This window comes from Salmo salar, chromosome 02 (assembly GCF_965601325.2).
Source record: "Salmo salar chromosome 02, fSalSal1, whole genome shotgun sequence".
Classification (NCBI taxonomy): Eukaryota; Metazoa; Chordata; class Actinopteri; order Salmoniformes; family Salmonidae; genus Salmo; species Salmo salar.
In genome coordinates this window covers 96,265,544-96,409,722 of record NC_138292.1, presented here as the reverse complement: position 1 = coordinate 96,409,722, position 144,179 = coordinate 96,265,544, and the positions used below count along the sequence as shown (strand labels likewise).

The window sequence follows — 144,179 nt, the reverse complement described above, 5'->3', positions numbered from 1 at the left end:
CCCCCAGTACTAAACACATAGTGGACTGACTCTGTTCCCCCCCCCCCCAGTACTAAACACATAGTGGACTGATTCTGTTCCCCCCCAGTACTAAACACATAGTGGACTGATTCTGTTCCCCCCCCCCCCAGTACTAAACAAATAGTGGACTGATTCTGTTCCCCCCCCCCCCCCAGTACTAAACACATAGTGGACTGATTCTGTTCCCCCCCAGTACTAAACACATAGTGGACTGATTCTGTCCCCCCCCAGTACTAAACACATAGTGGACTGATTCTGTTCCCCCCCAGTACTAAACACATAGTGGACTGATTCTGTTTCCCCCCCCCAGTACTAAACACGTAGTGGACTGATTCTGTTCCCCCCCAGTACTAAACACATAGTGGACTGATTCTGTTCCCCAACCAGTACTAAACACATAGTGGACTGATTCTGTTCCCTCCCAGTACTAAACACATAGTGGACTGATTCTGTCCCCCCCCCCTCCCAGTACTAAACACATAGTGGACTGATTCTGTCCCCCCCCAGTACTAAACACATAGTGGACTGATTCTGTTCCCCCCCCCTCCCAGTACTAAACACATAGTGGACTGATTCTGTTCCCCCCAGTACTAAACACATAGTGGACTGATTCTGTTCCCCCCCAGTACTAAACACATAGTGGACTGATTCTGTTCCCCCCCCAGTACTAAACACATAGTGGACTGATTCTGTTCCCCCCCAGTACTAAACACATAGTGGACTGATTCTTTTCCACCCCCCCATGTACTAAACACATAGTGGACTGATTCTGTTCCCCCCCCAGTACTAAACACGTAGTGGACTGATTCTGTTCCCCCCCCCCCCAGTACTAATCACATAGTGGACTGATTCTGTTCCTCCCAGTACGAAACACATAGTGGACTGATTCTGTTCCCCCCCAGTACTAAACACATAGTGGACTGATTCTGTCCCCCCCCCCAGTACTAAACACATAGTGGACTGATTCTGTTCCCCCCCAGTACTAAACACATAGTGGACTGATTCTGTCCCCCCCCCCCACAGTACTAAACACATAGTGGACTGATTCTTTTCCACCCCCCATGTACTAAACACATAGTGGACTGATTCTGTTCCCCCCCCCAGTACTAAACACATAGTGGACTGATTCTGTTCCCCCCCCCAGTACTAAACACATAGTGGACTGATTCTGTTCCCCCCAGTGCTAAACACATAGTGGACTGATTCTGTTCCCCCCCAGTACTAAACACATAGTGGACTGATTCTGTTCCCCCCCCAGTACTAAAACACATAGTGGACTGATTCTGTTCCCCCCCCCCCCAGTACTAAACACATAGTGGACTGATTCTGTTCCCCCCCAGTACTAAACACATAGTGGACTGATTCTGTTCCCCCCCCCCCAGTACTAAACACATAGTGGACTGACTCTGTTCCCCCCCCCCCCCCCCCAGGACTAAACACATAGTGGACTGATTCTGTTCCCCCCCAGTACTAAACACATAGTGGACTGATTCTGTTCCCCCCCCAGTACTAAACACATAGTGGACTGATTCTGTTCCCCCCCCAGTACTAAACACATAGTGGACTGATTCTGTCCCCCCCCCCCCCCCCAGTACTAAACACATAGTGGACTGATTCTGTTCCCCCCCAGTACTAAACACATAGTGGACTGATTCTGTCCCCCCGCCCCAGTACTAAACACATAGTGGACTGATTCTGTTCCCCCCAGTACTAAACACATAGTTGACTGATTCTGTTCCCCCCCCCAGTACTAAAACACATAGTGGACTGATTCTGTTCCCCCCCCCCCACAGTACTAAACACATAGTGGACTGATTCTGTTCCCCCCCAGTACTAAACACATAGTGGACTGATTCTGTTCCCCCCCCAGTACTAAACACATAGTGGACTGATTCTGTCCCCCCCCCCCCCCCAGTACTAAACACATAGTGGACTGATTCTGTTCCCCCCCCAGTACTAAACACATAGTGGACTGATTCTGTTCTCCCCCCCAGTACTAAACACATAGTGGACTGATTCTGTTCCCCCCCCCAGTACTAAACACATAGTGGACTGTACTTCTGTTCCCCCCCCCCCCCACAGTACTAAACACATAGTGGACTGATTCTGTTCCCCCCCAGTACTAAACACATAGTGGACTGATTCTGTTCCCCCCCCAGTACTAAACACATAGTGGACTGATTCTGTCCCCCCCCCAGTACTAAACACATAGTGGACTGATTCTGTCCCCCCCCCCCCCCAGTACTAAACACATAGTGGACTGATTCTGTTCCCCCCCCCCCCCCCCAGTACTAAACACATAGTGGACTGATTCTGTTCCCCCCCAGTACTAAACACATAGTGGACTTATTCTGTTCCCCCCCCCAGTACTAAAACACATAGTGGACTGATTCTGTCCCCCCCCCCAGTACTAAACACATAGTGGACTGACTCTGTTCCCCCCCCAGTACTAAACACATAGTGGACTGATTCTGTCCCCCCCCCCAGTACTAAACACATAGTGGACTGACTCTGTTCCCCCCCCAGTACTAAACACATAGTGGACTGATTCTGTGCCCCCCCCAGTACTAAACACATAGTGGACTGACTATGTTCCCCCCCCCCCCCAGTACTAAACACATAGTGGACTGATTCTGTCCCCCCCCAGTACTAAACAAATAGTGGACTGATTCTGTCCCCCCCAGTACTAAACACATAGTGGACTGATTCTGTCCCCCCCCCCCGCCCCCAGTACTAAACACATAGTGGACTGATTCTGTTCCCCCCCAGTACTAAACACATAGTGGACTGATTCTGTTCCCCCCCCAGTACTAAACACATAGTGGACTGATTCTGTTCCCCCCCAGTACTAAACACATAGTGGACTGATTCTGTCCTCCCCCCCCCCCCCCAGTACTAAACACATAGTGGACTGATTCTGTTCCCCCCCCCCCCCCCCCAGTACTAAACACATAGTGGACTGATTCTGTTCCCCCCCCAGTACTAAACACATAGTGGACTGATTCTGTTCCCCCCCCAGTACTAAACACATAGTGGACTGATTCTGTTCCCCCCCCCCCCCCCCCCAGTACTAAACACATAGTGGACTGATTCTGTTCCCCCCCAGTACTAAACACATAGTGGACTGATTCTGTCCCCCCCCCCAGTACTAAACACATAGTGGACTGATTCTGTTCCCCCCCAGTACTAAACACATAGTGGACTGATTCTGTTCCCCCCCCAGTACTAAACACATAGTGGACTGATTCTATCCCCCCCCAGTACTAAACACATAGTGGACTGATTCTGTTCCCCCCCCCAGTACTAAACACATAGTGGACTGATTCTGTCCCCCCCCCCCCACAGTACTAAACACATAGTGGACTGATTCTGTTCCCCCCCCCAGTACTAAACACATAGTGGACTGATTCTGTCCCCCCCCCCCCCCACAGTACTAAACACATAGTGGACTGATTCTGTTCCCCCCCAGTACTAAACACATAGTGGACTGATTCTGTTCCCCCCCCCCCAGTACTAAACACATAGTGGACTGATTCTGTTCCCCCCCAGTACTAAACACATAGTGGACTGATTCTGTTCCCCCCCCCCAGTACTAAACACATAGTGGACTGATTCTGTCCCCCCCCCCCCCAGTACTAAACACATAGTGGACTGATTCTGTTCCCCCCCAGTACTAAACACATAGTGGACTGATTCTGTTCCCCCCCAGTACTAAACACATAGTGGACTGATTCTGTTCCCCCCCCAGTACTAAACACATAGTGGACTGATTCTGTCCCCCCCCCCAGTACTAAACACATAGTGGACTGATTCTGTTCCCCCCCAGTACTAAACACATAGTGGACTGATTCTGTTCCCCCCCCAGTACTAAACACATAGTGGACTGATTCTGTTCCCCCCCAGTACTAAACACATAGTGGACTGATTCTATCCCCCCCAGTACTAAACACATAGTGGACTGATTCTGTTCCCCCCCCAGTACTAAACACATAGTGGACTGATTCTGTCCCCCCCCCCCCCAGTACTAAACACATAGTGGACTGATTCTGTTCCCCCCCCCAGTACTAAACACATAGTGGACTGATTCTGTCCCCCCCCCCCAGTACTAAACACATAGTGGACTGATTCTGTTCCCCCCCCAGTACTAAACACATAGTGGACTGATTCTGTTCCCCCCCCAGTACTAAACACATAGTGGACTGATTCTGTCCCCCCCCCCCACAGTACTAAACACATAGTGGACTGATTCTGTTCCCCCCCAGTACTAAACACATAGTGGACTGATTCTGTTCCCCCCCCAGTACTAAACACATAGTGGACTGATTCTGTTCCCCCCCAGTACTAAACACATAGTGGACTGATTCTGTTCCCCCCCCCAGTACTAAACACATAGTGGACTGATTCTGTTCCCCCCCAGTACTAAACACATAGTGGACTGATTCTGTTCCCCCCCCCAGTACTAAACACATAGTGGACTGATTCTGTTCCCCCCCCCCAGTACTAAACACATAGTGGACTGATTCTGTTCCCCCCCAGTACTAAACACATAGTGGACTGATTCTGTTCCCCCCCAGTACTAAACACGTAGTGGACTGATTCTGTCCCCCCCCCAGTACTAAACACATAGTGGACTGATTCTGTCCCCCCCCCAGTACTAAACACATAGTGGACTGATTCTGTACCCCCCCAGTACTAAACACATAGTGGACTGATTCTGTTCCCCCCCCAGTACTAAACACATAGTGGACTGATTCTGTTCCCCCCCAGTACTAAACACATAGTGGACTGATTCTGTTCCCCCCCCAGTACTAAACACATAGTGGACTGATTCTGTTCCCCCCCCAGTACTAAACACATAGTGGACTGATTCTGTTCCCCCCCCCCAGTACTAAACACATAGTGGACTGATTCTGTTCCCCCCCCCCCCCAGTACTAAACACATAGTGGACTGATTCTGTTCCCCCCCCAGTACTAAACACATAGTGGACTGATTCTGTTCCCCCCCCAGTACTAAACACATAGTGGACTGATTCTGTTCCCCCCCCAGTACTAAACACATAGTGGACTGATTCTGTTCCCCCCCCAGTACTAAACACATAGTGGACTGATTCTGTTCCCCCCCCAGTACTAAACACATAGTGGACTGATTCTGTTCCCCCCCCAGTACTAAACACATAGTGGACTGATTCTGTTCCCCCCCCAGTACTAAACACATAGTGGACTGATTCTGTTCCCCCCCCAGTACTAAACACATAGTGGACTGATTCTGTTCCCCCCCCCAGTACTAAACACATAGTGGACTGATTCTGTCCCCCCCCCCAGTACTAAACACATAGTGGACTGATTCTGTTCCCCCCCAGTACTAAACACATAGTGGACTGATTCTGTTCCCCCCCCCCCAGTACTAAACACATAGTGGACTGATTCTGTTCCCCCCCCCCAGTACTAAACACATAGTGGACTGATTCTGTTCCCCCCCCAGTACTAAACACATAGTGGACTGATTCTGTTCCCCCCCCAGTACTAAACACATAGTGGACTGATTCTGTTCCCCCCCCAGTACTAAACACATAGTGGACTGATTCTGTCCCCCCCCCCCCCCCCAGTACTAAACACATAGTGGACTGATTCTGTTCCCCCCCCAGTACTAAACACATAGTGGACTGATTCTGTTCCCCCCCCCAGTACTAAACACATAGTGGACTGATTCTGTTCCCCCCCCAGTACTAAACACATAGTGGACTGATTCTGTTCCCCCCCAGTACTAAACACATAGTGGACTGATTCTGTCCCCCCCCCCCCCCCAGTACTAAACACATAGTGGACTGATTCTGTTCCCCCCCCCAGTACTAAACACATAGTGGACTGATTCTGTTCCCCCCCCCAGTACTAAACACATAGTGGACTGATTCTGTTCCCCCCCCAGTACTAAACACATAGTGGACTGATTCTGTCCCCCCCCCCCAGTACTAAACACATAGTGGACTGATTCTGTTCCCCCCCAGTACTAAACACATAGTGGACTGATTCTGTTCCCCCCCCAGTACTAAACACATAGTGGACTGATTCTGTTCCCCCCCAGTACTAAACACATAGTGGACTGATTCTGTTCCCCCCCAGTACTAAACACATAGTGGACTGATTCTGTCCCCCCCCCCCCCCAGTACTAAACACATAGTGGACTGATTCTGTTCCCCCCCCCAGTACTAAACACATAGTGGACTGATTCTGTTCCCCCCCCAGTACTAAACACATAGTGGACTGATTCTGTTCCCCCCCCAGTACTAAACACATAGTGGACTGATTCTGTTCCCCCCCCCCCCCCCAGTACTAAACACATAGTGGACTGATTCTGTTCCCCCCCAGTACTAAACACATAGTGGACTGATTCTGTCCCCCCCCCCCCACAGTACTAAACACATAGTGGACTGATTCTGTTCCCCCCCCCCCAGTACTAAACACATAGTGGACTGATTCTGTTCCCCCCCCCCAGTACTAAACACATAGTGGACTGATTCTGTTCCCCCCCAGTACTAAACACATAGTGGACTGATTCTGTTCCCCCCCAGTACTAAACACATAGTGGACTGATTCTGTTCCCCCCCCCCAGTACTAAACACATAGTGGACTGATTCTGTTCCCCCCCCCAGTACTAAACACATAGTGGACTGATTCTGTTCCCCCCCCAGTACTAAACACATAGTGGACTGATTCTGTTCCCCCCCCCAGTACTAAACACATAGTGGACTGATTCTGTTCCCCCCCCAGTACTAAACACATAGTGGACTGATTCTGTTCCCCCCCCAGTACTAAACACATAGTGGACTGATTCTGTTCCCCCCCCCAGTACTAAACACATAGTGGACTGATTCTGTTCCCCCCCCAGTACTAAACACATAGTGGACTGATTCTGTTCCCCCCCCCCCCAGTACTAAACACATAGTGGACTGATTCTGTTCCCCCCCCAGTACTAAACACATAGTGGACTGATTCTGTTCCCCCCCCAGTACTAAACACATAGTGGACTGATTCTGTTCCCCCCCCAGTACTAAACACATAGTGGACTGATTCTGTTCCCCCCCCAGTACTAAACACATAGTGGACTGATTCTGTCCCCCCCCCCCCCCCCCAGTACTAAACACATAGTGGACTGATTCTGTTCCCCCCCCAGTACTAAACACATAGTGGACTGATTCTGTTCCCCCCCAGTACTAAACACATAGTGGACTGATTCTGTTCCCCCCCCAGTACTAAACACATAGTGGACTGATTCTGTTCCCCCCCCCCCCCCAGTACTAAACACATAGTGGACTGATTCTGTTCCCCCCCAGTACTAAACACATAGTGGACTGATTCTGTTCCCCCCCCCCCCAGTACTAAACACATAGTGGACTGATTCTGTTCCCCCCCCCCCAGTACTAAACACATAGTGGACTGATTCTGTTCCCCCCCCCCAGTACTAAACACATAGTGGACTGATTCTGTTCCCCCCCAGTACTAAACACATAGTGGACTGATTCTGTTCCCCCCCAGTACTAAACACATAGTGGACTGATTCTGTTCCCCCCCCAGTACTAAACACATAGTGGACTGATTCTGTTCCCCCCCCCAGTACTAAACACATAGTGGACTGATTCTGTTCCCCCCCAGTACTAAACACATAGTGGACTGATTCTGTTCCCCCCCCCCCAGTACTAAACACATAGTGGACTGATTCTGTTCCCCCCCCAGTACTAAACACATAGTGGACTGATTCTGTTCCCCCCCAGTACTAAACACATAGTGGACTGATTCTGTTCCCCCCCCCAGTACTAAACACATAGTGGACTGATTCTGTTCCCCCCCCAGTACTAAACACATAGTGGACTGATTCTGTCCCCCCCCCCCAGTACTAAACACATAGTGGACTGATTCTGTTCCCCCCCAGTACTAAACACATAGTGGACTGATTCTGTCCCCCCCCCCCCAGTACTAAACACATAGTGGACTGATTCTGTTCCCCCCCAGTACTAAACACATAGTGGACTGATTCTGTCCCCCCCCCCCAGTACTAAACACATAGTGGACTGATTCTGTTCCCCCCCCAGTACTAAACACATAGTGGACTGATTCTGTTCCCCCCCCAGTACTAAACACATAGTGGACTGATTCTGTTCCCCCCCAGTACTAAACACATAGTGGACTGATTCTGCCCCCCCCCAGTACTAAACACATAGTGGACTGATTCTGTTCCCCCCCCCCCCCAGTACTAAACACATAGTGGACTGATTCTGTTCCCCCCCCAGTACTAAACACATAGTGGACTGATTCTGTTCCCCCCCAGTACTAAACACATAGTGGACTGATTCTGTCCCCCCCCCCCCAGTACTAAACACATAGTGGACTGATTCTGTTCCCCCCCCAGTACTAAACACATAGTGGACTGATTCTGTTCCCCCCCCCCAGTACTAAACACATAGTGGACTGATTCTGTTCCCCCCCAGTACTAAACACATAGTGGACTGATTCTGTTCCCCCCCAGTACTAAACACATAGTGGACTGATTCTGTACCCCCCCCAGTACTAAACACATAGTGGACTGATTCTGTCCCCCCCCCCCCAGTACTAAACACATAGTGGACTGATTCTGTCCCCCCCCCAGTACTAAACACATAGTGGACTGATTCTGTTCCCCCCCCAGTACTAAACACATAGTGGACTGATTCTGTCCCCCCCCCAGTACTAAACACATAGTGGACTGATTCTGTTCCCCCCCCAGTACTAAACACATAGTGGACTGATTCTGTTCCCCCCCCAGTACTAAACACATAGTGGACTGATTCTGTTCCCCCCCCCAGTACTAAACACATAGTGGACTGATTCTGTCCCCCCCCCCAGTACTAAACACATAGTGGACTGATTCTGTTCCCCCCCCAGTACTAAACACATAGTGGACTGATTCTGTTCCCCCCCCCAGTACTAAACACATAGTGGACTGATTCTGTTCCCCCCCAGTACTAAACACATAGTGGACTGATTCTGTTCCCCCCCCAGTACTAAACACATAGTGGACTGATTCTGTTCCCCCCCCAGTACTAAACACATAGTGGACTGATTCTGTTCCCCCCCAGTACTAAACACATAGTGGACTGATTCTGTTCCCCCCCCCCAGTACTAAACACATAGTGGACTGATTCTGTTCCCCCCCCCCCCCAGTACTAAACACATAGTGGACTGATTCTGTTCCCCCCCCCAGTACTAAACACATAGTGGACTGATTCTGTCCCCCCCCCAGTACTAAACACATAGTGGACTGATTCTGTTCCCCCCCCCCCAGTACTAAACACATAGTGGACTGATTCTGTTCCCCCCCAGTACTAAACACATAGTGGACTGATTCTGTTCCCCCCCAGTACTAAACACATAGTGGACTGATTCTGTTCCCCCCCAGTACTAAACACATAGTGGACTGATTCTGTTCCCCCCCAGTACTAAACACATAGTGGACTGATTCTGTTCCCCCCCCCAGTACTAAACACATAGTGGACTGATTCTGTTCCCCCCCAGTACTAAACACATAGTGGACTGATTCTGTTCCCCCCCCAGTACTAAACACATAGTGGACTGATTCTGTTCCCCCCCCCCCCCAGTACTAAACACATAGTGGACTGATTCTGTTCCCCCCCAGTACTAAACACATAGTGGACTGATTCTGTTCCCCCCCCCCAGTACTAAACACATAGTGGACTGACTCTGTTCCCCCCCCCCCCCCCAGGACTAAACACATAGTGGACTGATTCTGTTCCCCCCCAGTACTAAACACATAGTGGACTGATTCTGTTCCCCCCCCAGTACTAAACACATAGTGGACTGATTCTGTTCCCCCCCCAGTACTAAACACATAGTGGACTGATTCTGTTCCCCCCCCCCCCAGTACTAAACACATAGTGGACTGATTCTGTTCCCCCCCAGTACTAAACACATAGTGGACTGATTCTGTCCCCCCCCCCAGTACTAAACACATAGTGGACTGATTCTGTTCCCCCCCCAGTACTAAACACATAGTGGACTGATTCTGTTCCCCCCCCCCAGTACTAAACACATAGTGGACTGATTCTGTTCCCCCCCCCCCCCCCACAGTACTAAACACATAGTGGACTGATTCTGTTCCCCCCCAGTACTAAACACATAGTGGACTGATTCTGTTCCCCCCCCAGTACTAAACACATAGTGGACTGATTCTGTTCCCCCCCCAGTACTAAACACATAGTGGACTGATTCTGTCCCCCCCCCCCAGTACTAAACACATAGTGGACTGATTCTGTTCCCCCCCCCAGTACTAAACACATAGTGGACTGATTCTGTTCCCCCCCAGTACTAAACACATAGTGGACTGATTCTGTTCCCCCCCCAGTACTAAACACATAGTGGACTGATTCTGTCCCCCCCCCAGTACTAAACACATAGTGGACTGACTCTGTTCCCCCCCCAGTACTAAACACATAGTGGACTGATTCTGTCCCCCCCCCAGTACTAAACACATAGTGGACTGACTCTGTTCCCCCCCCAGTACTAAACACATAGTGGACTGATTCTGTTCCCCCCCCAGTACTAAACACATAGTGGACTGATTCTGTTCCCCCCCCCCCCCCCAGTACTAAACACATAGTGGACTGATTCTGTTCCCCCCCAGTACTAAACACATAGTGGACTGATTCTGTTCCCCCCCCAGTACTAAACACATAGTGGACTGATTCTGTTCCCCCCCCCCCCACAGTACTAAACACATAGTGGACTGATTCTGTTCCCCCCCAGTACTAAACACATAGTGGACTGATTCTGTTCCCCCCCCCAGTACTAAACACATAGTGGACTGATTCTGTCCCCCCCCCAGTACTAAACACATAGTGGACTGATTCTGTCCCCCCCCCCCAGTACTAAACACATAGTGGACTGATTCTGTTCCCCCCCAGTACTAAACACATAGTGGACTGATTCTGTTCCCCCCCAGTACTAAACACATAGTGGACTGATTCTGTTCCCCCCCAGTACTAAAACACATAGTGGACTGATTCTGTCCCCCCCCCCAGTACTAAACACATAGTGGACTGACTCTGTTCCCCCCCCAGTACTAAACACATAGTGGACTGATTCTGTCCCCCCCCAGTACTAAACACATAGTGGACTGACTCTGTTCCCCCCCCAGTACTAAACACATAGTGGACTGATTCTGTGCCCCCCCCCAGTACTAAACACATAGTGGACTGACTATGTTCCCCCCCCCCCCCCCCCAGTACTAAACACATAGTGGACTGATTCTGTCCCCCCCAGTACTAAACACATAGTGGACTGATTCTGTCCCCCCCCCGCCCCCAGTACTAAACACATAGTGGACTGATTCTGTTCCCCCCCAGTACTAAACACACAGTGGACTGATTCTGTTCCCCCCCCCCAGTACTAAACACATAGTGGACTGATTCTGTTCCCCCCAGTACTAAACACATAGTGGACTGTTTCTGTCCTCCCCCCCCCCCCCCAGTACTAAACACATAGAGGACTGATTCTGTCCCCCCCCCCCCCCCCCTCAGTACTAAACACATAGTGGACTGATTCTGTTCCCCCCCCAGTACTAAACACATAGTGGACTGATTCTGTCCCCCCCCCCCCCCCCCCCCCCCCCAGTACTAAACACATAGTGGACTGATTCTGTTCCCCCCCCAGTACTAAACACATAGTGGACTGATTCTGTTCCCCCCCCCCCCTCCCAGTACTAAACACATAGTGGACTGATTCTGTTCCCCCCCAGTACTAAACACATAGTGGACTGATTCTGTCCCACCCCCCAGTACTAAACACATAGTGGACTGATTCTGTCCCCCCCCCCCCCCCCCACAGTACTAAACACATAGTGGACTGATTCTGTTCCCCCCCCCAGTACTAAACACATAGTGGACTGATTCTGTCCCCCCCCCCCACAGTACTAAACACATAGTGGACTGATTCTATTTCCCCCCCAGTACTAAACACATAGTGGACTGATTCTGTTCCCCCCCCCAGTACTAAACACATAGTGGACTGATTCTGTTCCCCCCCCCAGTACTAAACACATAGTGGACTGATTCTGTTCCCCCCCCCCAGTACTAAACACATAGTGGACTGATTCTGTTCCCCCCCCCCCCCAGTACTAAACACATAGTGGACTGATTCTGTCCCCCCCCCCAGTACTAAACACATAGTGGACTGATTCTGTTCCCCCCCCAGTACTAAACACATAGTGGACTGATTCTGTTCCCCCCCAGTACTAAACACGTAGTGGACTGATTCTGTCCCCCCCCCCAGTACTAAACACATAGTGGACTGATTCTGTCCCCCCCCAGTACTAAACACATAGTGGACTGATTCTGTTCCCCCCCCAGTACTAAACACATAGTGGACTGATTCTGTTCCCCCCCCAGTACTAAACACATAGTGGACTGATTCTGTTCCCCCCCCCAGTACTAAACACATAGTGGACTGATTCTGTTCCCCCCCCAGTACTAAACACATAGTGGACTGATTATTCCCCCCCCCCCCAGTACTAAACACATAGTGGACTGATTCTGTTCCCCCCCAGTACTAAACACATAGTGGACTTATTCTGTTCCCCCCCCCAGTACTAAAACACATAGTGGACTGATTCTGTTCCCCCCCCAGTACTAAACACATAGTGGACTGATTCTGTTTCCCCCCCCAGTACTAAACACATAGTGGACTGATTATTCCCCCCCCCCCCCCCCCCAGTACTAAACACATAGTGGACTGATTCTGTTCCCCCCCCCAGTACTAAACACATAGTGGACTTATTCTGTTCCACCCCAGTACTAAAACACATAGTGGACTGATTCTGTTCCCCCCCCAGTACTAAACACATAGTGGACTGATTCTGTTCCCCCCCAGTACTAAACACATAGTGGACTGATTCTGTCCCCCCCCCCCAGTACTAAACACATAGTGGACTGATTCTGTCCCCCCCCCCCCAGTACTAAACACATAGTGGACTGATTCTGTTCCCCCCAGTACTAAACACATAGTGGACTGATTCTGTTCCCCCCCCCCCCCCCCCCAGTACTAAACACATAGTGGACTGATTCTGTTCCCCCCCCCCAGTACTAAACACATAGTGGACTTATTCTGTTCCCCCCCCCAGTACTAAAACACATAGTGGACTGATTCTGTTCCCCCCCCAGTACTAAACACATAGTGGACTGATTCTGTTCCCCCCCCAGTACTAAACACATAGTGGACTGATTATTCCCCCCCCCCCCCCCCCCAGTACTAAACACATAGTGGACTGATTCTGTTCCCCCCCCCAGTACTAAACACATAGTGGACTTATTCTGTTCCCCCCCCAGTACTAAAACACATAGTGGACTGATTCTGTTCCCCCCCAGTACTAAACACATAGTGGACTGATTCTGTTCCCCCCCAGTACTAAACACATAGTGGACTGATTATTCCCCCCCCCCCCCCAGTACTAAACACATAGTGGACTGATTCTGTTCCCCCCCCCAGTACTAAACACATAGTGGACTTATTCTGTTCCCCCCCCAGTACTAAAACACATAGTGGACTGATTCTGTTCCCCCCCCAGTACTAAACACATAGTGGACTGATTCTGTTCCCCCCCCAGTACTAAACACATAGTGGACTGATTATTCCCCCCCCCCCCCCCCCCCCAGTACTAAACACATAGTGGACTGATTCTGTTCCCCCCCAGTACTAAACACATAGTGGACTGATTCTGCCCCCCCCCCCCCCCCCACAGTACTAAACACATAGTGGACTGATTCTGTTCCCCCCCCCCCCAGTACTAAACACATAGTGGACTGATTCTGTTCCCCCCCAGTACTAAACACATAGTGGACTGATTCTGTTCCCCCCCAGTACTAAACACATAGTGGACTGATTCTGTTCCCCCCCCCCAGTACTAAACACATAGTGGACTGATTCTGTTCCCACCCCCAGTACTAAACACATAGTGGACTGATTCTGTTCCCCCCCCAGTACTAAACACATAGTGGACTGATTCTGTCCCCCCCCCCCAGTACTAAACACATAGTGGACTGATTCTGGTCCCCCCCCAGTACTAAACACATAGTGGACTGATTCTGGTCCCCCCCCCAGTACTAAACACATAGTGGACTGATTCTGTTCCCCCCCCAGTACTAAACACATAGTGGACTGATTCTGTTCCCCCCCCCAGTACTAAACACATAGTGGACTGATTCTGTTCCCCCCCAGTACTAAACACATAGTGGACTGATTCTGTTCCCCCCCAGTACTAAACACATAGTGGACTGATTCTGTCCCCCCCCCCCCCCAGTACTAAACACATAGTGGACTGATTCTGTTCCCCCCCAGTACTAAACACATAGTGGACTGATTATGTTCCCCCCCCAGTACTAAACACGTAGTGGACTGATTCTGTTCCCCCCCAGTACTAAACACATAGTGGACTGATTCTGTTCCCCCCCAGTACTAAACACATAGTGGACTGATTCTGTTCCCCCCCAGTACTAAACACATAGTGGACTGATTCTGCCCCCCCCCCACAGTACTAAACACATAGTGGACTGATTCTGTTCCCCCCCCCCCCCAGTACTAAACACATAGTGGACTGATTCTGTTCCCCCCCAGTACTAAACACATAGTGGACTGATTCTGTTCCCCCCCAGTACTAAACACATAGTGGACTGATTCTGTTCCCCCCCCCCCAGTACTAAACACATAGTGGACTGATTCTGTTCCCACCCCCAGTACTAAACACATAGTGGACTGATTCTGTTCCCCCCCAGTACTAAACACATAGTGGACTGATTCTGTCCCCCCCCCCCAGTACTAAACACATAGTGGACTGATTCTGGTCCCCCCCCAGTACTAAACACATAGTGGACTGATTCTGGTCCCCCCCCCAGTACTAAACACATAGTGGACTGATTCTGTTCCCCCCCCAGTACTAAACACATAGTGGACTGATTCTGTTCCCCCCCCCAGTACTAAACACATAGTGGACTGATTCTGTTCCCCCCCAGTACTAAACACATAGTGGACTGATTCTGTTCCCCCCCAGTACTAAACACATAGTGGACTGATTCTGTCCCCCCCCCCCCCCCAGTACTAAACACATAGTGGACTGATTCTGTTCCCCCCCCAGTACTAAACACATAGTGGACTGATTATGTTCCCCCCCCAGTACTAAACACGTAGTGGACTGATTCTGTTCCCCCCCAGTACTAAACACATAGTGGACTGATTCTGTTCCCCCCCCAGTACTAAACACATAGTGGACTGATTCTGTTCCCCCCCAGTACTAAACACATAGTGGACTGATTCTGCCCCCCCCCCACAGTACTAAACACATAGTGGACTGATTCTGTTCCCCCCCCCCCCCAGTACTAAACACATAGTCGACTGATTCTGTTCCCCCCCAGTACTAAACACATAGTGGACTGATTCTGTTCCCCCCCAGTACTAAACACATAGTGGACTGATTCTGTCCCCCCCCCCAGTACTAAACACATAGTGGACTGATTCTGTTCCCCCCCAGTACTAAACACATAGTGGACTGATTCTGTTCCCCCCCAGTACTAAACACGTAGTGGACTGATTCTGTCCCCCCCCCCAGTAAAAAACACATAGTGGACTGATTCTGTCCCCCCCCCCCCAGTACTAAACACATAGTGGACTGATTCTGTCCCCCCCCCAGTACTAAACACATAGTGGACTGATTCTGTTCCCCCCCCAGTACTAAACACATAGTGGACTGATTCTGGTCCCCCCCCAGTACTAAACACATAGTGGACTGATTCTGTTCCCCCCCCCAGTACTAAACACATAGTGGACTGATTCTGTTCCCCCCCCAGTACTAAACACATAGTGGACTGATTCTGTTCCCCCCCCCCCCCCAGTACTAAACACATAGTGGACTGATTCTGTCCCCCCCCCCCCCCCCAGTACTAAACACATAGTGGACTGATTCTGTTCACCCCCCAGTACTAAACACATAGTGGACTGATTATGTTCCCCCCCCAGTACTAAACACATAGTGGACTGATTCTGTTCCCCCCCCAGTACTAAACACATAGTGGACTGATTCTGTTCCCCCCCAGTACTAAACACATAGTGGACTGATTCTGTTCCCCCCCCCCCAGTACTAAACACATAGTGGACTGATTATTCCCCCCCCCCCCAGTACTAAACACATAGTGGACTAATTCTGTTCCCCCCCAGTACTAAACACAAAGTGGACTGATTCTGCCCCCACCCCAACAGTACTAAACACATAGTGGACTGATTATGTTCCCCCCCCCCAGTACTAAACACATAGTGGACTGATTCTGTTCCCCCCCAGTACTAAACACATAGTGGACTGATTCTGTTCCCCCCACAGTACTAAACACATAGTGGACTGATTCTGTTCCCCCCCAGTACTAAACACATAGTGGACTGATTCTGTTCCCCCCCAGTACTAAACACGTAGTGGACTGATTCTGTTCCCCCCCCCAGTACTAAACACATAGTGGACTGATTCTGTCCCCCCCCCAGTACTAAACACATAGTGGACTGATTCTGTCCCCCCCAGTACTAAACACATAGTGGACTGATTCTGTTCCCCCCCCAGTACTAAACACATAGTGGACTGATTCTGTTCCCCCCCAGTACTAAACACATAGTGGACTGATTCTGTTCCCCCCCCAGTACTAAACACATAGTGGACTGATTCTGTTCCCCCCCAGTACTAAACACGTAGTGGACTGATTCTGTCCCCCCCCAGTACTAAACACATAGTGGACTGATTCTGTTCCCCCCCAGTACTAAACACATAGTGGACTGATTCTGTTCCCCCCCAGTACTAAACACGTAGTGGACTGATTCTGTCCCCCCCCCCCAGTACTAAACACATAGTGGACTGATTCTGTCCCCCCCCCCCCAGTACTAAACACATAGTGGACTGATTCTGTCCCCCCCCCCAGTACTAAACACATAGTGGACTGATTCTGTTCCCCCCCAGTACTAAACACATAGTGGACTGATTCTGTCCCCCCCCCCCCCAGTACTAAACACATAGTGGACTGATTCTGTCCCCCCCCCCCCCCCCCCCAGTACTAAACACATAGTGGACTGATTCTGTCCCCCCCCCCAGTACTAAACACATAGTGGACTGATTCTGTTCCCCCCCCAGTTCTAAACACATAGTGGACTGATTCTGTTCCCCCCCCAGTACTAAACACATAGTGGACTGATTATTCCCCCCCCCCCCAGTACTAAACACATAGTGGACTGATTCTGTTCCCCCCCAGTACTAAACACATAGTGGACTGATTCTGTCCCCCCCCCCCCCCAGTACTAAACACATAGTGGACTGATTCTGTCCCCCCCCCCCCCCCCCAGTACTAAACACATAGTGGACTGATTCTGTCCCCCCCCCCCCCAGTACTAAACACATAGTGGACTGATTCTGTCCCCCCCAGTACTAAACACATAGTGGACTGATTCTGTTCCCCCCCCCAGTACTAAACACATAGTGGACTGATTCTGTTCCCCCCCCAGTACTAAACACATAGTGGACTGATTCTGTTCCCCCCCCAGTACTAAACACATAGTGGACTGATTCTGTTCCCCCCCAGTACTAAACACATAGTGGACTGATTCTGTCCCCCCCCAGTACTAAACACATAGTGGACTGATTCTGTTCCCCCCCCCCAGTACTAAACACGTAGTGGACTGATTCTGTCCCCCCCCAGTACTAAACACATAGTGGACTGATTCTGTTCCCCCCCCAGTACTAAACACGTAGTGGACTGATTCTGTCCCCCCCCAGTACTAAACACATAGTGGACTGATTCTGTTCCCCCCCAGTACTAAACACATAGTGGACTGATTCTGTTCCCCCCCAGTACTAAACACGTAGTGGACTGATTCTGTCCCCCCCCCCCAGTACTAAACACATAGTGGACTGATTCTGTCCCCCCCCCCCAGTACTAAACACATAGTGGACTGATTCTGTCCCCCCCCCCAGTACTAAACACATAGTGGACTGATTCTGTTCCCCCCCAGTACTAAACACATAGTGGACTGATTCTGTCCCCCCCCCCAGTACTAAACACATAGTGGACTGATTCTGTTCCCCCCCCCCAGTACTAAACACATAGTGGACTGATTCTGTTCCCACCCCCAGTACTAAACACATAGTGGACTGATTCTGTTCCCCCCCAGTACTAAACACATAGTGGACTGATTCTGTCCCCCCCCCCCAGTACTAAACACATAGTGGACTGATTCTGTTCCCCCCCCAGTACTAAACACATAGTGGACTGATTCTGTCCCCCCCCCCAGTACTAAACACATAGTGGACTGATTCTGTCCCCCCCGCCCCCCCCCCCAGTACTAAACACATAGTGGACTGATTATGTTCCCCCCCAGTACTAAACACATAGTGGACTGATTCTGTCCCCCCCCCAGTACTAAACACATAGTGGACTGATTCTGTTCCCCCCCCAGTACTAAACAAATAGTGGACTGATTCTGTCCCCCCCCCCAGTACTAAACACATAGTGGACTGATTCTGTTCCCCCCCAGTACTAAACACATAGTGGACTGATTCTGTTCCCCCCCCCCCCCCCCCAGTACTAAACACATAGTGGACTGATTCTGTCCCCCCCCAGTACTAAACACATAGTGGACTGATTCTGTACCCCCCCCAGTACTAAACACATATTGGACTGATTCTGTTCCCCCCCGCAGTACAAAACACATAGTGGACTGATTCTGTTCCCCCCCAGTACTAAACACATAGTGGACTGATTCTGTTCCCACCCCCAGTACTAAACACATAGTGGACTGATTCTGTTCCCCCCCAGTACTAAACACATAGTGGACTGATTCTGTTCCTCCCCCCCCCAGTACTAAACACATAGTGGACTGATTCTGTTCCTCCCCCCCCCAGTACTAAACACATAGTGGACTGATTCTGTTCCTCCCCCCCCCCCCCCCCCCCCCCCAGTACTAAACACATAGTGGACTGATTCTGTTCCCCCCAGTACTAAACACATAGTGGACTGATTCTGTCCCCCCCCAGTACTAAACACATAGTGGACTGATTCTGTTCCCCCCCAGTACTAAACACATATTGGACTGATTCTGTTCCCCCCCGCAGTACTAAACACATAGTGGACTGATTCTGTTCCCCCCCAGTACTAAACACATAGTGGACTGATTCTGTTCCCACCCCCAGTACTAAACACATAGTGGACTGATTCTGTTCCCCCCCCCCCCCCCAGTACTAAGCACATAGTGGACTGATTCTGTTCCCCCCCAGTACTAAACACATAGTGGACTGATTCTGTCCCCCCCCCCCCCCCCCAGTACTAAACAAATAGTGGACTGATTCTGTTCCCCCCCCCCAGTACTAAACACATAGTGGACTGATTCTGTTCCCCCCCCCCCCCCCCCCCCCAGTACTAAACACATAGTGGACTGATTATTTCCCCCCCCCCAATACTAAACACATATTGGACTGATTCTGTTCCCCCCAGTACTAAACACATATTGGACTGATTCTGTCCCCCCCCCCCCCCCCAGTACTAAACACATATTGGACTGATTCTGTCCCCCCCCCCCCCCCCCCCCCCCCCCAGTACTGAACACATAGTGGACTGATTCTGTTCCCCCCCAGTACTAAACACATAGTTGACTGATTCTGTTCCACCCCCAGTACTAAACACATAGTGGACTGATTCTGTTCCCCCCCCAGTACTAAACACATAGTGGACTGATTCTGTTCCCCCCCCAGTACTAAACACATAGTGGACTGATTATTCCCCCCCCCCCCCCCAGTACTAAACACATAGTGGACTGATTCTGTTCCCCCCCAGTACTAAACACATCGTGGACTGATTCTGCCCCCCCCCCCCACAGTACTAAACACATAGTGGACTGATTCTGTTCCCCCCCCCAGTACTAAACACATAGTGGACTGATTCTGTTCCCCCCCAGTACTAAACACATAGTGGACTGATTCTGTTCCCCCCCCCACAGTACTAAACACATAGTGGACTGATTCTGTTCCCCCCCCCAGTACTAAACACATAGTGGACTGATTCTGTCCCTCCCCCCCAGTACTAAACACATAGTGGACTGATTCTGTCCCCCCCCCCCCCCCAGTACTAAACACATAGTGGACTGATTCTGTTCCCCCCCCAGTACTAAACACATAGTGGACTGATTCTGTCCCCCCCCCCCAGTACTAAACACATAGTGGACTGATTCTGTTCCCCCCCCCCCCCAGTACTAAACACATAGTGGACTGATTCTGTTCCCCCCCGGTACTAAACACATAGTGGACTGATTCTGTCCCCCCCCCCCCCACAGTACTAAACACATAGTGGACTGATTCCGTTCCCCCCCAGTACTAAACACATAGTGGACTGATTCTGTCCCCCCCAGTACTATTTATTTATAAAAAAATATAAATATATTTTCACTATTATTCTACAATGTAGAAAATATTAGAAATAAATTAAAACCATTGAATGAGTAGGTGTGTCCTAACTTTTGACTGGTACTGTATATGTGTTGTTGTTCTTATTTTGGCATTAATACGTGTCACATATCAGTTTGCAAACAATGTAAAAACAAATCTTTGAGTTGAATACAAACAGGGTCTCTTCTTTATATTCTTGTAGCAACCGTGATTGGCTCAGTATTCTGTCACTCATGGGGACACTTCGTCACCGCCAAGTCTAAGTGTAGAGCTAGAAATGTAATGCCCCTTGGGTGCTGCCATAGACTTACATTAGAAGTGCCCATCCAAGAAGGCTCAAGGTCATTGAGCCACAGATAAAATGACAACTAAATCACGTTATATCTACAGTGGCTTTGATTGGACTGATCACGTCAACATCTTACTTTCAAAGTCTTAGCTCGCAGTCATCATCATGAATCAAGTCGACAATCTACTGGCAAATACTTTTTAATCCTTGTCATATGAAGAGAGATTATAGATAAAATGTATCGGTGCTCATCGGCCATTGGACATAAACATTACACAACAAGTTGGAAATTGCAAATTCAACGATGAGTGGTAAGGCGTCACTACAGACCCAGGTTCAATTCCAGGCTGTGTCACAGCCGGCTGTGACCCGGAGACCCATGAGGTGGCGCACAATTGGTCCAGCGTCATCCGAGTTAGGGGGAGGGTTTGGCCCGGGGCCGGGACATCCTTGTCTCTAGCGACTCCGTGTGGCAGGCCAGTCGGTCGACTTCGGTCATCAGTTCGACAGTGTTTCCTTCGACACATTGGTGCGGCTGGCTTCCGGGTGAAGCGAGCAGTGTGTCTCTCGACCTTTGTTGAGTCCATAGGGGAATTGCAGCGATGAGACAAGATCGTAACTACCAATTGGATATCAGGGAAAAAGGGGGTAACACAATGTGCCAGAAAAGTTTGAATACATTGGCCACGCTGTCAATCCAGCATGACTTCTGCCGCATTCAAAACAACTAGAAACTCGGAACGGAGAAATCTCGGACTTAACGGACTTAACCAGGTAGGCTAGTTGAGAACAAGTTCTCATTTACAACTGCGACTTGGCCAAGATAAAGCAAAGCAGTTCGACACAAACAACAACACAGAGTTACACATGGAGTAAAACAAACATACAGTCAATAACACAATAAACAAGTCAATGATACAGTAGAAAAAAGAAAGTCTATATACAGTGTGTGCAAAAGGCATGAGGAGGTAAGGCAATAAATAGGCCATAGGAGCAAATAATTACAATTTAGCAGATTAACACTGGAGTGATAAATGAGCAGATGATGATGTGCAAGTAGAAATACTGGTGTGCAAAAGAGCAGAAAAGTAAATAAAATAAAAACAATATGGGGATGAGGTAGGTAGATTGGGTGGGCAATTTACAGATGGACTATGTACAGCTGCAGCGATCAGTTAGCAGCTCAGATAGCTGATGTTTAAAGTTGGTGAGGGAAATAAAAGTCTCCAACTTCACCGATTTTTGCAATTCGTTCCAGTCACTGGCAGCAGAGAACTGGAAGGAAAGGTGGCCAAAGGAGGTGTTGGCTTTGGGGGTGACCAGTGAGATATACCTGCTGGAATGTGTTGTTATCATGACCAGTGAACTGAGATAAGGTGGAGCTTTACCAAGTATAGACTTATAGATGACCTGGAGCCAGTCTTTAGTGACAAAATGGATGGCACTGTGATAGACTGCATCCAGTTTGCTGAGTAGGGTGTTGGAGGCTATTTTGTAAATGACATCACCGAAGTCATGGTTCGGTAGGATAGTCAGTTTTACGAGGGTATGTTTGGCAGCGTGAGTGAAGGAGGCTTTGTTGCGAAAGGAAGCCGATTCTATATTTAATTTTGGATTGGAGATGCTTAATATGAGTCAGGAAGGAGAGTTTACAGTCCAGCCAGACACCTAGGTATTTACAGTTGTCCACATATTTTAAGTCAGAACTGTCCAGAGTAGTGATGCTGGACGGGCGGGTACGGGCAGCGATCGGTTGAAGAGCATGCATTTAGTTTTACTAGCGTTTAAGAGCAGTTGGAGGCCACGGATGGAGTGTTGAATGGCATTGAAGCTTGTTTGGAGGTTAGTTAGCACAGTGTCCAAGGAAGGGCCAGAAGTATACAGAATGGTGTTGTCTGCGTAGAGGTGGATCAGGAAATCGCCCGCAGCAAGAGCGACGTCATTGATATATACAGAGAAAAGAGTCGGCCCGAGAATTGAACCCTGTGGTACCCCCATAGAGACTGCCAGAGGTCCGGACAACATGCCCTCCGATTTGACACACTGAACTCTGTCTGCAAAGTAGTTGGTGAACCAGGCGAGGCAGTCATTTGAGAAACCAAGGCTGTTGAGTCTGCCGATAAGAATACAGTGATTGACAGAGTCGAAAGCCTTGGCCAGGTCGAAGAAGAGGGCTGCACAGTACTGTCTCTTATCGATGGCGGTTATGATATCGTTTAGTACCTTGAGCGTGGCTGAGGTGCACCCGTGACCAGCTCGGAAACTGGATTGCACAGCAGAGAAGGTACGGTGGGATTCGAAATGGTCAGTGATCTGTTTGTTAACTTGACTTTCGAAGACTTTAGAAAGGCAGGGCAGGATGGATATAGGTCTGTAACAGTTTTTGTCTAGTGTCACCCCCTTTGAAGAGGGGGATGACCGCGGAAGCATTCCAATCTTTAGGAATCTCGGACGATACGAAAGAGAAGTTGAACAGGCTAGTAATAGGGGTTTCCACAATGGCGGCGGATAATTTGAGAAAGAGAGGGTCCAGATTGTCTAGCCCAGCTGATTTGTACGGGTCCAGGTTTTGCAACTCTTTCAGAACATCAGCTATCTGGATTTGGGTGAAGGAGAAGCTGGGGAGGCTTGGGCAAGTAGCTGCGGGGGGGTGGGGAGCTGTTAGCCGGGGTTGGGGTAGCCAGGAGGAAGGCATGACCAGCCGTTAAAAAAATGCTTATTGAAATTCTCAATTATTGTGGATTTATCGGTGGTGACAGTGTTTCCTAGCCTCAGTGCAGTGGGCAGCTGGGAGGAGGTGCTCTTATTCTCCATGGACTTTACAGTGTCCCAACACATTTTGGAGTTAGAGCTACAGGATGCAAATTTCTGTTTGAAAAAGCTAGCCTTTGCTTTCCTAACTGACTGTGTGTATTGGTTCCTGACTTCCCTGGAAAGTTGCATATCGCGGGGGACTATTCGATGCTAATGCAGTCCGCCACAGGATGTTTTTGTGCTGGTCAAGGGCAGTCAGGTCTGGAGTGAACCAAGGGCTATATCTGTTCTTAGTTTTACCATTTTTGAAAGGGGCATGCTTATTTAAGGTGGTGAGGAAATTACTTTTAAAGAACAACCAAGCATCCCAGTTTAGGTCACCTAACAGAACGAACTCTGAAGATAGATGGGGGCAATCAATTCACATATGGTGTCCAGGGCACAGCTGGGAGCTGAGGGGGGGGGGGGGGGGGGGGGGGTGGTCTATAACAGGCGGCAACAGTGAGAGACTTATTTCTGGAGAGATTCATTTTTTAAAATTAGAAGTTCGAACTGTTTGGGTATAGACCTGGAATAGTATGACGGAACTTTGCAGGCTATCTCTGCAGTAGATTGCAACAATAACTGTAGGTATTTATTTTGATAATATCTGTTTATTAATATCTGAACTAATCAATCAACACACATGCTGCTCTTTGTTCGTGTTGATATAGTATTATAATTAAAATGAAGAAAAAAATAAAGTTTTCCCTCCTCAACTGCGTTTCCTCCCTCCAGACAGCAGATGGCGATATGTGTCTTTCAGGCGATGTTTCTAGTGTGACGTATATTCTAGTGGACGGAACTCGTCATCAACAACTGCAGTCACCTCGGTAGCTCGCTAGGCAACAAAGTCGGAACATTCAAGTTCTTTAGACAATTTTCGTTATTTTAATTTTGCAACAATGTTTTAACATTCACACTTCTGTGGAAAGAACTAGTCAATAGCAAATTTTAATTTCGTATTGACGTTGTTGCTGTTAGTCAGTTAGCTGTCTGGTTAAGTTAGCTCTAGCAGAGTCGCTAATGCTAACTAGCTAGCTAACATCCCCCTGAACATGAGTTTACTGAGATACACTGAGAAAGGAAGAAAGCTCATGGAAGAGGAGACTGTTACCGTCAAACAAGAAGTAGAAGAAGGTGAGGCTGTTACAGTGAAAGAAGAAAAGGAAGAAGCTTTCAGCGTGAAAGAGGAAGAGGATGTTACAGTGAAGGAAGAAAAGGAAGAAGCTTTCAGCGTGAAAGAGGAAGAGGATGTTACAGTGAAGGAAGAAAAGGAAGAAGCTTTCAGCGTGAAAGAGGAAGAGGATGTTACAGTGAAGGAAGAAAAGGATGCAGTTTTTGTAGTGAAGGAGGAGGAGGGGGAGATGACTGTCACAGAGAAAGAAGAGGAAGACGTTTTTGGATTGAAGGATGAAGAGGGGGAGATTACTGTCACATTAGAGGAGGACGAAGAAGAGAAGACTGGAGAACTGATTAACACCAGTACATACAGTGAGTACTATCTTATAAAACAGGGACATTGATCTGATTAACACCAGTAAATACAGTGAGTACTATGTTATAAAACAGGGACATTGATCTGATTAACACCAGTAAATACAGTGAGTACTATCTAATAAAACAGGGACATTGATCTGATTAACACCAGTAAATACAGTGAGTACTATCTAATAAAACAGGGACATTGATCTGATTAACACCAGTAAATACAGTGAGTACTATGTTATAAAACAGGGACATTGATCTGATTAACACCAGTAAATACAGTGAGTACTATCTAATAAAACAGGGACATTGATCTGATTAACACCAGTAAATACAGTGAGTACTATCTAATAAAACAGGGACATTGATCTGATTAACACCAGTAAATACAGTGAGTACTATCTAATAAAACAGGGACATTGATCTGATTAACACCAGTAAATACAGTGAGTACTATCTTATAAAACAGGGACATTGATCTGATTAACACCAGTAAATACAGTGAGTACTATCTAATAAAACAGGGACATTGATCTGATTAACACCAGTAAATACAGTGAGTACTATCTTATAAAACAGGGACATTGATCTGATTAACACCAGTAAATACAGTGAGTACTATCTAATAAAACAGGGACATTGATCTGATTAACACCAGTAAATACAGTGAGTACTATGTTATAAAACAGGGACATTGATCTGATTAACACCAGTAAATACAGTGAGTACTATCTAATAAAACAGGGACATTGATCTGATTAACACCAGTAAATACAGTGAGTACTATCTAATAAAACAGGGACATTGATCTGATTAACACCAGTAAATACAGTGAGTACTATGTTATAAAACAGGGACATTGATCTGATTAACACCAGTAAATACAGTGAGTACTATCTAATAAAACAGGGACATTGATCTGATTAACACCAGTAAATACAGTGAGTACTATCTAATAAAACAGGGACATTGATCTGATTAACACCAGTAAATACAGTGAGTACTATCTTATAAAACAGGGACATTGATCTGATTAACACCAGCAAATACAGTGAGTACTATCTAATAAAACAGGGACATTGATCTGATTAACACCAGTAAATACAGTGAGTACTATCTTATAAAACAGGGACATTGATCTGATTAACACCAGTAAATACAGTGAGTACTATCTAATAAAACAGGGACATTGATCTGATTAACACCAGTAAATACAGTGAGTACTATCTTTTAAAACAGGACGACAAACTCTGCAGTTGTTGAACTAATGTGTGATTTTAAAAGGACATTATTCTCTTGGATATGTTGTTTCTGTACTGTAGGAATTGAAAAAGCTACAAAGAGTCAACAAAACGTTAATGGATTAAATGCTTTTATTTATTTTTTAAACGTCTCTGAAATATCTCTTTCTGTAGTGCTTTTGCTCAGTCTCTATACTCAATATCACATGAGAGAAAAGTTATTATTAAAAAAAAATAAAAAGATTAAATATCAAAAAGTGTTAGTATTAGGTCCATAGTTGTTCAGTTATAATTTTCAGGCAGACTGATCTGATATTAAATATCTATGATACCATATCATATATTACAGCCATCTCATGTCTGATTTCAAATGATGAAGAGGACAGAATCAAGACAAGGAGAGATCATTTTGATCTGGAATGTTCTGTTAATGTTCTAAGACACTACTAAGAGTAATGTTCTGTTAATGTTCTAACACACTACTAAGAGGAGTGATCTGGAATGTTCTGTTAATGTTCTGTTAATGTTCTAACACACTACTAAGAGGAGTGATCTGGAATGTTCTGTTAATGTTCTAACACACTACTAAGAGGAGTGATCTGGAATGTTCTGTTAATGTTCTAACACACTACTAAGAGGAGTGATCTGGAATGTTCTGTTAATGTTCTAAGACACTAATAAGAGGAATGTTCTGTTAATGTTCTAACACACTACTAAGAGGAGTGATCTGGAATGTTCTGTTAATGTTCTAACACACTACTAAGAGGAATGTTCTGTTAATGTTCTGTTAATGTTCTGTTAATGTTCTAAGACACTAATAAGAGGAATGTTCTGTTAATGTTCTAACACACTACTAAGAGGAATGTTCTGTTAATGTTCTGTTAATGTTCTGTTAATGTTCTAACACACTACTAATGGGAATGATCTGTTAATGTTCTGTTAATGTTCTAAGACACTAATAAGAGGAATGTTCTGTTAATATTCTAACACACCACTAAGGGCTGTTCTTAAGGATGACGTGGAGAGTTTCACAATAACATGGGTTTGACTGTCTTCTTTCTTCATAAAACAGTTATATATATATTTTTTTTCATTTTAAAAGATGAACAACATGTACGTCATGAACTTTATTTTATTGAGTAAATGTATTTTATTTATCCTTCTATGACCGGTGTAGATTGCGTTGCGTTTTGATCGGGCCGACAGATGGACAAGGGACGTTGCTTCCAGAGGCAGTTTGGAACTCGGTAGTGAATGTTGCAACCGAGGACAGACTATTTTTTATGGCGCTGCGAAGTTTAGGACACCCAGACAGATTCCCTTCCTAGAGACACACAGGATATATACAGTACCAATCAAACGTTTGGACACACCTACTCATTCAAGGTTTTTTTTTATTTTTTACTATTTTCTACATTGTAGAATAATAGTAGTGAAGACATCAAAACTACAGTGAGGGAAAAAAGTATTTGATCCCCTGCTGATTTTGTACGTTTGCCCACTGACAAAGAAATTATCAGTCTATAATTTTAATGGTAGGTTTATTTGAACAGTGAGAGACAGAATAACAACAACAAAAAATCCAGAAAAACGCATGTCAGAAATGTTATAAATTGATTTGCATTTTAATGAGGGAAATAAGTATTTGACCCCTCTGCAAAACATGACTTAGTACTTGGTGGCAAAACCCTTGTCACTGTATGAAACACATATGGAATCATGTAGTAACCAAAAAAGTGTTAAATCAAAATATAGATTTTAGATTCTTCAAAGTAGCCACCCTTTGCCTTGATGACAGCTTTGCAAACTCTTGGCATCTCTCAACCAGCTTCATGAGGTAGTCACCTGAAAATGTTTTGGTTACTACATAATTCCATATGTGTTATTTCATGGTTTGATGTCTTCACTATTATTCTACAATGTAGAAATTAGTAAAGATAAAGAAAACCATTTAATGAGAAGGTGTGTCCAAACGTTTGATTGGTACTGTATATATACAGTGAGTGCGGAAAATATTCAGACCCCTTGACTTTTTCCACATTTTATGTTACAGCCTTATTCTAAAATAGATTTTTTTTTAAATCCCCCTCATCAATCTACACACAGTATCCCATAATGACAATTTTTCCAAATCTATTAAAATAAAAAACTGAAATGTCACATTTACATAAGTATTCAGACCCTTTACTCAGTACTTTGTTGAAGCAGCTTTGGCAGTGATTACAGCCTCGAGTCTTCTTGGGTATGACGCTACAAGCTTGGCACACCAGTATTTGGGGAGTTTCTCCCATTCTTCTTCTTTGCAGAGCCTCTCAAGCTCTGTCAGGTTGGGTGGGGGAGTGTCGCTGCACAGCTATTTTCAGGTCTCCAGAGATGTTCGATTGGGTTCAAGTCCGGGCTCTGTTTGCACTGTCTTGGCTGTGTGCTTAGGGTCGTTGTCCTGTTGGAAGGTGAACCTTCGCCCCAGTCTGAGGTCCTGAGTGCTCTGGAGCAGGTTTTCATCAAGGAGCTCTCTGCACTTTGCTCCGTTCATCTTTCCCTCGATCCTGACTAGTCTCCCAGTCGCTGCTGCTGAAAAACATCCCCACAGCATGATGCTTCCACCACAATCCTGTCTCGGAGCTCTACGGACAATTGCTTCGACCTCATGGCTTGGTTTTTGCTCTGACATGCACTGTCGACTGTGGGATTTTGTATAGACAGGTGTGTGTAGGGTTGAAAAGGGTCGGAAACTTTCCGGTAAACTTTCTAGATTTTCTCCGGGAAGTTAAGCCCGGGAATTTTGGGAATTTTGCTTAAATTCATCAAAAACGTTAGCTTATAACAAGTTAACCTTTTTTTGTGGGATACACATAAGGCAATTCTAGGTCTTGTGACATATTTTGGTTAAACTATCCCCAATTCAATGGAATTGTAACCCTCTGCATGCACAGTGCATTCTTCACATGTACAGCTGATTCTCAAGATCTTGCACACTAATGAGATGCTGTTGAGCCCACACTACTACACTGTCTGAGCCAAGGACTACATGCTTTCTGGTAAGTTTTGATTACAATACTGGGTGGGGTGAATATATTTTATATGACATACATTTATTTTTTGTTAACTAGTAAATCGTAGCCTACAACGAAGTGTGTTTAAATCATTTCTAACTTTCTGCTAGTTAGTTTTTGTTACCATGTGGGTTTTAGCTTGCCTGAGCTAACTGAGGAGTGTTAATTCACCTGTTTCCATACATGTTTCATTTGAAAACATTTATCTTACGAAGGAGTTGTTTAATCTAACTGCTTAAGTATTTATCTGTACATGGAATTGTATTTTTTTTTTTTCACAATTTTCTTCTTCTAATCTTTACAGGAAAATGCCACTGGCACTATCTGATGTGTGAAGACATTCACTGCAGCTAATGTAGAAGGAAAAGCTGTGTACATTTGCAAATACTGTGCCAAATCATATGTGAAGAATGCAACAAAGATGCAGAATCATCTGGCCAAGTCATAAAGTTCCCTCAGTGCTCACAACAAGCAACTTCTGACAAAAGTCCCTCTACTTCTATTCGAGGTGAAAATGATGAATCAGACACCTTATCGATAGCAACAACTCATGGTCCTCCTGGAATCAGAAGTTTTTTTTGACTCGATGGAGGAACGTAGTCAGATAAATGCTGATGAATGTCTTGCTCGAGCTGCGTATGCAACTGGTTCACCTCTGATGCTCACAGGCAATGTGTATTGGAAGAGATTTCTGAATGTTCTTCGCCCAGCATACACCCCTCCAACCAGACATGCTTTATCTACTCATTTGCTGGATGCAGAGTTCAACAGAGTTCAAGTGAAGGTCAAGCAAATCATAGAGAAAGCAGACTGTATTGCAATCATCTCTGATTGGTGGTCGAAGGTATTTGCACTGGTGACAGAATGCTGCGAACATGAAGGCTGCTTGGTCTAAAGTGGAGGAGTCCTACCCTCACATCACACCGATTGGCTGTGCTGCTGATGCATTGAATCAGCCCCTCAAGGACATCATGGCACTGAAAACAATGGATACACTCTACAAGAGAGCCAAGGAAGTGGTTAGGTATGTGAAGGGTCATCAAGTTATAGCAGCAATCTACCTCACCAAAGCAAAGTGAGAAGAATAAGAGCACCACATTGAAGCTGCCCAGCAACACCCGTTGGGGTGTTGTCATCATGTTTGACAGTCTCCTGGAGGGGAAGGAGTCTCTCCAAGAAATGGCCATACCGATATGGACAGCCCCATCAAGAGGATCCTCCTGGATTATGTATTTTGGGAGAGAGTGGTAAGCAGCCTGAAACTCCTGAAACCTATAGCAGTAGCCATTGCACGGATTGAGGGAGACAATGCCATCATGTCTGATGTTCAGACTCTGCTTGCAGATGTAAGAGAAGAAATCCGTACTGCCCTGCCCACTTCACTGTTGATCCAAGCAGAGGAAACTGCAGTTCTGAAATATATCAAAAAGTGTGAAGACTTCTGGCTGAATCCCATACATGCCGCAGCGTACATGTTGGACCCCAGGTATGCTGGCAAGAGCATCCTGTCTGGTGCAGAGATCAACAAGGCCTATGGTGTCATCACTACCGTGTCTCGCCACCTTGGCCTGGATGAGGGCAAGGTTCTTGGCAGTCTGGTGAAGTGCACTTCCAAGCAAGGGCTTTGGGTTGGAGATGGAGATGCAATATGGCAGTCGTGCCAACAGATCTCATCAGCCACCTGGTGGAAGGGACTTTGTGGATCTCAGGCTCTTTCCCCTGTTGCCTCCATCATCCTCCAAACCCCACCATCAGCCGCCTCAGAGCGCAACTGGTCCTTGTTTGGGAACACACACACCAAAGCACGCAACAGGCTGACCAATACAAGGGTTGAAAAATTTGTGGCCATCTGGGCGAATTTGAGGATTTTTGAGCCTGACAACGAGCCATCCTCAACAAGGTTGGAAAGTGACAGTGAAGATGAGGCCTTCAGAGTCTGATGTTCAGTAGGTGGACTTTGAGGAGGTCCAGGGAGAAGACATGGAAGCCTGAGAGGAAGACAACCAAAGCTTTAGTTTCTAGACTATCATTGTTGAAAACGTTTTTGGGGAGATGCGATGGATCATTGGGGATCATTCAATAATCCCTTTCTTTTGTTGTTCAGTGAAATCATCCCATGTGAAGAGTCAGCTCATTTAATTAAAGTTCAATTCATAACTAAATTGTTTTTTTTATTTCTATTGGAAGGATTTAATAATTTACAATTATGTCTACTTATGATAAAGGTAAAAGTTTATGTTTCTGTCTCCGTATGATATGGTAAATATATCCAATGCTAAAAAACATCTACATTTAAATGGTACAGTGCCTTGCAAAAGTATTCATCCCCCTTGGCGTTTTTCCTATTTAGTTGCATTACAACCTGTAATTTAAATGGATTTCTATTTGGATTTCATGTAATGGACAAAAACACCAAATATCCAAATTGGTGAAGTGAAATGAAAAGAAATAACTTGTTTCAAAAAAATTCCAAAAAACTGAAAAGTGGTACGTGCGTATGTATTCACCCCCTTTGTTATGAAGCCCCTAAATAATATCTGGTGCAACCAATTACCTTCAGAAGTCACATAATTAGTTACATAAAGTCCATCTGTGTGCAATCTAAGTGTCACATGATCTCAGTATATATACACCCCTGTTCTGAAAGGCCCCAGAGTCTGCAACGCCACTAAGCAAGGGGCACCACCAAGCAAGCGGCACCATGAAGACCAAGGAGCTCTCCAAACAGGTCAGGGATAAAGTTGTGGAGAAGTACAGATCAGGGTTGGGTTATAAAAACATATACAAAACTTTGAACATCCCACGGAGCACCATTTAAATCCATTATTAAAAAATGGAAATATGGCACCACAACAAACCTGCCAAGAGAGGGCTGCCCACCAAAACTCATGGACCAGGCAAGGAGGGCATTAGTCAGAGGCAACAAAGAGACCAAAGATAACCCTGAAGGAGCTGCAAAGCTCCACTGCGGAGATTGGACTATCTGTCCATAGGACCACTTTAAGCCATACACTCCACAGAGCTGGGCTTTACGGAAGAGTGGCCAGAAAAAAAAAGCCATTGCTTAAAGGAAAAAAATAAGCAAACACATTTGGAACCAAAAGGCATGTGGGAGACTCTCCAAACATATGGAAGGTACTCTGGTCAGATTAGACTAAAATTGGGCTTTTTGGCCATCAAGGAAAACGCTATGTATGGCGCAAGCCCAACACCTCTCATCACCCCGAGAACACCATCCCCACAGTGAAGCATGGTGGTGGCAGCATCATGCTGTGGGGATGTTTTTCATCGGCAGGGACTTGGAAACTGGTCAGAATTGAAGGAATAATGGATGGCGCTAAATACAGGGAAATTATTGTGGGAAACCTGTTTCAATCTTCCAGAGATTTGAGACTGGGACGGAGGTTCACCTTCCAGCAGGACAATGACCATACTGCTAAAGCAACACTTGAGTGGTTTAAGGGGAAACATTTAAATGTCTTGGAATGACCTAGTCAAATCCCAGACCTAAAACCACTTGAGAATCTATGGTATGACTTAAAGATTGCTTTACACCAGCGGAACCCATCCCACTTGAAGGAGCTTGAGCAGTTTTGCCTTGAAGAATGGGCAAAAATCCCAGTGGCTAGATGTGCCAAGCTTATAGAGACATACCCCAAGAGACTTGCAGCTGTAATTGCTGCAAAAGGTGGCTCTACAAAGTATTGACTTTTGGGGGGGGTAAATAGTTATGCACGTTCAAGTTTTCAGTTTTTTGTGTTATTTCTTGTTTCTTTCACAAGAAAAAATATTTTGCATCTTCAAAGTGGTAGGCATGTTGTGTAAATCAAATGATACAAACCCCCCCAAAACCTATTTTAATTCCAGGTTGTAAGGCAACAAAATAGGAAAAGTGCCAAGGGGGGTGAGTACTTTCGCAAGCCACTGTATTAATATACATTTGCATATATTTCCGTTTATTCACATATATTCCCATATATTCCCACGGAAAGTTTCCACCTCTGAATATTCCCCAAAATGGGCAACCCTAGGTGTGTGCCTTTCCAAAATCATATCCAATCAATTGAATTTACCACATGTGGACTCCAATCAAGTTGTAGAAACATCTCAAGGATGATCAATGGAAACAGGATGCGTCTGAGCTCCATTTCGAAGTATCAAAGCAAAGGCTCTGAATACTTATATAAAAAGGTATTTCTTTTTTTTTATTTGTAATAAATTTGCAAAAATGTTTTAAAACCTGTTTTTGCTTTGTCATTATGGGGTATTGTGTTTAGATTGCTAAGGAATTTTATTTATTTAATCAATATTAGAATAAGGCTGTAACGTAACAAAATGTGGAAAAAGTCTCGGGGTCTGAATACTTTCTGAAGGCACTGTATATCAGGGCATGGACTCTACAAGGTGTCGAAAGCTTCCCACAGGTGTGTCAAATTTGTCTGGATGTCCTTTTGGGTGGTGGACCATTCTTGATAAACACAAGAAACTGTTGAGTTTTTAAAAACCCTGCAGCGTTGCAGTTCTTGACACGAACCAGTGGGCTTTGTACCTACTACCATACCCCGTTCAAAGACACTTAAGTATTTAGTCTTGCCTATTCACCCTCTGAATGGCACACATACACAATCCATGTCTCAGTTGTCTCAAGGCTTAAAAATCCTTCTTTAACCCGTCTCCTCCCCTTCATCTACACTGATGATATTGATGGTAAAACAGGTTGTAACTGATATTGATGGTAAAACAAGTTGTAATTGATATTGATGGTAAAACAGGTTGTAATTGATGTTTATGGTAAAACAGGTTGTAATTGATATTGATGGTAAAACAGGTTGTAATTGATATTGATGGTAAAACAGGTTGTAATTGATATTGATGGTAAAGCAGGTTGTAATTGATATTGATGGTAAAACAGGTTGTAATTGATGGTAAAACAGGTTGTAATTGATAGTAAAACAGGTTGTAATTGATATTGATGGTAAAACAGGTTGTAATTGATATTGATGGTAAAACAGGTTGTAATTGATATTGATGGTAAAACAGGTTGTAATTGATATTGATGGTAAAACAGGTTGTAATTGATATTGATGGTAAAACAGGTTGTAATGTGATATTGAGGGTAAAACAGGTTGTAATTGATAGTAAAACAGGTTGTAATTGATATTGATGGTAAAACAGGTTGTAATTGATATTGATGGTAAAACAGGTTGTAATTGATATTGATGGTAAAACAGGTTGTAATTGATAGTAAAACAGGTTGTAATTGATATTGATAGTAAAACAGGTTGTAATTGATATTGATGGTAAAACAGGTTGTAATTGATATTGATGGTAAAACAGGTTGTAGTTGATGGTAAAACAGGTTGTAATTGATATTGATGGTAAAACAGGTTGTAATTGATATTGATGGTAAAACAGGTTGTAATTGATGGTAAAACAGGTTGTAATTGATGTTGATGGTTCTAACAGTTGCAGAGGCTCATTTATACATATATATATAAATAATAATATATATAATATATACAATATATATACAAATCCCTTCTGTTGCGAACCAAATGCTGGACTAGATGCACGGGGTAATAATGTCTAGATTATTTGGTCCAGTGGAGATTAGTTTATAAATTGCCTGCCAGGGCTGTGGGACAGTGGAGATTAGTTTATAAATTGCCTGGCAGGGCTGTGGGACAGTGGAGATGAGTTTATAAATTGCCTGGCTTGGCCTTGGGACAGTGGATGTATAGGGATAATTCAAATACAACTGTTAACTTTTTAGTGACAAGGGGCAGTATTCGGAAATTCAGATGAATGACGTGCCCAAATTAAACTGCCTTCTACTCGGGCCCAGAAGGTAGGATATGCATATTATTATTAGATTTGGATAGAAAACACTCTGAAGTTTCTAAAACTGTTTGAATGATGTCTGTGAGTATAACAGAACTCGTATGGCAGGCAAAAACCTGAGAAAAATCCAACCAGGAAGTGTGGAAATCTGAGGATTGTAGTTTTTCAAGTGATTCCCTATCCAGTATACAGTGACTTAGGGTTCATTTTGCACTTCCTAAGGCTTCCACTAGATGTCCACAGTCTTTAGAACCTTGTTTCATGCTTCTACTGTTACTGGGCAGATAATAGGAGCTGACTCAACAAGTGGACTGCCTGAGGCCAATGAGTTGTTTACTGCGCGGGCACGCAGGCCCTTCTTCCTTCTTTTTCCTCTGTAATGAATACGCTATTGTCCGGTTGGAATATTATCGAATATTTATGTTAAAAAGACCCTAAGGATTGATTGTAAACATCGTTTGACATGTTTCTATGAACTGTAATGGAAAAATTAGACTTTTCGTCTCTGGTTTTGCGCTCTCTCATTTTGCCTTTGGATAGTGATCTGAACGCGCAAACAAAAGGAGGTATTTGGACATAAATATGGAGTTTATCGAACAAAACTAAAATTTCTTGTGGGAGTCCTGGGAGTGCATTTCGACGAATATCAGCAAAGGTAAGTGAAGATTTATAATACTAATTCTGAGTTTTGTTGACTCCAGAACTTGGCGGGTAACTGTATAGCTTGCTTTGATGGCTGAGCTCTGTACTCAGAATATTGAAAAATGTGCTTTCGCCGTAAAGCGATTGTGAAATCTGACACAGCGGTTGCATTAAGGAGAAATGTATCTATAATTCTTTCAATAACCGTTGTAAATTTTATCAACGTTTATGATTAGTATTTTTGTAAATTGATGTGCTCATTCACCGGAACATCACGCGCCAATGTAAAATGGGGTTTTTGGATATAAATATGAACTTTATCGAACAAAACATACATTTATTGTGTAACATTGAGTCCTGGGAGTGTCATCTGATGAAGATCGTCAAAGGTTAGTGATTCATTTTAGCTGTATTTCTGGTTTTTGTGACGCCTCTCCTTGCTTGGAAAATGGCTGTGTGGTTTTTCTTGTCTCAGCGCTGTCCTAACATAATCTAATGTTATGCTTTCGCCGTAAAGCCTTTTTGAAATCGGACAATGTGGTTGGGTTAATGAGAAGTGTATCTTTAAAATGGGATATAATAGTTGTATGTTTGAGAAATTTGAATTATCAGATTTTTGTTGTTTTGAATTTGCCGCCCTGCTATTTCGCTAGCGCCCCACATGTCCCAGAGAGGTTAACAGGCATTACCCAGGGATCATCATGAATATCTAACGGCTATTAACCAATCAGTATCTACGATCCAAATGTACTGTTTTATAATGAGGGATCTAGTCTAGATTAAACCTCATAAGAAGACTGTTTTATTTAATGGAGGTTTCATTCAGGTCTCTGTTTAACTAGATACTGTTTGTCTTTGGCAGGAGATAGACCAGACTCTCACTCTGACGGCAGGAAGAGTCCTTCAGAGGAACCAGACCCAGAGACGCCCAAACCAGCGAGACGACATCACTGGTCAAAGTGTAAAAAGAGTTTTAAGTGGTTATGGAAGCTGAAAAGTCATGATAGAACAGACACAGGAGAGAAGACTTCACAATGTTCCCAATGTGGGAAGAGTTTTACACGGTTAGGGAACCTGAAAAGGCATGAGAGAATACACACAGGAGAGAAACCTTTCCAATGCTCCCAATGTGGAAAGAGTTTCACAAGGTTAGGGAACTTGAAAGAACATAAAATAATACACACCGTAGAGAAACCTTTCCAATGCTCCCAGTGTGAAAAGGGCTTTAGGTGGTTAGGGAACCTGAAAAAGCATGAGAGAACACACACAGCAGAGAAACCGTTCCAGTGCTCCCAGTGTGGGAATGGTTTTACACAGTTAGGGAGCTTGAAGGAGCATGAAAGGTTACACACAGGGGAGAAGCCTTTCCAATGTTCCCAGTGTGGAAAGAGTTTTGCCCTGTTAGGGAGCCTGAAAAAGCATGAGAGAACACACACAGGAGAAAAGCCGTTCCAATGCTCCCAGTGTGGGAAGGGTTTTACACGGTTAGGGAATCTGAAGGACCATAAAAGAGTACACACAGGAGAGAAACCTTTCCAATGTTCCCAGTGTGGAAATAATTTTACACGGTTACGGAGCCTGAACGAACATAAATTAGTACACTCAGGAGAGAAACGTTTCCAATGTTCCCAGTGTGGAAAGGGTTTTATTCTGTTAGGGAACCTGAAAAAGCATGAGAGAACACACACAGGAGAAAAGCCGTTCCAATGCTCCCACTGTGGAAAGAGTTTTACACAGTTAGGAAGCTTGAAGGTGCATGAAAGGATACACACAGGGGAGACATCTTACCATTGCTCTCTGTGTGGAAAGAATTTTACCAATTTAGGGAACCTAAAAAAACATAAACAATTACACACCGGAGCGAAACCTTTCCAATGCTCCCAGTGTGGGAAGGGTTTTACACTGTTAGGGAACCTGAATGATCATAAAAGAGTACACACAGGGGAGAAACGTTTCCAATGCTCCCAGTGTGGAATAGGTTTTACCCTGTTAGGGAACCTGAAAAAGCATGAGAAAATACACACAGGAGAGAAGTCTTTCCAATGTTCCCAGTGTGGAAATAGTTTTAAAAGTTTAGGGAGCTTGAAGGAGCATGAAAGGATACACACATGGGAGACAGCTTACCATTGCTCTCTGTGTGGAAAGAATTTTACCAAGTTAGGGAACCTAAAAAAACATGCAGAATTTCACACAGGAAAGAAGCCTTTCCAATGCACCCAGTGTGGAAAGGGTTTTACACGGTTAGGGAATCTGAAGGACCATAAATTAATACACACAAGAGAGAAACCTTTCCAATGCTCCCAATGTGGAAAGGGTTTTACCCTGTTAGGGAACCTGAAAAGGCATGAGAGAACACACACAGTTTTAACCCCAGGAGTTGGAACCAGTTCAGAAAACCGCGAACAAAACAAATGAAGAAACAGAAACCGAACCGGGAAAGAAAGTGATCTCTACAGTTCTGGAACAGAACCGTTATTTTAAAAGTATGGTAACCAGTTAATAACGTTATTTTAAAAGTAACTGTCCGGTGGAAGATTTTATTAACTTTAAAAAGTGAATATTCTGTTAACTCATCATAATAGTGTTGAGACATCCTATACTTGTATCTCAAACAGACTGTTTTAAAAAAAAATATACTATTTCCTCATAGAACATGTTATCTCCCTGCGGAGGATGAGCTGGCCAATCTGTTGTTGGGATACGCCCCACACCATTCTGTTGTTGGGATACGACCCACACCATTCTGTTGTTGGGGTACGACCCACACCATTCTGTTGTTGGGGTACGACCCACACCATTCTGTTGTTGGGGTACGACCCACACCGTTCTGTTGTTGGGGTACGACCCACACCGTTCTGTTGTTGGGATACGACCCACACCGTTCTGTTGTTGGGATACGACCCACACCGTTCTGTTGTTGGGATACGACCCACACCGTTCTGTTGTTGGGTTACGACCCACACCGTTCTGTTGTTGGGGTACGACCCACACCGTTCTGTTGTTGGGGTACGACCCACACCGTTCTGTTGTTGGGGTACGACCCACACCAATCTGTTGTTGGGGTACGACCCACACCAATCTGTTGTTGGGGTACGACCCAGACCATTCTGTTGTTGGGATACGACCCACACCATTCCAACACAGAGAACCGGCTTTTAACATACCGTAATTTCTGGACTATTGAGCGCACCTGAATATAAGACGCACCCACTGAATTAAAAAATATATATTATTTTGAACATAAATAAGCTGCACATGTCTATAAGCCGCAGGTGCCTACCGATACATTGAAACAAATTAACTTTACACAGGCTTTAACGAAACACGGCTTGTAACAAAAAATAAAAAATTTGCAGTAAACAGTAGCCTATCAAGAAAGTCATTGCTCCAGATCAAACTCCCGTGCAGCAGCTCTATTTCCTTTTCCAACAGCCAGATCAATCGCCTTCAACTTGAAAGCTGCATCATATGCATTTCTCAGTGTCTTTGCCATGATGAGGGTGACAAAATGACTACCGTAATCAGAATGATGGGAAGTTTGAGAGCGCTCGATTTAATCTAAACAGTAAACAAAAAAGTTGTTTGACCTTAACCCATTCGGCAATTTCATTGGTCTAATGAAAGCTTCATGCCGCCAAAAAACTGAGCACAGAATGTGTTTTATTTTTTTTGGAAAGCGGGAAAAATCCATATATTAGCCGCGTCATTGTTTAAGCCGCGAAAAAAGTAGCTTATAGTCCGGAAATTACGGTCCTTAATAAAAATTTAAAAAATTGGAAGGCAAGTATTTCACTCATATTATAAATAATTATAGGTCATATTTCATAGAAATCTGGTAACACTGGGCACTTACTTTAAGTTCCAGGCAGTTACAGGGCCTCCCGAGTGGCACAGCGGTCTAAGGCATCGCACTGCTAGCTGTGCCACTAGAAATCCTGGTTCTAGTCCAGGCTCTGTCTCAGTGCTAGCTGGTTCTAGTCCAGGTTCTGTCTCAGTGCTAGCTGTGTCACTAGAGATCCTGGTTCTAGTCCAGGTTCTGGCTCAGTGCTAGCTGTGTCACTAGAGATCCTGGTTCTAGTCCAGGTTCTGTCTCAGTGCTAGCTGGTTCTAGTCCAGGTTCTGCCTCAGTGCTAGCTGGTTCTAGTCCAGGTTCTGTCTCAGTTCTAGCTGTGTCCCTAGAGATCCTGGTTCTAGTCCAGGCTTTGTCTCAGTGTCACTAGAGATCCTGGTTCTAGTCCAGGTTCTGCCTCAGTGCTAGCTGGTTCTAGTCCAGGTTCTGTCTCAGTGCTAGCTGTGTCACTAGGCATCCTGGTTCTAGTCCAGGTTCTGTCTCAGTACTAGCTGGTTCTAGTCCAGGTTCTGTCTCAGTGCTAGCTGTGCCACTAGAGATCCTGGTTCTAGTCCAGGTTCTGTCTCAGTGTCACTAGAGATCCTGGTTCTAGTCCAGGTTCTGTCTCAGTGCTAGCTGTGTCACTAGAGATCCTAGTTCTAGTCCAGGTTCTGTCTCAGTGCTAGCTGTGTCACTAGAGATCCTGGTTCTAGTCCAGGTTCTGTCTCAGTGCTAGCTGTGTCACTAGAGATCCTAGTTCTAGTCCAGGTTCTGTCTCAGTGCTAGCTGTGTCACTAGAGATCCTAGTTCTAGTCCAGGCTCTGTCTCAGTGCTAGCTGTGTCACTAGAGATCCTGGTTCTAGTCCAGGTTCTGTCTCAGTGCTAGCTGGTTCTAGTCCAGGCTCTGTCTCAGTGCTAGCTGTGTCACTAGAGATCCTGGTTCTAGTCCAGGCTCTGTCTCAGTGCTAGCTGTGTCACTAGAGATCCTGGTTCTAGTCCAGGCTCTGTCTCAGTGCTAGCTGTGTCACTAGATATCCTGGTTCTAGTCCAGGTTCTGTCTCAGTGCTAGCTGTGCCACTAGAGATCCTGGTTCTAGTCCAGGTTCTGTCTCAGTGTCACTAGAGATCCTGGTTCTAGTCCAGGTTCTGTCTCAGTGCTAGCTGTGTCACTAGAGATCCTAGTTCTAGTCCAGGTTCTGTCTCAGTGCTAGCTGTGTCACTAGAGATCCTAGTTCTAGTCCAGGTTCTGTCTCAGTGCTAGCTGTGTCACTAGAGATCCTAGTTCTAGTCCAGGTTCTGTCTCAGTGCTAGCTGTGTCACTAGAGATCCTGGTTCTAGTCCAGGTTCTGTCTCAGTGCTAGCTGTGTCACTAGAGATCCTGGTTCTAGTCCAGGTTCTGTCTCAGTGCTAGCTGTGCCGCTAGAGATCCTGGTTCTAGTCCAGGTTCTGTCTCAGTGCTAGCTGTGTCACTAGAGATCCTGGTTCTAGTCCAGGTTCTGTCTCAGTGCTAGCTGTGTCCCTATAGATCCTGGTTCTAGTCCAGGTTCTGTCTCAGTGCTAGCTGTGTCACTAGAGATCCTGGTTCTAGTCCAGGTTCTGTCTCAGTGCTAGCTGTGTCACTAGAGATCCTGGTTCTAGTCCAGGTTCTGTCTCAGTGCTAGCTGTGTCCCTATAGATCCTGGTTCTAGTCCAGGTTCTGTCTCAGTGCTAGCTGTGTCACTAGAGATCCTAGTTCTAGTCCAGGTTCTGTCTCAGTGCTAGCTGTGTCACTAGAGATCTTGTTTCAAGTCCAGGCTCTGTCGCACTAGCGACTCCTATGGCGGGCCGGGCGCAGTGCACACTGACACGGTCGCCAGGTGTGCGGTGTTTCCTCCACCACATCGGTGCGGCTGACTTCCTGGTTAAGCGGGCATTGTGTCAAGAAGCAGTGCAGCTTGGCTGGGTTGTGTTTCGGACGACGCGTGGCTCTCGACCTTCGCCTCTCCCGAGTCCGTACGGGAGTTGCAGCGATGGGACAAGACTGTAACTACCAATTGGAAAAGGGGTATTTAAAAAAAAAAATAGAATAAAGGAAATAATATTTTTGGACATTTTTATACGCCATATAAACGTATTATCTTATTATTATTGTCTTCAAGCCTCCTCCTCCTCTCTCCTCCTCTTCCTCCTCCTCCTCCTCCTCTCTCCTCCTCCTCCCTCCTCCTCCTCCTCTCTCCTCCTCCTCCTCCTCCTCTCTCCTCCTCCTCTCTCCTCCTCTTCCTCCTCTCTCCTCCTCTCTCTTCCTCCTCCCCTTCCTCCTCCTCCTCCTCTTCCTCCTCTTCCTCCTCCATAGGTATAATTCTGTGGGTCTAATTCAGATAATGATATGCTACAACAAGATGCTAGGCGCTTCAAGCCAAGCCTCCTCCTCCCTCTCTCGCTCTCTCTCTCCTATCCCCTCTACACTTGTCTGTCCATCACGCATGTAAACAACTAGCTTGCCTGATCCATAGCAAGCTGCTCTGTCCACACTGATTGGTGCGGAATTAAATGAGCTAAATGTAAAAAAAAATATATATATATGATTTCACACTTTTTTCTTTTTTTTTTTATTGTGGTTTTGTTCAGAACAAAAAACATTTGTAATAACATTTTTGGTTCCAACCCCTGGGGTGTATTCATTCCAAAGCATTTCTTAAACAGAAACAAATGGGAACGAAATGGGAAGGGACTTACCAGAATTTTGTCCAATAGAAAATCCCCAAAATTTGCAAAATGTTCAGAATCAGCGAATCTTTTACCCAGTTAGGGAACCTGAAAACACATGAGAGGGAATACACAGGGGAAGATAGGACCTTCCACATTTTCCAGGACACAGGATCTACAATAAGATAATAGAGGGGCCTGTGTTCTGACATGTTTTCGACTGAGAATTTGTGTTTTTGTTGATGTCGCATGAAATCATGTTTGTATGAAATATTACTAAAAAAAAATAGACCCACTTGAGTTTTTTTCCTCTCGAGACATGAACATGTCTAAAATCAGATTTAACATTTTAAAATGTGTATTTTATTTTGATTATGGATTTGGATTTGATTGAATACAAGTATGAACCCCTTAGATGTTCATGATTTGATTTGGAAAGTTGTAGATTTTATTAAATAGATGTAATAGAATGTGTATTTCTTTATTCTAACCTTGAAAAAAAACTCGTCAATTTAGTTATTTTGTTTCATTGAATTAATTTGTGTTGTCGTGTCTGTGACTATCATTAAATGTGAAGACTTATTTATCAAATCAATTCTCTATGTGTAATTATTATTACGTGATTAAACTAGGAAGTCGGGGGCACCACGGAAAAATGTTGTTTATAGAATGTCAATTTCCCGACTAGAACTCATCAGGTATTTTAATATCTTATCACAACAGATGCTTATTAATGAATTGTTATTATTACCTCATAAGTTCTCATTACTGAACGTCGCAAATCCTTGGATATCTGCACGAACCCTAGCCTAAATCATGAATCAGCGATATACAAATTGGCTTAATTATTTATTTACTAACTAACTAAATAATAACACAGAATGTCATAACAGACAAACAGTAGATATTTGGGTTACTAACATGATACAAAGAAAAAGAAAAGGTCTCTAGCGGACGAAGCTTGGTAGACAAAGGAAAGGGGTGGGGACTGAGAAAGAGCGGGAAAGACAACATGGATTCACTACACACAGTGGATAATTATACTCATGGACATGCTAAAACTTTGCACATGAACAGCCGCTCGTTCTGAAAGAAATTGCAATGTACATATTTACACTTTTATGTTGTCGTTGTTGTCTCTCCATTGAAAACACTCAATCGTCCTGTAGAGATCATCAGAGTCTCTGGTTAACTTTCCCAGAAGTCAAAATTTATTTCGTGGTTGTAGGTGGTTAGAATGGATACTTCAGAGTACCATTCAGAAATGTTCTCATAGAAATAGATGCTTCGGCGGTTGTCGGTATTCTCGTTCTAGGTTTACGTAATTTCTAAGCTTCAGACTTGTAATTCGTGTCGTCTAGAATTTGCTCCTTCTTCTGTAGTGATCGATAGTCTCAGAGTTTAACCATTTCCAGCCGTGTAGCCAAACTACAGCTGTCTGATGGTCTATAGAATTATATCCGTTCCAACGGGACTCTGTCCCGGGGTTCTCTGACGGGGGTGTGGCCACTGACTAGCTAAAACTTTATAACTAAACAAGTATTTTTGTCCATCTTTGAGGACATGTATTTAAATTGCTAGAGCGGTCACTCGACTATCTTGTCAATATAATAGATCATCTCTGCTTCCAATTACTACCAGTAAAATGGCCGCTAGTCCACCCACACAATTTCCTGCGTAAGTAAAAGCAGGAAATCCATCGCCGATGCCTCTACTGCCATTCTTTCCAATTAGACTTGTTCTGGATTTTCTCCCTGACCAAGATGGCTGACATTTTTGGCTCCATTATGGAACTTTTGAAGGTTTAGTATCTCGTTTAGAAGGGCCATTACATCTTCTCACAAAATAGTTTCATATTCAATCATATATTTTACACAACATTCAGGTAGAAAACTAATCACTGAGAAAATTTACACTTCCCAAAGCTACCGTTATTCAGTGCTTCTTCCGTTTTTCTTGATGTCACAAAAAATAAAACTACTTTTGACAGGATTGTTCTTTAAATACCCACGGACCATTCCCGCATTCTCAAAAAAATAGAAATATTGTTTAATCCTCCAATTTTGGGGAATAGGAGTTGAACAAATGGGGCGGCACGTAGCCTAGTGGTTAGAGCGTTGGACCAGTAACCGAAAAGTTGCTAGATCGAATCCCCCGAGCTGTCAAAGTAGAAATCTGTCCTTCTGCCCCTGAAGTGTTCATAGGCCGTCATTGAAAAAAGGAATGTGTTCTTAACTGACTTGCCTAGTTAAAGAAAGGGCCACATCGTGACAGTGTACTAGTCTTCAAACTAAAGGTGGAGGGGGGGCCACGATATCTACCCCCAAAGGGCCACATCGTGACTGTGTACTAGTCTTCAAACTAAAGGTGGGGGGGGGGCACGATATCCACCCCCAAAGGGCCACATCGTGACAGTGCACTAGTCTTCAAACTAAAGGTGTATGAAAATGTCATGACAACGTTCTGACAACGTTCTGATAACGTTGTGATAACGTTGTTGCTGTCTGGAGGGAGGAAACGCAGTTGAGGAGGGAAAACTTTTTTTCTTCTTCATTGAATTATAATATTAGGAGGGACCCTCTCTTACTGTATCCCTCTCTCCCTCTATATACAGTACCATCTCTCTCTCTGACCCCTCTTTCCCTCTAACCCTCTCTCCCTCTATATACAGTACACTCTCTCCCTCTGACCCTCTCTTTCTCTGACCCCTCTCTCCCTCTGACCCTCTCCCCCTCTATATACAGTACACTCTCTCCCTCTGACCCTCTCTCTCTGACCCTCTCTCCCTCTATACACAGTACCCCCCCTTCTGACCATCTCTCTCTGCAACAGTCTCTCTAAACTTTTTGGAAAACAAACGGTGGGTAAACTGTTGGTTTGCATTTACCATCCACCAGTAGATGTATTATAATGGAGTTGATAGTGACAACCATCCCCATCCACCAGTAGATGTATTATAATGGAGTTGATAGTAACAACCATCCCCATCCACCAGTAGATTTATTATAATGGGGTTGATAGTGACAACCATCCCCATCCACCAGTAGTTTTATTATAATGTAGTTGATAGTGACAACCATCCCCATCCACCAGTAGATGTATTATAATGGAGTTGATAGTGACAACCATCCACCAGTAGATTTATTATAATGGAGTTGATAGTGACAACCATCCCCATCCACCAGTAGATGTATTATAATGGAGTTGATAGTGACAACCATCCCCATCCACCAGTAGATTTATTATAATGGGGTTGATAGTGACAACCATCTCCATCCACCAGTAGATTTATTATGATGGAGTTGATAGTGACAACCATCCCCATCCACCAGTAGGACCCCGGCTCCCCGATATCATCTCGGGCTATCCACCCGGGATCTGCCCCTTCGGGTGGAATCTCCCCCCGGTTTATCGGCCCGTTCCCCATCTCCAAGATCATTAGCCCCTTTGCTGTTCGTCTTCTGTTGCCCTGTACCCTTCATATACATCCCACCTTTCATGTGTCCACAGTCAAACCCATGTCTCACAGCCCTTTGTCTCCCGTTTGGAAAAAGCAGGAGTTGAGACACTAAACGCTGGTTGACTTGAACAGTCTCTCTTTTCTCACCCTCCTGGTTTTGACCCCTGCCTGTCCTGACTCTGAGCCCGCCTGCCTGAACACTATGCCTGATCCTGCCTGCCTTTTTTTTTACTATCCAAAGCAGATTGATTGTTTTCCGTTTAATTTGATTAAAAACCAAAACGTATTATAAATGTTCACCGTCCATAGGTTCATGGTGAGAACGTAGACTACATGGCTCTAATGCAAATATGATCTGTTAGATGGTTCCAGGATGTCTATTAAACATGACATTTGTGAGCAGTGTGGAAATTGCCCCTTTCTCTTTATATTGGATCTTTATCCAGCTCCTGTGAACAGTTTGGATTTGCATAAAACCCTCCATAGACTTAAATTTCCTTGTCTGTATTTTACGGCCACGGTACCATCGACTGCATTTAGACTCGGGCTCTATTTTTCGGCTGGCGTTAAATCGGCGCAAGTGTCAAACGGACGTTTGTATGAAATCTCGTCATGTAAAAACTGGCAGAGTGGTATTTTCCAGCCCTAATAATAGGTTCGGCAATTGACCTGTTTTATATCAGCTCATTGTGCTCAGATGGGCGGGTGGAGGAATATTTGAGGTGTGTCCTTAAAGTGCTAATTTCAGGCTGATAGGGATATTTCAGAGCAACAACAAGCTGGTTTCAGCGGTAACGCGGTTGGTTGTGACATGGATTTGGACAGCAAAAACTCAGCCAATCCAGCCGTGACACACACTGCCCGTATGTGCATGGACCAAGAGAAGCGGAATGTGCTTTTGCTGCCTGTATATACTTCCTATTTAGAAACCACTTTTCCCCGTTTTATTTAATTAAAAACCAAGCCTCCTCTCAATGAAGGCTTTTTTATGTCTGCCCAATGCAGTCGTGAAGTAGTCAAGACTGTCGATAAAGGGTTTGGCTCCTGAGACCACTTGAAAATAAATCTTAAAATCACCAAAGCTTTATTAAAATACCAAGTTTGAGAGGAGTAAATCAACAATTTCCTGCATATTTGACCAATCACCCACTTTTTCTGCATAAAACAGACCCATCACCGCAGTACAAAAAAAACAGGGCTCACAATTTCAACCAATCACCGCATTTACCACGTCATATGGTTGAATCAAGCCACACGTCAACAACTTTTTCCCTCGTCATCGCATCTGTGACAAAATCATTGCATATTGCCATGCAAAATGTCAGAATTGCCGTAGAAAAATCAAGCATTTTTCACCAAATATCACTAACATTCCCCGCAAAATCTTGAAGGGACTGCTGAAAGCTCGAGTCATCCGTGTCGCGGAGACAGAATTCACGGTAAACGCTGCATATGTCGGATCAATTAGAAGCTCTGAGACTCACAGCTGGAATCGTTGCCAAAAGATGCTTCTAAAATGTATTGACTCAGGGCTGTGAATACTTATGTCAAGTAGATATTTCATTTTCAATTTATTAGCAAACATTTCTACAAAAACTTTGTCATTATGAGGTATTGTGTGTAGATGTGTGAAGAAAAAAAAATACTTCATCAATTTTGAATTCAAGCTGTAACGTAACAGAATATGCTATATGTCAAGGGGTATCAATACTTTCTGAAGGCACTGTAACTGCCATATAACAACTAGACCGAGACTGCCCCCATGTGTTACAAAGTATACATCTCTTCTAGACATCGAGATACAGGCTTTATAATCTTAATAATATATAAAAACACCTTAACAACGCGCTCTTTATACAGTGTGTGTCTAACATTTCATTCGAAATCACGTTAATAAAAAATAAAAAAGACTTGGCCACATTAGGAAAAAACCATACGAGTACCCATCTTCCTGTAAGAACATTCAATGTTTCGTTTTCATTTACTTAACTTGTGACACTTTGTGTTTTGTGTTAATTTGGTATTTTTCTGTAATATTTTATGGACACGGCTTCTATTTCCCTGTTTAGCACTCTTGCCAGGTCGACCCTTGAAAAATAGTCTTTTTAAACTTAAAAATGGGTCTTACCTGGTTAAATAAAGGTTAAAAATATATAAAATAAGTACCAGCATTAGAAATATGTGATGGACCAAAACATTTTTCCTACACATAATATTACGATTTACCGTCTATTCCATGTAACCACCAACTTTTAAAAAGTTATCACATTTGAGAAACCGTACAGCAGAAACAAAAGTGCAACGATAAGTGCTAAAACGTTCCTGAGAAATTCAGTACGGTAAAAAAAAGAGATCCCATCCCAGTTTACTGCTTCAGTCGAGGCATGACATCATCACTATGTGTCCTGTCTTGAATCGGACGTGTGTCTATGCTGATCCCGGGTGCTGTTTACCCAAAGCATTTCAAGCCACTACCCTACAACATTTCATACAGTTTTCTGTGGTATTCCAGTTTGGTTTCCGAGCAGGAGCGCAGCAATCTCTTTGGCGTTTTGTCGGTTTGCAGGCGACTCTGACAGCATTTTACTGATGAGTTTATGCTGCAGCAGAAAACATAGGGGACAAAATGAAGAAGATACTGTGTACTCTCACTCTAAAACACATTGTACAGACAGGCAAACGGACAGTTGTCACCACTCCTTACCTCGAAGATAAACTTCTCACGGAAGGCACAAGGAAATGTCCTTGTCTGCAGGCTCTCGAACACCTGTGATATTACATGGGGCAGAACTCCAGAGTAAGAAGTGATGCTTTAGAAGTCAATAGCTACATTTCCATCAAATTGGCGACAGATTTTAATGCGAATATTCTACAATCTGCATAAAAAAACAGCATTTTCCCACCAGAGATGTTTCCATCAAATGTACTTGTTTAAGATAGGGGGGGGTTACATGATGATGATGATAGAGGACGGGGGGGGGGGGGTTACATGATGATGATAGAGGACAGGGGGGGTTACATGATGATGATAGAGGACAGCAATGATTGTCCAGTGAGAAGATTTTGGGCATGGTTTAAAATGGTCAGAACCAGATGTGAAAGCTACTGGGCGGTGTGCTCACCTTGATCTTCTCTGAGACAGTGGACATGTACCACAGGAGTTCAAACCATATCAGTCCCAGAGAGAATATATCCGTTTTCTCGTCATATTTCCCCCCAGTCTTCTGGAAATACAAAAGTAATTTGTGGTTTGGGAGAGAATAACATTTACATTTTAGTCATTTTAGCAGACGCTCTTATCCAGAGCGACTTACAGTAGTGAATGCATACATTTCATTTCATACATTTTTATTTTTTCCCACGTACTGGCCCCCCGTGGAAATCGAACTCACAACCCTGGCGTTGCACACACCATGCTCTACCAACTGAGCCCCAGGGAAGACTATAACTAAATAAGAGTCCTTATGGACATGGCCAGACGTAAAATGTATGCAACCATGACTAAATCGCTTTGGATAAAAGCATCTGGTAAATGGCATATATTATGGCTAAACCAAGGATCAATTTGTTTCAGCTGAAAATATTATTAATTGGCAAAACAAAACTCTATTACCTGCTCAGGGCTCATGTATAATGGTGTTCCTTTGTTGACAGTCCTGTACATTGATGCTCCACTCGGAGTGGTGATCGTGGTCACAAGACCAAAGTCTCCAATCTTCACCATGCCATCACTTCCAAACAATATGTTCTCTGGCTAAAAAGAGATCACATTTATTAGGCGTCATTTTTCCGCATAAATGTGGTTAACTTGGCATCTGAAAACACAGGAAGACAGATTCTCACAAATACCTTTAAGTCTCTGTGAATAAGTTCTTTAGAGTGGATGTATTCCACTCCACAAACTATTTGCTGAAATATTTCAAGTGCCATGGCCTTCCTTCTACCCGTATTCTTGCTAATCCAGTCCTTCAGCGTCCCTCCGTCACAGAACTGCATCTGAATGAACAAACAAGGCCAGTCCCCATTTCTGAAAAAACAGAAGTCAAGAAACTTTCTCTGGGACATTCAGTCAACTGAATTGATAAATACACACATAACGGTAAAGTGGTCTCGTGTGGCTCGCTTGGTAGAGCATGGCACTTGCAATGCCAGGGTTGTGGGTTCGATTCCCATGGGGGACCAGTATGGAAAATGTATGCACTTACGTAAGTCGCTCTGGATAAGAGCATCTGCTAAATGACTAAAATGTAAATGTAAAGTGATTCACCTTGAGCTGGAATCGGTCATTGAGTGGTTTGCTTGATCTTCGCTGGCTGTTTCAGACAGGTCTAAATCGGATTGCTTTGTTACATGTGTAGATCCATCTCCCTGGTCTGAATAATTGTCAGAGTCTTCTGAGATTTCAGACCAGACTGACGACCTAAGAGTTGAACACAATATGCTCCAGAATATACATTTTTGATGATCACAAATTAATTAATCTAAATGGCAAAATTAGACTTAATAATACTGTCTTTACTAACTCTGTGCTGTAGCCTCCATCGACCCAATTGGCATCCTCAGGCCAAGTCGTATAGTAGCGAACAATGCTAGAATGTTCCAAGGTAGCCAGTGCTTTCACTTCACGATTTGCTTCTCTGTAAGAGATAGGATCAGAATTACAACATGTAAATGAACATCTGACAGTTACTAATGAGCATCAAATATAGCATACAGAAGACACACAACAAGGTAAGAGGGATACACACTATTCGTAACACGTTTAGAGGGGGAACAAAATGGGGATAGTAACGTCTTAGCCAATGACTGTATATATGAATGGACAAAGCCATCGATCATGTGACACCATTCATTCCTATGTGAAGACTCAACACTGAAGCCAAAGCCGTGTTCGAATACCCATACTAACATACTCTATTTTGTTAGCTAAGATAAGAATGATGGGAATAATCAAGACAATAAAACGTTGGGTAGTTAGTTAGATAGAATATAGTTCATATACTGGCAAGTTTGATGTATAAGTAGCCAACTAACGTCAGGTAGCTAGCTAACATACCGGTACATACTGCTGTAATAACATGCTATGTGGTTCGTAAGGACAGTGTAGCTAAAATAATTGTCAGCCAGCATAACGTGTAAGGTAACTTATTTGAAAAGTAATTACTTTATTACATTGCTCAACATTTTCTTAACATTTGTCATAATTAGTTAAAGCAATGAATTTGTATCCGCTCTCGTTGTTCTCCGCCATTTTCTTCAAATCTGAAAACGATGTGAAGCCACGCCCATTTCCCGAAGAATTGCATTATGGGCCCTAAAGTACAGAAATACTGTCCCCCGCTTTATTTAAAAAAACGTATTAACAACAAATCAATACAGGAAGTACATGTGGGAACACAAGTATATATAAATAATATACAAAGGACAATTGGGCTGGGGGCGTGGCTAGGGGGGTACAGTATCATATTACACAAGGACCTTAAGGGACATACAGACACTTATTATTCTAACAGTTTTTTGTCAGTAAGAGCATTTAATTGTCTTAAAATATAGTTCACTTTCATTTTGTAAGGTAAGAAAATGTGGTGTTTTGTTTGTACATTTATATTTGTGAATATGAAATTTGGCCAAAAGAATAATGAAATTAATTACATAAAATTGTTTCAGCTTATTTCTATTGTAGGTAAAGAATCCAATCAGTACATCTCTCCACAATAGTGTAAAATCGTCATAAATATGTTCAATTATAAATCTACTGAGGTCTTACCACACGTTCCTTACATTAATACAATGCCAATAAAGATGCAACACTGTTTTCTGGGTGGTCATTACAAAAAAGGTACAATTTGAGTTTGTTTTCCTTAAACTTCTTCATATAGTGGTTGGCCAGATAATATTTATGAATAATTTTAAAGGAAACTTCCTTAATTTTGTTATTAACAAGTAGGTATGTGTGTGGCAACATCCAAACTTTTTCTCAACAGATATTATCAATAAATCTATTCCAATAAGGCATGACAACATCCTGCTGAAACAAGGTTCGTATCGCTCTGTTGTTGAATGGACCAAAAGAGAAACAAATCTTTCCTACTGATGAGTCAACAGAAGGTACGCTCTGAGGGTTAATGGAAGGTAGGCTCTGAGGGTTAATGGAAGGTAGGCTCTGAGGGTTAATGGAAGGTAGGCTCTGAGGGTTAATGGAAGGTCGGCTCTGAGGGTCTTGACCCGTTCCTGAATAATAAAGCAACACCTGAGGGAATGGCATCTAAAACAATTGCAACATCTGTTACAGGGACCTTGTAAAGTGATAAGAATTCCTTATAACTGAGTAAAAGACCCTCTGCATTTACCAGTTGGTCTCACCAATAGGATATTAATATTTCAGAACCAATATTCTAAAAACAAAGAAGTATTTTTATACAATATGTCCCGATTACTCCATATATAGTGAGGGGGAAAAGTATTTGATCCCCTGCTGATTTTGTACGTTTGCCCCCTTACAAAGAAATGATCAGTCTATAATTTTAATGGTAGGTTTATTTGAACAGTGAGAGACAGAATAACAACCAAAAAAATCCAGAAAAACATTTGTCAAAAATGTTATAAAATGATTTACATTTCAATGAGGGAAATAAGTATTTGACCCCTCTGCAAAACATGACTTAGTACTTGGTGGCAAAACCCTTGTTGGCAATCACAGAGGTCAGACGTTTCTTGTAGTTGGCCACCAGGTTTGCACACATCTCAGGAGGGATTTTCTCCCACTCCTCTTTGCAGATCTTCTCCAAGTCATTAAGGTTTCGAGGCTGACGTTTGGCAACTAGAACCTTCAGCTCCCTCCACATATTTTCTATGGGATTAAGGTCTGGAGACTGGCTAGGCCACTCCAGGACCTTAATGTGCTTCTTCTTGAGCCACTCCTTTGTTGCCTTGGCCATGTGTTTTGGGTCATTGTCATGCTGGAATACCCATCCACGACCCATTTTCAATGCCCTGGCTGAGGGAAGGATGTTCTCACCCAAGATTTGACGGTACATGGCCCCGTCCATCGTCCCTTTGATGCGGTGAAGTTGTCCTGTCCCCTTAGCAGAAAAACAACCCCAAAGCATAATGTTTCCACCTCCATGTTTGACGGTGGGGATGGTGTTCTTGGGGTCATAGGCAGCATTTCTCCTCCTCCAAACACGGCGAGTTGAGTTGATGCCAAAGAGCTCCATTTTGGTCTCATCTGACCACAACACTTTCACCAGTTGTCCTCTGAATCATTCAGATGTTCATTGGCAAACTTCAGACGGGCATGTATATGTATTCTTGAGCAGGGGGACCTTGCGGGTGCTGCAGGATTTCAGTCCTTCACGGCATAGTGTGTTACCAATTGTTTTCTTGGTGACTATGGTCCCAGCTGCCTTGGGATCATTGACAAGATCCTCCCGTGTAGTTCTGGGCTGATTCTTCACCGTTACCATGATCATTGCAACCCCACAAGGTGAGATCTTGCATGGAGCCCCAGGCCGAGGGATATTGACCGTTCTTTTGTGTTTCTTCCATTTGCGAATAATCGCACCAAATGTTGTCACCTTCTCACCAAGCTGCTTGGCGATGGTCTTGTAGCCCATTCCAGCCTTGAGTAGGTCTACAATCTTGTCCCTGACATCCTTGGAGAGCTCTTTGGTCTTGGCCATGGTGGAGAGTTTGGAATCTGATTGATTGATTGCTTCTGTGGACAGGTGTCTTTTTTACAGGTAACAAACTGAGATTAGGAGCACTCCCTTTAAGAGTGTGCTCCTAATCTCAGCTCGTTACCTGTATAAAAGACACCTGGAAGCCAGAAATCTTTCTGATTGAGAGGGGGTCAAATACTTATTTCCCTCATTAAAATGCAAATCAATTTATAACATTTTTTGACATGCATTTTTCTGGATATTTTTGTTGTTATTCTGTCTCTCACTGTTCAAATAAACCTACCACTAAAATTATAGTCTGATCATTTATTTGTAAGTGGGAAAACGTACAAAATCAGCAGGGGATCAAATACTTTTTTCCCCCCACTGTATAATATCTGTGTGGCGAAAAAATTATGCTTATAAATTAAGGACAAGAAAACCTGCCGATGAAAAGCAGAAAGTTTCACTGGAACTTTGTCAATATTATAATGGAAAAACAACATGAAGTTAAGGCCACCAAAAGTAGAGAAGACATGAGGAATAAAATTACACATAGAAGTGGGTCTTCTTAGGAATTGTTTTATCCAATTGATCTTAAAAGTATTATTTAAGGTAGTAAAGTCCAGAAATTTCAGCCCACCATACTCATAAGTGTTCATTACAACAGTTTTCCTAATGTAATGGGTACGGTTTCTCCACAGAAAGATGAAAAGCATCTGGTCTATCTACCCGTCGAGATAAAAAGATAGAGGGGCCATATGTTAGTCTAGAGAGACCTTCAGCCTTGGTTATTAGGACTCTACCTTTTAAAGACAAGTCCCTCTGTAGCCATTGATTTAGCTTCTTCTGGGTTTTTTTTAATAAGAGGGTTAAAATGTAGTAAGCCTCTAGACTTCTGACCCTTGGTAACGGTTATGCCTAAATATGTAAGTTCTTCTTTTACTGGAATACCGTATTATGATGGTGTCACACAATCTTTGACAGCCATGAGTTCACATTTGTTAATGTTAAGATATAGACCAGACGCTTTGGAAAAGGATTGTAATCACATTGATCGATATGGGAATTTAGTTAGCGTCTTTCAGAAAAAGTGTATAATCGTCAGCCAGCTGGCATATAATAATTTCTTTACCAGCTATGGAAATACCTTGTATAGAACTATACAAAACTGTACAGAACAAAATTGTACAGAACTATTATTTAAAGAATTTGTAAGAAGTTGGGTGATTAATAAAAATCGGTACGGAGAGATAGGAATTAGGCAAGGTTGTCCTCTCTTTAACTCAAAACTAGGTGAGGTGCCATATTTCAATTTGATAGAGCTGTTACCATTTGGATAGAGAGTCTTAATAGCCTTACAGAAAAAAAATCCCCAAAGCCAAATTTCTCAAGGGAGTGGAAGAGGAACTGATGCTCTACTGTGTCAAATGCTTTATAAAAATCAAAAACTAATATGAAGCTATCCTCGGTTATTAGGTCTAAGTAGTCAAGTATGTCTAATACTAGTCTGACATTGTTAGAAATATTTCTGTTCCTCATAAAGCCAGACTGTGTTTCATCCAGGACATGTTTAATTATTTTTGCAAGTAGAAAGGCTAATATCTTATAGTCATTATTAAGAAGACAAATTGGACGCAAGTTATCAATGAGCAGCACTTCTTCAGTGTCAGTGTTTTTAATCCCTGACTCATTGTAAGAGGAAGAACATTGTTTTTAATACTCTCTAAAAAAAAGACTTCAAATAGGAAGGGAGCTACTTGTTCAGAAAATAATTTGTAAAATTCTGAAGTAATTCCATCAACACCTGGCGATTTATTGTTCTTCAGTTGTTTGATAAACTCTATAATCTAATCTCTAATCTATATACAGCTGAAGTCAGAAGTTTACATAAACTAGTTTTAATGACTCCAACCTAAGTGTTTCAACCATTCCACAAATTTCTTGTTAACAAACTATAGTTTTGGCAAGTCGGTTAGGACATCTACTTTGTGCATGACACAAGTAATTTTTCCAACAATTGTTTACAGACAGATTATTTCACTTATAATTCACAGTATCATAATTCCAGTGGGTCAGAAGTTTACATAGACTATGCCTTTAAACAGCTTGGAAAATTCCAGAAAATGATGTCATGGCTTTAGAAGCTTCTGATAGGCTTATTTACATCATTTGAGTCAATTGGAGGTGTACCTGTGGATGTATTTCAAGGCCTACCTTCAAACTCAGTGCCTCTTTGCTTGACATCATGGGAAAATCAAAAGAAATCAGCCAAGACCTCAGAAAAAAATTGTAAACCACCACAAGTCTGGTTCATCCTCAGGAGCAATTTGCAAATGCTTGAAGGTACCATGTTCATCTGTACAAACAATAGTTTGCAAGTATAAACACCATGGGACCACGCAGCTGTCATACTGCTCAGGAAGGAGACGCGTTCTGTCTCCTAGAGATGAACGTACTTTGGTGCGAAAAGTGCAAATCAATCCCAGAACAACAGCAAAGGACCTTGTGAAGATGCTGGAGGAAACAGGTACAAAAGTATCTATATCCACAGTAAAACGAGTCCTATATCGACATAACCTGAAAGGCCGCTCAGCAAGGAAGAAGCCACTGCTCCAAAACCGCCGTAAAAAAAGCCAGACAACAGTTTGCAACTGCACATGGGGACAAAGATCGTACTTTTTGTCCATAATGACCATCGTTATATTTGGAGGAAAAATGGGGAGGCTTGCAAGCCGAAGAACACCATCCCAACTGTGAAGCACGGGGTGGTATGTTGGCGAATCATATGTTGGCGAATTTAGTACGACATCCGGGAACTTTTGGGATACTCACTACATCCAAACTATGACCATTAAGCATAATGTAACAACCCTGGGTTTATAAGCGCGGATATCGACTCTGCCGCTATAGCATGCTTTGGGGGCACAGTCGTTAGCGCTGGACTTCGGGCTAGAAGGTCGAGGGTTCGAGGCCTGCTCCCTGCCTGTTTCATTACAATACTATATACTCAATTCACATCACAAATAGAACGGTTTGTATGAGTATTCGAACACAGCTCATATGAAAACATGGCATCTCACGGAAACATAACATGCAGTTTGAGCTACTCCAGGAAGTGACGTTGCAGGCTAGCTCAGTGCTGCCCCCTCTCATTGAGTAAGTCAAGGTGAAGGCCGACCGGGGTACTGCAGGCTGCCATTAGCAACTAAACTATCCATATAAAACTTCTTCTGTGTGTGATTTTAAAATAAATCGGTTCAAGGACATCTGGTGTATTAGAAGCAACTATTGGTAAACATAATTGCCTTTGAATTATGTTTTTTCAAGGTTTTCCACATAGATTGCCATTTTTCCATTTGATTTGACTATAACGGAGATCCTGTTTTCCTGCTGCAGTACCACAGTCGGCCTTTAACTTTGGGGCTTCAATGAGAGGGGGTAGTCGTTCTCCTCTGGTCTTACCCCATATTCTTCACAATCTTCACGGCGTACGTTTTTCCATCCAATTTGTGTTGGGCTTTAGTGACACACCCAAAGCCTCCTGCACCCAGAACACTCAATAATTTGAAATCATTGGAAAACCTGAAATCAAAAAATAATTCAGATCTTGAGTGTTTTAATAGTGAGGGTAGACTATGGTAAATGTTTTAATAGTGAGGGTAGACTATGGTAAATGTTTTAATAGTGAGGGTAGAAAATAGGTAATATGCGTTTTTCTCTCTTTATTCACAGGTGAATGGGATGTTAGTACTATTGGTCAGGTGGTCCTATCGGTTACCTAGGAAGTTTGATTAATAAAGATATAATAATAAAGGTTAATAAATAAATACCTGGAGCTTTCAGTCAGTCTGATGGAAATATCTTGATAATCACTTGATAGAGGCAGAGGCAGAGAGAGGAGAACACTTTCAAATTCACCTGCCCCATATATATATATATATATCAATTAGAAAACTCCTTCCCCAAATATATATCATCTAGAAACTCCTTCCCCAAATATATCAATTAGAAACTCCTTCCCCAAATATATATATATCAATTAGAAACTCCTTCCCCAAATATATATATATATATATATCAATTAGAAACTCCTTCCCCAAATATATATATCAACTAGAAACTCCTTCCCCAAATATATATTAATTAGAAACTCCTTCCCCAAATTCAAAATGAAAAGTTTTACATTCACAGAACAATCTAACAAAGATAAACTTTATAATTTTTGGGGAAAGGTCTGATGTTATAGAGTTGGCAGCACAGTATGTCACAGCTTGCCACTAGGAAACATCATGTACTATTGCCAACATGAATGATAAGTAATAGAATATATAACTACCTGAAGTAATTTTCTATTTTGTTTGTGAAATTGGATTCTGAACGTTGAACATTATTACATTTCTGTGTTGGATATCTTTTAGTTTCATTTGTTATACATGTTTTTCCCTATGTGTGCCACATCGACAGACTTACCTCTGGCATTTAATAAGCTTTCCTCCACAGCTGGCTTCATCATTCAGTTTCCACATGTTCCCTCCCAACTTTTCTGCCTTACCGCTACTTTGCAAGTCATAAAGATGCTTATTCACACATTTTCGTGATTGGCCCAATTCTCTGGCAATTTGTTGTGCACTCACTCCTCTTTCATCACTCTTTGACTTCAGCACCCTCCTCACGTCCTCCACTGTGATGCCAGGGGTCTTGGAAGGACTAGGCACTCGATCTGACTCTGGAACACTCACAGAGACAGACGCCGCCCCTGGTTTCTCCACAGACCAGACTGGTCGTTTGTCTGGTGTTGCATAAAGATGTCCAGCTCTTTTTAAAGTGTACAGGACACTGTTTACATCATTGGCCGTCTTCAGTCCAACAGCCTTCGCTATCTGGAGGGCAGTGGATCCTTCTTTCTTCACCTTTAAAAAGGTACATATTCTCTCCTTCAAGTCCAACTGGTCTCTTTGCTGGTTGTCGCAGGACATAGTCACTAGAATGTTGAAGCATGGGAGTAAAGGAAAAAGAAAAAAATGACAGACTTTAGCCAGTTGATGTTCAGTGTACAAGTTACAATTATGAAATCATTGTCATATACTGTTGGAAGTTAGCCTGTTGGAACCAGCCTGATTGCTGCGTCAACTTAAAAAGGGATACTTAGACATTTTGTCAATGGAGCCCATGATCTACTTCCCCAGAGTCTGGTGAACTCATGGTTACCATTTGTATGTGTCTGCATCCAGTATGAAGAACGTTAGAGGTAGTTTTCACTAGCCAATGCTAACTAGCGTTAGCGCAAAGACTGGAAGTCTATGGTATCTAATAGCAAGCTAGAAGTTACCATAGACAACTAGTCATTGCGCTAACGCTAGTTAGCAACTTCCTCCAAATTGCACACAGACATACAAATGATATCCACGAGTTCATCTAACTCAAAGGAAGTAGTAGAGTTCATTCAAATCCTGAATGAAATAGAATGTTGAACGCAGCAATCAGGCTGGTTCCACCAGTCAGTATGTTGCAAACCTCTGAGCATAAAGAACGGAGTTCATGCTTTCCAACCATAAATAATACAAGTTATTACTAACACAAACAGCTATATACAGTTACATGTATTTATTCATGTAATCAGTGTGAAACATGATGAATACTTGAGTGCCAGAATTTCTAAAATGGTCTCATAACTAACATAGTTGCTAACCTATAGGATCCCTCATGTTAACCAGGTAAGGTCGTATTTCATATAAATAAACAGATTTGAACTTTACATTTATAGAAGTACTCGGCCTACGTCTGATTTCATATAAATAAACAGATTTGAACTTTACATTTATAGAAGTACTCGGTCTACGTTGAATTTCATATAAATAAACAGATTTGAACTTTACATTTAAGGAAGTACTAGGCCTACGTCTGATTTCATATAAATAAACAGATTGGAACTTTACATTTATAGTACTAGGTCTACGTTGAATTTCATATAAACAGATTTGAACTTTACGTTTATAGAAGTACTCGGTCTACGTCGGACTTCGTCTTACCTTCCAGGTGACGAGACAGATGACTTGCGAGAGTTTTCTTTTCGGTCATGCCTCGATGGGATCCAGCTTTTGTCAAATTCAGGTCAAAAGCATAATTGTTTTTGCATTTTAGCTAACCCTAACTCCTTTCCTAATCTTTTCCTAATTTTCCTAATTCTCATAACCTGTCACTCCTAACCTGCTGCATCAATTCTCCTAAACCTGATTCAAAAAGTCAATTCTGACAGAAACTTCATCCATTCTAGACATGACCCTACAACCCGGAAATGAGTTACGTCTGATTCGTTCAGCCATCCCTATGGCGAAAATTAATGGGGAGAGAAAAGGGTTTAGGAATAAACGCCGAAAATCTTCTAAGCCTGTGTTTACCACATACCCAATTTATTTTCGTCATTTATCAAAAAACGCCATTCATTTTCTCCATAGGATCTGTCCAAAGAACCATTGACGGAGTTAGTGCCTACAAAAAGACGCCATTACTATCTCACTGTAGTGTTCTGTAGGCAATTTCGTTTTCGCTTCGCCTGAAAACAGTACTGAACCTGATATGAGTGTCACCCTGTGATTCACCTGAACAGCTTCTAGTGGTCGCTATTGACCATAAAAATAAAGGTATATAGCGCCATCTAGCGGCTGTTCAGGCTACCTCTTACTCAGCCATGATGACTCAGTTATTGAAACCGATTCTAGTTTTATTTTAGGCAAATGTCCACTGTTATTACTTAGGTTTTATGTCTATTTTGAGTTAAATTAAATGCCTGACTAACACATGTATTCTTAATAACAGGGCTTCCTGCTTTTCACAATCCCCAAATCCAGAACAGATTCAAGAACACATACAGTATTATATAGAGCTGTTATTATGTCAAACACCCTTCCATCTCATATTGCTTAAATGAACAGCAAACCTGGTTTAAAAAAAAAAAGTCTGTATTATGTCATGTTTCATGTGGACCCCATGAAGAGTAGCTGCGGCTTTTACAACAGCTAATGGGGATCCTAATAAAATACCAATATTTTGTCAGTTCATGAAATGTATTTCTCAAAGCCCTTCTACTCAACAGTATAAGTTTGAAACATTCATAACGTTCCTGTCCATTTAAGAAAAGCACATCATGTATAACTTCCTGTTCATCTGCTTTATCTATCTATAGCTGTTAATAACTTCATGTCGCATATTGGTTTCGTGGAATGATATTGAGTTCAGTATCTTAATACCTCATAATGTAACCTATATAACATACCGTATCATAGAGCTTCCTATTGGTTGATTCTGATACTATCAAGTGGGGACACTCAGCTATGATCTTTCAACAACAAGTTTCCAAATTTAACATTTCTGAGTTTCCTAGTTCCGACATGTCATGAATGCAGCAATAATTTCGTTTTTTTTTTAACTCAATGAATACTATTCTGAGACCCTTTAAAGAATTCGACTGACTGTCTTTAGATTGTTCTGTTGTCTTGATGGAAGTTGTGATCTCTGGTCAGAACACAAGAACACTCATTCGGTTTTGTCTTCAGCTGCCTGGCATCTGGTCTCTCCTCTGGGTTGTCACACAGTATCCCACTCTATCACCTTGTTCTGTAACACAACCACACACAGCATCCACTCTATCACCTTGTTCTGTAACACAACCACACACAGCATCCACTCTATCACCTTGTTCTGTAACACAACCACACACAGCATCCAATCTATCACCTTGTTCTGTAACACAACCACACACAGCATCCACTCTATCACCTTGTTCTGTAACACAACCACACACAGCATCCACTCTATCACCTTGTTCTGTAACACAACCACACACAGTATCCACTCTATCACCTTGTTCTGTAACACAACCACACACAGCATCCACTCTATCACCTTGTTCTGTAACACAACCACACACAGCATCCACTCTATCACCTTGTTCTGTAACACAACCACACACAGCATCCACTCTATCACCTTGTTCTGTAACACAACCACACACAGCATCCACTCTATCACCTTGTTCTGTAACACAACCACACACAGTATCCACTCTATCACCTTGTTCTGTAACACAACCACACACAGTATCCACTCTATCACCTTGTTCTGTAACACAACCACACACAGTATCCACTCTATCACCTTGTTCTGTAACACAACCACACACAGTATCCACTCTATCACCTTGTTCTGTAACACAACCACACACAGTATCCACTCTATCACCTTGTTCTGTAACACAACCACACACAGCATCCACTCTATCACCTTGTTCTGTAACAAAACCACACATAGTATCCACTCTATCACCTTGTTCTGTAACACAACCACACATAGTATCCACTCTATCACCTTGTTCTGCAACACAACCACACACAGTATCCACTCTATCACCTTGTTCTGTAACACAACCACACACAGCATCCACTCTATCACCTTGTTCTGTAACACAACCACACATAGTATCCACTCTATCACCTTGTTCTGTAACACAACCACACACAGTATCCACTCTATCACCTTGTTCTGCAACACAACCACACACAGCATCCACTCTATCACCTTGTTCTGTAACACAACCACACACAGCATCCACTCTATCACCTTGTTCTGTAACACAACCACACACAGTATCCACTCTATCACCTTGTTCTGTAACACAACCACACACAGTATCCACTCTATCACCTTGTTCTGTAACACAACCACACACAGCATCCACTCTATCACCTTGTTCTGTAACACAACCACACACAGTATCCACTCTATCACCTTGTTCTGTAACACAACCACACACAGTATCCACTCTATCACCTTGTTCTGTAACACAACCACACACAGCATCCACTCTATCACCTTGTTCTGTAACAAAACCACACATAGTATCCACTCTATCACCTTGTTCTGTAACACAACCACACATAGTATCCACTCTATCACCTTGTTCTGCAACACAACCACACACAGTATCCACTCTATCACCTTGTTCTGTAACACAACCACACACAGCATCCACTCTATCACCTTGTTCTGTAACACAACCACACATAGTATCCACTCTATCACCTTGTTCTGTAACACAACCACACATAGTATCCACTCTATCACCTTGTTCTGCAACACAACCACACACAGTATCCACTCTATCACCTTGTTCTGTAACACAACCACACACAGCATCCACTCTATCCCCTTGTTCTGTAACACAACCACACATAGTATCCACTCTATCACCTTGTTCTGTAACACAACCACACATAGTATCCACTCTATCACCTTGTTCTGCAACACAACCACACATAGTATCCACTCTATCACCTTGTTCTGTAACACAACCACACATAGTATCCACTCTATCACCTTGTTCTGTAACACAACCACACATAGTATCCACTCTATCACCTTGTTCTGTAACACAACCACACATAGTATCCACTCTATCACCTTGTTCTGTAACACAACCACACATAGTATCCACTCTATCACCTTGTTCTGTAACACAACCACACACAGTATCCACTCTATCACCTTGTTCTGTAACACAACCACACACACAGCATCCACACTTTTATGACAAGTTGTAAAATGTGTTTTCAACCAAATACATGTATGTGTACCTCTAAGGTGAACTGTGTGTTGAACTGTTGAGGAAACCTCTTGCTTCTGACATCATTCCAGACCCTAAACAAGGAATACACAGTGATGACAAGGTACATTCTGGTTGCAGGTCTACAGCCCATTATAGTTCAGGAGTATTACTACATCAAAGTCATTGACATACAGTGCCTTCAGAAAGTATTCACACCCCTTGACTTTTTCCATGTTTTGTTGCGTTACAAAATGGGATTCAAATGGATTTAATTGTAAATGTTTTGTTGTTAACGATCTCAACAAAATACTCTAATGTCAAAGAGGAAGAATTAAAAAATATATATATTTTAATTAATGATTAGATAAGTATTCAGCGCCCTGAGGGAATACATTAGAATCACCTTTGGCAGCGATTACAGCTGTGAGTCTTTCTGGATAAGTCTCTAAGAGCAATTACAGCTGTGAGTCTTTCTGGATAAGTCTCTAAGAGCTTTGCACACCAGAGCCTGCTGCTAATCGGCCACAGATTGGTCACCCTCTGACCCCATCTTGTGCTTCACATTGTTCCAGATGTGGTTCCAGCTAATGATAATCCTGGCTTGCGGCAGCACAGACTGGATTACAACCCTCTATAGCCGCAGAAGATTGCTGTTGATAGTTGGAGAAGGAGTGAAAGGATGGTGTGAAAGAACAGTTTGAGGAATGCCAAGAGAAGGACAGGTGCCTCTTGAAAAGCTACGTGACGGAAAACAAGGGGTGAAACATACATTTTGCCCAGGTCAAACGTAGTGCCATAGCTCCTTGGTGTTTGATTTTAATGACTGCCTTAGCCTCTTCAACCATTTCTGGTTCTGCCACCAACAGAAGGGTTGCAGGTCCAGTCTCCATATGGGTGACAAATCTTGGAAGAATGTCACCCATCATATGTGTTGGCACCAACTCGCCCCGTCCCTTGCTCGACGAATTATGTTCTTCACTTGTGACAAGTTGCAAGGTTGGTACACTGGAATGAATGATGCATTTAGGGGGTGGTGGAGGGGTTATTGGTCATGAGTTTACTTTGTGTTTCAGTCTTTCGCCTGGACATTTCATCTATAAATGAGGGAGCCGATCAGATGGAATCCCCTTGCTTGCTGCTGTTGGCACAGGGTCTGGGAGACAGTGCTATAATGCATAACAAACACGGTGGGCTACAAGCATAATCAACATCAGAAGTAGCTAGGGGACCACCGACAATTATTACTGCTATAGATTAACAACTCAGTCACTTACTGTTGTGTCAGAATAGTCAAATACAAGGTGCAATTTTGAGATTTGGTTGTACATCAGCAGGTGGTTATCAAATAAAATCAAAGTTTATTGGTCACATACACATATTCTAGAATATGACAGATGTAGCCTATTGAATAGCATTCTAGAATATGACAGATGTAGCCTATTGAATAGCATTCTAGAATATGACAGATGTAGCCTATTGAATAGCATTCTAGAATATGACAGATGTAGCCTATTGAATAGCATTCTAGAATATGACAGATGTAGCCTATTGAATAGCATTCTAGAATATGACAGATGTAGCCTATTGAATAGCATTCTAGAATATGACAGATATTTGTTGTATTTTTTTATTTTTTTATTCCACCTTTATTTAACCAGGTAGGCCAGTTGAGAACAAGTTCTCATTTATAACTGCGACCTGGCCAAGATAAAGCAAAGCAGTGTGACAAAAACAACAACACAGAGTTACACATGGAATAAACAAACATACAGTCAATAATACAATCGAAAAAGTCTATATACAGTGTGTGCAAATGAGGTAGGATAAGGGAGGTAAGGCAATAAATAGGCCATAGTGGCGAAATAATTACAATATAGCAATTAAACACTGGAGTGATAGATGTGCAGAAGATGAGTGTGCAAGTAGAGATACTGGGGTGCAAAGGAGCAAAATAAATAAAATAAATAACAATATGGAGATGAGGTAGCTGGATGGGCTATTTACAGATTGGCTGTGTACAGGTGCAGTGATCTGTGAGCTGCTCTGACAGCTGGTGGTTAAAGTTAGTGAGGGAGATATGAGTCTCCAGCTTCAGTGATTTTTGCAGTTCGTTCCAGTCATTGGCAGCAGAGAACTGGAAGGAAAGGCGGCCGAAGGAGGAATTGGCTTTGGGGGTGACCAGTGAGATATACCTGCTAGAGTGCATGCTACGGGTGCGTGCTGCTATGGCGACCATGAGGGTATGTTTGGCAGCATGAGTGAAGGATGATTTGTTGGGAAATAGGAAGCCAATTCTAGATTTAATTTTGGATTGGAGATGTTTAATGTGAGTCTGGAAGGAGAGTTTACAGTCTAACCAGACACCTAGGTATTTGTAGGTGTCCACATATTCTAAGTCAGAACCGTCCAGAGTAGTGATGCTGGGCAGGTGTGGGCAGCGATCGGTTGAAGAGCATGCATTTAGTTTTACTTGCATTTAAGAGCAGTTGGAGGCCATGGAAGGAGAGTTGTATGGCATTGAAGCTCGTCTGGAGGTTAGTTAACACAGTGTCCAAAGAGGGGCCAGAGGTATACAGAATGGTGTCGTCTGCATAGAGGTGGATCAGAGAATCACCAGCAGCAAGAGCGACATCATTGATGTATACAGAGAAGAGTCGGCCCGAGAATTGAACCCTGTGGCACCACCATAGAGACTGCCAGAGGTCCAGACAACAGGCCCTCCGATTTGACACGCTGAACTCTATCTGAGAAGTAGTTGGTGAACCAGGCGAGGCAATCATTTGAGAAACCAAGGCTGTTGAGTCTGCCAATAAGAATGTGGTGATTGACAGAGTTGAAAGCCTTGGCCAGGTCGATGAATACAGCTGCACAGTATTGTCTCTTATCGATGGCGGTTATGATATCGTTTAGGACCTTGAGCTTGGCTGAGGTGCACCAATGACCAGCTCAGAAACCAGATTGTATAGCGGAGAAAGTACGGTGGGATTCAAAATGGTCGGTGATCTGTTAGTTAACTTGGCTTTCAAACACCTTAGAATGGCAGTGTAGGATAGATATAGGTCTGTAACAGTTTGGGTCTAGAGTGTCTCCCCCTTTGAAGAGGGGGATGACCGCGGCAGCTTTCCAATCTTTGGGGATCTCAGACGATACGAAAGAGAGGTTGAACAGGCTAGTAAATAGGGGTTGCAACAATTTCGGCAGATAATTTTAGAAAGAGAGGGTCCAGATTGTCTAGCCCGGCTGATTTGTAGGGGTCCAGATTTTGCAGATCTTTCAGAACATCAGTGTCGTGGAAAATTGTCTTAAGAACATAATACTCTTACAAGAACTTGTGAATTCCATATAGACTTTAATACAGAGTAGCAAAGCCGAGCCCTTCCATGGAAGGACCCTATTACACACGCAACAGAACCGAGCCCCTCCATGAAAAAGACTAAATTCTCGTATTACAGAGTCCTTTTTTTATATGATTCTGTCTTTGCATAACGTATAGAGTCCCCTCCCTCTATATGAAAATAGCTTCCCTTGACCGTTCTTTACCATTATCTCTCCATCTCAGTTGTTGCTTGTTAATGCCCACATCTGACAGCTGTATAGATTATAATGCTAGCAGGGCCTCCTCATGTGGTACAAAAATAATGCATGCACTGCATGGTCATCCTTCCCTCTGTACTTCTTTGTCTGGCTATCTTGAGTATTCGGGGCCCTTTCTGCATAACTCAAGTCTGGTTGTCAGGTCGCTATGCCTCCCACTGTGGCCTGTTGCTCTATCAGAACCAGACGTCTTCTTCTCCTCCTATAGCCAAAATATTTATGTTCTTTCCCCTTCAACACAAATGCTTATCTCCCACATCAGCTATCTGGATTTGGGTGAAGGAGAAATGGGGGAGGCTTGGGCAAGTTGCTGTAGTGGGTGCAGGGCTGTTGACCGGGGTAGGGGTAGCCAGGTGGAAAGCATGGCCAGCCATAAAAAAATGCTTATTGAAATTCTCAATTATCGTGGATTTATCGGTGTTGACAGTGTTTCCTAGCCTCAGAGCAGTGGGCAGGTGGGAGGAGGTGCTCTTATTCTCCATGGACTTTACAGTGTCCCAAAACATTTTGGAGTTAGAGCAACAGGATGCATATTTCTGCTTGAAAAATCTAGCCTTTGCTTTCCTAACTGACTGTGTGTATTGGTTCCTGACTTCCCTGAACAGTTGCATATCGTGGGGGCTATTCGATGCTAATGCAGTCCGCCACAGGATGTTTTTGTGTCGAGGGCAGTCAGGTCTGGAGTGAACCAAGGGCTATATCTGTTCTTAGTTCTGCATTTTTTGAACGGGCATGCTTATCTAAGATGGTGAGGAAATTACTTTTAAAGAATAACCAGGCATCCTCTACTGACGGAATGAGGTCAATATCCTTCCAGGAGACCAGGGCCAGGTCGATTAGAAAGGCCTGCTCGCTGAAGTGTTTGAGGGGTGGTCGTTTGACCGCGGACCCATAACGGACACAGGCAATGAGGCAGTGATCGCTGAGATCCTGGATCCTGTATTTGGAGGGCAAGTTGGTCAGAATAATATCTATGAGGGTGCCCATGTTTACGGATTTAGGGTTTTACCTGGTGGGTTCCTTGATGATTTGTGTGAGATTGAGGGCATCTAGCTTCAATTGTAGACACTGCCGGGGTGTTAAGCATATCCCAGTTTAGGTCACATAACAGAACGAACTCTGAAGATAGATGGGGGCCAACCAATTCACATATGGTGTCCCGGGCACAGCTGGGAGCTGAGGGGGGGGGGGTTTATAACAGGCGGCAACAGTGAGAGACTTATTTCTGGAGAGATTCATTTTTTTAAATTAGAAGTTCGAACTGTTTGGGTATAGACCTGGAAAAGTATGACGGAACTTTGCAGGCTATCTCTGCAGTAGATTGCAACCATAACTGTAGGTACTTATTTTGATAATATCTGTTTATTAATATCTGAACTAATCAATCAACACACATGCTGCTCTTTGTTCGTGTTGATATAATATTATAATTAAAATGAAGAAAAAAAAAAAGTTTTCCCTCCTCAACTGCGTTTCCTGCCTCCAGACAGCAGGTGGCGATATGTGTCTTTCAGGCGACATTTCTAGTGTGACGTATATTCTAGTGGACTGAACTCGTCATCAACAACTGCAGCCACCTCGGTAGCTCGCTAGGCAACAAAGTCGTAAACATTCAAGTTCTTTAGACAATTTTCGTTATTTTAATTTTGCAACAATGTTTTAACATTCACACTTCTGTGGAAAGAACTAGTCAATAGCTAATTTTAATTTCGTATTGACGTCGTTGTTGCTGTTAGTCAGTTAGTCAGTTAGCTGTCTGGTTAAGTTAGCTCTAGCAGAGTCGCTAATGCTAACTAGCTAGCTAACATCCCCCCTGAACATGAGTTTACTGAGATACACTGAGAAAGGAAGAAAGCTCATGGAAGAGGAGACTGTTACCGTCAAACAAGAAGTAGAAGAAGGTGAGGCTGTTACAGTGAAAGAAGAAAAGGAAGAAGCTTTCAGCGTGAAAGAGGAAGAGGATGTTACAGTGAAGGAAGAAAAGGATGCAGTTTTTGTAGTGAAGGAGGAGGAGGAGGAGGGGGAGATGACTGTCACAGTGAAAGAAGAGGAAGACGTTTTTGGATTGAAGGATGAAGAGGGGGAGATTACTGTCACATTAGAGGAGGACGAAGAAGAGAAGACTGGAGAACTGATTAACACCAGTAAATACAGTGAGTACTATCTAATAAAACAGGGACATTGATCTGATTAACACCCGTAAATACAGTGAGTACTATCTAATAAAACAGGGACATTGATCTGATTAACACCAGTAAATACAGTGAGTACTATCTAATAAAACAGGGACATTGATCTGATTAACACCAGTAAATACAGTGAGTACTATCTTATAAAACAGGGACATTGATCTGATTAACACCAGTAAATACAGTGAGTACTATCTTATAAAACAGGGACATTGATCTGATTAACACCAGTAAATACAGTGAGAACTATCTAATAAAACAGGGACATTGATCTGATTAACACCAGTAAATACAGTGAGTACTATCTAATAAAACAGGGACATTGATCTGATTAACACCAGTAAATACAGTGAGTACTATCTTATAAAACAGGGACATTGATCTGATTAACACCAGTAAATACAGTGAGTACTATCTAATAAAACAGGGACATTGATCTGATTAACACCAGTAAATACAGTGAGTACTATCTTATAAAACAGGGACATTGATCTGATTAACACCAGTAAATACAGTGAGTACTATCTAATAAAACAGGGACATTGATCTGATTAACACCAGTAAATACAGTGAGTAATATCTTATAAAACAGGGACATTGATCTGATTAACACCAGTAAATACAGTGAATACTATCTTATAAAACAGGGACATTGATCTGATTAACACCAGTAAATACAGTGAGTACTCTCTTATAAAACAGGGACATTGATCTGATTAACACCAGTAAATACAGTGAGTACTATCTAATAAAACAGGGACATTGATCTGATTAACACCAGTAAATACAGTGAGTAATATCTTATAAAACAGGGACATTGATCTGATTAACACCAGTAAATACAGTGAGAACTATCTAATAAAACAGGGACATTGATCTGATTAACACCAGTAAATACAGTGAGTACTATCTTAACAGGACGACAAACTCTGCAGTTGTTGAACTAACGTGTGATTTTTAAAAGGACATTATTCTCTTGAATATGTTGTTTCTGTACTGTAGGAATTGTTAGACGTCCTCCAGGAATTTTTTGTTGTTATTGTTGTAACTTTTCCTGTTGAAAAGTGTTATATACATGTAAATTACACTAAAGGGTAAACAAATAAACAAACAAACAAAATATGTTTTTTTTTGTTGTTGAGCGGAAGTCTTTTTTTTTAAGACACAACTTCAAACTTGAAGAAGTTGGTCTGAGGAGAAGTTGTGATGTCATTCTCCATTTTCTTGAGGAACAAACAGAGTGTAGATACTCTGTCTATACAATGTAGAAAATAGTAAAAAATAAAGAAAAACCCTTGAATGACTTCTAAAACATTTGACCGGTAGTGTATATACAAAAAGATATACATTTTAATGCCTCACAAAGAAGGGTACCTATTGGTAGATGGGTTTAACAAAAACACACAAAAAAGCAGACATTGAATATCAAATCAAATCAAATTTTATTGGTCACATACACATGGTTAGCAGGTGTTAATGTGAGTGTAGCGAAATGCTTGTGCTTCTAGTTCCGACCGTGCAGTAATATCTAACAAGTAATCTGACAAATTCACAACAACTACCTTATACACACAAGTGTAAAGGAATAAATAAGAATATGTACATAAAAATATATAAATGAGTGATGGTATAGAGTACAGTTTATACATATGAGATGAGTAATGTAGGGTATGAAAACATTATATGAAGTGGCATTGTTTTAAAGTGGCTAGTGATACATTTAATTACATACATTTTTCCCATTATTAAAGTGGCTTGAGAGTTGAGTCAGTATGTTGGCAGCAGCCACTCAGTGTTAGTGATGGCTGTTTAATATCCCTTTGAGCATGGTGAAGTTATTAATTACACTTTAGATGTAAGGCTGGGCGATACGGCCAAAAGGTACTACATGTCAAAGATCCCAGCCAGTACATCACTGGGGCCAAGCTTCCTGCCATCCAGGACCTCTACACCAGGCGGTGTCAGAGGAAGGCCCTAAAAATTGTCAAAGATCACAGCCACCCCTAGTCATAGACTGTTCTCTCTACTACCGCACGGCAAGCAGTACCGGAGCGCCAAGTCTAGGACAAAAAAGGCTTCTCAACACTTTTTACCCCCCAAGCCATAAGACTCCTGAACAGGTAACCAAATGGTTACCTGGACTATTTGCATTGTGTGCCCCACCCAACCCCTCTTTTACGCTGCTGCTACTCTCTGTTTATCATATATGCATAGTCACTTTAACCATATCTACATGTACATACTACCTCAATAAGCCTGACTAACCGGTGTCTGTATATAGCCGTGCTACTCTTATTTTGAAATGTATTTTTACTGTTGTTTTATTTCTTTACTTACCTACATACACACACACACACACATACCCTTTTTTTCGCGCTATTGGTAAGAGCCTGTAAGTAAGCATTTCACTGTGAGGTCTACCTACACCTGTTGTATTCAGCATTTCACTGTAAGGTCTACCTACACCTGTTGTATTCAGCGTTTCACTGTAAGGTCTACTACACCTGTTGTATTCAGCATTTCACTGTGAGGTCTACTACACCTGTTGTATTCAGCATTTCACTGTAAGGTCTACTACACCTGTTGTATTCAGCATTTCACTGTGAGGTCTACCTACACCTGTTGTATTCAGCATTTCACTGTAAGGTCTACCTACACCTGTTGTATTCAGCATTTCACTGTAAGGTCTACTACACCTGTTGTATTCAGCATTTCACTGTGAGGTCTACTACACCTGTTGTATTCAGCATTTCACTGTAAGGTCTACCTACACCTGTTGTATTCAGCATTTCACTGTAAGGTCTACTACACCTGTTGTATTCAGCATTTCACTGTGAGGTCTACTACACCTGTTGTATTCAGCATTTCACTGTGAGGTCTACTACACCTGTTGTATTCAGAATTTCACTGTGAGGTCTACTACACCTGTTGTATTCAGCATTTCACTGTGAGGTCTACTACACCTGTTGTATTCAGCATTTCAGTGTGAGGTCTACTACACCTGTTGTATTCAGCATTTCAGTGTGAGGTCTACTACACCTGTTGTATTCAGCATTTCACTGTAACCTGTTGTATTCGGAGCACGTGACAAATAAACTTTGATTTGAGTAGTGATCCTAGGGTGGCAAAACAAATATTCAGAGTGATTTCAATGGGTCTTTCTCCATTCTGATTGTCTTTATACTGTTCAATTCAACTTCAACCCCCCCCCCCCAAAAAAAAGTCCTAATTTTCATCCAATATCTGCATTCGAGATGATTTCTACACAGCCACGATACGGGCAAGTAAGCTGGGCCTTATTTTTTAAACCAAATGTTGCAATTTTGACTTGCGATTTAGTGCAAAACACTTTGGTTAACTGTTGGAATCATGTCAATAGAATTCGAATTATACAGATAGAATATAATAGCGGGCACTTTTAATACAGTGGTGTTTGACATGACTTGTCTTCCCTGTGGCTCAGTTGGTAGAGCATGGTGTTTGCAACGCCAGTATGGTGTGTGAAACGCCAGGGTTGTGGGTTCGATTCCCACGGGTGGCCAGTACAAAGAAAGAAAAAAATCCATGAAATGAAATGTCTGCATTCACTACTGTAAGTCGCTCTGGATAAGAGCGTCTGCTAAATGACTAAAATGTAAAATGTAAAAAGACAAACGATTGGAAATGCCAAGGGTGTAGTTATTGTGGAACTAATGTGTTGATAGGTGTTTCCTAAGGGGACCCTATAATCTTTGGCTACATTTGAATGTTTTCATGTAGCTAACATATTCTTGCTTTTGCGTTTACCTCTTTAATTTAGGAGACACTGTTGCACAAACAACATGTGGCTCAGTTGGTAGAGCATGGTGTTTGTAACGCCAGCTTGGTGTTTGCAACCCCGGGGATGTGGGTTCGATTCCCACGGGGGGGCCAGTACGAAACGTTTTTTTTTTTTAAATGCATGAAATGAAATGTATGTATTCACTACTGTAAGTCGCTCTGGATAAGAGCGTCTGCTAAATGACTAAAATATAAATATAAATATGCTGATTTAGGTTGTACACCATCACTGGTACGATCAGACTGTACAGCTAATTACGCTTGCTCTGACTCAGTACATGTATTAGCTAGCCATTAGCATTAGCGGCTAACTAACAAGATTGAGGAACAACTTGCTAATAAAAGACAAAACTTAGCTGTTTGTAGTTGTGAGAAACACAAACTAATAGTGTAATGAAATAGATTTATGTTGAGGAACGTGAAATGCGGTCCTTGAGTGACAGCGGGGGGACGTGGTAAGAGATATGACTCAAGTAGTGAAGTAAAACTATAAAAAATGGACGTTACACACTGTGTATCACATTTTTTAACAAACCAAACATTCAAATACTGGTATAGAAGGTAAAGTAAAAACCCCAAAACATCAATACCGGTATTTCGCAAAACAAAAACTGTATATACCGCCCAGCTCTGCTTTAGATTTATCAATACACCCAGTCACTACAAAGATACAGGCGTTCCTACCTAACTCAGTTGCCGGAGAGGAAGGAAACTGCTCAGGGATTTCACCGTGAGGACAATGGTGACTTTAAAACAGTTACAGAGTTGAATGGCTGTGATCGGAGCTAGAGTATCTACGCTCAAGCTAGGCAATGTTTATGTAGCCTTCATCTGTAGGGATGTTAGTACAGTTAACCAAAAAAATATAAATGCAACATGTAAAGTGTTGGTCCCATGTTTCAGGAGCCTGAATAAAAAGATTCCAGAAATTTTCCATACGCACTAAAAGCTTATTTCTCTCAAATGTTGTGCACAAATTTGTTTACATTCCTGTTAGTGAGCATTTCTCCTTTGCCAAGATAATCAATCCACCTGACAGGTGTGGCATATCAAAAAGCCGATTAAACATCATGATCATTACACAGGTGCACCTTGTGCTGGGGACATTAAAAGGCCACCCAAATTTGCAGTTTTGTCATGCAACACAATGCCACAGATGTCTCCAGTTTTGAGGGAGTGTGCAATTGGCATGCTGACTGCAGGAATGTCCACCAGAGCTGTTGCCAGAGAATTGAATGTTAATTTCTCTACCATAAGCCGCCTCCAATGTCGTTTTAGAGAATTTGGCAGCACGTCCAACCGGCCTCATAACCGCAGACCACGTGTAACCACGGCAACCCAGGACCAGCTTCTTCATTTAAGACCAGCCACCCTGACAGCTGATGAAACTGTGGGTTTTGCACAACCAAAGATTTTCTGCACAAACTGTCAGAAACCATCTCAGGGAAGCTCATCTGCGTGCTCGTCGTCCTCACCAGGGTTTTGACCTGACTGCAGTTCAGAGTTGTAACCGACTTCAGTGGGCCAATGCTCACCTCAGGACTCACCACCGGCACGCTGGAGAAATGTGCTCTTCACGGATTAATCCCGGTTTCAACTGTACCGGGCAGATGGCAGACAGCGTGTGGGGCGAGCGGTTTGCTGACGTCAACGTTGTGAACAGAGTGCAACCATGGTGGCGGTGGGGTTATGCTATGGGCAGGCATAATCTACGGACAAACGAACACAATTACGTTTTATCATTGGCAATTTGAATACAGAGAGAGATACCGTGACGAGGTCCTAAGGCCCATCTTCGTGCCATTCATCCGCCGCCATCACCTTGTTTCAGCTTGTCGCAAGGATCTGTACACAATTCCTGGAAGAGTGAAAGTGTCCCAGTTCTTCCATGGCCTGCAGACATGTCACCCATTGAGCATGTTTGGGATGCTCTGGATCGACATCTACGACAGCGTGTTCCAGTTCCCGTCAATATCCAGGAACTTCACACACAGCCATTGAAGAGGAGGTGGGACAACATTCCACAGGACCACAATCAACAGTCTGATCAACTCTATGTGAAGGAGATGTGTCACATTACATGAGACAAATGGTCACACCAGATACTGACTGGTTTTCTGATCCACACCCCTTACCTTTTTTTTTTTAAAGGTATCTGTGACCAACAGATGCATGTCAGTTTTTTCAGTCATGTGAAATCCATAGATTAGGGCCCAATTAATTCATTTAAATTGACTGATTTCCTTATATGAACTGTAGCTCAGTTGGTAGAGCATGGTGTTTGCAACACCAGGGTTGTGGGTTCGATTCCCACGGGGGGCCAGCACAGAAGAAAAAAAATAAAATAAAAAATAATGTATGGTATGAAATGTATGCATTCACTACTGTAAGTCGCTCTGGATAAGAGCGACCTGGCCAAGATAAAAAAAACAAAGCAGTGCGTCACAAAAAACAACAACACAGAAGTTACACATAAACAAACGTACAGTCAATAACACAATATAAATATATATGTTACAGTGTGTGCAAATGTAGAAGAGTAGGGAGGTAAAAGGCAATGAACAGGCCACAGAGGTGAAATAATTACAATTTAGCATTAACATTGGAGTTCAGTATAGTTCTGGGATTTTACCCCCCAGGAAAAATCTAACATCGGACATGAGGAGAGACGAGACAACTAGCCAGTTATGTAAATATGTTATAGTTACCAGAGTAATGTTTTGTAGGACAGCTGAGCTGACTGAGCATTCAACTGGCAGTTGTCAATATCGTTTCCACAGAAACGTGTATTTATTTACATGACGTGATGAACCGTTGAAACTACATTTGCCGGCTACTTTTGTAGCAAGGTGTTGTAGAACTAGTGTCTTATTGAAACACAATCTAGACACTGTCTCTCTCTCTTGCTATTTTAGCATCACTGGTTTGACAGAGAAATATCAGCTACATAGGATAGCCAGACGCAGCTATCACCAAGCTACGCTAGCTAGCTGCTGTCAGCTAACTGATTTGACAGAAAAAATATTAGCGAGAGAGGAGAGCCAGCTGCAGCTATCACCAAGCTATGCTAGCTAGCTGATGTCAGCTAGGATAGCCAGCTGCAGCTATCACCAAGCTACGCTAGCTAGCTGCTGTCAGCTAACTGATTTGACAGAGAAATATCAGCTAGATAGGATAGCCAGCTGCAGCTATCACCGAGTTACGCTAGCTAGCTGCTGTCAGCTAACTGATTTGACAGAGAAATATCAGCTAGATAGGATAGCCAGCTGCAGCTATCACCAAGCTACGCAAGCTAGCTGCTGTCAGCTAACTGATTTGACAGAGAAATATCAGCTAGATAGGATAGCCAGATGCAGCTATCACCGAGCTACGCTAGCTAGCTGCTGTCAGCTTGGCTAAACACAAGGTCAGCGCAGGATTTAGCCTACACATAGAACTGAATTAGACATGGCGAGTCAGTGAGAAAGGGGGAGAAGTCCTCAACTTCAAAAACGTTAATTCTCTTCAGCAAAGTTAGCTTACCTAAAAAAAAATTACTCACTACTGCCCTTGTCTGTTGTGATTTGAAATGCAAATACACCCAAGAAACACCCACATCAAAATAACACCCCCAAGACAAGCAAGACAAGGCCCGATCAGGAAGTGCAGTCTCCCTTTATGCTACTATTCTAGTAGCAAACCAACAGGGAAATTCGATTTAGAAATTCAGAAAATTTAGAAAATCAATAATAAAATCACTAAAAAATAAGTTCTAATACATATTTTACTTTAAATATAAAATTACTCCGTTTCAGAGGTCAGCGAGGTAGATGGCAAAGTTGATACAAATCCCCTCTGTTAAAAACCAACTGCTAGACTAGAAGAATGGGGTAATAATGTCTAGATGCTTTTTTTCCAGTGGAGATTAGTTTATAAATTGCCTGGCTTGGTTGTGGGACAGTGGAGATTAGTTTATAAATTGCCTGGCTGGGCTGTAGGAGAGTGGAGATTAGTTTATAAATTGCCTGGCTTGGCTATGGGACAGTGGAGATTAGTTTATAAATTGCCTGGCAGGGCTATGGGACAGTGGAGATTAGTTTATGAATTGCCTGGCAGGGCTGTGGGACAGTGGATGTATAGGGATAATTCAAATACAATTGTTAACAGGCATTACCCAGGGATCATCATGAATAACTAACGGCTATTAACCAATCAGTATCCACGATCCAAATGTACTGTTTTATAATGAGGGATCTAGTCTAGATTAAACCTCATAGGAAGACCGTTTTATCATGAGGTTACATTCAGGTCTCTGTTTATTAACTAGATACTGTTTGTCTTTGGCAGGAGATAGACCAGACTCTCACTCTGACGGCAGGAAGAGTCCTTCAGGGGAACCAGACCCAGAGACGCCCAAACCAGCGAGACGACACCACTGCTTCCAGTGTAATATGAGTTTTAAGTGGTCATGGAAGCTGAAAGAGCATAAAAGGACACACATAGGAGAAAAGCCCTTCCAATGCTCCCAGTGTGGAAAGAGTTTTACTTTGTTAGGGAGCCTGAAAAAACATAAGAGAATACACACAGGAGAAAAGCCTTATCATTGCTCCCAATGTGGAAATAGTTTTATGTGGTTAGGGAGCCTGAACAAACATAAGCGAATACACTCTGGAGAGAAGCCTTACCCCTGTTCCCATTGTGGAAAGAATTTTCGATTGTTAGATACTCTGAAGGAGCATGAGAGGACACACACAGGGGAGAAACCTTACCATTGCTCCGAGTGTGGAAATAGTTTTACCCAGTTAGGAAACCTAAACAAACACAAGAAAATACACTCTGGAGAGAAACCGTACCCCTGTTCCCATTGTGGAAAGAATTTTAGGTTGTTAGATAATCTGAAAGAGCATGAGAGGACACACACAGGAGAGAAACCTTTCCAATGCTCCCAGTGTGGAAAGGATTTTACCCAGTTAGGGAACCTAAAAAAGCATGAGATAATACACTCTAGAGATAAGCCTTACCACTGCTCCCATTGTGAAAAGAGATTTACCCAGTTAGGGAGCCTGAACAAACATAAGAGAATACACTCTGGAGAGAAACCGTACCCCTGTTCCCATTGTGGAAAGAATTTTAGGTTGTTAGATAATCTGAAAGAACATGAGAGGACACACACAGGGCAGAAACCTTACCATTGCGCCCAGTGTGGAAAGGATTTTACCAAGTTAGGGAACCTAAAAGAGCATGAGAGAATACACTCTGGAGAGACACCTTATCACTGCTCCCATTGTGGAAAGAGTTTTATCCAGTTAGGAAACCTGAACAAACATCAGATAATACACTCTGGAGAGAAGCCTTACCCCTGTTCCCAGTGTGGAAAGAGTTTTACCCAGTTAGGGAACTTAAACAAACATAAGAGAATACACTCTGCAGAGAAGCCTTAACATTGTTCCAAGTTAGGGATCTTGAAAAGGCATGAGAACATAAACACACTGTTTGGAAAGCGTTTTAGTTAGGGAACCTAATTTTGGAAAGACATTTTCCCCGGACAGAGGACCTGAAATCACATGAGAGAATAGACAGGCTGTGTTCTGACTTGTGTTTTTTTTGTTTGTTTGTTGATGCCACATTAAATCATATTGTTTATATAAAATCTCCCCCCCCAAAAAATAGGCCTCTACTTTAGTTTTTTCCTTTTGAGACATGATTACAATTACAATAAAGTTACATTTTAAAAATGTGTATTTTATTTTGATTATGGATTTGAATCGATTGAATAGAAATTTAAAACACATAGATTTTAATGATGTTGGAAAAGTTGTTAAAATTGTAATTATTAAATGGATCGGCATAAACAACCATTTTAAAATTTAAAAACAGGTTCTCTGGCAGAAAATGCGTATCACCTAATTTACAATGAGGGATTTACTTTGCTTTGCTCAATTAAAGCGGTTAACCCTATGCTTGTGTTGGTTGCAAGAGCAGTAAGCTGCTTGTGTTTTCCTGCTTGGCAGAGATCTCAGGAAAAAGTAACCAAATGTGAACCCACAAACCCAAATCACATAAGAAGTACATGGCGTGTCTCACGATCGATTTTGTCCGTCACGAATTTAGTATGTTCGCTGTGACAAAAGTTGATATTATTTTTGTAGATTTGTGTTATTCCACTAAGTTGTATCTAGCGCTGCAGTGAGTGGAGTGGGGGGGACGGACGGACGGACGGACCTCTGTGATGCTGCTCTCTCTAAGTGAGAGAGGTGGGCACTTTGACAGAGTCCAACATTGTGTTCGAGGGGTTTAGGAACTTTTAGAAATGTGCCAATATTCTTCCCCCTGCAAGACTGTTGATTCGAGTCCTCCTGACTCGAGATACACTTCTGTAAAGAACTGCAATACTGCAGGATGATAATGAGACTGCAATTCTGCCATCTGAAGGATGATAATGAGACTGCAATACTGCCATCTGTAGGATGATAATGAGACTGCAATACTGCCATCTGTAGGATGATAATGAGACTGCAATACTGCCATCTGTAGGATGATAAGGAGGGTGCAATACTGCCATCTGCAGGATGATAATGAGGGTGCAACCTGTAAATATACCATATTCTTTCCACAATATGGTCATTAGTCAATATCAACGTTGTCGGCCCTACATTTAGGTGTCCCTGTAATATAGTCTATATAATATGGTCATTTAGGTGTCCCTGTAATATAGTCTATATAATATGGTCATTAGGCAATAGCACTGTGTCCCTGTAATATAGTCTATATAATATGGTCATTAGGCAATAGCACTGTGTCCCTGTAATATAGTCTATACATTATGGTCATTAGGCAATAGCACTGTGTTTGTGTGCAAGGCTGAAGAAAGAGATAGTTCCTTATTCAATTCATTCTTCAGTAAATTTAGGATTTTAATTTCCTGATCAGCATTTTGTACCGGAGAAACTGTTTTAAAAAAAAAATGGAAACGGTCTCTTATGTTCGTAAGCATAGACCCAGTGTGTATTTCTTAATTCTAAACCTCATGAATTTAGTAAAAATGTTGGTTTCATTGAATTAAATTCGTGCACTAAGGGGGGGACCTCTATTCAGTCTGTAATGCTGAAGTGTCACAGGTTCTGCTATGGAAAAATGTTAAAGGTAATTTCGCATTGAGCCGACACGTACAGGGTTAACCTTGAATGCAGTGTCCGCTAAAGCCCAGGAACATTCCCTTTAAAATTTCAATCACACTGTAAAGCTGAATTTAGGCGTAGTGGATTGAATAGAGCCCCTAGTCTTCACGCTAAAGTTGTATGAAAATGTGATGACGTTCTGATAACGATGATAAGTTGTTGAAAAAAACATTTCCTAGCTACTTCATGAGTGTTGCCCATCAGTATTATTAAAACATTTCCTAGCTACTTCATGAATGTTCCCATCGGTATTATTAAAACATTTCCTAGCTACTTCATGAATGTTCCCATCAGTATTATTAAAACATTTCCTAGCTACTTCATGAATGTTCCCCATCGGTATTATTAAAACATTTCCTAGCTACTTCATGAGTGTTCCCCATCGGTATTATTAAAACATTTCCTAGCTACTTCATGAATGTCCCCCATCGGTATTATTAAAACATTTCCTAGCTACTTCATGAATGTTCCCATCAGTATTATTAAAACATTTCCTAGCTACTTCATGAATGTTCCATCGGTATTATTAAAACATTTCCTAGCTACTTCATGAATGTTCCTATCTGTATTATTAAAACAATTCCTAGCTACTTCATGAATGTTCCCATCGGTATTATTAAAACAATTCCTAGCTACTTCATGAGTGTTCCCCATCGGTATTATTAAAACAATTCCTAGCTACTTCATGAATGTTCCATCGGTATTATTAAAACATTTCCTAGCTACTTCATGAATGTTCTCATCTATATTATTAAAACATTTCCTAGCTACTTCATGAATGTTCTCATCTATATTATTAAAACATTTCCTAGCTACATCATGAGTGTTTCCCATCAGTATTATTAAAACATTTCCTAGCTACTTCATGAGTGTTTCCCATCAGTATTATTAAAACATTTCCTAGCTACTTCATGAATGTTCCCATCGGTTTTTATTAAAACATTTCCTAGCTACTTCATGAGTGTTCCCCATCGGTATTATTAAAACATTTCCTAGCTACTTCATGAATGTTCCCCATCGGTATTATTAAAACATTTCCTAGCTACTTCATGAGTGTTTCCCATCAGTATTATTAAAACATTTCCCAGCTACTTCATGAATGTTCCCCATCGGTATTATTAAAACAATTCCTTTTCTACTTCATGAATGTTCCATCTGTATTATAAAAACATTTCCTAGCTACTTCATGAATGTTCCCATCAGTATTATAAAAACATTTCCTAGCTACTTCATGAATGTTCCCATCAGTATTATTAAAACATTTCCTAGCTACTTCATGAGTGTTTCCCATCAGTATTATTAAAACATTTCCTAGCTACTTCATGAATCTTCTATCTGTATTATTAAAACATTTCCTAGCTACTTCATGAATGTCCCCATTGGTATTATTAAAACATTTCCTAGCTACTTCATGAATGTTCTCATCTATATTATTAAAACATTTCCTATCTACTTCATGAATGTTCTATCTGTATTATTAAAACATTTCCTAGGTACTTCATGAATGTTCCATCGGTATTATTAAAACATTTCCTAGCTACTTCATGAATGTTCCCCATCGGTATTATTAAAACATTTCCTAGCTACTTCATTAATGTCCCCATCAGTATTATTAAAACATTTACTAGCTACTTCATGAATGTTCCCATCGGTATTATTAAAACAATTCCTAGCTACTTCATGAATGTTCCCATCGGTATTATTAAAACATTTCCTAGCTACTTCATGAATGTTCCCATCGGTATTATTAAAACAATTCCTAGCTACTTCATGAATGTTCCCCATCGGTATTATTAAAACATTTCCTAGCTACTTCATGAGTGTTCCCCATCAGTATTATTCGGCCAAGTCGGAAAAAACACAGGTGCTGATTTGTAAAAAAAAAAAATTTGATTAATGCAAACATTTTTGTATCTGAATAAAGATGAAATTAATATTTTTGAACTATGTTAGTAACTATTGGACATTCATTATATACATCTACATCTATGTACTTATAGAAACTAGTTATTCTGAATGGGATGGCTGGAAGGTACATAACACAACCTATCAGGATGGGTCTTCTGATTGGGTGAATGGATGGCTGGAGAGGTCTTCTGATTGGGCGAATGGATGTCAGGAGAGGTCTTCTGATTGGGCGAATGGATGTCAGGAGAGGTCTTCTGATTGGGTGAATGGATGTCAGGAGAGGTCTTCTGATTGGGTGAATGGATGTCAGGAGAGGTCTTCTGATTGGGTGAATGGATGTCAGGAGAGGTCTTCTGATTGGGTGAATGGGATGGCTGGAAGGTACATAAACACAACGTGTCAGTCAGAACAGGTCTGAGTGGGTGAATGGGATGGCTGGAAGGTACATAACACAACGTGTCAGTCAGAACAGGTCTGAGTGGGTGAATGGGATGGCTGGAAGGTACATAACACAACGTGTCAGTCAGAACATCAGGACAGGTCTGAGTGGACTGTATACAACTACATCAATGTATTGTTACGCTGTATAGAAGCAGTATAGACCAAGCTGCTAATTTGTATATTATGTTTGTTTGACTGAATAAGATATTGCCTTAAATGGGAACGCAAACACTTTAGGTATTAAATATAAGAAAAGAGATATATTCAATCTACTAATAATAAAAAAAAAATGTGCATTTAACATAAAAAAAAAAAATAATATCTATATATTTAGTATTTTGATCGTCGACAAGTTTTATTTGACCTATGGTCAGCGCCGTGTTAAATTGCCATAGTAACAACTGACGCCAGTGCGTCACTGGCAGGAAATTAGCAGATTGTCTGTGGTGTTGAGTTTTCACACCGAGAGTGAATTAAAGAGAGAGAGTGAGGTTAGGTGGCGGACAACGAAAGATGGCAAACAACAAGTAGTATATCAAACTGTATAGCGCCAGGCTGTATGAATTGTCTCCAAACAAAAATCCCCCATCATCAGCTGCCCCCAAGGACCCACAACTTTTGAAGAAGTGGCTCCTCATGTTCTGAAGAGAAAGGAAGTGCCAGCTCAATTTAGTAGGATCTGGCGACAGCACTTCGTGGAGGAAGACTTTGCGACGATGGGGAACTTTCGATGCGGCAACCGAAGGGTTTCTGTGGGAGCAAAACTCATGACTCTGATTCCATTTCCATTATTAGCAGCATTTAGGCTGTTTGAAGAGCAGAGACAGAATGGCTATATAAGGAATGGAACATATAGGACCAGGTCCCTGCTAGCATTATAACCTATACAGCTGTCAGATGTGGGCCGTTAACAAGCAACAACTGAGATGGAGAGATAATGGTAAAGAACGGTCAAGGGAAGCTATTTTCATATAGAGGGAGGGGACTCCTCTATACGTTATGCAAAGACAGAATCATATAAAGATGGGACTCTGTAATATGAGAATTTAGTATTTTTCATGGAAGGACTCGGCTTTGCTACTCTAGGGCTAGGGGGCAGTATTTACACGGCCGGATAAAAAACGTACCCGATTTAATCTGGTTACTACTCCTGCCCAGAAACTACAATATGCATATAATTATTGGCTTTGGATAGAAAACACCCTAAAGTTTCTAAAACTGTTTGAATGGTGTCTGTGAGTATAACAGAACTCATATGGCAGGCAAAAACCTGAGAAGATTCTGTACAGGAACTACCCTCTCTGACCATTCCTTGGGCTTCTTGGCTCTGTTTATTGAAAACTTAGGATCTTTGCTGTAACGTGACACTTCCTACGGCTCCCATAGGCTCTCAGAACCCGGGAAAAAGCTGAATGATGTAATTCCAGCCCCTGGCTGAAAAACATTAGCGCCTTTGGTAAGTGGTCTATCAGAGGACAATGAGACTGAGGCGCGTGCACTAGGCGACCCCATGTTTTTATTTTCTCTCTCTTTGAACTAAAACACGATTTCCCGGTCGGAATATTATCGCTTGTTTACGAGAAAAATGACGTCACCCTTCTTTACCCTTTCGGACAGTGTCTTAAACGCACGAACAAAACAGAGGATATTTGAACATAACTATGGATTATTTTGAACCAAACCAACATTTGTTATTGAAGTAGAAGTCCTGGGAGTGCATTCTGACGAAGAACAGCAAAGGTAATAACATTTTTCTTATAGTAAATCTGACTTTGGTGAGGGCTAAACTTGTTGGGTGTCTAAATAGCTAGCCCTGTGATGCCGGGCTATCTACTTAGAATATTGCAAAATGTGCTTTCACCGAAAAGCTATTTTAAAATCGGACATAGCGAGTGCATAGAGGAGTTCTGTATCTATAATTCTTAAAATAATTGTGAACGTTTATCGTGAGTAATTTAGTAAATTCACCGGAAGTTTGCGGGGGGTATGCTAGTTCTGAACGTCACATGCTAATGTAAAAAGCTGGTTTTTGATATAAATATGAACTTGATTGAACAAAACATGCATGTATTGTATAACATAATGTCCTAGAAGTGTCATCTGATGAAGATCATCAAAGGTTAGTGCTGCATTTAGCTGTGGTTTGGGTTTATGTGACATTATATGCTAGCTTGAAAAATGGGTGTCTGATTATTTCTGGCTGGGTACTCTGCTGACATAATCTAATGTTTTGCTTTCGTTGTAAAGCCTTTTTGAAATCGGACAGTGTGGTTAGATTAACGAGAGTCTTGTCTTTAAACTGGTGTAAAATAGTCATATGTTTGAGAATTGAAGTAATAGCATTTCTAAGGTATTTGAATAACGCGCCACGGGATTCCACTGGCTGTTACGTACTGGCCCTAGAGAAGTTTTAAAGTCTATATTGAATTCAAAGGTTCTTGTAAGAGTGTTATATTTTTTAAGCAATATTCCACGGCATTTCCAAATGGAAAGGAGTCACAGGGCCTTACGTTGAAGCCCTTTGCTGCCGCCTCCATTTAAAACGTCGGAGGGGTTAATGGTGTAAAAGGGGAGGTTACGGACCGATCAACATCACTGTCTTCAGAGTCGAGGATAAAAGCGACAGAACAGAGGAGGCGAACCGGACCGGGAACCGTCACCAAAGAGCTCACGACCATCCGTATTACAACCGAGTTCTGACCCAATACGCCGCTGACGGAGCTGACGCAGCGAGACGCAGTGAAGACGCAGCGAGACGCAGTGAAGACGCAGCGAGACGCAGTGAAGACGCAGCGAGACGCAGCGAGACGCAGTGAAGACGCAGTGAGATCAGTGAGACGCAGCGAGACGCAGCGAAGACGCAGTGAAGACCATAAGTCGCTGTATGAACCTGAGAGCTCAGAATCACAATCATCACAGTACGAGCCAAGATATACTATCGATCACTTTGGAGGGAAGCAGGCTGGTGTTCTGGATATGGAGAAGGAGCAGGCTGGGGATTGATTGTTTGCTGTGCAGGACGCTGTGTGTTTACTAACTGAATGATTGATTGTTTGCGGTGCTGGATACTGTGTGTTTACTGACTGTCTGAGTGACGGGACATTTTTATGGTATCTGTAACATATTTTGGTGTGTATTTAATATGCATCTTTAACTTCTTAAAGTGGCAATCAGCAGTAGAAACAATACAGTTTCTCCTTGCTCCTCTTTCGGTAAAAAAGCTGAGAGATTTTGGGGCTGGAGGAGAAATGTAACCACATTTAAATTCATAGACAGAGCTATAGAGACAAATCCTGACAATCCACGATATATCAACATTGTAATCCTGTTTCTATGATCTGTTTCCACTACCATGAATGAATGGTATATATTATTAAAATTCTACTTTGACTCTGCCAACCAGCTGCCCAGTGGTTCCTTGTGGCTCAGTTGGTAGAGCATGGTGTTTGCAACGCCAGGGTTGTGGGTTCGATTCCCACGCGGGACCAGTACGAAAAAAAAGATAATAATAATAATTGTTTAAAAAAAATGTTTCTGTTCACTATTGTGAGTCGCTCTGGATAAGAGCGTCTGCTAAATGACTCAAATGTAAAAATGTTACCATTCCTTTCCAATAGATGGCAGCCAAGGTTATAGTTGAAGTCACTAGTCTTGCGACAGGGGGACACGGGATTAGTGCGCTTTCAAAGTAGTTTAGTCTTCAAAGCCAAGTTTATCTGGTTACGCTTGAACCTGTTTTTAGAGAGGACAAGCTAACAAATACTTCTTTTTTTTTACATAAGGCGCAGGTATTAGGTATATGTCTTGTAATTTTTTTTACAGCAGGCTAGATTTACTAAATGAAGTGTTTTTTATTCAAACTCAAACCCAATGTGAAATGCATTTTGATTCTGGGTATGAGCGCTTTATGGAAGAGACGACACGCCGTACGTCTCCTTCTCCGGATAAACTGCCAGCCTGTATGCTCTGCAGACAACATCATAAGAAAAATGAGTCTGGTACCGAAACTAAATCCCACTGTATTTATAATGAACACGTCCCGTTTTAGTTGGTTAGAATGAGATTATATCAGTCACGACGCTGTGGTCGTCGAATCAAAAAGGTTGACTGTGTTACCATCACGATAAAAAAAAAACAGCACTGGTGACAATGTTATTATTGCGGGTGTAGTGAAATACTTGTGGGAAAAAACTACTTTCTATTTCTAAATTTAAAAATATGTAACCATTTGGAACCAGAGGCCGATGCCACCAACATAGACATAGAAACAAATCTACCGCTTCTTAAGACTTGCTTAACAATGAGAATGACAAATCTATTAACACATATTTCTATGTGAATTTTAGTTGTTTCGACCAAAAAGTGACATTTCATCTTTTATTTTTATTTTTTGAACTGCGTTTACCCCCCCCCCCCCCCCCCCCCACTCCAGTCTGTGACGTATAATGTAGTGGACGGGGTGTTTCGTCATCAACAACAGTCAGTCAGAGACCTCGGGGAGTTTTCTAGCCAACAAAAACCGAAACATTATAGGTGTTGAGACGCTTTCAGTGTATATAATTCACTGTGTTTTAAAACACATTTCTGTCGTATAGATAGTTAACCCTCCATCGTTTAATTTCATATGTACGTTACTAAATCAGCAAGCTGAATAGCTAAAATAGCTTAGCAACTGGGCTAGTCTCACATGTTAACTAGCTGTTTTATTTATTTCACCAGCTAGTTAGCTAGTTAGCTAACCTACCCCGACCATGAGTTCACAAAACTACTCTCCTCCTGTTAAAGAAGAAGAGGTCTGCTGGACGGAGAAAGAAACTCTTGTGAAAGAGGAGGAGGAAGAGAAGGCTGTTACAATACAAAAACAAGTAGAGGGTGAAGCTGTTACCGTGAAAGAAGAAGAAGAGAAAGACGTTTCAGTGAAAGAAGAGGAAGAGGAGGATGTTACAGTAAAAGAAGAGGAGATGGAAGTGACAGTGACAGAAGAGGAAGACGCGTTCAGAGTGACTGAGGACGAAGAGAATGTGGATGCACCATCGAGAGCATCCTGTCGGGCTGTGTCACCGCCTGGTACGGCAACTGCACCGCCCGCAACCGCAAGGCTCTCCAGAGGGTGGTGCGATCTGCCCAACGTATCACCGGGGGAAAACTACCTGCCCTCCAGGACACCTACACCACCCAATGCAACAGGAAGGACCAAAATATCACCAAGGACAACAGCCACCCGAGACGCTGCCTGTTCAGCCCGCTACCATCCAGAAGGCGAGGTCAGTACAGGTGTATCAAAGCTGGGCCCGAGAGACTGAAAAACAGCTTCTATCTCAAGGCCATCAGACTGTTCAACAGCACAGAGAGGCTGCAGCCTGCATATAGACTTGACATCATTGGCCACTTTAATAAATGGAACACTAGTCACTTTAATAATGTTTACATATCATTTCTCATCTCATATGTATAAACTGTATCTCAGTCTATGCCGCTCTGACGTTGTTTATCCATATATTTATATATTTTTTTAATTCCATTCCTTCTACTTTAGATTTGTGTGTGTATTTGTTGTGAAGTTGTTAGATATTACTGGACTGTCGGAGCTAGAAACACAAGCGTTTCGCTACGCCCGCAGTAACATCTGCTGCCAAACACGTGTACGTGACAAATAACATTTGATTTTATTTGTAGGATGCAGTTTTTGGACTGAAGGAGGAAGGAGAGATAACTGACACATTGGTGGAGGAAGAAGAGGAAGAGGAGGAGACAGGAGATCTGATTAACACCAGTAAGTACTGTTTTAAAACAGGAAGGAGGAGGAAGAAGAGTGTTTTAGTGAGGAAGAGTAGTGAGTTCTGGAATAGATTTGACTCCAGGATGACAACAGAGGAAGAGTGTTTTAGTGAGGAGGAGGAGGAGGAGGAGACCTGGAATAGATTTGACAACAGAGGAAGTGTTTTTGTGAGGAGGAGGAGGAGACCTGGAATAGATTTGACAACAGAGGAAGAGTGTTTTAGTGAGGAGGAGGAGGAGGAGAGGAGAGGAACTAGAATAGATTTGACTCCAGGATGACAACAGAGGAAGAGTGTTTTAGTGAGGAGGAGGAGGAGAGGAACTAGAATAGATTTGACTCCAGGATGACAACAGAGGAAGAGTGTTTTAGTGGGGAGGAGGAGGAGGAGGAAGAGACCTGGAATAGATTTGACAACAGAGGAAGAGTGTTTTAGTGAGGAGGAGGAGACCTGGAATAGATTTGACAACAGAGGAAGAGTGTTTTAGTGGGGAGGAGGAGGAAGAGTGGGAGGCGGTGTTAAAGAGATTCTAGAGTGAGAAGGTGTTGTTTCCAAGCAACAACCAATCAACCCTGGATCGTTCTACTTTATTGGATCACTGATTGTGTTGTGTGTTTTTTATTTTTTGTAACTTTTTTTTTGCTGTTTTTTGTTGTTGTTGTTGTTCGTACTAGAGAAGTTTCCGGTGCGTTCTGCAGTACGTTCCTGTCCGCTTTGCCCCAAGGTGGTGGTCGGCTTCAGTCAGCACCTGAGGAACACGCACAACGTAAGGAACACGGAGGAGAGGATCCTCCTTTGTAATTGGCAGTCTGGCCGCGTCAATATCAGAAAGGAAACTTGTCCAGTGACGGGATGTTCCACACGCGTCAGTAGACTGGATCGACACATGGAGTCCCACACGGAGCTCAACAGATCGCAGAGGAGACGAGCTTTAGAGGAACTTAGGAGACGGCTGACCATGGAGCGGCTGGCCACGTTGAGGGCGTCCAACCCTGTCGTACCGCTGACCACCCGTTTGGATATCGCGGACGGTGTTGCGAAACAAGAAGAGGAGGACGACTCTTTAGATTCGCTGCTGACTCCTTTGGAAGGGGAGGAGGAGGAGGAGGAGGAGGACGTGAGCTGCGAAGCTTATTCCTGCCACTGCCAAGCGCCGATCCTGAGGCTGCGGAAAGCTTTGCAAGAGCGGGATGAAGCCCTGACCAAGATAAGTGAGACCATCCGATCCGTTAGAGAGGACAACCTAAAGCTGATCTCTGAACTGAATAGAGCGAGGAAGAGGTACCAGCTACTGAAAAGGCAGAAGACGAGTGTCGGGGCGAGGACGGCAAATGCGAGGTCCAGGTTTCAGACCGAGCCGTCTCCTCTTGCGTCAGACACAGAACAAGAGGAGCTGCAGGAGGACAAAGACGTGGGTTCAGGGGCTCAGACAGAGGAGGACACGGCGCCTGGATCGAGCAGCCAAATTCCCTTCTCAGGCTCTGCTCTGAGTAAGTACTGTCTTTAAATAGTGTTGTTATTTTTGAAAAGTATTTGGAAAAGCCTAAAAGGTCGACTTTTTATTTTTGTTTGTTTTTGTTGTGTTCACGTTGTTAGAAATGTGTTTGGGGTCCAGATAATCACAGTTACAGCGTCTTCGGACAGTATTCACACCCCTTGACTGATTCCACATTTTTTGTTTTTGTTACATCTTGAATTTAAAATGGATGAAATCGATTTCTCTCCCCCGCATCTACAGACCCCATTATGACAACATGAAAACATGTTTGTAGTAGTAATGTTTGCAAATTTATTGAAAATTAAATACAGAAATATTTCATTTACGTAAGTATTCACACCCCTGAGTAAATACATATTAAAATCACCTTTTGGCAGCGATTACAGCTGTGAGTCTTTCTGGGTAAGTCTCTAAGAGCGATTACAGCTGTGAGTCTTTCTGGGTAAGTCTCTAAGAGCGATTACAGCCGTGAGTCTTTCTGGGTAAGTCTCTAAGAGCGATTACAGCTGTGAGTCTTTCTGGGTAAGTCTCTAAGAGTTTTTCACACTTAGATTGTACAACATTTTACCCATTATTCTTTTTCAAAATTCGTCAAGTTTTGTCAAATTTTTTGTTGATCATTGCTAGACAACCATTTTCAGGTCTTGCCGTAGATTTAAGTCAAAACTGTAACTCGGCCCACTCAGGAACATTCACTGTCTTCTTGGTAAGCAACTCCAGTGTAGATTTGGCCTTGTGTTTTAGGTTATTGTCCTGCTGAAAGGTGAATTCATCTCCCAGTGTATATTTGGCCTTGTGTTTTAGGTTATTGTCCTGCTGAAAGGTGAATTCATCTCCCAGTGTCTGGTAGAAAGCCGACTGAACCAGGTTTTCCTCGAGGATTCTTGTCTGTGCTTAGCTCCGTTCTGTTTTATTTATTTTTTTATCCTGAAAAACTCTCCAGTCCTTAACAATGACAAGTATACCCATAACATGACGCAGACACAACTATGCTTGAAAATATGGAGAGTGGTACTCACATTTTGTTTTTTACCCATCTACCAATAGGTGCCTTTCTTTGCGACGCATTGGGAAAAACCTCCTTGGTCTTTGTGGTTGAATCTGTGTTTGAAATTCACTGCTCGACTTGAGGTGAGGTAGTCATTCAAAAATAATTTTAAAACACAGTGAGTCCATGCAACTTATCTTCTACCTGGTAAAATAAGGGTAAAATAAACTTGTTAAGCGACGTTTTTACTCCTAGGCTGAACATAAGGGTTTGAAAACTTATTGACTCATCACATTTCAGCTTTTCATTTTTAATTAATTTGTATTAAAAAAAAGTGAAAAACTTAATTCCACTTTGACATTATTGGGGTATTGTATGAAGACCAGTGACAAAGAAAATATAAAGTTTTAATTAATGTTAAATTCAAGCTGTGACACGACAATAAGTGGAAAAAGTCAAGCTCTGTGAATACTTTCTGAAGGTCCTGTAAACTTTAGGGTCCTCCGCTGTGTCTGGCCTGCTTCACTCTTCCCCAGAACCCCAACTGTTCTCTTCTGTGTCTGGCCTGCTTCACTCTTCCCCAGACCCCCACCCATCCTCCTCTGTGTCTGGCCTGCTTCACTCTTCCCCAGACCCCCACCCATCCTCCGCTGTGTCTGGCCTGCTTCACTCTTCCCCAGAACCCCACCTGTTCTCTTCTGTGTCTGGCCTGCTTCACTCTTCCCCAGACCCCCACCCATCCTCCTCTGTGTCTGGCCTGCTTCACTCTTCACTCTTCCCCAGACCCCCACCCATCCTCCGCTGTGTCTGGCCTGCTTCACTCTTCCCCAGAACCCCACCTGTTCTCTTCTGTGTCTGGCCTGCTTCACTCTTCCCCAGACCCCCACCCATCCTCCTCTGTGTCTGGCCTGCTTCACTCTTCCCCAGACCCCCACCCATCCTCCGCTGTGTCCAGCCTGCCTCACTCTTCCCCAGACCCCCACCCGTCCTCCGCTGCGTCTGGCCTGCTTCACTCTTCCCCAGACCCCCTCCCATCCTCCTCTGTGTCTAGCCTGCTTCACTCTTCCCCAGACCCCCACCCGTCCTCTGTGTCCAGCCTGCTTCACTCTTCCCCAGACCCCCTCACATCCTCCGCTGTGTCCAGCCTGCTTCACTCTTCCCCAGACCCCCTCACATCCTCCTCTGCGTCTAGCCTGTTGGAGCTCAGACCATAACAATTTCACCGTACCTACAGTTCTGTCTGTCCTGACTGTGCAGGTGGACTATTAAAATCTAAATTTCATTCATCTGATGGAAATAGAACCAAATGCTCCTCTGTCTTCAAATTAGGAAAAAAACAGCCTGTCTGATTTATGTTGCCTTGTGAGATCTGTTTTAATAAAGTCCTAAATGTTATGTTTCTTTGATTAGGTGTGTATATAGAGGGGTTCAGGAAGACCTGTGAAGGTCCCAGTCCAAAATGTTATGTTTCTTTGATTAGGTGTGTTTATAGAGGGGTTCAGGAAGACATGTGAAGGCCCCAATCCAAAATGTTATCTTTCTTTGATTAGGTGTGTTTATAGAGGCGTTCAGGAAGATCTGTGAAGGCCCCAATCCAAAATGTTATGTTTCTTTGGTTAGGTGTGTTTATAGAGGGGTTCAGGAAGACCTATGAAGGTCCCAGTCCAAAATGTTATGTTTCTTTGGTTAGGTGTGTTTATGGAGGGGTTCAGGAAGACCTGTGAAGGCCCCAATCCAAACAATAAACTGAAGCAAGATTGTGCCGCAAAGCTCAAGATGGTGCAGCAATTTTTGACGTACATGGCGAAGGATGAGTTTTATCCATCCGCTCTCACTTTCCTGACGAACCACGACAACATGAGGAGGTGAGCAGAGGATCTGTTAGTCTCTTTAGTCTCATCGGCGTTCATTAACAATACACTCATTGAGTAGGTTACAGTGTGTGTGTGTTTTTAGATGGTTTCAGACTCTACAGAAGAACAAGGCCGTCGCCACGGTCAACCACTACGCCTCGACGATCGGTGCGTTTCTCCAATACTCCGAGGAGACGCCTCCGCCTGGTTGCCGGCTGACCAAAAACCATTGGAAGGAGATCAACCGGGCAATGAGGGAGATTAACGAGTCCGTGAAACGACCCGTTTCCAGGAAGGAAGGAAAGGTGGTGTCTATAAAGAGCCTGCTGGAATGCCAGTCTCTTTTTTTTTCTCAATCTGTGATACCATCTGTTATTCCACTCTTCTAGCCGTCATAGATGTTTACAGGACAATATGCTGTCTGTTATTATTATAGATGTTTACGGAACATTATGCTGTCTGTTATTATTATAGATGTTTACAGGACATTATGGAAGATGTCTGTTATTATTATAGATGTTTACGGAACATTATGGAAGCTGTCTGTTATTATTATAGATGTTTACAGGACATTATGGAAGCTGTCTGTTATTATTATAGATGTTTACAGGACATTATGGAAGCTGTGTTATTATTATAATGTTTACAGGACATTATGGAAGCTGTCTGTTATTATTATAGATGTTTACAGGACATTATGGAAGCTGTCTGTTATTATTATAGATGTTTACAGGACATTATGGAAGCTGTCTGTTATTATTATAGATGTTTACAGGACATTATGGAAGCTGTCTGTTATTATTATAGATGTTTACAGGACATTATGGAAGCTGTCTGTTATTATTATAGATGTTTACAGGACATTATGGAAGCTGTCTGTTATTATTATAGATGTTTACAGGACATTATGGAAGCTGTCTGTTATTATTATAGATGTTTACAGGACATTATGGAAGATGTCTGTTATTATTATAGATGTTTACGGAACATTATGGAAGCTGTCTGTTATTATTATAGATGTTTACAGGACATTATGGAAGCTGTCTGTTATTATTATAGATGTTTACAGGACATTATGGAAGCTGTGTTATTATTATAATGTTTACAGGACATTATGGAAGCTGTCTGTTATTATTATAGATGTTTACAGGACATTATGGAAGCTGTCTGTTATTATTATAGATGTTTACAGGACATTATGGAAGCTGTCTGTTATTATTATAGATGTTTACAGGACATTATGGAAGCTGTCTGTTATTATTATAGATGTTTACAGGACATTATGGAAGCTGTCTGTTATTATTATAGATGTTTACAGGACATTATGGAAGCTGTCTGTTATTATTATAGATGTTTACGGAACATTATGGAAGCTGTCTGTTATTATTATAGATGTTTACAGGACATTATGGAAGCTGTCTGTTATTATTATAGATGTTTACAGGACATTATGGAAGCTGTCTGTTATTATTATAGATGTTTACAGGACATTATGGAAGCTGTCTGTTATTATTATAGATGTTTACAGGACATTATGGAAGCTGTCTGTTATTATTATAGATGTTTACAGGACATTATGGAAGCTGTCTGTTATTATTATAGATGTTTACAGGACATTATGGAAGCTGTCTGTTATTATTATAGATGTTTAAAGGACATTATGGAAGCTGTCTGTTATTATTATAGATGTTTACAGGACATTATGGAAGCTATCCTGTTTTTATTCTCATTATCCAACAGAAATCTCGGAAGAAACGAGGACACAGAGGAACCAGAACCGGTTTTACGGATTCCTGTGTGCCTATTTTACCTCCATGTACGGCCACAGCCCGGGCCTGTATAGAAACATGACGGTGAAGGAGGTGGAGGAGGCCCAGTGGGGCCTGTCTGGGACCTGTCTGATCAACGTAAGTCTATAACTGTACACCTGAACGTGGCCCAGTGGGGCCTGTCTGGGACCTGTCTGATCAACGTCAGTCTATAACTGTACACCTGAATGTGGCCCAGTGGGGCCTGTCTGGGACCTGTCTGATCAACGTAAGTCTATAACTGTACACCTGAACGTGGCCCAGTGGGGCCTGTCTGGGACCTGTCTGATCAACGTCAGTCTATAACTGTACACCTGAACGTGGCCCAGTGGGGCCTGTCTGGGACCTGTCTGATCAACGTAAGTCTATAACTGTACACCTGAACGTGGCCCAGTGGGGCCTGTCTGGGACCTGTCTGATCAACGTAAGTCTATAACTGTACACCTGAACGTGGCCCAGTGGGGCCTGTCTGATCAACGTCAGTCTATAACTGTACACCTGAATGTGGCCCAGTGGGGCCTGTCTGGGACCTGTCTGATCAACGTAAGTCTATAACTGTACACCTGAACGTGGCCCAGTGGGGCCTGTCTGGGACCGGTCTGATCAACGTAAGTCTATAACTGTACACCTGAACGTGGCCCAGTGGGGCCTGTCTGGGACCTGTCTGATCAACGTAAGTCTATAACTGTACACCTGAACGTGGCCCAGTGGGACCTGTCTGATCAACGTAAGTCTATAACTGTACACCTGAACGTGACCCAGTGGGGCCTGTCTGGGACCTGTCTGATCAACGTAAGTCTATAACTGTACACCTGAACGTGGCCCAGTGGGGCCTGTCTGGGACCTGTCTGATCAACGTCAGTCTATAACTGTACACCTGAACGTGATTGGTTGGTTTTTGGAAACGACTGCAGGCACCGCAGCGTTAATGCCTGTTTGTTTGTTTGTTTTTCATTTCCTAACAGGTGGGAAACACACAACAAATGAAAACCACGATCCAGATGTCGCTGACCAAAGAAGAGTACACTTGGTTTTCAGACTTCCTGAAATTCAAGCACTTCCTCCCAGGGGGAAAGAAAGCCCGGCACTTTTTTTTTCAATTCCACCAACACTGAGATCAGGAATCTACCGGTCTACCTGAAAGAGGCGTGGAAGGAGATGGGCCTGCCTGAAAGCCCTAACTTCACCGAGCTGCGGACTTCCATCGTCAGTCATGTCAGTCAGATAGTGGGGGCGATGTAAATAAAAAGATTCTATTCCACGGCTGTCTGAAAACCATCGATGGCTAAAATACCATCTTTTATCTGTCTTGTTTGTGTCTTAACAGGTCAAAAACGTTCTCCCGAATGCCGACAGGGAAATGCTGGCTGACTTCATGTGCCACGACAGCCAGATGAAAGACAAACGTTACGCGATGAATCCTTCCAAAGCCGGTGAAACCAGCGCCTTCCTTGAGACGGCGTCGAAGGGAGAAGATACCGCACCACGGGCACCGCAGAGAACCAACCCTCCACCTCCAGAAAGAGGAAGACGAGAGAGGGCGAATCCGTCTCCGAATGGAGCACCACTCCTGAAGAGATCGAGGTGCAGGACGGGGAGGACCAGGAACGAAGCACCAACCCTGAAGAGATCGAGGTGCAGGACGGGGAGGACCAGGAACGAAGCACCAACCCTGAAGAGATCGAGGTGCAGGACGGGGAGGACCAGGAACGGAACGGACGGCCAGACAAACCTCTAGTAGAATAACATATCCAGAGACGACGCGTTTAGATTGCAAAGATGCACTTGTACGCCATTTAACAGTCGAGAACAAACCGATTTATACTCGGGCGTGTTGGTCTCCTCAAACTGAGGAACGCATCGCCGCTCGCCTCCCACTTTGTCGCGCTGCGTATGATGTATGACGCTGCAGGGTATGAAGCAGCTGAGGTCCGTTTAAAGCTTTAAACTCAAAACAGACTCCAGGAGAAAGAAGGACGAGGAAGTGCACGAGGAAAGACGGATGGGGGGTGGGGTTTGACCTCTGACAGTCAGATGGAAGGAGGGGAGCTGTCTTCTGAAGAATGTTCGACTTTCTCACATGTATACACACCACACGCTGACACACACACACACACACACACACAGGTTGTTGATTCAGACTCCTGATGGAGACATTATAACAAACAATTATAGCTCTGACACACATTATAAAAAGTCATTTAATGTCTATTTCAGTTCTCGTTTAGATTATTCAATAAAGTTTTGTTACTAGTTCTCCACTGTGTTGTTTTCATTTCAGACCGTGAGGTTGAATTTAAAACTGGAATGAGTGAAGTAACATAGGACCATATCTCAGGGAATGTCAAAACAGGAAGGGAGATTTAAAACAGGAAGGGAGAGTTTAAAACAGGAAGTGAGATTTAAAACAGGAAGGGAGATTTAAAAACAGGGTTGCGTGAAGTAACACCCTTTGCTTTGATGACAGCTTTGCACACTCTTGGCATTCTCTCAACCAGCTTCATGTGGTAGTCACCTGGAATGCATTTCAATGAACAGGTGTGCCCTTGTTAAAAGTTAATTTGTGGAATTTATTTCCTTCTTAATGAGTTTGAGCCCAATCAGTTGTGTTGTGAGAAGGTGAGGGTGGTATACAGAAGATAGCCCTATTTGATTCCATATGTGTTATTTCACAGTCTTGATCTCTTCACTGTAATTTTAAAATGTAGAAAATAGTAAAAATAAAGAAAAACCCTTGAACGAGTAGGCGTGTCCAAACTTTTGATTGGTACTGTATTAGTAATCAAGTTTAATTATTGCCTTGCAGTGTACACAGACGGTTCCGAGGATCCCATGGAAAGAGTTTACAGAAGCAGGTGTATTTATGAGTTACACAGACGGTTCCAAGGATCCCATGGAAAGAGTTTACAGAAGCAGGTGTATTTATGAGTTACACAGACGGTTCCAAGGATCCCATGGAAAGAGTTTACAGAAGCAGGTGTATTTATGAGTTACACAGACGGTTCCGAGGATCCCATGGAAAGAGTTTACAGAAGCAGGTGTATTTATGAGTTACACGGACGGTTCCAAGGATCCCATGGAAAGAGTTTACAGAAGCAGGTGTATTTATTCCTGAGTTCCATGTTAATCTGTAAAAGAGACTAAAACTTGATTTATCTGAATATTCAACATGAAATGGTTGAGATAATTGTTGAATTACAATGGATAGAGGAGGTGCAACCAGGAAGACTAGAAATATGATGATGGGACTGCATCAGTTTAGTAGTGGATAGAGGAGGTGCAACCAAGAAGACTAGTGATATGATGTTGGGACTGCATCAGTTTAGTAGTGGATAGAGGAGGTGAAACCAAGAAGACTAGTGATATGATGTTGGGACTGCATCAGTTTAGTAGTGGATAGAGGAGGTGCAACCAAGAAGACTAGTGATATGTTGGGGACTGCATCAGTTTTGTGTGCTTTAATAAGATCTGGAGAGTCAGAAACGTGAGGATTTATGGGGTAGAAATAATGACGCTGTTGATTGGCGTACAGAGAGATGGTATCGATGTTACATTTTGTTGGATTTCCTGGCTCATACAGGAGTTTAATGGACATTATATCGTACATATAATTAGCAACAAGAGCAGTGGATATTAATATTAAAGGATATACAGGTGGAGTTGTGTAGAAGGGGAAATTAAAACATTGATTCTGAAGAAATGGGTCAGATTGTTGGCAGAGATAACGGGATGAAAGTAGTAAGAAAAGAAATGTTTATTTTTTACAGTTGCATCATTAACCTTAGTGAGTGCATTTATTTTTGTACTGGTCCCCCCCTGGTGATACAAGGAAATCTGTATGGGCAATTTTTTACATTTATTTTACCTTTATTTAACTTGTCAAGTCAGTTAAGAACAAATTCTTATTTACAATGATGGCCTACCAGGGAACTGTGGGTTAACTGCCTTGTTCTAGGGGCAGAACGACAGATTTGTACCTTGTCAGCTCAGGGGGATTTGAACTTGCAACCTTTCGGGTTACTAGTCCAACGCTCTAACCACTAGGCTACCCTGCCACCCCCGATAGTGTCACCGTAACAGAAAAGGGGATGGAGTTATGTGGTCCAGGATGAGATGAGGGCCGACGGAATTCAATTCCTCTTAGGAACTGATAGGGAAACAAGGGGGGCACTGGAATGGGTAATGGTTGTATGGTAGACTAAATGTTTTTTGGGGGGAAATGTATTGATTTAGACAGGGAGAGGTTGTATGACAGGGTCAGAGACCGTTTGGACTGGGAGAATGGGGATTGGGTGGGTGGTGATGGGAGTAGTTTAGTTTGTAAGGGAATTATTTTTATTGAGTTAGAAATGCAGGGTTAGATAAGACAAGAATATAGCGGTATTGGTAGGTCGTAACCGGTCTCCCACTCCAGTACAGTAGGGGGCGGTGTTGGCACCTCTCGGTCGGTTAAATAAAAACTAAAAGAAGAACAACAACAACAGCTGGTCAGCCATCTCGGTAGCTTGCTAGCCAACATAGCGGAAACGTTCAAGCTTTTAAGACGTTTTCTGATATATGAGCCACTGTGTTTTGAACACATTTCTGTCGTCTAACTAGTTACCCCATTTAATTTAATATTTACGTTGTTATTGGTCAGCTAACTAGCTTGTTAAGTTAGCATTAGCCTAGTTAGCTAACGTAGCGGGCTGGTTGAGTTAGCATTAGCCTAGCTAGCTAACGTAGCTGGCTGGTTAAGTTAGCATTAGCCTAGCTAGCTAACATAGCTGGCTGGTTGTTGAGTTAGCATTAGCCTAGCTAGCTAACGTAGCTGGCTGGTTGAGTTAGCATTAGCCTAGCTAGCTAACATCCCCGACCATGAGTTCACCAAGCTACTCGCCTCCTGCTGAAGAGGAGGAGGAGGAGGAGGAGGAGGTGGTCTGCTGGACGGAGGAAGAGGGTTTGTGGCTGAACGTTGTCGTGAAAGAGGAGAATGAAGAGGAGGATGTCGCAGTAAAACAAGAAGAGGAGGAAGGTGAGGCTGTTACAGTGAAACAAGAAGAGAAAGACACATTCAGAGTGAAAGAAGAGGAAGACGCGTTCAGAGTGAAAGAGGAAGAGGAGGATGTCACAGTAAAAGAAGAGGGGGAAGAGGAGAAAGAGGAAGATGCAGTTTTTGCAGTGAAGGAGGAGAAAGAGGGGGAGATAACTGTCATATTGGAAGATGAGACAGGAGATCTGACTAACACCGGTAAGTACTGTCTTAACCCTTGTCTTGTCTTATTAATAAGGTAATAAAAAAGACCCTCCACTATGTTTAACAACAGAGAAAAAAAACCTAAATTATATATATATATGTTTTCAACTGGAAATTAGATGACTTTGTTCATCACCTTCACCTTTGTTCATATTTCCGTGAAAGCTGTACACCACAAGGGTATAAAGATTGTCTTAGGGTCATTTTTTCACCCGGCAGTTATTAAAATCATTTACACACACACACACACACACACACACACAATGAGAACGAGTGGGAAATAAGAATAGAGATTCCAATGTATCTCGTAATCAATATTTCTCAGATTCTAGGATGCAGGTCGATCGTTTTTCAGGAGCCAGTTTTTATGATGTCAGGGGAGGGGGAGCCAGTGCCCCCCCCCCCCCCCCCCCCAAATGTGGAATATGAAATAATTTTGACATAACATTTTTTGCTATCGTTCTTTTTTTTACATCCGTTATTAGACAGTGGCAACGCGGAACACTAATTTAACCCACACATTAGAGGGACGGCTTTAGGCGGAACACAACAGTATCGTACCACTTGCAAAACGATATGACAACAATAACGTCTAATGTAACTGGTCCCCCCCTCCAACAGTACAACTGGGCCCAGCTTGCCCCCCCCCCCCCCCCCCCAGTTGAAATGGTCTAGAACCACGACTGGATGGAGGGGGGGGGGGGGGGTTGATGAAACTCCAACCGAATCCTATGACCTGAGAAAGTGATATTAGCTTTAAGGACTTAACAAATGCCTGAATTGAACAAACATCAACCACATTGTGGAAGCAACTGCAACAATGTTTGTTTGTATCACTCATCAACCTCTCTGATATTAACGAAGAATCAACAGGCTCTATTTACAACAACTAAATAATACCATAGTATAATATATAATATATATTTAACAATCCAAACACCTGTTATGGGAACATCTGAGAGGGAAGGGGGGTTGTAATTATATCACCTGTAAGGGGGAACATCTGAGAGGGAAGGATTGTAATTATATCACCTGTGATGGAAGATATCCATGTAGATGACAGAGATTTAATACATTATACAACATGATAATAACCATCTCCAAAACTCAGAGACAAAGTGGAGGTCAGCTGCATGTGACATTCAAGAAGATACTGAGCAAAGAGCTAGTTTCCGAGACTTGGTGAGTTTCATTAAGAAGCAGGCTAGTATAATCTCATATCCTATATTCAGCATTAAGAGGCAGGCTAGTATAATCTCATATCCTATATTCAGCGTTAAGCGGCAGGCTAGTATAATCTCATATCCTATATTCAGGCTAGGATAATCTCATATCCTATATTCAGGCTGGGATAATCTCATATCCTATATTCAGCATTAAGAGGCAAGCTTGGATAATCTCATATCCTATATTCAGCATTAAGAGGCAGGCTAGAATAATCTCATATCCTATATTCAGCATTAAGAGGCAGGCTAGAATCATCTCATATCCTATATTCAGCATTAAGAGGCAGGCTGGGATAATCTCATATCCTATATTCAGCATTAAGAGGCAGGCTGGGATAATCTCATATCCTATATTCAGGCTGGGATAATCTCATATCCTATATTCAGCATTAAGAGGCAGGCTAGAATAATCTCATATCCTATATTCAGCATTAAGAGGCAGGCTGGGATAATCCCATATCCTATATTCAGGCTAGAATAATCTCATATCCTATATTCAGGCTGGGATAATCTCATATCCTATATTCAGCATTAAGAGGCAGGCTAGGGTAATCTCATATCCTATATTCAGCATTAAGAGGCAGGCTAGTATAATCTCATATCCTATATTCAGCATTAAGAGGCAGGCTGGGATAATCGCATATCCTATATTCAGCATTAAGAGGCAGGCTGGGATAATCTCATATCCTATATTCAGGCTGGGATAATCTCATATCCTATATTCAGCATTAAGAGGCAGGCTGGGATCATCTCATATCCTATATTCAGCATTAAGAGGCAGGCTGGGATAATCTCATATCCTATATTCAGGCTGGGATAATCTCATATCCTATATTCAGCATTAAGAGGCAGGCTGGGATAATCTCATATCCTATATTCAGCATTAAGAGGCAGGCTGGGATAATCTCATATCCTATATTCAGGCTGGGATAATCTCATATCCTATATTCAGCATTAAGAGGCAGGCTGGGATAATCTCATATCATATATTCAGCATTAAGAGGCAGGCTAGGGTAATCTCATATCCTATATTCAGCATTAAGAGGCAGGCTAGAATAATCTCATATCCTATATTCAGGCTAGAATAATCTCATATCCTATATTCAGGCTGGGATAATCTCATATCCTATATTCAGCATTAAGAGGCAGGCTAGGATAATCTCATATCCTATAATCAGCATTAAGAGGCAGGCTGGGATAACCTCATATCCTATATTCAGCATTAAGAGGCAGGCTTGTATAATCTCATATCCTATATTCAGCATTAAGAGGCAGGCTGGGATAATCTCATATCCTATATTCAGGCTGGGATAATCTCATATCCTATATTCAGCATTAAGAGGCAGGCTGGGATAATCTCATATCCTATATTCAGCATTAAGAGGCAGGCTGGGATAATCTCATATCCTATATTCAGCATTAAGAGGCAGGCTTGTATAATCTCATATCCTATATTCAGCATTAAGAGTCAGGCTAGTATAATCTCATGTCCTATATTCAGCATTAAGAGGCAGGCTGGGATAATCTCATATCCTATATTCAGGCTGGTATAATCTCATATCCTATATTCAGCATTAAGAGGCAGGCTTGGATAATCTCATATCCTATAATCAGCATTAAGAGGCAGGCTGGGATAATCTCATATCCTATATTCAGCATTAAGAGGCAGGCTGGGATAATCTCATATCCTATATTCAGTAACACCCAAGACTTGGTGAGTTTCATTAAGAAGCAGGCTAGGTTCTTATAGGTTTATAATGTTATGATTATTGATTGATTATCAATCATTATATTTGGTTGTGATAGTTGAAAAAATACTTATTTTGGATGCAGCAGTTGTTAGCTTAAATGCTGACGCGCTAGGCTGGTAGCAAAGCTGTTAGCTAGAATGCTAACGCTTATTGACATAGGCTGGTAGGAAAGCTGTTAGCTTGAATGCTAACGCTTATTGACATAGGCTGGTAGGAAAGCTGTTAGCTTGAATGCTAACGCTTATTGACATAGGCTGGTAGCAAAGCTGTTAGCTTGAATGCTAACGCTTGTTGACATAGGCTGGTAGCAAAGCTGTTAGCTTGAATGCTAACGCTTATTGACATAGGCTGGTAGCAAAGCTGTTAGCTCGAATGCTAACGCTTATTGACATAGGCTGGTAGCAAAGCTGTTAGCTGGAATGCTAACGCTTATTGACATAGGCTGGTAGCAAAGCTGTTAGCTGGAATGCTAACGCTTATTCACATAGGCTGGTAGCAAAGTTGTTAGCTTGAATGCTAACGCTTATTGACATAGGATGGTAGCAAAGCTGTTAGCTAGAATGCTAACGCTTATTGACATAGGCTGGTAGCAAAGCTAGCCAAAGGGCATTTTACTGGTTGAAGTGTTTTTTAAAAGTATAAAGCAGTTGATTTGCGACAACACAAACATTATATTAAGCAGGACATTCAAACGAGCCTGTACAATTATAATCCAAAAGTAAAATGTGAAATGCACTCATATGCAACCTGTAAATGGAGGCTATATTAGCTGTCAGCCTATGAGAACTCCCCTGAGTTTTCCCCCATGGTGGTGAATTAGTAAATAGACAAAGAGTTTAATGTGAGTTTCCTTGAGTAGCACTCCTGATCTTGTGCTGTAATATTCAGAATACATTGTGAAAAACTAAAATCTTTGCTCACCATTTTTGCTCCAGGCCGATATAGTACATCCATAACTAGTGGTTTCCTCATTACCAGATATAGTACATCCATAACTATCGGTTTCCTCATTAGCAGGGAGGAGTTTCTGCAACCAGATCGCTCTCGTGCCGCAATTTTAGCAAACACAGAAAGGGGCCTCTATTGGAGACCAAAAATCGTCTGGCACACTGCTTAGGGGTTCAGTAACTGTAATAACTTATTTCTAGCCTACAATCATCGATGTTACTACTAATGTGGGGGAAAAATAAGACAGAATATGGCTATTGTTGGTCACTTGACTGTCTAATCAAATCAATTGTCAAATAAGTAATTAAAAGCATTTAAACATTCATTACAGACATACAGCACCATCCCCTTTCAGCTAAAAGGAACAGTGGATTACCGCTGTTGTGGGCCTTTAATCAGCTGTCTGACTTTGTCGTTCACACAGGAGAGAGACGTGACTACCGTGGATCCTCCGGGGAGCCTCAACAACCTCATGATGCTGACGAGGCAGAGAAGAGTCTCTCCAGATCAGAACACCTCAATAAACACCTGCAGAGATCCACAGGGAAGAGAACTCACTGCTGCTCTGACTGTGGGAAGAGATTCACCTCTTCATCAGATCTTAAAATACACCAGAGAATCCATACAGGAGAGAAACCTTATAGCTGCTCCGACTGCGCAAGGAGTTTTACGACACGAAGCCAGATGATATCTCATCGGAGAACACACACGGGAGAAAAACCTTTCAGCTGTGATCGATGTGGGAAGAGTTTTGCTCAGTCAGGCAACCTGACAATTCACCAGAGAACACACACGGGTGAGAAGCCTTACCACTGCTCTGACTGTGGAATGAGTTTTACTACCTCGGGTGGACTGATATCGCACCAGAAAACACACACAGGAGATCAGTGTGGGAAGAGCTTTGCTGCCGCAAGGAACCTGATAGTTCACCAGAGAGAAAACACGGTTGCTCTGACTGTACACCAGAGAAGCTACACTGGAGAGAAACCGTACCACTGTTCAGACTGTGGGATGAGTTTTACCACCTCAAGTGGACTGATATCACACCAGAGGATCCACACCGGAGAGAAACTATACCACTGCTCAGATTGCGGGATGAGTTTTGCTGGATTAGACAAACTGACTGTACACCAGCGATTACACACAGAGAGGACTTATAGCTGTGATCAATGTGGGAAAAACTTTGCTGCGGCAACAAACCTGATCGTTCACCAGAGAACACACACGGGAGAGAAACCTTACAGCTGTGATGAATGTGGGAAGAGATTTACTCAGTCGGCGCACCTGACTGTACACCAGAGAACCCATACAGGAGAGCAGCCTTATAGCTGTGATCAATGTGGGAAACATTTTGCTTTGCCAGGAAACTTGACTGTCCACAAGAGAACACACACTGGAGAAAAACCTTACAGCTGTGATGTATGTGAGGATAGTTTTGCCACCTGGACAGCCCTGGCTACACACAAACGAATCCACACCGGCGAGAAACCGTACCATTGCTCCGACTGTGGAATGAGCTTTACTTCCTCAAGCGACCTGAGAAGACACCAGAGAAAACATACAGGAGAGAAACCTTATAGCTGTGATCAGTGTGGGAAGAGTTTTATTCGATCAGACTCCCTGGCAAAACACAAGAAAATTCACGCAGGAGATCCAGACCTGGGTAGTAGAACACAGAGTGTGGAATGATCTCCACCACCAGACCTGGGTAGTAGAACACAGAGTGTGGAATGATCTCCACCACCAGACCTGGGTAGTAGAACACAGAGTGTGGAATGATCTCCACCACCAGACCTGGGTAGTAGAAGACAGAGTAATGATCTATTTGTAATCTAACTGTTGATGTTTGTGTTCAACTTGTTTCATAATAATACAAAATAATATAATTTATAGTATTGTAAAATCATACAACTTTTGACAGCTCTAATGTCAAATGATCACATTTTGAATTTTTGTAAATTATGGAACATTTATAGAAAATGTTATAGAAGGAGCATCGGGACAATAAATGTGATGTTTTTGATTTAGTTGGAGACCCTAGAAGCTTTCACATTCCAGATGTTGCTGTATATAAACAGAAGAACGAGTTTATAATGTCACGTAGCCTCGGCTCCACGTTTCACTGACGTTCCTCTCCTAAAGCCTGAGGAAGTTCATGTTGGAGAAGTAGGTATGAGAGCAGCCTGATTACCTGTGGCTGATTGGCTGATTGGCTGATTACCTGTGGCTGATTGGCTGATTGTCTGAGATTGTACGCCATTTTCCCAAAACAAACCACCTTTTCCATCCCTCTTCAGAAACAGAGTTAAGCTAAGAAAACCCTCCTCAGTCTTCTAAAAACCTACCTGGGACCCTGGCCCGGGACCCTGGCCCTGGAACCCTGACCCTGGCACCCTGACCCTGGCACCCTGACCCTGGCACCCTGACCCTGGGACCCTGACCCTGGAACCCTGGGACCCTAACCCTGGAACCCTGGGACCCTGACCCTGGGACCCTAACCCTGGAACCCTGACCCTGGAACCCGCCCTGGCCCGACCCTGGACCCTGGGACCCACCCTGGACCCGCCCTGGAACCCTGCCGGCCCGGGACCCTAACCCTGGAACCCTGGGATTGAGTCTTATTTTCCAGTAGGGACAATGACACACATTTTAAATGCCAAACACCAGAATGTCTTTTCCAAGAAATGCTGAATGTTCCTGAATGGTCCAGTCTCAGTCCTGACTTTTAAATCTACCTGAAAAGGTTTAAATATTACTGTCCATCAATAATTCACAACCAAATTTTATTTTAAGTTTGAGCAAATTGTGACAAAAACAATGAATATATATATATATATGAGTTGTTCAAGGTTGGTAGAATCTTATTCAAAATAATGTTTAATGGATGCCAAGTATTAACTAAGGAGGGTGGAGACTTAAGTCAAATTATGTTTCATATTTGTAAAATAAATAAATAAAATATTGTATAGTTCTGTAGGAGGAAAAAAAATCCTAACTAATCTCTTTTTTTAATTTAATTTTAAGGCGTCAAAATGTGAAGACTGTAATGGGTGTAGACATTCACTAGGCAGTGTACCTGTACACCTAGAGGGAGAGAGACTTATTTCCCTCATTAAAATGCAAATCCTTTTATAACATTTTTGACATGCGTTTTTCTGGATATTTTTGTTGTTATTCTGTCTCTCACTGTTCAAATAAACCTACCATTAAAATTATAGACTGATCATTTCTCTGTCAGTGGGCAAACGTACAAAATCAGCAGGGAATCAAATACTTTTTTCCCCCCACTGTAGATGTTTACAGGACATTATGCAGTATAAGGGTCATACAGTATGTTAAAGGACCTCTATATGAGAGAGAGAGAGAGAGAGAGAGGGGGTTAGAGGTTAAGGGTCATACAGTAGGTTAAAGGACCTCTATATGAGAGAGAGAGAGGGGGTTAGAGGTTAAGGGTCATACAGTAGGTTAAAGGACCTCTATATGAGAGGGGGTTAGAGGTTAAGGGTCATACAGTATGTTGAAGGACCTCTATATGAGAGAGAGAGGGGGTCAGAGGTTAAGGGTCATACAGTATGTTAAAGGACCTCTATATGAGAGAGAGAGGGGGGGTTAGAGATTAAGGGTCATACAGTATGTTAAAGGACCTCTATATGAGAGAGAGAGAGAGAGAGGGGGTTAGAGGTTAAGGGTCATACAGTATGTTAAAGGACCTCTATATGAGAGAGAGAGAGAGGGGGGGTTAGAGGTTAAGGGTCATACAGTATGTTAAAGGACCTCTATATGAGAGAGAGAGAGGGAGAGGTTAAGGGTCATACGGTATGTTAAAGGACCTCTATATGAGAGAGAGAGAGAGAGAGAGAGAGGGGGTTAGAGGTTAAGGGTCATACAGTATGTTAAAGGACCTCTATATGAGAGGAGAGAGAGAGAGAGGGGGTCAGCTGGTGCGCGATGTCTAATATTAAAGAAGTCTCGTTGTTTTGCTCGCCTGAGGTAGAATACCTCATGATAAGCTGTAGACCACACTACCTACCAAGAGAGTTCCCATCTATATTATCCATAGCCGTCTATTTACCACCACAGACCGATGCTGGAACTAAGACCACTCTCAAACCAACTCTATAAGGCCATAAGCAAAGAAGAAAATGCTCACCCAGAAACAGCGCTCCCTAGTGGCCGGGGACTTTAAAGCAGGAAAACTTAAATCAGTTTAACCAAATGTTTTACCAGCATGTCACATGTGCAACCAGAGGGAGAAAAAAAACTCTGGACCGCTGTTACTCCACACACACAGAGACGCGTACAAAGCTCTCCCTCGCCCTCCATTTGGTAAATCCGACCACAATTCTACCCTCCTGATTCCTGCTTACAAGATGCGCTGACCAACTGGCAAGTGTCTTCACTGACATTTTCAACGTCTCCCTGACCGAGTCTGTAATACCTACATGTTTCAAGCAGACCACCGTAGTCCCTGTGCTCAAGGAAGCGAAGGTAACCTGCCTAAATGACTATCGACCCGTAGCACTCACATCGGTAGCCATGAAGTGCTTTGGAAGGCTGGTCATGGCTCACATCAACAGCATCCTCGCCCCAATAGATCCACAGATGATGCAATCGCACTCCACACTGCCCTTTCCCACCTGGACAAAAGGAACATCTATGTGAGAATGCTGTTCATTGACTACAGCTCAGCGTTCAACACCATAGTGCCCTCAAAGCTCATCACTAAGCTAAGGATCCTGGGACTAAACACCTCCCTCTGCAACTGGATCCTGGACTTCCTGACGGGCCGCCCCCAGGTGGTAAGGGTAGGTAACAACACATTCGCCACGCTGATCCTCAACAAGGGGGGCCCCTCAGGGGTGCGTGCTCAGTCCCCTCCTATACTCCCTGTTCACCCACGACTGCGTGGCCAGGCACGACTCCAACATCATCATCAAGTTTGCTGACGACACAACAGCGGTAGGCCTGATCAACGATGAGACAGTCAATAGGGAGGAGGTCAGAAAACTGGCAGTGTGGTGCCAGGACAAAGGAGCTGATCGTGGACTGCAGGAAAAGGCGGGCCGAACAGGCCCCCATTAACATCGACCGTGCTGTTGTGGAGCGGGTCGAGAGTTTCAAGTTCCATGGTGTCCACTACACCAACGAACTACAATGGTCCAAACACACCAAGACAGTCGCGAAGAGGGCACAACAAAATCTTTCCCCCCTCAGGAGACTGAAAAGGTTTGGCATGGGTCCCCAGATCCTCAAAAAGTTATACAGCTGCACCATCGAGAGCATCCTGACCGGTTGCATCACCGCCTGGTATGACAACTGCTCGGCATCTGACTATAAGGCACTACAGAGGGCAATGCGAACGGCCCAGTACATCACTGGGGCCAAGCTTCCTGCAATCCAGGACCTCTATACCAGGCGGTGTCAGAGGAAAGCCCCAAAAATTGTCAAAGACTACAGTCACCCAAGTCATAGACTGTTTTCTATGCTACCGCACGGCAAGCGTTACCGGAGCGCCAAGTCTAGGACCAACAGGCTCATTAACAGCTTCTACCCCCACAACCATAGGACTGCTGAACAATTAATCAAACGGCCAACGGACTATTTACATTGACAGCCCCCCCCCCCTTTGTTTTTATTTAAACTGCTGCTACTCGCTGTTTATTATCTAGTCATTTCACCCCTACCTACATGTACATATTACCTCGACTAACCTGCATCCCCGCACATCGACTCGGTAACCCCTGTATATAGCCTCCACATTGACTCTGTACCCCCTGTATATAGCCTCCACATTGACTCTGTACTGGTACCCCCTGTATATAGCCTCCACATTGACTCTGTACTGGTACCCCCTGTATATAGCCTCCACATTGACTCTGTACCCCCTGTATATAGCCTCCACATTGACTCTGTACTGGTACCCCCTGTATTTAGCCTCCACATTGACTCGGTACCCCCTGTATATAGCCGCCACATTGACTCTGTACCGGTACCCCCTGTATATAGCCTCCACATTGACTCGGTACTCCCTGTATATAGCCTTCACATTGACTCTGTACTGGTACCCCCTGTATATAGCCTCCACATTGACTCTGTACCGGTACCCCCTGTATATCGCCTCCACATTGACTCGGTACCCCCTGTATATAGCCTCCACATTGACTCAGTACCCCCTGTATATAGCCTCCACATTGACTCAGTACCCCCTGTATATAGCCTCCACATTGACTCGGTACCCCCTGTATATAGCCTCCACATTGACTCTGTACCGGTACCCCCTGTATATAGCCTCCACATTGACTCTGTACCGGTACCCCCTGTATATAGCCTCCACATTGACTCTGTACCGGTACCCCCTGTATATAGCCTCCACATTGACTCTGTACCGGTACCCCCTGTATATAGCCTCCACATTGACTCTGTACCGGTACCCCCCTGTATATAGCCTCCACATTGACTCTGTACCGGTACCCCCTGTATATAGTCTCCACATTGACTCTGTACCGGTACCCCCTGTATATAGCCTCCACATTGACTCTGTACCGGTACCCCCTGTATATAGCCTCCACATTGTGAGGATAACATTGAGGAGAGTAGCCTTTTCTGGGTGTTTTGGAGTCATACCTTGTGGGATTGGTGATAATCTGAGAAAGATTTAGGGAGTCCCAGGTGGTTTAAACATGTCCCAGTTTAGGTCACCTAGCAGGACAAAATTCAGACTTCGGTTATAGGGGGACTTATGGAACTTGTTCCTGTCCTCGGCCAGTAGCCCCAGGGTTGTCTGGGATAGCTCTGTGTGTGGTAGCCCCAGGGTTGTCTGGGATAGCTCTGTGTGTGGTAGCCCCAGAGTTGTCTGGGATAGCTCTGTGTGTGGTAGCCCTGTGTGTGTGGTAGCCCTGTGTGTGTGGTAGCCCTGTGTGTGTGGTAGCCCTGTGTGTGTGGAAGCCCTGTGTGTGTGGTAGCCCTGTGTGTGGAAGCCCTGTGTGTGTGGTAGCCCTGTGTGTGTGGAAGCCCTGTGTGTGGAAGCCCTGTGTGTGGAAGCCCTGTGAGTGGAAGCCCTGTGAGTGGAAGCCCTGTGAGTGGAAGCCCTGTCCTTTTGTCAGCAGTCATCGAAACATATTCCAATCAGCGATAGGAAAGCAGTCCTATAAACATAATCTCTGATTCTGGTCACCATTTCTAAGCCTATGGCTCAGTTGGTAGAGCATGGTGTTGCAACGCCAGCATGGTGTTTGCGATGCCAGGGTTGTGGGTTCGATTCCCAAGGGGGGCCAGTACAACAACAACAACAAAAAATGCAGGAAATGTATGCGTTCACTACTGTAAGTTGCTCTGGACAAGAGCGTCTGCTAAATGACTAAAATGTCAATGTTAGAGGGAACTTGTTTGGTAGTTTAGGGAGGGAGGGGGGAGGCAGAGAGGGGGGGTGTATGTAAGAAGAAGTTAGTAGGGATGTATTTGTTTTATTTAATTTTACAAAAATGGTAGAGAATTAAGCAAACCGTGATATTTGATCGTATCCTCCAGCGGGTGGCAGTATGGACCTTAAACGTTTGTTTTGCTGAGCGCTATTATACTAGAGAAGAAGAAGTTAGACAGTTATTCAGCCACCTCGGTAGCTTGACGCTGTTGGTGTGACGTATAATGTAGTGGACGGAACGCTTCTTTCAACAGCAACAACAGTTATTCAGCCACCTCGGTAGCTTGCTAGACAAAATAGCCGAACCAATAAAGCTATTTAGACGCTTTAGTGTATATTAGCAACTGTGTTTTAAACTCACTTCTGTCGTCTAGTTAGTTATCCGATTTAATGTAATATTTACGGTGTTGTTATTGGTCAGCTAGCGGGCTGGTTGAGTTAGCATTAGCCTAGCTAGCTAACTGTTAGATAACATCCCCGACCATGAGCTCACTAAGCTACTCTCCTCCTGTTAAAGACGACGAGGAGGAGGAGGAGGAGGTCTGCTTGACGGAGGAAGAGGGAGTGTGGCTGAACGTTGTCGTGAAAGAGGAGAAGGAAGAGGAGGATGTTACAGTAAAACAAGAAGTAGAGGGTGAGGCTGTTACAGTGAAAGAAGAAGAGAAAGACGTTTCAGTTAAAGAAGAGGAAGAGGAAGCAGCTTTTGCCGAGGAAGGGAAGGTAACTGTCACATCGAAAAAAGAGCAGGAGGAGACAGGAGGTAAGATTAACACACCAGGAAGTACTCATCTTAAAAACAGAGGCACAAACTGCAGATGTTGAAATCTCCCCTGTGGCTCAGTTGGTAGAGCATGGTGTTTGCAACGCCAGGGTTGTGGGTTCGATTCCCACGGGGGACCAGTACAGGGGTTTTAAAGGGGCGATCTGCAGTTGGTGAACTGGTGTGTGGGGTTTTAAAGGGGCGACCTGCAGTTGTTGAACCGATGTGTGTGTGGGGTTTTAAAGGGGCGATCTGCAGTTGTTGCATCCACATTTGGACTTATATAGTCATTGATACTTGAATGATATAGCACATTCCTTAGTTCAACTGTCGTATATCAAAAGCTGTATTGGCTCAACATGGGGAAACACTATAAATGTTATTACTGTATTATATTATATTACTATACTATAATGATGTCTTGGATGGTCTGTCCTTGCATCCATAGGTCTGTCTATGCATTTGGAGTGGATACATTTCTCCAGCCCCATCTGTCAGGTTATTATGAATGGATAATTCCATGGTAAAGTAACCCCCCCTCACCCAAATTTTTGTTGTTGTTGCTATTTTAAACTATAAGGACTCGTTTGAACAAAAAAAACACATTTACAGGAAGGAACTGTGCAGATACAACGTTTGTTAACAGAATTACATTTACATTTTTACATTTTAGTCATTTAGCAGACGCTCTTAATCCAGAGCGACTTACAGTAGTGAATGCATACATTTCATGCATTTTGTAAATTCTTCTTTTTTTTTGTTGTACTGGCCCCACCGTGGGAATCGAACCCACAACCCTGGCGTTGCACACACCATGCTGGCGTTGCAAACACCATGCTCTACCAACTGAGCCACAGGGAAGACAAAGGGAGACTTTTACCGTAGTTCTGTTAACAAACTTTGTCTGCAGTTTTTACAGTAAATGTTTTTTAGTTTTTTTAATGCATTTACTGTTCAGAGTTGTATGGTTTGTTAAACTTTTACATCAAAATTAGAGTTTGTGTAAATCAATGTTTTTTTGTTTGGTTATACATTTTACAGTAGAAAACCACAGTCTCAGTGTAAATCAATGTTTTTTTGTTTGGTTATACATTTTACAGTAGAAAACCACAGTCTCAGTGTAAATCAATGTTTTTTTGTTTGGTTATACATTTTACAGTAGAAAACCACATTTTACAGTAGAAAACCACAGTCTCAGTGTAAATCAATGGTTTTTTTGTTTGGTTATACATTTTACAGTAGAAAACCACAGTCTCAGTGTAAATGAATGTTTTTTTGTTTGGTTATACATTTTACAGTAGAAAACCACAGTCTCAGTGTAAATCAATGTTTTTTTGTTTGGTTATACATTTTACAGTAGAAAACCACAGTCTCAGTGTAAATCAATGTTTTTTTGTTTGGTTATACATTTTACAGTAGAAAACCACATTTTACAGTAGAAAACCACAGTCTGTAAATCCATTGCACTACTACAGTGGCAGGTTGACTGCTTTATTGTTTGAACCTCTGATTGATTGATTGATTGATTGATGTGGCTTTTTTTAAAAGGGCAACCTGGGATTAGAACAGAAACAAAATGGCCGCCCTGTCACAAGTTTTGGTAAACAACTGAGGTTGGTGGTGGCTGGAGAAATGTAACCACTCTCTCAAATTCATAGAGAAAGCTATTGTAGCAACCTTAACCCAAAACCTCGTGACCTCGTCAAGAATGTCAGAACTCTTTTTGAGTAACAGTTAGTGATCAAATTTGATTGGTCACACGGTCACTCAGAACTCTTAACTCAGAACTCTCAACTCTCAGAACTCTCAACTCTCAGAACTCTCAACTCTCAGAACTCTCAACTCTCAGAACTCTCAACTCTCAGAACTCTCAACTCTCAGAACTCTCAACTCTCAGAACTCTCAAATCTCAGAACTCTCAGAACTCTCAGAACTCTCAGAACTCTCAACTCTCAGAACTCTCAACTCTCAACTCAGAACCAGATCGAAACCCGCCACGTTCCAGAACCTTGTCACCTCTCACCTAACCTGAAACAGAAGGTCCTTGTGTGACCTTGTTGAGAACCCGGGATACTGCCCCTGGTAATAGAAAGAGGTCGGTTCGATGGCATAGTCCCCCCTCTTAATTCGTCTATGTACGGTCTGTGATTTCAGAGGAGGTAGAGAATAAACTGCATCTGAACATTTTATTGTACATTTTATATGATGATTTGAGAGCTTTTATGTTTTTTTTATAAAAAATGTTTTGTAAAGAAATCAGGAAGTATTCTGGATTTAGAGATGAAGAAAATCTTGAATTTGAATTTAGGAAAGAAGTATTCCCTTTGTGCAGATGATCTCTGAAGCTTGATAGGATGAGACAAGATCAGTTGTCATCCGTTTAAAGGTTTTTTGTTTGTTTGGGTTTTCTAATTTCTTATAAAAATTAATGAAAACTTTGCAAAAAAATTACGAATGCTTCTAACCAAAATAGTCAGCTTAACTTGATTCACAAGACTAGTTGTTTAGTCAGTCCCTGTAGGATTTTGTAATAGCTGTCACAGACACCAGATGGACAAAATGGTTGATTTTTACTGTGGCAATAACATTTGTACATGACAATCTGTGTGACTTTCTTGTTCACACAGGAGAGAGACGTGAATATCGTAGATCCTCTGGGGATCCTCAACAACAACATGATGCTGACGAGGCAGAGAAGAGTTTATCCGGATCAGAACACCACATGGTACTAACCTAACATCACAACTGTCTGGTCTAGTTGGTCCAGCTCGGTCTGGTCTAGTTGGTTCAGCTCGGTCTGGTCTAGTTGGTTCAGCTCGGTCCGGTCTAGTTGGTACAGCTCGGTCTAGTTGGTCCAGCTCGGTCTGGTCTAGTTGGTTCAGCTCGGTCTGGTCTAGTTGGTTCAGCTCGGTCTGGTCTAGTTGGTTCAGCTCGGTCCGGTCTAGTTGGTTCAGCTCGGTCTGGTCTAGTTGGTTCAGCTCGGTCTGGTCTAGTTGGTTCAGCTCGGTCTGGTCTAGTTGGTACAGCTCGGTCTGGTCTAGTTGGTTCAGCTCGGTCTGGTCTAGTTGGTCCAGCTCGGTCTAGTTGGTTCAGCTCGGTCTAGTTGGTTCAGCTCGGTCTAGTTGGTTCAGCTCGGTCTGGTCTGGTTGGTTCAGCTCGGTCTGGTCTAGTTGGTTCAGCTCGGCCTGGTCTAGTTGGTTCAGCTCGGCCTGGTCTAGTTGGTTCAGCTCGGCCTGGTCTAGTTGGTTCAGCTCGGTCTGGTCTAGTTGGTTCAGCTCGGTCTGGTCTAGTTGGTTCAGCTCGGTCTGGTCTAGTTGGTTCAGCTCGGTCTGGTCTAGTTGGTTCAGCTCGGTCTGGTCTAGTTGGTTCAGCTCGGTCTGGTCTAGTTGGTTCAGCTCGGTCGGTCTAGTTGGTTCAGCTCGGTCTAGTTGGTTCAGCTCGGTCTGGTCTAGTTGGTTCAGCTCGGTCTGGTCTAGTTGGTTCAGCTCGGTCTGGTCTAGTTGGTGCAGCTCGGTCTAGTTGGTTCAGCTCGGTCTGGTCTAGTTGGTTCAGCTCGGTCCGGTCTAGTTGGTTCAGCTCGGTCCGGTCTAGTTGGTTCAGCTCAGTCTAGTTGGTTCAGCTCGGTCTGGTCTAGTTGGTTCAGCTCGGTCTGGTCTAGTTGGTGCAGCTCGGTCTAGTTGGTTCAGCTCGGTCTGGTCTAGTTGGTTCAGCTCGGTCTAGTTGGTTCAGCTCGGTCTGGTCTAGTTGGTTCAGCTCGGTCTGGTCTAGTTGGTTCAGCTCGGTCTAGTTGGTTCAGCTCGGTCTGGTCTAGTTGGTGCAGCTCGGTCTGGTCTAGTTGGTGCAGCTCGGTCTGGTCTAGATGGTACAGCTCGGTCTGGTCTAGTTGGTACAGCTCGGTCTGGTCTAGTTGGTCCAGCTCGGTCTAGTTGGTTCAGCTCGGTCTAGTTGGTTCAGCTCGGTCTAGTTGGTTCAGCTCGGTCTGGTCTAGTTGGTGCAGCTCGGTCTGGTCTAGTTGGTGCAGCTCGGTCTGGTCTAGTTGGTTCAGCTCGGTCTGGTCTGGTTGGTTCAGCTCGGTCTGGTCTAGTTGGTACAGCTCGGTCTAGTTGGTTCAGCTCGGTCTGGTCTAGTTGGTTCAGCTCGGTCTAGTTGGTTCAGCTCGGTCTGGTCTAGTTGGTTCAGCTCGGTCTAGTTGGTTCAGCTCGGTCTGGTCTAGTTGGTTCAGCTCGGTCTGGTCTAGTTGGTTCAGCTCGGTCTAGTTGGTTCAGCTCGGTCTGGTCTAGTTGGTTCAGCTCGGTCTGGTCTAGTTGGTTCAGCTCGGTCTAGTTGGTTCAGCTCGGTCTGGTCTAGTTGGTTCAGCTCGGTCTAGTTGGTTCAGCTCGGTCCGGTCTAGTTGGTTCAGCTCGGTCTGGTCTAGTTGGTTCAGCTCGGTCTGGTCTAGTTGGTTCAGCTCGGTCTAGTTGGTTCAGCTCGGTCTAGTTGGTTCAGCTCGGTCTGGTCTAGTTGGTTCAGCTCGGTCTGGTCTAGTTGGTTCAGCTCGGTCTGGTCTAGTTGGTTCAGCTCGGTCTGGTCTGGTTGGTTCAGCTCGGTCTGGTCTAGTTGGTTCAGCTCGGTCTAGTTGGTTCAGCTCGGTCTAGTTGGTACAGCTCGGTCTGGTCTGGTTGGTACAGCTCGGTCTGGTCTGGTTGGTTCAGCTCGGTCTGGTCTAGTTGGTACAGCTCGGTCTAGTTGGTTCAGCTCGGTCTGGTCTAGTTGGTCCAGCTCGGTCTGGTCTGGTTGGTCCAGCTCGGTCTGGTCTGGTTGGTTCAGCTCAGTCTGGTCTAGTTGGTACAGCTCGGTCTAGTTGGTTCAGCTCGGTCTGGTCTAGTTGGTCCAGCTCGGTCTGGTCTAGTTGGTCCAGCTCGGTCTGGTCTAGTTGGTTCAGCTCGGTCTGGTCTAGTTGGTTCAGCTCGGTCTGGTCTAGTTGGTGCAGCTCGGTCTAGTTGGTTCAGCTCGGTCTAGTTGGTCCAGCTCGGTCTGGTCTGGTTGGTCCAGCTCGGTCCGGTCTAGTTGGTACAGCTCGGTCTAGTTGGTTCAGCTCGGTCTGGTCTAGTTGGTTCAGCTCGGTCTGGTCTAGTTGGTTCAGCTCGGTCTGGTCTGGTTGGTTCAGCTCGGTCTGGTCTAGTTGGTACAGCTCGGTCTAGTTGGTTCAGCTCGGTCTGGTCTAGTTGGTGCAGCTCGGTCTGGTCTAGTTGGTTCAGCTCGGTCTAGTTGGTTCAGCTCGGTCTGGTCTAGTTGGTTCAGCTCGGTCTGGTCTAGTTGGTTCAGCTCGGTCTAGTTGGTTCAGCTCGGTCTAGTTGGTTCAGCTCGGTCTGGTCTAGTTGGTACAGCTCGGTCTGGTCTGGTTGGTTCAGCTCGGTCTGGTCTGGTTGGTACAGCTCGGTCTAGTTGGTTCAGCTCGGTCTGGTCTAGTTGGTCCAGCTCGGTCTGGTCTGGTTGGTCCAGCTCGGTCTGGTCTGGTTGGTTCAGCTCAGTCTGGTCTAGTTGGTACAGCTCGGTCTAGTTGGTTCAGCTCGGTCTGGTCTAGTTGGTCCAGCTCGGTCTGGTCTAGTTGGTCCAGCTCGGTCTGGTCTAGTTGGTTCAGCTCGGTCTGGTCTAGTTGGTGCAGCTCGGTCTAGTTGGTTCAGCTCGGTCTAGTTGGTCCAGCTCGGTCTGGTCTGGTTGGTCCAGCTCGGTCCGGTCTAGTTGGTACAGCTCGGTCTAGTTGGTTCAGCTCGGTCTGGTCTAGTTGGTTCAGCTCGGTCTGGTCTAGTTGGTCCAGCTCGGTCTGGTCTAGTTGGTTCAGCTCGGTCTGGTCTAGTTGGTTCAGCTCGGTCTGGTCTAGTTGGTTCAGCTCGGTCTGGTCTAGTTGGTCCAGCTCGGTCTGGTCTAGTTGGTCCAGCTCGGTCTGGTCTAGTTGGTTCAGCTCGGTCTGGTCTAGTTGGTCCAGCTCGGTCTGGTCTAGTTGGTTCAGCTCGGTCTAGTTGGTTCAGCTCGGTCTAGTTGGTCCAGCCCGGTCTAGTTGGTCCAGCCCGGTCTGGTCTAGTTGGTTCAGCTCGGTCTAGTTGGTCCAGCCCGGTCCGGTCTAGTTGGTTCAGCTCGGTCTAGTTGGTCCAGCCCGGTCTGGTCTAGTTGGTTCAGCTCGGTCTGGTCTAGTTGGTTCAGCTCGGTCTGGTCTAGTTGGTCCAGCCCGGTCTGGTCTAGTTGGTCCAGCTCGGTCTGGTCTAGTTGGTTCAGCTCGGTCTGGTCTAGTTGGTACAGCTCGGTCTGGTCTAGTTGGTTCAGCTCGGTCTGGTCTAGTTGGTTCAGCTCGGTCCGGTCTAGTTGGTTCAGCTCGGTCCGGTCTAGTTGGTTCAGCTCGGTCCGGTCTGGTTGGTTCAGCTCGGTCCGGTCTGGTTGGTTCAGCTCGGTCCGGTCTGGTTGGTTCAGCTCGGTCCGGTCTAGTTGGTTCTGCTCGGTCTGGTCTAGTTGGTTCAGCTCGGTCTGGTCTAGTTGGTTCTGCTCGGTCTGGTCTAGTTGGTTCAGCTCGGTCTGGTCTAGTTGGTACAGCTCGGTCTGGTCTAGTTGGTTCAGCTCGGTCTAGTTGGTACAGCTCGGTCTGGTCTAGTTGGTACAGCTCGGTCTGGTCTAGTTGGTTCAGCTCGGTCTGGTCTAGTTGGTCCAGCTCGGCCTGGTCTAGTTGGTTCAGCTCGGTCTAGTTGGTGCAGCTCGGTCTGGTCTAGTTGGTTCAGCTCGGTCTAGTTGGTTCAGCTCGGTCTAGTTGGTTCAGCTCGGTCTAGTTGGTGCAGCTCGGTCTGGTCTAGTTGGTCCAGCTCGGTCTGGTCTGGTTGGTTCAGCTCGGTCTGGTCTAGTTGGTACAGCTCGGTCTAGTTGGTTCAGCTCGGTCTGGTCTAGTTGGTCCAGCTCGGTCTGGTCTAGTTGGTTCAGCTCGGTCTGGTCTAGTTGGTTCAGCTCGGTCTGGTCTAGTTGGTACAGCTCGGTCTGGTCTAGTTGGTTCAGCTCAGTCTAGTTGGTTCAGCTCGGTCTGGTCTAGTTGGTCCAGCTGGGTCTGGTCTAGTTGGTCCAGCTCGGTCTGGTCTAGTTGGTCCAGCTGGGTCTGGTCTAGTTGGTCCAGCTCGGTCTGGTCTAGTTGGTTCAGCTCGGTCTAGTTGGTTCAGCTCGGTCTAGTTGGTTCAGCTCGGTCTGGTCTAGTTGGTGCAGCTCGGTCTGGTCTAGTTGGTTCAGCTCGGTCTGGTCTAGTTGGTACAGCTCGGTCTAGTTGGTTCAGCTCGGTCTGGTCTTGTTGGTCCAGCTCGGTCCGGTCTGGTTGGTACAGCTCGGTCTAGTTGGTTCAGCTCGGTCTAGTTGGTTCAGCTCGGTCTGGTCTAGTTGGTACAGCTCGGTCTAGTTGGTTCAGCTCGGTCTGGTCTAGTTGTTCCAGCTCGGTCTGGTCTAGTTGGTCCAGCTCGGTCCGGTCTAGTTGGTACAGCTCGGTCCGGTCTAGTTGGTCCAGCCCGGTCCGGTCTAGTTGGTTCAGCTCGGTCTGGTCTAGTTGGTTCAGTTCGGTCTGGTCTAGTTGGTCCAGCCCGGTCCGGTCTAGTTGGTCCAGCCCGGTCCGGTCTAGTTGGTTCAGCTCGGTCTGGTCTAGTTGGTTCAGCTCGGTCTGGTCTAGTTGGTCCAGCTCGGTCTGGTCTAGTTGGTTCAGCTCGGTCTGGTCTAGTTGGTACAGCTCGGTCTGGTCTGGTTGGTGCAGCTCGGTCTGGTCTAGTTGGTCCAGCTCGGTCTGGTCTAGTTGGTCCAGCTCGGTCTAGTTGGTTCAGCTCGGTCTGGTCTAGTTGGTTCAGCTCGGTCTGGTCTAGTTGGTTCAGCTCGGTCTAGTTGGTTCAGCTCGGTCTAGTTGGTCCAGCTCGGTCTGGTCTAGTTGGTCCAGCTCGGTCTAGTTGGTTCAGCTCGGTCTAGTTGGTCCAGCTCGGTCTGGTCTAGTTGGTCCAGCTCGGTCTAGTTGGTTCAGCTCGGTCTGGTCTAGTTGGTTCAGCTCGGTCTAGTTGGTACAGCTCGGTCTGGTCTAGTTGGTCCAGCTCGGTCTGGTCTAGTTGGTTCAGCTCGGTCCGGTCTAGTTGGTTCAGCTCGGTCTGGTCTAGTTGGTTCAGCTCGGTCTGGTCTAGTTGGTTCAGCTCGGTCTGGTCTAGTTGGTTCAGCTCGGTCTGGTCTAGTTGGTTCAGCTCGGTCTGGTCTAGTTGGTCCAGCTCGGTCTGGTCTAGTTGGTTCAGCTCGGTCTAGTTGGTTCAGCTCGGTCTGGTCTAGTTGGTTCAGCTCGGTCTGGTCTAGTTGGTTCAGCTCGGTCTAGTTGGTTCAGCTCGGTCTGGTCTAGTTGGTTCAGCTCGGTCTAGTTGGTTCAGCTCGGTCTGGTCTAGTTGTTCCAGCTCGGTCTGGTCTAGTTGGTTCAGCTCGGTCTAGTTGGTTCAGCTCGGTCTGGTCTAGTTGGTTCAGCTCGGTCTGGTCTAGTTGGTGCAGCTCGGTCTAGTTGGTTCAGCTCGGTCTGGTCTAGTTGGTTCAGCTCGGTCTGGTCTAGTTGGTCCAGCTCGGTCTGGTCTAGTTGGTTCAGCTCGGTCTGGTCTAGTTGGTTCAGCTCGGTCTAGTTGGTTCAGCTCGGTCTAGTTGGTTCAGCTCGGTCTGGTCTAGTTGGTGCAGCTCGGTCTGGTCTAGTTGGTTCAGCTCGGTCTGGTCTAGTTGGTACAGCTCGGTCTAGTTGGTTCAGCTCGGTCTGGTCTTGTTGGTCCAGCTCGGTCCGGTCTGGTTGGTTCAGCTCGGTCTAGTTGGTGCAGCTCGGTCTGGTCTAGTTGGTACAGCTCGGTCTGGTCTGGTTGGTACAGCTCGGTCTGGTCTGGTTGGTTCAGCTCGGTCTGGTCTAGTTGGTGCAGCTCGGTCTGGTCTAGTTGGTTCAGCTCGGTCTAGTTGGTTCAGCTCGGTCTGGTCTAGTTGGTTCAGCTCGGTCTAGTTGGTTCAGCTCGGTCTGGTCTAGTTGGTACAGCTCGGTCTGGTCTAGTTGGTTCAGCTCGGTCTGGTCTAGTTGGTACAGCTCGGTCTAGTTGGTTCAGCTCGGTCTGGTCTTGTTGGTCCAGCTCGGTCCGGTCTGGTTGGTACAGCTCGGTCTAGTTGGTTCAGCTCGGTCTAGTTGGTTCAGCTCGGTCTGGTCTAGTTGTTCCAGCTCGGTCTGGTCTAGTTGGTTCAGCTCGGTCTAGTTGGTTCAGCTCGGTCTGGTCTAGTTGGTTCAGCTCGGTCTGGTCTAGTTGGTGCAGCTCGGTCTAGTTGGTTCAGCTCGGTCTGGTCTAGTTGGTTCAGCTCGGTCTGGTCTAGTTGGTTCAGCTCGGTCTGGTCTAGTTGGTTCAGCTCGGTCTGGTCTAGTTGGTACAGCTCGGTCTAGTTGGTTCAGCTCGGTCTAGTTGGTTCAGCTCGGTCTGGTCTAGTTGGTTCAGCTCGGTCTGGTCTAGTTGGTTCAGCTCGGTCTAGTTGGTTCAGCTCGGTCTAGTTGGTCCAGCTCGGTCTGGTCTAGTTGGTCCAGCTCGGTCTAGTTGGTTCAGCTCGGTCTGGTCTGGTTGGTCCAGCTCGGTCTGGTCTAGTTGGTTCAGCTCGGTCTAGTTGGTTCAGCTCGGTCTGGTCTAGTTGGTTCAGCTCGGTCTGGTCTAGTTGGTCCAGCTCGGTCTAGTTGGTTCAGCTCGGTCTGGTCTAGTTGGTACAGCTCGGTCTAGTTGGTTCAGCTCGGTCTGGTCTAGTTGGTTCAGCTCGGTCTGGTCTAGTTGGTTCAGCTCGGTCTGGTCTAGTTGGTTCAGCTCGGTCTAGTTGGTTCAGCTCGGTCTGGTCTAGTTGGTTCAGCTCGGTCTGGTCTAGTTGGTTCAGCTCGGTCTGGTCTAGTTGGTGCAGCTCGGTCTGGTCTAGTTGGTTCAGCTCGGTCTGGTCTAGTTGGTACAGCTCGGTCTAGTTGGTTCAGCTCGGTCTGGTCTTGTTGGTCCAGCTCGGTCCGGTCTGGTTGGTACAGCTCGGTCTAGTTGGTTCAGCTCGGTCTAGTTGGTTCAGCTCGGTCTGGTCTAGTTGGTCCAGCTCGGTCTGGTCTAGTTGTTCCAGCTCGGTCTGGTCTAGTTGTTCCAGCTCGGTCTGGTCTAGTTGGTCCAGCTCGGTCTGGTCTAGTTGGTACAGCTCGGTCTGGTCTAGTTGGTCCAGCCCGGTCCGGTCTAGTTGGTTCAGCTCGGTCTGGTCTAGTTGGTTCAGCTCGGTCTGGTCTAGTTGGTCCAGCCCGGTCCGGTCTAGTTGGTCCAGCCCGGTCCGGTCTAGTTGGTCCAGCCCGGTCCGGTCTAGTTGGTCCAGCCCGGTCTGGTCTAGTTGGTTCAGCTCGGTCTGGTCTAGTTGGTTCAGCTCGGTCTGGTCTGGTTGGTTCAGCTCGGTCTAGTTGGTCCAGCTCGGTCTGGTCTAGTTGGTTCTTCTCGGTCTGGTCTAGTTGGTCCAGCTCGGTCTAGTTGGTTCAGCTCGGTCTAGTTGGTTCAGCTCGGTCTAGTTGGTTCAGCTCGGTCTGGTCTAGTTGGTTCAGCTCGGTCTGGTCTAGTTGGTACAGCTCGGTCTAGTTGGTTCAGCTCGGTCTGGTCTAGTTGGTTCAGCTCGGTCTAGTTGATCCAGCTCGGTCTGGTCTGGTTGGTCCAGCTCGGTCCGGTCTAGTTGGTTCAGCTCGGTCCGGTCTAGTTGGTTCAGCTCGGTCTGGTCTAGTTGGTGCAGCTCGGTCTGGTCTAGTTGGTTCAGCTCGGTCTGGTCTAGTTGGTACAGCTCGGTCTGGTCTAGTTGGTCCAGCCCGGTCCGGTCTAGTTGGTCCAGCCCGGTCTGGTCTAGTTGGTTCAGCTCGGTCTGGTCTAGTTGGTACAGCTCGGTCTGGTCTAGTTGGTTCAGCTCGGTCTAGTTGGTTCAGCTCGGTCTAGTTGGTTCAGCTCGGTCTAGTTGGTTCAGCTCGGTCTAGTTGGTTCAGCTCGGTCTGGTCTAGTTGGTCAGCTCGGTCTAGTTGGTTCAGCTCGGTCTGGTCTTGTTGGCAGCTCGGTCGGTCTGTTGGTCAGCTCGGTCTAGTTGGTCAGCTCGGTCTAGTTGGTACAGCTCGGTCTGGTCTAGTTGGTACAGCTCGGTCTGGTCTAGTTGGTTCAGCTCGGTCTGGTCTAGTTGGTTCAGCTCGGTCTGGTCTAGTTGGTCCAGCTCGGTCTGGTCTAGTTGGTTCAGCTCGGTCTGGTCTAGTTGGTTCAGCTCGGTCTAGTTGGTTCAACTCGGTCTGGTCTAGTTGGTTCAACTCGGTCTGGTCTAGTTGGTTCAGCTCGGTCTGGTCTAGTTGGTCCAGCAGTTCTTAAGAAGAACAGTGAGTGTCTGGTCTAGCATACAGCTTGGTCTATCTAGGCCGGGTTACTGTAAAGTTCTTAAGGACAGTGAATGATAGAATCCGTAGTGATATGTGTCTTTGTTTCCCTGTTTATGGTTACCAGGACAACACTAGCATGCCCCCCTCCACCCTCCCAGAGTCCCCGGGTCGTACCTTTTCTGGTATCACCTTACTGCTGGGTCTGAAGAGGGTGTCTGTGACGCTGGTGGACTGCAGGAAAACACTGAGGCTGAGTGGAACTACAAGAGGAGGAGGAGAAGAGGAGGAAGAGGGAGATTTGACACATCAAAGTAAGTTCTGTAATACGTATTATTTACACACTTTATTCTAATATTTATGAAATGCATTTTGTTTTATTTGGTAGCACTTATTTGTTTTTCCTTTGCTTCCAACCCCGTTTTCGATGCGTGGAACGGATGTGGCTGGGGCTAAGTCTACATAAGGGTGCTAATTTAAGCTCACAAAAGCTCTGACGAAGGCCGTGAAGGTCGATACGTAAAGCTCTCTCCCTCTATATAATAATACAGTCCCCTCTCTCCCTCTATATAATAATACAGTCCCCTCTCTCCCTCTATATAATAATACAGTCCCCTCTCTCCCTCTATATAATAATACAGTCCCCTCTCTCCCTCTATATAATAATAATACAGTCCCCTCTCTCCCTCTATATAATAATAATACAGTCCCCTCTCTCCCTCTATATAATAATAATACAGTCCCCTCTCTCCCTCTATATAATAATAATACAGTCCCCTCTCTCCCTCTATATAATAATACAGTCCCCTCTCTCCCTCTATTTAATAATAATACAGTCCCCTCTCTCCCTCTATATAATAATAATACAGTCCCCTCTCTCCCTCTATATAATAATACAGTCCACTCTCTCCCTCTATATAATAATACAGTCCTCTCTCCCTCTATATAATAATACAGTCCCCTCTCTCCCTCTATATAATAATACAGTCCCCTCTCTCCCTCTATATAATAATACAGTCCCCTCTCTCCCTCTATATAATAATAATACAGTCCCCTCTCTCCCTGTATATAATAATACAGTCCCCTCTCTCCCTCTATATAATAATAATACAGTCCCCTCTCTCCCTCTATATAATAATAATACAGTCCCCTCTCTCCCTCCTATATAATAATAATAATACAGTCCCCTCTCTCCCTCTATATAATAATACAGTCCCCTCTCTCCCTCTATATAATAATAATACAGTCCCCTCTCTCCCTCCTATATAATAATAATACAGTCCCCTCTCTCCCTCTATATAATAATAATACAGTCCCCTCTCTCCCTCTATATAATAATAATACAGTCCCCTCTCTCCCTCTATATAATAATAATACAGTCCCCTCTCTCCCTCTATATAATAATAATACAGTCCCCTCTCTCCCTCTATATAATAATAATACAGTCCCCTCTCTCCCTCTATATAATAATAATACAGTCCCCTCTCTCCCTCTATATAATAATACAGTCCCCTCTCTCCCTCTATATAATAATAATACAGTCCCCTCTCTCCCTCTATATAATAATACAGTCCTCTCTCTCCCTCTATATAATAATACGTCCTCTCTCCCTCTATATAATAATACAGTCCCCTCTCTCCCTCTATATAATAATAATACAGTCCCCTCTCTCCCTCTATATAATAATACAGTCCCCTCTCTCCCTCTATATAATAATAATACAGTCCCCTCTCTCCCTCTATATAATAATAATACAGTCCCCTCTCTCCCTCTATATAATAATAATACAGTCCCCTCTCTCCCTCTATATAATAATAATACAGTCCCCTCTCTCCCTCTATATAATAATAATACAGTCCCCTCTCTCCCTCTATATAATAATAATACAGTCCCCTCTCTCCCTCCTATATAATAATAATACAGTCCCCTCTCTCCCTCTATATAATAATAATACAGTCCCCTCTCTCCCTCTATATAATAATAATACAGTCCCCTCTCTCCCTCTATATAATAATAATACAGTCCCCTCTCTCCCTCTATATAATAATAATACAGTCCTCTCTCTCCCTCTATATAATAATAATACAGTCCCCCTCTCCCTCTATATAATAATAATACAGTCCCCTCTCTCCCTCTATATAATAATACAGTCCCCTCTCTCCCTCTATATAATAATAATACAGTCCCCTCTCTCCCTCCTATATAATAATAATACAGTCCCCTCTCTCCCTATATAATAATAATACAGTCCCCTCTCTCCCTATATAATAATAATACAGTCCCCTCTCTCCCTCTATATAATAATAATACAGTCCCCTCTCTCCCTCTATATAATAATACAGTCCCCTCTCTCCCTCTATATAATAATAATACAGTCCCCTCTCTCCCTCTATATAATAATAATACAGTCCCCTCTCTCCCTCTATATAATAATAATACAGTCCCCTCTCTCCCTCTATATAATAATAATACAGTCCCCTCTCTCCCTCTATATAATAATAATAATACAGTCCCCTCTCTCCCTCTATATAATAATAATACAGTCCCCTCTCTCCCTCTATATAATAATACAGTCCTCTCTCTCCCTCTATATAATAATACAGTCCTCTCTCTCCCTCTATATAATAATAATACAGTCCCCCTCTCCCTCTATATAATAATAATACAGTCCCATCTCTCCCTCTATATAATAATAATACAGTCCCCTCTCTCCCTCTATATAATAATAATACAGTCCCCTCTCTCCCTCTATATAATAATAATACAGTCCCCTCTCTCCCTCTATATAATAATAATACAGTCCCCTCTCTCCCTCTATATAATAATAATACAGTCCCCTCTCTCCCTCTATATAATAATAATACAGTCCCCTCTCTCCCTCTATATAATAATAATACAGTCCCCTCTCTCCCTCTATATAATAATAATACAGTCCCCTCTCCCTCTATATAATAATAATACAGTCCCCTCTCTCCTCTATATAATAATAATACAGTCCCCTCTCTCCCTCTATATAATAATAATACAGTCCCCTCTCTCCCTCTATATAATAATACAGTCCCCTCTCTCCCTCTATTTAATAATAATACAGTCCCCTCTCTCCCTCTATATAATAATAATACAGTCCCCTCTCTCCCTCTATATAATAATACAGTCCTCTCTCCCTCTATATAATAATACAGTCCCCTCTCTCCCTCTATATAATAATACAGTCCCCTCTCTCCCTCTATATAATAATACAGTCCCCTCTCTCCCTCTATATAATAATAATACAGTCCCCTCTCTCCCTCTATATAATAATAATACAGTCCCATCTCTCCCTCTATATAATAATAATACAGTCCCCCTCTCCCTCTATATAATAATAATACAGTCCCCTCTCTCCCTCTATATAATAATAATACAGTCCCCTCTCTCCCTCTATATAATAATAATACAGTCCCCTCTCTCCCTCTATATAATAATAATACAGTCCCCTCTCTCCCTCTATATAATAATAATACAGTCCCCTCTCTCCCTCTATATAATAATAATACAGTCCCCTCTCTCCCTCTATATAATAATAATACAGTCCCCTCTCCCTCTATATAATAATAATACAGTCCCCTCTCCCTCTATATAATAATAATACAGTCCCCTCTCTCCCTCTATATAATAATAATACAGTCCCCTCTCTCCCTCTATATAATAATACAGTCCCCTCTCTCCCTCTATTTAATAATAATACAGTCCCCTCTCTCCCTCTATATAATAATAATACAGTCCCCTCTCTCCCTCTATATAATAATAATACAGTCCCCTCTCTCCCTCTATATAATAATACAGTCCTCTCTCCCTCTATATAATAATACAGTCCCCTCTCTCCCTCTATATAATAATACAGTCCCCTCTCTCCCTCTATATAATAATACAGTCCCCTCTCTCCCTCTATATAATAATAATACAGTCCCCTCTCTCCCTCTATATAATAATAATACAGTCCCATCTCTCCCTCTATATAATAATAATACAGTCCCCCTCTCCCTCTATATAATAATAATACAGTCCCCTCTCTCCCTCTATATAATAATAATACAGTCCCCTCTCTCCCTCTATATAATAATAATACAGTCCCCTCTCTCCCTCTATATAATAATACAGTCCCCTCTCTCCCTCTATATAATAATAATACAGTCCCCTCTCTCCCTCTATATAATAATAATACAGTCCTCTCTCTCCCTCTATATAATAATAATACAGTCCCCTCTCTCCCTCTATATAATAATAATAATACAGTCCCCTCTCTCCCTCTATATAATAATAATACAGTCCCCTCTCTCCCTCTATATAATAATACAGTCCTCTCTCTCCCTCTATATAATAATACAGTCCTCTCTCTCCCTCTATATAATAATAATACAGTCCCCCTCTCCCTCTATATAATAATAATACAGTCCCCTCTCTCCCTCTATATAATAATAATACAGTCCCCTCTCTCCCTCTATATAATAATAATACAGTCCCCTCTCTCCCTCTATATAATAATAATACAGTCCCCTCTCTCCCTCTATATAATAATAATACAGTCCCCTCTCTCCCTCTATATAATAATAATACAGTCCCCTCTCTCCCTCTATATAATAATAATACAGTCCCCTCTCTCCCTCTATATAATAATAATACAGTCCCCTCTCTCCCTCTATATAATAATAATACAGTCCCCTCTCTCCCTCTATATAATAATAATACAGTCCCCTCTCCCTCTATATAATAATAATACAGTCCCCTCTCTCCCTCTATATAATAATAATACAGTCCCCTCTCTCCCTCTATATAATAATAATACAGTCCCCTCTCTCCCTCTATATAATAATAATACAGTCCCCTCTCTCCCTCTATATAATAATAATACAGTCCCCTCTCTCCCTCTATATAATAATACAGTCCCCTCTCTCCCTCTATATAATAATACAGTCCCCTCTCTCCCTCTATATAATAATACAGTCCCCTCTCTCCCTCTATATAATAATAATACAGTCCCCTCTCTCCCTCTATATAATAATAATACAGTCCCCTCTCTCCCTCTATATAATAATAATACAGTCCCCCTCTCCCTCTATATAATAATAATACAGTCCCCCTCTCCCTCTATATAATAATACAGTCCCCTCTCTCCCTCTATATAATAATAATACAGTCCCCTCTCTCCCTCTATATAATAATAATACAGTCCCCTCTCTCCCTCTATATAATAATAATACAGTCCCCTCTCTCCCTCTATATAATAATAATCAGTCCCCTCTCTCCCTCTATATAATAATAATACAGTCCCCTCTCTCCCTCTATATAATAATAATACAGTCCCCTCTCTCCCTCTATATAATAATAATACAGTCCCCTCTCTCCCTCTATATAATAATAATACAGTCCCCTCTCTCCCTCTATATAATAATAATACAGTCCCCTCTCTCCCTCTATATAATAATACAGTCCTCTCTCTCCCTCTATATAATAATACAGTCCTCTCTCTCCCTCTATATAATAATAATACAGTCCCCCTCTCCCTCTATATAATAATAATACAGTCCCCTCTCTCCCTCTATATAATAATAATACAGTCCCCTCTCTCCCTCTATATAATAATAATACAGTCCCCTCTCTCCCTCTATATAATAATAATACAGTCCCCTCTCTCCCTCTATATAATAATAATACAGTCCCCTCTCTCCCTCTATATAATAATAATCAGTCCCCTCTCTCCCTCTATATAATAATAATAGTCCCCTCTCTCCCTCTATATAATAATAATACAGTCCCCTCTCTCCCTCTATATAATAATACAGTCCCCTCTCTCCCTCTATATAATAATACAGTCCTCTCTCCCTCTATATAATAATACAGTCCCCTCTCTCCCTCTATATAATAATACAGTCCCCTCTCTCCCTCTATATAATAATAATACAGTCCCCTCTCTCCCTCTATATAATAATAATACAGTCCCCTCTCTCCCTCTATATAATAATAATACAGTCCCATCTCTCCCTCTATATAATAATAATACAGTCCCCCTCTCCCTCTATATAATAATAATACAGTCCCCCTCTCCCTCTATATAATAATACAGTCCCCTCTCTCCCTCTATATAATAATAATACAGTCCCCTCTCTCCCTCTATATAATAATAATACAGTCCCCTCTCTCCCTCTATATAATAATAATACAGTCCCCTCTCTCCCTCTATATAATAATAATCAGTCCCCTCTCTCCCTCTATATATAATAATACAGTCCCCTCTCTCCCTCTATATAATAATACAGTCCCTCTCTCCCTCTATATAATAATACAGTCCCCTCTCTCCCTCTATATAATAATACAGTCCCCTCTCTCCCTCTATATAATAATACAGTCCCCTCTCTCCCTCTATATAATAATAATACAGTCCCCTCTCTCCCTCTATATAATAATAATACAGTCCCATCTCTCCCTCTATATAATAATAATACAGTCCCCCTCTCCCTCTATATAATAATAATACAGTCCCCCTCTCCCTCTATATAATAATACAGTCCCCTCTCTCCCTCTATATAATAATAATACAGTCCCCTCTCTCCCTCTATATAATAATAATACAGTCCCCTCTCTCCCTCTATATAATAATAATACAGTCCCCTCTCTCCCTCTATATAATAATAATACAGTCCCCTCTCTCCCTCTATATAATAATAATACAGTCCCCTCTCTCCCTCTATATAATAATAATACAGTCCCCTCTCTCCCTCTATATAATAATAATACAGTCCCCTCTCTCCCTCTATATAATAATAATACAGTCCCCTCTCTCCCTCTATATAATAATAATACAGTCCCCTCTCTCCCTCTATTTAATAATAATACAGTCCCCTCTCTCCCTCTATTAATAATAATACAGTCCCCTCTCTCCCTCTATATAATAATAATACAGTCCCCTCTCTCCCTCTATATAATAATACAGTCCCTCTCTCCCTCTATATAATAATACAGTCCCCTCTCTCCCTCTATATAATAATACAGTCCCCTCTCTCCCTCTATATAATAATAATACAGTCCCCTCTCTCCCTCTATATAATAATAATACAGTCCCATCTCTCCCTCTATATAATAATAATACAGTCCCCCTCTCCCTCTATATAATAATAATACAGTCCCCCTCTCCCTCTATATAATAATACAGTCCCCTCTCTCCCTCTATATAATAATAATACAGTCCCCTCTCTCCCTCTATATAATAATAATACAGTCCCCTCTCTCCCTCTATATAATAATACAGTCCTCTCTCTCCCTCTATATAATAATACAGTCCTCTCTCTCCCTCTATATAATAATAATACAGTCCCCCTCTCCCTCTATATAATAATAATACAGTCCCCTCTCTCCCTCTATATAATAATAATACAGTCCCCTCTCTCCCTCTATATAATAATAATACAGTCCCCTCTCTCCCTCTATATAATAATAATACAGTCCCCTCTCTCCCTCTATATAATAATAATACAGTCCCCTCTCTCCCTCTATATAATAATAATACAGTCCCCTCTCTCCCTCTATATAATAATAATACAGTCCCCTCTCTCCCTCTATATAATAATAATACAGTCCCCTCTCTCCCTCTATATAATAATACAGTCCCCTCTCTCCCTCTATATAATAATACAGTCCCCTCTCTCCCTCTATATAATAATAATACAGTCCCCTCTCTCCCTCTATATAATAATAATACAGTCCCCTCTCTCCCTCTATATAATAATAATACAGTCCCCTCTCTCCCTCTATATAATAATAATACAGTCCCCTCTCTCCCTCTATATAATAATAATACAGTCCCCTCTCTCCCTCTATATAATAATAATACAGTCCCCTCTCTCCCTCTATATAATAATAATACAGTCCCCTCTCTCCCTCTATATAATAATAATACAGTCCCATCTCTCCCTCTATATAATAATACAGTCCCCCTCTCCCTCTATATAATAATACAGTCCCCTCTCTCCCTCTATATAATAATAATACAGTCCCCCTCTCCCTCTATATAATAATACAGTCCCCTCTCTCCCTCTATATAATAATAATACAGTCCCCTCTCTCCCTCTATATAATAATAATACAGTCCCCTCTCTCCCTCTATATAATAATACAGTCCCCTCTCTCCCTCTATATAATAATAATAGTCCCCTTTCTCCCTCTATATAATAATAATACAGTCCCCTCTCTCCCTCTATATAATAATAATACAGTCCCCTCTCTCCCTCTATATAATAATACAGTCCTCTCTCCCTCTATATAATAATACAGTCCCCTCTCTCCCTCTATATAATAATACAGTCCCCTCTCTCCCTCTATATAATAATACAGTCCCCTCTCTCCCTCTATATAATAATAATACAGTCCCCTCTCTCCCTCTATATAATAATAATACAGTCCCATCTCTCCCTCTATATAATAATAATACAGTCCCCTCTCTCCCTCTATATAATAATAATACAGTCCCCTCTCTCCCTCTATATAATAATACAGTCCTCTCTCTCCCTCTATATAATAATACAGTCCTCTCTCTCCCTCTATATAATAATAATACAGTCCCCCTCTCCCTCTATATAATAATAATACAGTCCCCTCTCTCCCTCTATATAATAATAATACAGTCCCCTCTCTCCCTCTATATAATAATAATACAGTCCCCTCTCTCCCTCTATATAATAATAATACAGTCCCCTCTCTCCCTCTATATAATAATAATACAGTCCCCTCTCTCCCTCTATATAATAATAATACAGTCCCCTCTCTCCCTCTATATAATAATAATACAGTCCCCTCTCTCCCTCTATATAATAATAATAGTCCCCTCTCTCCCTCTATATAATAATAATACAGTCCCCTCTCTCCCTCTATATAATAATACAGTCCCCTCTCTCCCTCTATATAATAATACAGTCCTCTCTCCCTCTATATAATAATACAGTCCCCTCTCTCCCTCTATATAATAATACAGTCCCCTCTCTCCCTCTATATAATAATACAGTCCCCTCTCTCCCTTTATATAATAATACAGTCCCCTCTCTCCCTCTATATAATAATAATACAGTCCCCTCTCTCCCTCTATATAATAATAATACAGTCCCCTCTCTCCCTCTATATAATAATAATACAGTCCCCTCTCTCCCTCTATATAATAATAATACAGTCCCCCTCTCCCTCTATATAATAATAATACAGTCCCCCTCTCCCTCTATATAATAATACAGTCCCCTCTCTCCCTCTATATAATAATACAGTCCTCTCTCCCTCTATATAATAATACAGTCCCCTCTCTCCCTCTATATAATAATACAGTCCCCTCTCTCCCTTTATATAATAATACAGTCCCCTCTCTCCCTCTATATAATAATAATACAGTCCCCTCTCTCCCTCTATATAATAATAATACAGTCCCCTCTCTCCCTCTATATAATAATAATACAGTCCCATCTCTCCCTCTATATAATAATAATACAGTCCCCCTCTCCCTCTATATAATAATAATACAGTCCCCCTCTCCCTCTATATAATAATACAGTCCCCTCTCTCCCTCTATATAATAATAATACAGTCCCCTCTCTCCCTCTATATAATAATAATACAGTCCCCTCTCTCCCTCTATATAATAATAATAGTCCCCTCTCTCCCTCTATATAATAATAATACGTCCCCTCTCTCCCTCTATATAATAATAATACAGTCCCCTCTCTCCCTCTATATAATAATACAGTCCCCTCTCTCCCTCTATATAATAATACAGTCCCCTCTCTCCCTCTATATAATAATACAGTCCCCTCTCTCCCTCTATATAATAATACAGTCCCATCTCTCCCTCTATATAATAATAATACAGTCCCCTCTCTCCCTCTATATAATAATAATACAGTCCCATCTCTCCCTCTATATAATAATAATACAGTCCCCTCTCTCCCTCTATATAATAATAATACAGTCCCCTCTCTCCCTCTATATAATAATAATACAGTCCCCTCTCTCCCTCTATATAATAATAATACAGTCCCCTCTCTCCCTCTATATAATAATAATACAGTCCCCTCTCTCCCTCTATATAATAATAATACAGTCCCCTCTCTCCCTCTATATAATAATAATACAGTCCCCTCTCTCCCTCTATATAATAATAATACAGTCCCCTCTCTCCCTCTATATAATAATAATACAGTCCCCTCTCTCCCTCTATATAATAATAATACAGTCCCCTCTCTCCCTCTATATAATAATAATAGTCCCCTCTCTCCCTCTATATAATAATAATACAGTCCCCTCTCTCCCTCTATATAATAATAATACAGTCCCCTCTCTCCCTCTATATAATAATACAGTCCTCTCTCCCTCTATATAATAATACAGTCCCCTCTCTCCCTCTATATAATAATACAGTCCCCTCTCTCCCTTTATATAATAATACAGTCCCCTCTCTCCCTCTATATAATAATAATACAGTCCCCTCTCTCCCTCTATATAATAATAATACAGTCCCCTCTCTCCCTCTATATAATAATAATACAGTCCCATCTCTCCCTCTATATAATAATAATACAGTCCCCCTCTCCCTCTATATAATAATAATACAGTCCCCCTCTCCCTCTATATAATAATACAGTCCCCTCTCTCCCTCTATATAATAATAATACAGTCCCCTCTCTCCCTCTATATAATAATAATACAGTCCCCTCTCTCCCTCTATATAATAATACAGTCCCCTCTCTCCCTCTATATAATAATAATAGTCCCCTTTCTCCCTCTATATAATAATAATACAGTCCCCTCTCTCCCTCTATATAATAATACAGTCCTCTCTCCCTCTATATAATAATACAGTCCCCTCTCTCCCTCTATATAATAATACAGTCCCCTCTCTCCCTCTATATAATAATACAGTCCCCTCTCTCCCTCTATATAATAATAATACAGTCCCCTCTCTCCCTCTATATAATAATAATACAGTCCCATCTCTCCCTCTATATAATAATAATACAGTCCCCCTCTCCCTCTATATAATAATAATACAGTCCCCCTCTCCCTCTATATAATAATAATACAGTCCCCCTCTCCCTCTATAATAATAATACAGTCCCCTCTCTCCCTCTATATAATAATAATACAGTCCCCTCTCTCCCTCTATATAATAATAATACAGTCCCCTCTCTCCCTCTATATAATAATAATACATTTATTTATATATATATATATATATATATATATATATATATATATATATATATATATATATATATATATATATATATATAATAATACATACTTACTTTATTGTAAGAATAAAATCATCGACATTAGTAATGTGTGAAAAATGAAGACAAACAAAAATGACTGTTGATCACTTCACCGTCTTATTAATGTTAGAAGACATTTTTGTTAAAAGCGTTTTAAACATTCATGACAATGACAAATTACAGCGACTGTCTGTCTTTGTCGTTCACACAGGAGAGAGACGTGACTATCTTGGATCCTCCGGGGAGCCTCAACAACCTCATGATGCTGACGAGGCAGAGAAGAGTCTCTCCAGATCAGAACACCTCAATAAACACCTGCAGAGATCCACAAGGAAGAGACCTCACTGCTGCTCTGACTGTGGGAAACTTTGCAAATCTTTATCGGAACTTAAAATACACCAGCGAGTAAACACAGGAAATAAACTTCACCTCTTTTCTGACTGTGGGAAGAGTTTTAAAACATCACAGTCATTACAATATCACCAAGGAATTCACACTGGAGAGAGAACCTATGGCTGTGATGTATGTGGAATGACCTTTACCACCTCGAGTGAACTGATTTTACACCAGAGAACACACAACCACACGCATTCCAGAGAGCCATACCACTGCTCCGACCGTGGCAAGAGATTTGTTTCATCGAGCAGTCTAAAACAACACCAGAGAAAATGCTCAGGAGAGAAGCCTTATAACTGTGACGTGTGTGGGAATTATTGTGTTACGTCAGCATCTCTGACTCTACACCGGCGTACCCACACCGGAGAAAGACCTTTCCTCTGCGCTGACTGTGGCAAAAGTTTTGTTAGGTCAGAACATTTAAAATCACACCAGAGAACGCACACGCGAGCCAAGCCGTATGTCTGTGATCAGTGTGGGAAGAAATTCACTCAAATCGGTACTCTGGCTTCCCACCAGAGAACTCACACTGGAGAGAAACCTTATAGCTGTGATCAATGTGGGAAGAAATTCACTCAGTCAGGAAGCCTGACTATACACAAGCTAACGCACACTCGAGAGAGGCCTCACCACTGCTCCGACTGTGGGAAGAGTTTCACTTTTATTGGGACTTTAATACGCCACAAGCGAATCCACACAGGAGAGAAACCTTATGTCTGTGCTGTATGTGGGAAAGGTTTTACTACATCAGGCAACTTGATATCACACCAGAGAACACACACAGGAGAGAAACCTTATGGCTGTGACCAATGTGAAAAAAGATACTCTGATTCAAGATACCTGATTAAACATCAGAAAATACATGCAGGAGATCCACAGAGTGTAGAATGATCTCCAACACCAGACCTGGGTAGTAGAACACAGAGTGTGGAATGATCTCCAACACCAGACCTGGGTAGTAGAACACAGAGTGTGGAATGATCTCCAACACCAGACCTGGGTAGTAGAACACAGAGTGTAGAATGTTCTCCAACACCAGACCTGGGTAGTAGAACACAGAGTGTAGAATGTTCTCCAACACCAGACCTGGGTAGCAGAACACAGAGTGTAGAATGATCTCTTTGTGATAACTGTTGATGTTGCTGGATGGATGGTTCAACTTGTTTCCCCATTAAGCTCTAATGTCACATGATCAGATGTATAATTTGTATGTTTAAAATGAGCATCCAGACAATACATATCATGTGTTTGAGATCCTAGAAGCTGTAACATTTAGATTGGCAACTATAACATTTAGGACAATGGTTGTCATTATCAACTCCATTATAATAAATCTACTGGTGGATGGGGATGGTTGTCACTATCAACTCCATTATAATAAATCTACTGGTGGATGGTTGTCACTACCAACTCCATTATAATAAATCTACTGGTGGATGGGGATGGTTGTCACTATCAACTCCATTATAATACATCTACTAGTGGATGGGGATGGTTGTCACTATCAACTCCATTATAATAAATCTACTGGTGGATGTGGATGGTTGCTACTATCAACTCCATTATAATAAATCTACTGGTGAAGGGGGGATGGTTGTCACTATAAACCCCATTATAATAAATCTACTGGTGGATGGGGATGGTTGTCCCTATCAACTCCATTATAATAAATCTACTGGTGAAGGGGGGATGGTTGTCACAATCAACCCTATTATAATAAATCTACTGGTGGATGGTTGTTACTATCAACTCCATTATAATAAATCTACTGGTGGATGGGGATGGTTGTCACTATCAACTCCATTATAATAAATCTACTGGTGAAGGGGGGATGGTTGTCACAATCAACCCTATTATAATAAATCTACTGGTGGATGGGGATGGTTGTCACTACCAACTCCATTATAATAAATCTACTGGTGGATGGGGATGGTTGTCACTATCAACTCCAGTATAATACATCTACTGGTGGATGGTTGTCACTAGCAACACCATTATAATAAATCTACTGGTGGATGGGGGATGGTTGTGACTATCAACCCCATTATAATAAATCTACTGGTGGATGGGATGGTTGTCACTATCAACTCCATTATAATAAATCTACTGGTGGATGGAGATAGTAACAACCATCAACTCCATTATCATAAATCTACTGGTGGATGGGGATGGTTGTCACAATCAACTCCATTATACATCTACTTGTGGATGGGGATGGTTGTCACTACCAACACCATTATAATACATCTACTGGTGGATGGGGTTGGTTGTCACTATCAACTCCATTATAATAAATCTACTGGTGGATGGGGATGGTTGTCACTATCAACTCCATTATAATAAATCTACTGGTGGATGGTTGTCACTAGCAACACCATTATAATAAATCTACTGGTGGATGGGGGATGGTTGTGACTATCAACCCCATTAAAATAAATCTACTGGTGGATGGGATGGTTGTCACTATCAACTCCATTATAATAAATCTACTGGTGGATGGAGATAGTAACAACCATCAACTCCATTGTCATAAATCTACTGGTGGATGGGGATGGTTGTCACAATCAACTCCATTATACATCTACTGGTGGATGGGGATGGTTGTCACTACCAACACCATTATAATACATCTACTGGTGGATGGGGATGGTTGACACTATCAACTCCATTATAATAAATCTACTGGTGGATGGGGTTGGTTGTCACTATCAACTCCATTATAATAAATCTACTGGTGGATGGTTGTCACTATCAACTCCATTATAATAAATCTACTGGTGGATGGGGATGATTGTCACTATTAACCCCATTATAATAAATCTACTGGTGGATGGGGATGGTTGTCACTACCAACTCCATTATAATAAATCTACTGGTGGATGGAGATGGTTGTCACTACCAACTCCATTATAATAAATCTACTGGTGGATGGGGATGGTTGTCACAATCAACTCCATTATACATCTACTGGTGGATGGTTGTCACTACCAACACCATTATAATACATCTACTGGTGGATGGGGATGGTTGTCACTATCAACTCCATTATAATAAATCTACTGGTGGATGGGGATGGTTGTCACTATCAACTCCATTATAATACATCTACTGGTGAATGGGGATGGTTGTTACTATCAACTCCATTATAATAATTCTACTGGTGGATGGGGTATGGTTGTTACTATCAACCCCATTATAATAAATCTACTGGTGGATGGGGATGGTTGTCACTATCAACTCCATTATAATAAATCTACTGGTGGATGGAGATGGTTGTTACTATCAACTCCATTATCATAAATCTACTGGTGGATGGGGATTGTTGTCACAATCAACTCCATTATACATCTACTGGTGGATGGTTGTTACTATCAACCACATTATAATAATTCTACTGGTGGATGGGGATGGTTGTTACTATCAACTCTATTATAATAAATCTACTGGTGGATGGGGATGGTTGTCACTATCAACTCCATTACAATAAATCTACTGGTGGATGGGGATGGTTGTCACAATCAACTCCATTATAATAAATCTACTGGTGGATGGGGATGGTTGTCACTACCAACACCATTATAATACATCTACTGGTGGATGGGGATGGTTGACACTATCAACTCCATTATAATAAATCTACTGGTGGATGGGGATGGTTGTCACAATCAACTCCATTATACATCTACTGGTGGATGGTTGTCACTACCAACACCATTATAATACATCTACTGGTGGATGGGGATGGTTGTCACTATCAACTCCATTATAATAAATCTACTGGTGGATGGGGATGGTTGTCACTATCAACTCCATTATAATAATTCTACTGGTGGATGGGGTATGGTTGTTACTATCAACCCCATTATAATAAATCTACTGGTGGATGGGGATGGTTGTCACTATCAACTCCATTATAATAAATCTACTGGTGGATGGAGATGGTTGTTACTATCAACTCCATTATCATAAATCTACTGGTGGATGGGGATTGTTGTCACAATCAACTCCATTATACATCTACTGGTGGATGGTTGTTACTATCAACCACATTATAATAATTCTACTGGTGGATGGGGATGGTTGTTACTATCAACTCCATTATAATAAATCTACTGGTGGATGGGGATGGTTGTCACTATCAACTCCATTACAATAAATCTACTGGTGGATGGGGATGGTTGTCACTATCAACTCCATTATAATAAATCTACTGGTGGATGGAGATGGTTGTTACTATCAACCCCATTATCATAAATCTACTGGTGGATGGGGATGGTTGTCACTATCAACTCCATTATAATAAATCTACTGGTGGATGGGGATGGTTGTCACTATCAACTCCATTATAATAAATCTACTGGTGGATGGTTGTCACTATCAACTCCATTATAATACATCTACTGGTGGATGGGGATGGTTGTCACTATCAACTCCATTATAATAAATCTACTGGTGGATGGGGATGGTTGTCACTATCAACCCCATTATAATACATCTACTGGTGAATGGGGATGGTTGTTACTATCAACTCCATTATAATAATTCTACTGGTGGATGGGGATGTTTGTCACTATCAACTCCATTATAATAAATCTACTGGTGGATGGGGTATGGTTGTTACTATCAACCCCATTATAATAAATCTACTGGTGGATGGGGATGGTTGTCACAATCAACTCCATTATACATCTACTGGTGGATGGTTATTACTATCAACCACATTATAATAATTCTACTGGTGGATGGGGATGTTTGTCACTATCAACTCCATTATAATAAATCTACTGGTGGATGGGGTATGGTTGTTACTATCAACTCCATTATAATAAATCTACTGGTGGATGGTTGTCACTACCAACTCCATTATAATAAATCTACTGGTGGATGGGGATGGTTGTCACTATCAACTCCATTATAATACATCTACTAGTGGATGGGGATGGTTGTCACTATCAACTCCATTATAATAAATCTACTGGTGGATGTGGATGGTTGCTACTATCAACTCCATTATAATAAATCTACTGGTGAAGGGGGGATGGTTGTCACTATAAACCCCATTATAATAAATCTACTGGTGGATGGGGATGGTTGTCCCTATCAACTCCATTATAATAAATCTACTGGTGAAGGGGGGATGGTTGTCACAATCAACCCTATTATAATAAATCTACTGGTGGATGGTTGTTACTATCAACTCCATTATAATAAATCTACTGGTGGATGGGGATGGTTGTCACTATCAACTCCATTATAATAAATCTACTGGTGAAGGGGGGATGGTTGTCACAATGAACCCTATTATAATAAATCTACTGGTGGATGGGGATGGTTGTCACTACCAACTCCATTATAATAAATCTACTGGTGGATGGGGATGGTTGTCACTATCAACTCCAGTATAATACATCTACTGGTGGATGGTTGTCACTAGCAACACCATTATAATAAATCTACTGGTGGATGGGGGATGGTTGTGACTATCAACCCCATTATAATAAATCTACTGGTGGATGGGATGGTTGTCACTATCAACTCCATTATAATAAATCTACTGGTGGATGGAGATAGTAACAACCATCAACTCCATTATCATAAATCTACTGGTGGATGGGGATGGTTGTCACAATCAACTCCATTATACATCTACTTGTGGATGGGGATGGTTGTCACTACCAACACCATTATAATACATCTACTGGTGGATGGGGTTGGTTGTCACTATCAACTCCATTATAATAAATCTACTGGTGGATGGGGATGGTTGTCACTATCAACTCCATTATAATAAATCTACTGGTGGATGGTTGTCACTAGCAACACCATTATAATAAATCTACTGGTGGATGGGGGATGGTTGTGACTATCAACCCCATTAAAATAAATCTACTGGTGGATGGGATGGTTGTCACTATCAACTCCATTATAATAAATCTACTGGTGGATGGAGATAGTAACAACCATCAACTCCATTGTCATAAATCTACTGGTGGATGGGGATGGTTGTCACAATCAACTCCATTATACATCTACTGGTGGATGGGGATGGTTGTCACTACCAACACCATTATAATACATCTACTGGTGGATGGGGATGGTTGACACTATCAACTCCATTATAATAAATCTACTGGTGGATGGGGTTGGTTGTCACTATCAACTCCATTATAATAAATCTACTGGTGGATGGTTGTCACTATCAACTCCATTATAATAAATCTACTGGTGGATGGGGATGATTGTCACTATTAACCCCATTATAATAAATCTACTGGTGGATGGGGATGGTTGTCACTACCAACTCCATTATAATAAATCTACTGGTGGATGGAGATGGTTGTCACTACCAACTCCATTATAATAAATCTACTGGTGGATGGGGATGGTTGTCACAATCAACTCCATTATACATCTACTGGTGGATGGTTGTCACTACCAACACCATTATAATACATCTACTGGTGGATGGGGATGGTTGTCACTATCAACTCCATTATAATAAATCTACTGGTGGATGGGGATGGTTGTCACTATCAACTCCATTATAATACATCTACTGGTGAATGGGGATGGTTGTTACTATCAACTCCATTATAATAATTCTACTGGTGGATGGGGTATGGTTGTTACTATCAACCCCATTATAATAAATCTACTGGTGGATGGGGATGGTTGTCACTATCAACTCCATTATAATAAATCTACTGGTGGATGGAGATGGTTGTTACTATCAACTCCATTATAATAAATCTACTGGTGGATGGGGATGGTTGTCACAATCAACTCCATTATACATCTACTGGTGGATGGTTGTCACTACCAACACCATTATAATACATCTACTGGTGGATGGGGATGGTTGTCACTATCAACTCCATTATAATAAATCTACTGGTGGATGGGGATGGTTGTCACTATCAACTCCATTATAATAATTCTACTGGTGGATGGGGTATGGTTGTTACTATCAACCCCATTATAATAAATCTACTGGTGGATGGGGATGGTTGTCACTATCAACTCCATTATAATAAATCTACTGGTGGATGGAGATGGTTGTTACTATCAACTCCATTATCATAAATCTACTGGTGGATGGGGATTGTTGTCACAATCAACTCCATTATACATCTACTGGTGGATGGTTGTTACTATCAACCACATTATAATAATTCTACTGGTGGATGGGGATGGTTGTTACTATCAACTGCATTATAATAAATCTACTGGTGGATGGGGATGGTTGTCACTATCAACTCCATTACAATAAATCTACTGGTGGATGGGGATGGTTGTCACTATCAACTCCATTATAATAAATCTACTGGTGGATGGAGATGGTTGTTACTATCAACCCCATTATCATAAATCTACTGGTGGATGGGGATGGTTGTCACTATCAACTCCATTATAATAAATCTACTGGTGGATGGGGATGGTTGTCACTATCAACTCCATTATAATAAATCTACTGGTGGATGGTTGTCACTATCAACTCCATTATAATACATCTACTGGTGGATGGGGATGGTTGTCACTATCAACTCCATTATAATAAATCTACTGGTGGATGGGGATGGTTGTCACTATCAACCCCATTATAATACATCTACTGGTGAATGGGGATGGTTGTTACTATCAACTCCATTATAATAATTCTACTGGTGGATGGGGATGTTTGTCACTATCAACTCCATTATAATAAATCTACTGGTGGATGGGGTATGGTTGTTACTATCAACCCCATTATAATAAATCTACTGGTGGATGGGGATGGTTGTCACAATCAACTCCATTATACATCTACTGGTGGATGGTTATTACTATCAACCACATTATAATAATTCTACTGGTGGATGGGGATGGTTGTCACTATCAACTCCATTATAATAAATCTACTGGTGGATGGGGATGGTTGTTACTATCAACTCCATTATAATAAATCTACTGGTGGATGGGGACTGTTGTCACTATCAACTCCATTATAATAAATCTACTGGTGGATGGGGATGGTTGTCAGTATCAACTCCATTATAATAAATCTACTGGTGGATGGAGATGGTTGTTACTATCAACTCCATTATAATAAATCTACTGGTGGATGTGGATGGCTGTCACTATCAACTCCATTATAATAAATCTACTGGTGGATGGGGACGGTTGTTACTATCAACTCCATTATAATAATTCTACTGGTGGATGGGGATGGTTGTCAATATCAACTCCATTATACATCTACTGGTGGATGGTTGTCACTACCAACCCCATTATAATAAATCTACTGGTGGATGGGGATGGTTGTCACTATCAACTCCATTATAATAAATCTACTGGTGGATGGGGATGGTTGTCACTATCAACTCCATTATAATAAATCTACTGGTGGATGGAGATGGTTGTTACTATCAACTCCATTATCATAAATCTACTGGTGGATGGGGATTGTTGTCACAATCAACTCCATTATACATCTACTGGTGGATGGTTGTTACTATCAACCACATTATAATAATTCTACTGGTGGATGGGGATGGTTGTTACTATCAACTCCATTATAATAAATCTACTGGTGGATGGGGATGGTTGTCACTATCAACTCCATTACAATAAATCTACTGGTGGATGGGGATGGTTGTCACTATCAACTCCATTATAATAAATCTACTGGTGGATGGAGATGGTTGTTACTATCAACCCCATTATCATAAATCTACTGGTGGATGGGGATGGTTGTCACTATCAACTCCATTATAATAAATCTACTGGTGGATGGGGATGGTTGTCACTATCAACTCCATTATAATAAATCTACTGGTGGATGGTTGTCACTACCCAACCCCATTATAATAAATCTACTGGTGAAGGGGGGATGGTTGTCACAATCAACCCTATTATAATAAATCTACTGGTGGATGGTTGTTACTATCAACTCCATTATAATAAATCTACTGGTGGATGGGGATGGTTGTCACTATCAACTCCATTATAATAAATCTACTGGTGAAGGGGGGATGGTTGTCACAATCAACCCTATTATAATAAATCTACTGGTGGATGGGGATGGTTGTCACTACCAACTCCATTATAATAAATCTACTGGTGGATGGGGATGGTTGTCACTATCAACTCCAGTATAATACATCTACTGGTGGATGGTTGTCACTAGCAACACCATTATAATAAATCTACTGGTGGATGGGGGATGGTTGTGACTATCAACCCCATTATAATAAATCTACTGGTGGATGGGATGGTTGTCACTATCAACTCCATTATAATAAATCTACTGGTGGATGGAGATAGTAACAACCATCAACACCATTATCATAAATCTACTGGTGGATGGGGATGGTTGTCACAATCAACTCCATTATACATCTACTTGTGGATGGGGATGGTTGTCACTACCAACACCATTATAATACATCTACTGGTGGATGGGGTTGGTTGTCACTATCAACTCCATTAAAATAAATCTACTGGTGGATGGTTGTCACTATCAACTCCATTATAATAAATCTACTGGTGGATGGGGATGATTGTCACTATTAACCCCATTATAATAAATCTACTGGTGGATGGGGATGGTTGTCACTACCAACTCCATTATAATAAATCTACTGGTGGATGGAGATGGTTGTCACT

At 43.1% G+C, this 144,179-nt stretch overlaps 6 protein-coding genes across 9 annotated transcripts; 5 read left to right on the top strand and 1 right to left on the bottom strand.

The window, feature by feature from the left end:
* Positions 1–24,425: 24,425 nt before the first annotated feature.
* Positions 24,426–42,972, top strand: LOC106595270 (uncharacterized). Its single transcript, XM_045712331.2, has 2 exons — positions 24,426–25,097; positions 36,731–42,972. Exons 1-2 carry the CDS (start codon positions 24,662–24,664, stop codon positions 38,281–38,283), a joined length of 1,989 nt encoding a protein of 662 aa, XP_045568287.1. The 5' UTR covers positions 24,426–24,661; the 3' UTR covers positions 38,284–42,972.
* Positions 42,973–46,908: 3,936 nt separating this feature from the next.
* Positions 46,909–60,003, bottom strand: LOC106595807 (protein kinase containing Z-DNA binding domains). 2 transcript variants are annotated; one of them, XM_045712320.2, is made up of 11 exons: positions 59,495–60,003; positions 57,976–58,486; positions 57,336–57,377; positions 56,968–57,087; positions 50,365–50,478; positions 50,109–50,261; positions 49,691–49,868; positions 49,455–49,595; positions 48,964–49,065; positions 48,546–48,608; positions 46,909–48,441 (listed from the first exon to the last, which is right to left on the bottom strand). In XM_045712320.2, the coding sequence occupies exons 2-11, from the start codon at positions 58,479–58,481 to the stop codon at positions 48,328–48,330; spliced, it is 1,533 nt and encodes a 510-aa protein (XP_045568276.2). In that variant the 5' UTR covers positions 58,482–58,486; positions 59,495–60,003; the 3' UTR covers positions 46,909–48,327. The 2 variants fall into 2 exon arrangements, with proteins under 2 accessions (XP_045568276.2, XP_045568272.2); XM_045712316.2 differs by having other exon boundaries at positions 59,535–60,001.
* Positions 60,004–68,261: 8,258 nt separating this feature from the next.
* On the top strand, positions 68,262–81,048 carry LOC106595890 (uncharacterized). The gene is made up of 2 exons (XM_014187234.3): positions 68,262–68,853; positions 77,035–81,048. The coding sequence occupies exons 1-2, from the start codon at positions 68,520–68,522 to the stop codon at positions 78,126–78,128; spliced, it is 1,428 nt and encodes a 475-aa protein (XP_014042709.1). The 5' UTR covers positions 68,262–68,519; the 3' UTR covers positions 78,129–81,048.
* A 5,635-nt stretch (positions 81,049–86,683) lies between these two features.
* Positions 86,684–96,394, top strand: LOC106595882 (uncharacterized). Of its 3 annotated transcripts, XM_014187229.3 has the most exons (8): positions 86,684–87,478; positions 87,891–87,987; positions 88,666–89,481; positions 92,168–92,342; positions 92,434–92,635; positions 94,071–94,237; positions 95,104–95,353; positions 95,466–96,394. In XM_014187229.3, exons 1-6 carry the CDS (start codon positions 86,966–86,968, stop codon positions 94,179–94,181), a joined length of 1,914 nt encoding a protein of 637 aa, XP_014042704.3. In that variant the 5' UTR covers positions 86,684–86,965; the 3' UTR covers positions 94,182–94,237; positions 95,104–95,353; positions 95,466–96,394. The 3 variants fall into 3 exon arrangements, with proteins under 3 accessions (XP_014042704.3, XP_045568252.2, XP_082824479.1); XM_045712296.2 differs by lacking the exons at positions 95,104–95,353; positions 95,466–96,394 and having other exon boundaries at positions 92,417–92,635; positions 94,071–94,201; XM_082968353.1 differs by lacking the exons at positions 94,071–94,237; positions 95,104–95,353; positions 95,466–96,394 and having other exon boundaries at positions 92,417–92,715.
* Positions 96,395–98,505: 2,111 nt separating this feature from the next.
* On the top strand, positions 98,506–105,816 carry LOC106593138 (uncharacterized). The gene is made up of 2 exons (XM_045712302.2): positions 98,506–99,368; positions 103,724–105,816. Exons 1-2 carry the CDS (start codon positions 98,996–98,998, stop codon positions 104,986–104,988), a joined length of 1,638 nt encoding a protein of 545 aa, XP_045568258.2. The 5' UTR covers positions 98,506–98,995; the 3' UTR covers positions 104,989–105,816.
* A 5,144-nt stretch (positions 105,817–110,960) lies between these two features.
* On the top strand, positions 110,961–135,920 carry LOC123732936 (uncharacterized). Its single transcript, XM_045712272.2, has 4 exons — positions 110,961–111,479; positions 114,107–114,204; positions 122,981–123,167; positions 134,350–135,920. The coding sequence occupies exons 1-4, from the start codon at positions 111,203–111,205 to the stop codon at positions 135,423–135,425; spliced, it is 1,638 nt and encodes a 545-aa protein (XP_045568228.1). The 5' UTR covers positions 110,961–111,202; the 3' UTR covers positions 135,426–135,920.
* Positions 135,921–144,179: the final 8,259 nt, after the last annotated feature.

Coding starts and splice junctions, on each gene's coding strand:
- LOC106595270 (XM_045712331.2), top strand. CDS start 24,662: ATGAGTTTACTGAGATACACTGAGAAAGGAAGAAAGCTCATGGAAGAG. Junction 25,098..36,730: donor GATTAACACCAGTACATACA/GTGAGTACTATC, acceptor TGTCTTTGGCAG/GAGATAGACCAGACTCTCAC.
- LOC106595807 (XM_045712316.2), bottom strand. CDS start 59,583: ATGACCGAAAAGAAAACTCTCGCAAGTCATCTGTCTCGTCACCTGGAA. Junction 49,066..49,454: donor TATACATGAGCCCTGAGCAG/GTAATAGAGTTT, acceptor TTGTATTTCCAG/AAGACTGGGGGGAAATATGA. Junction 48,442..48,545: donor GTGAGAAGTTTATCTTCGAG/GTAAGGAGTGGT, acceptor TTTCTGCTGCAG/CATAAACTCATCAGTAAAAT.
- LOC106595890 (XM_014187234.3), top strand. CDS start 68,520: ATGAGTTTACTGAGATACACTGAGAAAGGAAGAAAGCTCATGGAAGAG. Junction 68,854..77,034: donor GATTAACACCAGTAAATACA/GTGAGTACTATC, acceptor TGTCTTTGGCAG/GAGATAGACCAGACTCTCAC.
- LOC106595882 (XM_014187229.3), top strand. CDS start 86,966: ATGAGTTCACAAAACTACTCTCCTCCTGTTAAAGAAGAAGAGGTCTGC. Junction 87,988..88,665: donor AGGAGATCTGATTAACACCA/GTAAGTACTGTT, acceptor TGTTCGTACTAG/AGAAGTTTCCGGTGCGTTCT. Junction 92,636..94,070: donor TTTCCAGGAAGGAAGGAAAG/GTGGTGTCTATA, acceptor ATTATCCAACAG/AAATCTCGGAAGAAACGAGG.
- LOC106593138 (XM_045712302.2), top strand. CDS start 98,996: ATGAGTTCACCAAGCTACTCGCCTCCTGCTGAAGAGGAGGAGGAGGAG. Junction 99,369..103,723: donor AGGAGATCTGACTAACACCG/GTAAGTACTGTC, acceptor TCGTTCACACAG/GAGAGAGACGTGACTACCGT.
- LOC123732936 (XM_045712272.2), top strand. CDS start 111,203: ATGAGCTCACTAAGCTACTCTCCTCCTGTTAAAGACGACGAGGAGGAG. Junction 111,480..114,106: donor AGAGCAGGAGGAGACAGGAG/GTAAGATTAACA, acceptor TTGTTCACACAG/GAGAGAGACGTGAATATCGT. Junction 123,168..134,349: donor GGGAGATTTGACACATCAAA/GTAAGTTCTGTA, acceptor TCGTTCACACAG/GAGAGAGACGTGACTATCTT.